General features: G+C 33.3%; 4 protein-coding genes and 1 non-coding gene across 5 annotated transcripts; all 5 read right to left on the reverse strand.

Moving 5' to 3' along the window:
* Window positions 1-6856: 6856 nt before the first annotated feature.
* Window positions 6857-8993, reverse strand: LOC149423912 (muscle-specific protein 20-like). Its single transcript, XM_089632186.1, has 4 exons — window positions 8859-8993; window positions 8018-8229; window positions 7706-7826; window positions 6857-7534 (listed from the first exon to the last, which is right to left on the reverse strand). Exons 1-4 carry the CDS (start codon window positions 8886-8888, stop codon window positions 7343-7345), a joined length of 555 nt encoding a protein of 184 aa, XP_089488312.1. The 5' UTR covers window positions 8889-8993; the 3' UTR covers window positions 6857-7342.
* A 3517-nt stretch (window positions 8994-12510) lies between these two features.
* On the reverse strand, window positions 12511-15840 carry LOC149423913 (muscle-specific protein 20-like). Its single transcript, XM_089632188.1, has 4 exons — window positions 15764-15840; window positions 14100-14311; window positions 13308-13428; window positions 12511-13195 (listed from the first exon to the last, which is right to left on the reverse strand). Exons 1-4 carry the CDS (start codon window positions 15791-15793, stop codon window positions 13004-13006), a joined length of 555 nt encoding a protein of 184 aa, XP_089488314.1. The 5' UTR covers window positions 15794-15840; the 3' UTR covers window positions 12511-13003.
* A 4193-nt stretch (window positions 15841-20033) lies between these two features.
* Window positions 20034-22210, reverse strand: LOC149423914 (muscle-specific protein 20-like). Its single transcript, XM_089632187.1, has 4 exons — window positions 22146-22210; window positions 21148-21359; window positions 20837-20957; window positions 20034-20696 (listed from the first exon to the last, which is right to left on the reverse strand). The coding sequence occupies exons 1-4, from the start codon at window positions 22173-22175 to the stop codon at window positions 20505-20507; spliced, it is 555 nt and encodes a 184-aa protein (XP_089488313.1). The 5' UTR covers window positions 22176-22210; the 3' UTR covers window positions 20034-20504.
* A 6121-nt stretch (window positions 22211-28331) lies between these two features.
* LOC149423915 (muscle-specific protein 20-like) lies at window positions 28332-30409 on the reverse strand. Its single transcript, XM_089632189.1, has 4 exons — window positions 30281-30409; window positions 29469-29680; window positions 29135-29255; window positions 28332-28965 (listed from the first exon to the last, which is right to left on the reverse strand). The coding sequence occupies exons 1-4, from the start codon at window positions 30308-30310 to the stop codon at window positions 28774-28776; spliced, it is 555 nt and encodes a 184-aa protein (XP_089488315.1). The 5' UTR covers window positions 30311-30409; the 3' UTR covers window positions 28332-28773.
* A 29176-nt stretch (window positions 30410-59585) lies between these two features.
* On the reverse strand, window positions 59586-59657 carry TRNAH-GUG (transfer RNA histidin (anticodon GUG)). Its single transcript has one exon. It is a non-coding gene; the product is annotated as a tRNA-His (tRNA).
* Between the last annotated feature and the right edge of the window lie 84522 nt (window positions 59658-144179).

Below are 144179 nucleotides of genomic sequence, written 5' to 3' on the forward strand. Positions count from 1 at the left end.
ATATTATATCGGGATGTTCTATATTAGCACCGTCCGAGTATACATTTAGGCACAATCAAGTTTTAAAAATAATTCACCAAAATTTGGTAATTAAACATAACTTGATTGACTGCCGTAATGTAGTACCATATTATGAATACGAACCAAATTCATTTTTAGAAAACGAATTTTATAAAATATATTATGATAAAACTATACTAACAGACCGAGCGATTAGTCATAATAGACCCGATATAGTTTTACATGACAAAATTAAAAAAATTACTTATATCATTGATGTTGCTATTCCAAATTCCTGTAATATTCAAAAATCTGTTAGTGAAAAAATAAGAAAATATACAGATTTAGGAAATGAAATAAAAAGAATTTGGCATTCTCAGACTATAAAAATATTACCATTCGTTATTTCGGCTACTGGCATTATACCTAGCTCTCTAATTAAAAATTTAGGCGTATTAGATCTATCAAAAAATTTATATATAAAGATGCAAAAGTCGGTCATTTTGAATACATGTAGGATAACAAAAGATTTTTTAAATATTTATGTTGAGGGATCAGTAGGATTTATAGGCCCTGTTAGAAGTTCTACCGAGCCGAACCCTCTGATATGAAAATATCTGGAGACGGTGAATTTTTTTTCCCATTTGATATCTGGTGATTTGACGTGTTGTTGTTCTTGTATTGTTTTGTATTTATTTTACTTATATAATGCACTTACATAGTGTTGATTGACTAGCTGATCATTTGTGGAAAAGTGAGTGGAAGGGTTAAGTTTTTCCTTTGGGGAAGACTTAACCCGGACAACTAAATCGGAAGTTTAAAATAAAAATTGTAATTAAACATCGTGTTAAAAAACTGCTGGATAGTACTTTCGAAGAATTTATCCCCTTTAAAGATATTTCACCATCCTCTCGATAACTGTCTATTACAATAAATATATACTCGCGATAGGTAGAAATCTCGCCCTAATTATCCGATATACGTAGCCACTGTGCATACATTCGAGTACCGAACAGTAAACACTGACTTTATAAATAAATAAATCGTAAATCGAACATACTATGCTTTTGACAGTTTATCGAGAGGATGGTAAAAAACCTCCTTAGCCAAATATCAAATAATTATTCGTCTTCACAGGAAATATAATTTTAAAAATGCTGAATACCGAATAAAATAACACATTATTTGTACTACACATTGTTTTTTGCGAAAACAATGCGATTTACTCGTATGTACATTTAAGATACAAATTTTAAGTAACTTGCATTTATTTTTTAAAAACATTATTGGTTTTTAAATTTTCCTAGAATCATGGAGGCTATTATGTTTATTGTACATACCTTAAAAAACATAGGTAATTGGTAACATTGATATTAGTTGTTTTGAAACATTTAAGGAGCTCGATGAAAATAAGTTCGTTTTTAAAATGATATGTAGGTACTTACATTTATGAACCAACTCATATTTTCTGGCCAAGGTTGCAGTGCCATCTATCTTTTCGTGTGCTTTTGCAGTTGTGCAGTTTTCAAATAAGAAATGTAGTTGTATGGCTGTTGTATTTTTTACCAATACCAATATTTTCCTGTGAGTTTTAATGGTGTATATATAACATTTTCTACAGACCAGCGCCATCTGGATGATTTTCTGGAAACTTAAATGCTATTTACCGGGAAAAAACAGCGCTTTATGAATGTTCCTTCAAGCTTTTGATAAAAGATTTTCGTCAGTTTTCAAATAAGCAGTGTAGTTCTCTGTATTGTATTTTTAACCAGTACAAATATTTTTGCTGGGTGTTTTAACGGTGTTATTACATTTTCCACAGACCAGCGCCATCTGGTGATGATTTTCTGGAAACTTCAATGCTATTAATCGAGAAAAACAGCGCTTCGTAAGTGTATCTGAAGATTTTTGAAAATAGATTTTCGGCAGTTTTCTTTCAGAAAAAATCTTTCCTGAAGCTTTTACAAACGTTATTTTTTAGCTCTGAAATTGCACTATTAATAATTGGAGTGGGCTACAGATGGCTTCAAACTAAATAAATATTAAGCTTTTCTAAGCAACACAGCACCTATTCTGGATTAAATAACAAATCAGTTTAGATTTAAAATCACAGATGGCTATAGACACTAATTTAAATTCAATAAAATATTATACGAAGGAAATATACTTCGTTCGAAAGGGTGGCATAATATTACCTCTATATTATTTAATCGTCATCAAAAATACAAATTTCCGTTATTTGTCTGTCCTGTGTAACCATGAACTCAGATTTTAGTGTTATTTTTCAGACAAGAGATAATGTACCTACCTATAAGTTTGGTAATATTTTTAACAGAAATCTATTTTGAATGTCATTTTAAAAGTTGGAACAGATTTGGCAAGAATTCTGACAGTGATTTTTAACTTGTAGTAAAATGTAATTTTTTTATACAGCTACATATATTATTTAAATTTTATTTAACAAACAGAATGATAAAATTATTACTTATAATATAGATACGTACATGGATAAAATTGAAATTAAAATTGAAAATTTACTAAGAATATCTTCAAATTATTGTTAATTTCGTTAAAATTCCTAAAATCCTGAAAGGTTCCTGGTAATTTTTTTTAATATATCGGAACACGATAACACATTCGAATTTTACTAAAAAGTTTATCAGGAATCCCATCAATTCATTCGTTGAGGGCCTGCAATCCCATTTTTTACCGGATTACTGACAATTTGAAAAGGTTCTTAATAAATAACAATACGTGTGACCCTGAAACACTTTACTGCAAATTACTTAATATTTATGTTGTTTCCCCAAAATTAATGTAATCAATACCAAATGCGACTTTAAAATTTCATCATTTTTCACGACCACATAAAGCTCCAAAAATAACTTTTTGCTGTTGCGATGCATGAAAACTTTTTCGGTAATAATGTTTGTTATGTCCGACGTACAAAAGCCATTCGGGCTGGCAGTAATTCCAGAGGAGATTGCCTCATAACCAAGTGCGGGGGAATCTGTGGTGGATGAAAAAGGCCTGATTTACGTATTCATTGTGAAACGGGATTTAATGCCCGAGAAGATTAGTAAAATACCGCAGGAGGTACTACACTTAATGCTGGTTTTTAAATTACAATCTTATGCAGTACCAAAATAAGTAATCATTGAAAACAATATTAGCGACTAGGAATTGAACCCAGCACCTTAGCCTTGCCGGGGCTCTATTATACCATATTTCCTTATACATATATCCTGTTATACTCAACTGTAACAATACTTCGTCTAAGAACTACTGTTAATCTTCATGCCGAGATTCCCAGAATATTTATAATGATGGTTGTTACAAAGAGTTAAATTATTCCCGACCCGGACAAAACACTTTTACTAATGGTCTGTAGACCATAATGACTGCTTGTTACTATTTTATAGGAGAGAAGAAGAAGGAATCCAGTCGGCGAGGCTTTTTATAATCTAACCAAGTAAAACACATTGACAAGCTAATTGTAAACAAACACTGTCAAAGAAAGCCAATTGATAAGGCAAAACATCTGGTTTATCTGTTAGCCCTAGTTTTACCTCTGACCGCTAGGTGCTAGGCAGGAGCCTGTAAAGTAACTGGTGGTGAACTTTGCTAATGTTTCGTACATTTTTAACGTTGGACTATAATAATGGTTTATTGTAACAAACGAATATTGTACAGAGTATAGTTCTTAACTGCGAGCTGCGAACAGAGAGGCGTTACTACCTTCTACAATGGCTTATATAGCTGCTTCTGTCTTCATCGTCTTCTGTCTCTGTCACATACTGCGGGAATCAATGTAGATACTAAAAACCTATCTCACAAACATTGTCTTACTTGTTTTAATGTTTATTTTTATTAGCTGCTATATTTAGGAATGTAATGCCATCTAGATTAGTGTCTTGGATAAATATATCCATTTTTATTTTAATGTGTGACATCTGTTGACTTTTATGCAAGTCTAGAATGAATATTTTTTAAATTTATTTATTTATTTATACATTTTAGGAAAAGTTGACAGCAAATCTTTAATTATACAATGATACAATAATAATATAGTTAATTATGCCAATTATGAACTTTCCACTGATGAATAGTTAATGGTAAGGTGTACAATGTCATAGAGATGTTCTCTTAAATTAACTTCTTGTTTAGTTCGAAAATATTAAAATAAAGGAGGGTGGGGGGGGGGAGGGGGAAATATAGGATAAGGATTAAGAGGCAAAGGACGGGAATATATAGGAATTGAACTTCTAGTTTGAGTTTTGTTGATTATTGAGTTTTTGTTTTATGTCGCGTAAAGTCGCGTAAAGTCATAAGAGAAAATGCGTCATAGTCAGCCTGGTTCTTGTGTTTTTTATATTTGCCAAAATATTTTAATTTTTCCTTAGTTACCTTAATAAGGGCAATATAATTGTTAGCCACTCGATACTTACAATTTTTTGGGGCCAAGTTATGTGTATGGTGAAAAGTTGGCTCACTCTAAACCTGCATTTATTATTTCTAAAGGCAATGCAACCAAATTAAATATTATTTTTAAGATTTATTTCAGATTTTTGAAAAATAATGTATAATTTTATTATCGAATGGTTAATGACATCCGATTTTTGACGGGATTATCTTATTTAATTTTAAAAATTTTCATAAAAAAATATGTAATCAGCGCCCTTGGGGTAATTTTTCACAAAAAACGGCGCTATACAAATAATTCAAATATTATTATTATTATTATTATTATATGTACCATTTCTGATTTACACAAATTTTACATTTAAAAAATTATTTACATCTTCTCGACTACCACACGAATAAAAACCTTAAATAATAAATTAACAGGTTTCCTGATAAGCTTTCAGTAAATTACGGATATATTATCACGATGTCGGAACAAGTGTTCATGTAAGTCCGGATATTTTTATAATCTGAAATACACGTGCATTTCCATAATCAATCGGTTATAATAAGTTTTTAATTGTCTTTACTGGACACTTCTTCTTCTTCTTTCGTATGGTGGGGAGTCCGAGGGGTACACAGGGTCAGTTGGCCAGTCAAGGATCTCATCAATCCCGCCGGGGAATGAATGTAGCGGGAATTTTCGGCCATATGTTCAGTGCACTGCACTGCACCGCATTCACACATCGCCGAATCTCTAAGACTTCAGCTGTGCATCATGTGGGGACAGCGGCTGTGAGAGCAGTGAACACTAATCTTCCACTACCGACTTATCTTAGATAATAAAAATATATTCTTACATGATTATTAATTTCCTCAAAAATTTATTTAATCAACCTGTCCTGTATTTTTACCAAAAACATTAAATAAAATAAATAAAAACTTCACTCAATCATTTTTGCAACAAGTTTCAGAAATGTCATGAAGTAGCGATCCATCACTTGAGACGTTACATCTGATGAGGAATTTTGTAAAAGTTGTGACATTGGACTCTCCTGCCCGAATTAGCCGCCGGCCGCCAACACCTGCTCACAGAACTTACGGTTCTCCTCACCTCTGAGGAAACTGTGCCAAGTACAAAACGATACTAAAATTCACAAATATTAATTTGCCGACAGTTGGGGGCTACTAAGTTGTGTAAGAACAATGTGCGGTCACATCTTGATTTGAATTGAAAAATCATCACGTAGTTTTGCTAATGCAAAACATTTTCAACGTTACGGCGGTTTTCTGAGTGTGATAAGCACAATAGCCAGAAAAAAACTAAACGTTAAACTAACACGATGATATTAAAATAATCCTATTTAATTTTTTTTTGCATAATCGTTTATAATCATCAAATTTGGGAGGCAAGTATGGGTAACGCCGAAAGGGAACCATTAAATGGATAACACACTTCCCTGCCATAGGTAACCTCAAGTGTTTCGCAACGTTTGTTGGCTTAGCAGGGGTGCCCGGATTCATGTTGTTACGTTTGTCTTGAACGGGCAGAAAGAACATCCCAACCCTATCTATTTCTTCCCACCAACTTTTGTTCATTTTCACAACATACCCAAATCGGGAATGCCATAGTCTCACTGGTTCTGAGCAGTTGCGACTCTTGTTCGGCATTCGCGTTACAACGGATATCTTAGAGGCAGGACCATGCACGGTTCATTGAATTATTCATTCGTTTCTTCTACTAATATTATCAAACGAATTGTTGACTTTGAAGTATGAATATGAAAATATCCACAAATACACTGAGAATTATTTGTTCTGATTGCAAAAAATGCGTGCAATTCCAGTTTTTTAAAGTATCGTGAACGCGTTGTTTCTTCTCGAGAGCTTTTCCTGAAAATGCGGTGTGCACAATTTGTTAACCTAGCCCCACTCTCTATCTGCGAGCTGCCTCCAAATAAAGCGTGACACAATAACACACTTCTTATTATAACCTCCATCTCATTTCTCAACTCTTTTACATTCTGTTATCTGTTACAGAAGAAAAATATACTTGGACTGCGTTGAGGTAAGATTCCTAAGTGTGTGGGCGGGGCAGATCCATTTGGAGAGATCTAATACGTTGGCACTTTTTTATGTTCTCCTGATACAAAATTTAAGAATTTTATTTTTCCACCTTTCTGGATGGTTTCCACCACTAAAGACATAAACCGAGACGAGAGTATTGTGGGAGTGCCCAAATTAAAGTAACTTTCCCCCTACTTCTGTTGATATTGTTCAAAAAATGCCTGTCTGAAGAAGAGTGCAAAGATGATATGTAAATCAGCGGCAACCGTTTTTCTTTCTTATTTGTATAAATCATACTTCCAGCGATTTTCTATTCAGTTATAATATATGGCAATATATATAGCAATTATTTTGAAGACGAATGGGGGAATACAAAAGAAAAACATTATTAAATTTAAATATTTATATTTTTTCGTAGAAAATGTTAAAAATTAAAGATTAAATTAAGTTTCATTAAGAGTAAGAATATTATGTACAAAACACCTCCGCCGATAACAAATGTACAAAATAGATAATTTCTGAGTTTTTGTCTGAAATCGTGTTGAATGGCAGTGATTGCGACAAATAACCAGGAATTCTTTTTTGGCGTACTACGAATATTTACGAATACTGATAGTGTTTCAATGATATGCAAATGTCAAACTTTGATAAGAGACCCAGTTGTGATCCTTGTGAATCACCCGAAATAAATTAAATTATCACTTACGTTTCAAAATCCACATAAGCTCAACACAAAACATTATGTAATAAATTCAGGTTGAAAATATGTTATTAGAAATAAAGGAAGAGTTGTTGTGAAATGATTTTGTTCAACGGTGGCTAAAACAGATGGTGTGGTAGTGATGTTGATAGATTTGGCTGATCATTCAGCTTACTTTCCGAGCAAGATCTTGCGACCAGCTCCCATGTTCTGTCCAGCCTGGGTGGCTCCTTTGTTGGATCCAGCCTGGAGGCCGATGACGGACTTTCCGGCGGCAACCGTTTCATCGCTGAACTCCCTCTTGTTCTCTTCTGAGGGCTTGGGTCCCAGCCAAGGGCCGGTCCATTCGGGATGTCTATAGGTCTGCACAAAACAATATGAATTAGTTCATTCAATAAATCCAGTTATTTTGTTACCAAAAAGAGGTTTTGAACATTCCTTCTTCTTCTCCAGCGTTTGATATCTTGAAAAGATTTATTTTACAGTGTCTGATTAGTGATCAGTTAATATATGTTTTTCTTTGATAGTACTGACCTGTCTGCCTAAGGCGTAAAGGGTGCTAGTGACTTGGGAGATGTCTTTCTTGTCCCATAGGTCGACGGTCTGGAAGACATCAATATCATTGCAGCCGTAGTTCTTCAGGGCCAGCTGGAAGCTAAAAAATAAACACAGTCGTTAAAAAAATGGCAAACGGGAAGTACATTCAAAAGTTTGTCTTTTATCATGAATACTGTATAGTGTACAGTGGTGAAATTTATCTTCCACTCGTGGAATTATTGTCAAAATGTTTAGCAAGGCTTTATTGGATCCTCCGTGGAATTTAATTGAAGGGTCTGGTTGACTTACTTGTTGATGTTTTCCATCATCTTGAACTGTCCACCGGTGGTGTTGATCTTGCCGACAGATCCAGGGGATATCTTGTTCATGACCTGGCAGAGGACAGTTCCGTCCTTAAGGACATCCTCGTACAGCTCGCCGGCGGGGAATTTGGCACCAAGGATTTCCTCCATCCAGGACTGAGCCTCGGCTTCCTGGGCCGCATCGCGCTTTCCGGCCAACTAAAGGGATAATTCATCGATCAATAAACGAAATTTGAAAAACGAAAATCACTCCTTCAAATGCTAATAACTAGAAGATCAAGTGACAAAGAAGAAATACCCAATGATTACTCAATCCTGAAACAAAGTCAATATACTCCGCAAAGAACGAATAATACAAGAGACTGTATTTATTTACTTTCGTAAATAAAACTATTTGTAGAAGAAATGTAATTGTGTACGTAAAAAAATATCTCAAGAGAACAACTGATCAATTTTGCTGTTTTAAAATCTGCAACTCATCTTGAAAGCTTTAAAATTCTTTCTATTTATGTGCCACATCATCTGAATGCAATTTTATTGAATTCGAAAAAACAGGTTTATTATGTTTTGAACTATTATTTGACAACTGTTCAAAACATTTTATAACTATTGTATTATGTAATATTAATGCTTCAGTTAATTCTTTCAAAGGTACAATTATTATGAATAGGAGATGAGCGTGTGCGACATTTGCCGATTTATGCAGCAACAAATTTGTGTAGAATCACTATAATTTGTTGAATAATCCATTGTTGGTGAATGCACATATATTTTTCACTGCACATATCACTTTGGTCACACGACACGTAGTAGAGCAAGAGTTTCACCTTCAGCCTGACTTGACGTTCCAGAGACATGTTTGCTGAGGGTTTGCGGAGCTAGTGGAGAGATCTGCTAGAGAAACTGCTCCGAGGAGTTAGGAAGCCACCTTTATAGCCAGCAGCCGCCCACCTGCTCTGTTCTCCATTTGCTCCAAATCAGTGGAGTGGTGTACCTTCACACCTTTCTAAAGATTAATTAGTTTTTTATTTTCGGATATTACCAACACGTCATCTGTTTGAATATTTATATATCTTGTTAGTTTTTAAATCATCTCTTAAGTTTCAACCAAAAATCTCACCAATAAAAACATTAAATTTTGGACTTTCATCCAATATTATTTTTCTTGTAGATGCGAATAAAATATTTGGATCTTTGATCATATTCAAGGTGAAGAGGACTAGCCTGCCAATATTTTTCGAATAATATTATGGTCTTCGACATAAATAACTATTAACTGTTGCCTCTACAAATCCGGGTAAACAGTATGAACTAGGTTGATCTTGAATATTGCCTTTTATCCTATTAATGATATAATAGTATTATGATGAATATGTCGACCACTTTTTGATCCTAGAAAGAATGATGTGTGGGGAATTTTTTTATAATCGAAACTCCAAAGCAATATTCATTTTATTGATTTTTGGTGCCTTCCAAGTTCCAAAATCAATTCGTCCTAAACCTGTTTCTGCACAGAAAAAACTTACTTATGTAAAATAATGCTAAATTATTAAAAATCTGGTCAAAATAACTACTATTCTCTTTTAAAACCGGATTGCAGTAAAATACGAATGTGTTATGGGGATGTCGGAACACGTGTTCATAAAAATTCTAATTCATTTGTAATTATTTTTTAGGATAAACGCAGCTGCATGAACACGTATTCCGATTTATTTTGAATGTTAAATTGCCTGCGATCACGTTTTAATAGGATTTTAATATCAGCAGTAATCATTGTTCTCTGCGTGGTACTTGAAGTGTGGAAAGACAAAAATGATAACAGAATGGTGGAGGCAATCAAAACGCATTGATAACTCCACATTGAAGAAAGAGGAAAATACGGAGAAGAAGAATATAAAAAGATTAAAAAAATATATAATATTTAAAGTTTCCAGAATTATTCTTCACCTACGCTAATGTGGTGTTTCCTTAATTCTACATAGAAAAATATATTTAACGTGCCATTTTTCACGACTATATTCCAGAATAACTTCTCTTCACTTCTCTTCTCTTCTCCTGCTCACCTCTCTTCCTCCCATCTCGTAGACTAAGATCACCTACTGACTCAATGTTTTGTTTTAGATCATTATCACATCATCAAGCTGTTTGTGACGTCGTCTTACCACAATTTAAAAATCATTTTCACTCTTGAAAACATTTCCATGTAAGGGATCATTTTTAGTTTGGTAAAAATTGTGTTAAAGGGGTCCGGATACGATCAATGTCAATTGTCAAGATAATTTGTTGATTTTACTTTTCAAACTTTGGAAAATCTCGATATAATGCAATTAAACGTAAACCGTTCCACCATGAAATTGAATTCCAAGGGGTTCAAGAGATAAAGCATTTAAACTAATGACTGTCTATCGCACAGCTATGTCAAAGGCGCTTGTATATAGCGTCTGTGCGCTCAATCAACAAACACATTATTCCCCAGTCAATTGTCAATCACTTTAATTGCTCCATTGGCAATCGCATCAAAGGTGCAAATTGACTAAACTTTCGACAGTTGGTATTGATCGTTTCCAAGAAGTCTTGAAAACACTAGAAAAATTCTTTAAAAATTTATAGAGAATAAATATCATTAAACTGAATGCAGTAGAAATGAAATCCCTGAGGCTCATGTGTGGTAAAACCATGCATGATCGTGTGAGGAATGTATGATCGTGGAAGGTCGATGTAAGCGTAATGAGTAAGATTAATAAAGGGTTGCTCAGATGGTTTGGACATGTAGAACGAATGAATGAATGAAGAAAAGGGTGTAAGAAGAATATAGACATAGCACGATAAAATTAATCACATACTTGAGTCGGACCGTTACAGGAGTCAGAAAAATAGAAGAGTATGTATGAGACGAAGTATGAATGTGAATGAGGCAAGAAGTGTGTGCCAAGACCGAGTTGTTTGGCGGTCCGTCCTCTCTGCCTACTACTGCGCGGAAAAGGTGTGATGGTTAGTTAGTTGGTTAGTTTTTATAAATATCATTAAATTTGACTTAACCATCATAAACTCTCTCATATTTATAACGGAATAATAATTTCTGTACTATGTACAATGTACATTGTTTATTTTTTGTCATACTGACTGACGTAAAAATATCTTATTAAATCTTGTTTTTTATCAAGCCACCTGTTGGCACGGATCTTTTCTTGCGTAATACTATGCAGCATAATACTATTATGGTTTAGGAGAACATTTAATTTATCATCTTGAAACTGTGTATGTCACAACATGATGCAGTTTACAGTTCTTCTCGTGTTGTGGCCTAGTTCTGACAAATCGATATTAATATTCTAAAATTTATAATCTTTAGGTGAATGAATTAGGGGTGGCATTTCCGAATGGTGCTATATGGTCCTATAAGACAAATGGGTTTCCAATCCATAGGGTGTGGCTCCAGATTTTCCATTTTTTTCCACCCTAGATTATCAGCTGGGTTGTTTTTGTATCGGTCGCTTTTCGTAATATTGTAGTTTTCTACTTATTAAGTACAGTTTTTAAATGTTTCTTTTTATATTTATACGGAAATTTATAGCAATCTCGGGAACCTCTGAATAACTTACTACATTCCTATCTGGGGTTTTCTTTGTAAATCCGCAGTTCCTCTTCTGTATTCCTTGTCAAATTGGTTTAGTGTCTTACATCAGTTTTATATATTTCTGCTTTCCTAATAGTTTATGTTTGCATGCCATGGGAAGATAACACAGACTGTTATTTTTGTTAAATTTATATTATAAATTTCGTGATTTGGCATATTTTTCTCATTCCCTTAATGATTGCTTTTGTAGTTTAAATGTGGAAAGAGGTCCTTTTAGTAATCCAACTATTAAAATTTTAAAATCGCGTCAAACGACAAAAGCAAATTTAGCATTGAAAGCCGTTTTAAAACTAAACTAAAAAAATGACATGGCTAATGAACTTACCGGCAGTCTAGCTGAAGAAAGCACATTTCTGGCGTTCCTCAAGGGCGATGTTCAAGGTTGGTGTAAATTGTGATTTAAATAAAACAAATGTCTTTGGCATCGAATAGAAGTGTTGGAGATCAAACTAAAGTCGAGCTTTTGTAAAAGCGGGTCACCTTTGAGCTGGCTCACTGATTGTTTTCTAAAGAGTTGTTGTTTTAGTTGTGGAAGCTTATCGACGAATACTACAATTTTAGTATTGGAAACTATTGAATGTTTTCAGTATCTGGTGTTTTTAGTCATTATTAATATTTTCGTAAAAAGATTCATTTACAATTAAAGTATGGATAAGTTTGCACATCTTTAATAACACTGTGTTTTTAATTATATTCTAATCATATAAGAAAATTAAAGGGTGTAATTATTACCGAAGAGTGCTTAGGATTTTTTAATGAATTTTTTCGAAGATTTGTTGATGATATCGATACAACCATAAATCAAATGTGCCATAAATTCACAAAAATAAGTATAATAAGTATTCATGAAATAAATCATTTATTTTTCATACAAAATGTTAATATTATACAATAAGATTAGGTTTAAATAAAACTAAGATTAAAATTATGTACAAAACGTCTTCATGTCGTCGACTAGATTTTACTCCCTTAATGCTCTTCAAACATATTAAATAAAATTAAAAGAATACGATATAAATATGTACTTAACATTGGTTAATTTGTACTAATTTGTAAAAATATTTTGAAGCTATGTAATACTGATTTTCATTGGTAGTGTGAATTGACCTGTAAAATGAATGCTTGGTATAATAGTGAAAGACCTAGTTGTAATCCTTGTGGAACGCTATAAATCAACAACAAAACAAACTGCAGTACAATCAAAAAAATTGTTAAGGATTTAGATTTTTAAATGATTTTACGTGCTTTCCGTGTCAATTAGAAAACTTAAAACTCTTCTGATGTTGAATAGATTAAGCTGAAATGGTAGTTGTCCATTTTGGAAGAAAATGGAGTTTACTTTCCGAGCAAGATCTTGCGACCAGCTCCCATATTCTGTCCAGCCTGGGTGGCTCCCTTGTTGAATCCAGCCTGGAGGCCGATGACGGACTTTCCGGCGGCAACCGTTTCATCGCTGAATTCCCTCTTGTTCTCTTCTGAAGGCTTGGGTCCCAGCCAAGGTCCGGTCCACTCGGGATGCCTGTAGGTCTGTAAACAAAAATAAACAAGAATAACTAAATGTTTTGAGGTATTTTCATCAATTTTTGTCATTGGTATTTTAGTTTTGATAAGGATAATGTATCGCCGTAATGGTACTAACCTGTCTGCCTAAGGCGTAAAGGGTGCTGGTGACTTGGGAGATGTCTTTCTTATCCCAAAGGTCTACGGTCTGGAACACATCAATGTCATTGCAGCCATAGTTCTTGAGGGCCAGCTGGAAACTACAAAAAAATTGTCATAATTGCAAGTATGGACAGTAGTTTGTTCATCGTGGGCTATCATTTTTTAACAAAAGTCTACTTGTGATTCTCACTAAACCCTTGCACACATTGTACTAGGACGTAATAAAACTAGCCTAACCAACTTCTTTTGGCTATAATTTCAAGGTTTACGTAGCTGCTTATAGCAATAAAACTTAATTTTCATTATATCTTTAAATTATCCATTAGTGTTTAATAAACTAAGGATGGTTTGTTTCACAGAATTTGATTAATTTATCAAATTTCCAAGTTAAAATTCAATTTATGTGAAAGTTAAATGGAAGTTTTGTTATTATTTAAGTCCTGTGAATCAATTGGCCCATAATTATGTAATAACAGAACACGAATAAAACTTTCACAGAACAATAAAATTAACTTTTAAATTTCATGAAATGTTCAAATTCTATGAAACAACCCGTCCAAGACAAGGCTTTTACTGAATTGGTCAAGAAGAAAATATATTTAAACTCGGTGGTTGACGGCTAATAAATACTAGTTTACCTATGTATAAATTCTATTAGCTATAGCAAACACTTCCCTAGAAAGACGTAAAATACAAATAAGTGGTAACGCCAATCTTTAAGGCGACACACTAAAGTTATTTGGTTTAAGTTGGGTTTTCAAGAACTTACTTGTTGATGTTTTCCATCATCTTGAACTGTCCCCCGCTGGTGTTAATCTTGTTGATGGATCCGGGCTGGATCTTGTTCATGAGCGCGCAGAGGACGGTTCCGTCCTTGAGGACGTCCTCGTACAGCTCTCCAGCGGGGAACTTGGCTCCGAGGATGGCCTCGATCCAAGATTGAGCCTCGGCTTCTTGGGCAGCATCACGCTTGCCGGCCAGCTGGAATTATGATCATAATTATATTTAATGATAGCAAATTTAAAAAAATACATACTAGATACTGAAAAAGAAACGAAGCGAAAAACAGCCAATCGTTTAAAGGTACGTTATTGGTGTATTTTTTTATTTGTTATTTAATTATGCTATCGAGTTTACTATGTAGAATAATTTAAATATTTTGCAATCAGACAGTTTGACAATGCCTTCAAAAGGCGAAACAGCTATCACGCACAGTAATAATAATAATATTAATAATAATAACAACTGTTTTTTTGTAAATTGAATAATAATATTATGGAATATAAAAATTAAAAATTAAATATTCGAAATGTATGGTTCTATTGATTTCAAACTAAAATATTCCCAGTGTACGTACCAAAGTTTTTTTTATGGATTTGAAAGAAACCAAAATTTTGTGTTTTCAACAAACGTTTTGTTTATAAATTCTTTAAAAGTATTCCGAACCCTCATTTGAAACTGACCGGATTACGGTATTCTTTTTTTTAGAAATGTCATAAGGAAGGTGGAAGTTGTCAGAAAATGAACGAAATAATCACGAATATTGGGAAACACTTAGTCATTTATTTATACTGTTTTATTTTATTTATTATTTATCACCGTTTTTAGGGGCTTTTACATATGAATAGTAAGAATTATACAGTATTTATTATTCATAACAAAACTGCCTCAGTAACAATCTTTTGTATTTGTTTAGTGATAAATTGAAAATATCCACTGACTCGAAATAATTATTTTCCTCCAAAGGTATTATGGCTTATGAGGAATACGCGGAATTTAGTCCCATAATTTCTGCGCTTAAATAAATCATTACTTCTAAGATAACGTAGTGCAACTCTATAGCTTACCAATGCGAGAAATTCTTGACTATCAAAGATATCATTTAGAATTTTATATTGTTCAACAAAATTGCTGGAATTCCCATTTTGAAACACGGAAATCTTAAGATTTTTTTTTGAATTCTTATTAGTTTGTACATGAAAGGTGGGTTCCAAGGTGAGAATTGTACTCAAGTTGACTTTTAAACAAAGGCAAAATATAACAGTTTAATACACTGAACATTGTTGAAATTTCTATTTATGAATCCCAACATTTGTAAACTCTCGTTAGGTAAAAAATAAAATGTGATTACTGAACATGTCTGAAGCCATTTCAATCCATGTTAAAATTTTGTGTGATAGTTGGTCACTTGGGTAATGCTGAGAATATTTTCTGCCCTGGCACAATGTGAAAATAATATGATATAGTTATTAATTCTACGTGGAGACCAGACCATTTTGTATATGATCGCGACCAGACACAGGCCCACACCAATTGAGTTTACATTTTTGTCACGAATACAACACATTAGAAAAGTCACAACACTTTTCATTTGTTTGATTTATCACTTTGATTACAAAGCACTTGTAAAAAAGATAATTAAAAGAGTCTAACCTTAGCCCTGACTTGACGTTCTAGAGACATGGTTGCTGAGGGTTTGTGAGGGTCTGGGAGTAGTAAGACTAAACTGAGAGCTGAGAACTGACGATGAAGAGTTTGGCTCCAGTCTATATATCCAACACCCGCCCACGTCTTTCGATTCCCGCCCAAATCAGTGAAGTAGTGTGCCGCCTTAACTTGTCGAAACTTCATTATTATTTTTAGAATGTATCTTCGAGATTTGTTCGGCGAATATTTTGTTCAGGAGTCATTTAGATTAAGATTGATGCTAATCTGTGCAATCATTTTTTTACGTGAGACCCAACCTGAGTGCCGATTTGCATGTTACTATGTCATCCCAAATTCGACAAATTTTGTGAAACCGATGAAAGCAGCGATGTAAGGGTAAGGTGAAGAGTCCAAGAGTCCGAGCTGCTCCCAACCATCTGGAGCCAGTAGCACTATGGCATCCTCAATAATTGGGGAAAATTGTGAGGCTAAATAAAGTGGGGAAGAGAAGGAGACGGGGAAGAGAAAGTTGAGGAATTTTGGTTGAAAGTAGGGTCATTCACCAAGACGATACTGAAATTATGAATAAATTGTAAAATAACACAATACAGAATTTGAGTAAAAAATATATATTTATGTAGATCAAAAAAACACCGATTTTGAATATACTTAAATATTTCTATATTTTTACTCCCAGAAATAATAAATCGTTCTTGAAAAATTATTTATAAGCTTTAGTGTATATTCGCTCCATGATTGGTCGAACGAAATCTGATGTCAAATGTACTCCGCGTTTAAGTTTGTACAACGTAATAATTAAACATCTCTTTCTGTTACATCCGTACTTTGATAATAAGAGGAAGAGGTCGCTATACAATTGTGTAGTTAGGTATGTTGACCTAAGTTTTTGAGATAATTTGTGTTTGTCTTTTTAGTTTTATCCAATGTTTTTGTTAAATTTTTGTTAAATTCAAAGCGGTAAAATTGAAGCTATTCCATAATATAACTAAATAATACAATTCAAAGAACATGCTAATTTAACGTTTTTGTAAAAATGTGTAAGTAGAAACTCATTTCAAATTAACGTAAAAGAAATGACAATAACCCCGCTGGCGAGAGCCCTCCGTACTGCCGCGGAGTGAGCTACGTAGGTACATCGATGATACCGTGTAGACTTTAGTTTTACGTGCTTTGTCTGGTGATGTTTTGTCGAGAATCGTTAACAATTAATATAAGTATAAAATTTTAATATTAAAAAAAATACCCTTAATTTGGTTAGAGAGTAAACGTTGATAAAAATGTACTGGAATTCCTTACTAAGGAATAAAAAAAATCTTCATACAAAATGCACTAATTACAGGACGTTCAGCGCACAGATGACGTCACGCACCCTCCCGCTTCTTACCGATCGGATTGCGATCGTTTTGGCGAGCTAAGAAATATTCAAACTTGTAGAATTAATTTAAGCATGAAAACAAACTTTGAAAAAATACCGGTATTTTAGTTTGAATGTGGATGTTGATAAAATAAATTTAAAAAATGGTCGTAAATTCCCTATTTAATAAAATTAAATTTTCTTGCGCACGCCGCGATTTGAACTCGATGCATATAGATTGCATTCCAAAATGATATTTGTATCCTGTTGAGAAGGTATAAGGGATAAAGGGATCAAGGGATATTATAATTGTAGGAAATTTACCTTTCGTAAGTTTGTAAAATTTTAAATATAGAATGATTAACTAACTAATATACAATTGGTTTGTCTGGTTTGTTTGAAAACCTAAAAACCGTGAGTCAACCCCAGTCCTTTAAAAAACAAATTACGAAATGGATCTTTACACACGGAATACATTACAATTACAATACCCATTCATTCTACACTCTATCAATTTAATCACCTTGCAGACAAAACATAATATATCCTTATTCCCTAACTTAGCGGTATAGTATGTACATAATTAATTAGTGTGATCTATTTACTAATAATTTCTCAATTTTTTCATCTTCTTATAATTCTCTAACTTCTCCATCCTCTTCTTGTAACACAAACTAGCTATACATCATTTTTATTATTTCTCTATTTTATATTACAGTAATGTATAGATTCTATGTCCGCAAACTGTAAAGTTCACCCGCCATAACACAAGGTCATCCCTAGCATGGAGGGTGAATATCACAAAAAACCACATGTACTCTCTAAATCATGTATCAATAAAATAAATAAATTATTCAAAGAATTAGTTCCAATTTGGAAACAAATTAAAACCAAATCCGAGTTATAGAGTTCATTGAAACAGACTTTGCAGAAGCAGACACGCAACCGATATAAGTAATTTTAATTAAAACTCGGCGTAAAATATTTCGTACGCTACTGTGGAGTTCCCCACATTATAAAATCAATGTATGGTGTGGGTGAGTATTCGTTGAGAAACTCCGCCAGCATGACTTTTCCGCGATAAGCTTCCAGAAAGATTTCCTCGCCTCTCCCCTGGTCCAAGAAAGCTCGCTGACTCAATGTTTTGTTTTAGATCTTTATCACCTAAGGACGCGTGACGTCTTTTTACCCACATTGTTTGTTAATTCAAGACCACGATAGAATGTGTCTTATAATCTTGCAAATTTACACTAATCGGAAAAAGGGTGCTAGAATCCAATATCCAATAAGTGAATCGGACGAAATCACACAGTTTCAATAAATTTACAATAAATTTACAATAACTTTACAATAACCTTACAACAACTTTACAATAACTTTACATATTCTAAAACATTATTTAATAATTTAATAATGAAGTGATCTCGCATTGTGATTTGTCCAAAAAAACGTCGTCAAAGAGCATATTTAATTTTATTTTGTGAAGTTCACGCACAGATATTAAAATGAAATAATAATAAAGAATACAATATGATAAACAAATAATAATACAAATAATAAAGAATACAATATGGCACATTCTACAATAAACCATATCCGAAAAAGGGTTTGTAAGTAGAAGATTTTCCACTTTAAAGCAGTTTTTGTAGCCCCAACACCATATTTTTTCTGGAATTATTTTTTATTTATTTTGTGTTATAGAAACAAAGAGACAATTGTATGAACCGAAATCTTCTAGTGAGGCGGGTTACTTACTTGTTTGTATATGATTATGTTATTGCAATAAACGCCCGGGCAATTACATTTAAAATTTATTTTATTGGTTACATTTATGAAACAATTTACAGATATTTAATATTTCAAGGTACCCCACTTGAGGTTTGTATAGGGCTTGGTGGTGGATGCTTTTTCCCATATATCACGTGGCGGATCGGATCGGGAGAAACTGGTTGAGGGAGACCTTTTGATCTCTCAACGATTTTGATTATTTGACCCATCGCCTTGCACCACAGTGAAAAGGATGGATTCATACGTCCGTCACTCCTGGACGCATTGACCCCCAGATTTCTACCCACCCCTCATTTCTATTTCCTTCCCAGAACATCCTCTCCTTCATTTCCCTAATAAGACTCCATCCCTAAAGATCACATTGGCCCTGAGGGATTTTTTTTCCTCAGAGCCACTTATTCTTACGAACACCTTTTTTTCACAACATATTTTTTTGTTTTAAATAAAACAAACTAAACAAACCTAAACAAGTTCCAACCTAATCCAATCTAACCTATTCTAAGGTACACGTTTTAAGAGTAATTATTTTTAAAAAATCTGTATTTTTAAAGCGCCATAGAGTTTCAGACGCTGAAATCAGGTCGTTTCCTATGCTTTTGTTTTTAAACAAACAGCCAAGATCAGGTCAGGTCTTCAAACAGTCAGGTCAGACAAGACCGATCTGGTGGAAATTCATTAGGTTCACAGCCTTAAGCAGCATTTTTGGAAATGCAATAATTATTAATCTTAAAGGGCTACAATATATATATATATCCACTCAGATATTAACGCTTGATGCGCCATGTATAATTGGCAATCAGAATGATAATATTTGTATCACCTGGCAAGATAAACTAGCGGGTTTTTTGCTTTGGTTTTATACTCAAATTTACCATATTATCTTAACTGAGCACTACATGTGTCCATAATTGGTGGAACATAATAATACCATTTATTCCCATTGTTCAGTAGGTTCATCTAAAGTTTTTTTATACGGCTGCACGAATAACTCGTGGCTTTTTTAAATATAAAATTATTAATATATATTTTTTTCTATTTTTCATCACTTAGGGTAAACTCTGGATCTTTCAACATACTTTATAGGAATTCAGGAATAAGGAAGAAAGCAATTAGTAATTTTAAATATTTTATTTTTCGTATAAAAATTAAGTAGTATTGGTAACATAAAATTAGGCTTAATTAAAAGTAGTTTAAGTAAAATTATGTAAAAAACACCTTCGTCGACTAGAGTAAACTTATAAGAAGGAATAATACCGAAATAACTTATTCTGGTCTCCCTAGACTCTCCTGGTATTACATTAATCGCGATGAACTACTGCCGCAAAATACCAATCATCCCATAAAGGTTAAAAATTTAAATAAGTTAGACTGATTTTCAACTAGTTCTAGAGGAATTTTATGAAATACTTTATTTCACGACCAGGATGTGGCCCTTGTGGAACACCGGTAAATGTGAAAATAAAGAAATTTAATAGTTTTTAGTGCAATGCTAATGCGCATTAATTGGTAGTTCAGTGATATGTTTGATAGCTGTGGTGCTTAATGTAAGTGACTGTCAATCTTTTTATAGACTGGTTGTTCGGTTTACTTTCCGAGCAAGATCTTGCGACCAGCTCCCATGTTCTGTCCAGCCTGGGTGGCTCCTTTGTTGGATCCAGCCTGTAGGCCGATAACGGACTTTCCGGCGGCAACCGTTTCATCGCTGAACTCCCTCTTGTTCTCTTCTGAGGGCTTGGGTCCCAGCCAAGGGCCGGACCACTCAGGATGCCTGTAGGTCTGCAAAGTAAAAAAAATATTTAGTTTTCTTTGCGGCTTTCTTAATTCTAGATAAAAAATGTGTATTCTTGTATCTGAACTTTGACCTACATTGAATGAATAACGTTTGCGACAGCAGAAAATTAAATAAACAAAATTACCTGTCTACCCAAAGCGAAAAGTGTGCTGGTGACTTGGGAGATGTCTTTCTTGTCCCATAGGTCGACGGTCTGGAAGACATCAATGTCATTGCAGCCGTAGTTCTTCAGAGCCAATTGGAAGCTATACAAAAAACAAACCGATTAGTAAAAAAATATATTGTATTAGACAGTCGTGCATCCATGATGTAGATCTTTGTTAAGATTATTCAAAATTTATGAAATCTTGACCGGGATCAGCAACTAGTATTTTATAAGTAGTATTCCATAAAGGTTAAGGTTTTATATTTTTAAGATTATAAATTTTTGCTTACTTGTTGATATTTTCCATCATCTTGAACTGTCCCCCGCTTGTGTTGATCTTGTTGATAGATCCGGGCTGGATCTTGTTCATGAGCTGGCAGAGGACGGTTCCATCCTTAAGGATGTCCTCGTACAGCTCTCCAGCTGGGAACTTGGCTCCGAGGATGGCCTCGATCCAGGACTGAGCCTCAGCTTCTTGGGCAGCATCGCGCTTGCCGGCCAGCTGAAATTAAGAAGGATCTGTTAAAAACTTTCTATGAAGCAACGAGAAAGTCTTTTTGGAGGTATTTTAAAATTTGATCTTTTATGCAGATGTGAATATTTCCAATGAAAGATTTCGCGATAAGTAAGTTTTATAAATGTTCAAATGCTTTACACCTATGTTTTAAAGATTTATTTTACTTATTATTTAATCAGCGTACAAGTTATTGCCTTCTGAATGATGTGATAAAAATGTCACTATGATATAGAACTGCAAGAGTTCATTTAGGTTAGTTACTCAGAATCCAATATTGGCGTGTTTTTTAAAGTGTTTTATTGCTATAGTTACAAAATCTTCGTAAAAAAAAATTAACACCTCGGCTTGCAAAAATAACTTTTTTCTTCTACATTAATTTACTCTGGTTTTGGAAACACCATTTCTTCGTCAGGATAATAGCCAATTTAATAAAACAACAGTTATTCTGATAAACGAATGGTTCTTCTAAAGCTAGTCTAAAATTTAAAATACAGCATTTGTTTCACTTGGTAAAATAAGTTGTGCAATTGATTTATTATCTTTTGGAAGTTTTAAAATTTTTGAATCAATAACTTTATTAGTTTTTCAAATTTTTATCAATGAAGTTTAACTGAAATACTGGCAGGACTGTGCAAAATAAGCAACTATTTTAATTTTTTCCGAATTGTTCACGTTTCAAAAATTGCACAAGTATCACATCACAAAAACATTGACCACCGCAACAATTCACAAAACACTTGTGCAGTAGACAAAAAAATAAAAGGGGCTAACCTTAGCCCTGACTTGACGTTCCAGAGACATGGTGCTGAGCAGGGTGAGGAGTCTAACTGAGCTGAATGAAGTGTAGAACTGACTACAAAGACCTTGTTAGCCGTCTATATAGCCAATGTTCCGCCCACACATTGCCAATACCCGCCCAACACAGTGTAATGAAATTCCGTCGTAACTTCGCGAAGATTAATGAAAAGGTATTTTTGGATATCACTATCACTATTAGCATGCATGTGCTGGGTGGGTATATAATAATTTATGGGAACTCTTAGACAATTTGCCAAAAACCAATTGATATTTTTAATTGTTTTCACACATTTTATAATATCGCCTTTCCTCCATAAGCAATGGTTAAATACCAATTAACTCATTGGTTAAATATGCATAAAAAAACATTTTCTACGTAAGTAGTAAGTAAGTAAACTTTTATTTTTACTATACATGACTTAATAATTAACCATCGCACATTTTTACTGATTAATTAATAAACATCGAATCTCTCAAATTGTTGTAAGGCTCTTGACTAGCAAATTCTAATTCCGCAAGCGCAAGTAAATTTTATGTGATTAATTTGTGATTTCACAATATAAAATAATATGTAGTAGGTACATTTGCGGTACGTTCCAGATTGGAAGATACTCTCAGTATCACCCTGGTGTAAGACCACCATTCAGAATTGGAACGTTGCTTGAAATTGGTTTTGCCCGTTTCGTGACCAGATCTGATCAGCCAGGTACTTCCCGACCTTCCTTTTCTCCATGTCCTTCCCCTCCTTACTACCTTCAGCCTTACAACATGCCCAAATCAGGGATGCCATAGACTCACTGGCTCTAGACGGTTGGGAGCGGTTGGGACTGTTGTTATTGTTTTTTTTTAATGGTTAGCATTTTTTATGACTTTGACTTGAATAAGTTTAGAATGACAATAATTATTTGTTACAACTTCTTCGAATCATAAAATTATTGACGATACGTATTAAGATCATGTTTCCAAACAACAAAACCCCAAATTCCGAAAACCAAGTTTCGGAATGTCTAAATCCTGAAATTAAATTTCAGATTATACAACATTGATTTACACAGACTAAAAATCACGGGATACTCTGAATTCTTGAAAAATTAATATCAATTTTGAGAATGACAATTAAAATAATAGAAGAGTAACCGAAATTACTATTTTTCATAATAAAATAAAAAATTATATATGAAAACTAACTTACTACAGAAACAAATCTCATATCAAATCTATATTATATGTATTTTACTAATATAATACACTTATCACTCGTTTGTACAACTTTCTATATATCTTTCGTACTTTATCGCTGTATTTATTTAGCTATATTCTGCAAAACACCCAAACTGGCAAAATAAAAGTGCTAAACGTTAATCAAACTGTTCATGTTTCTTTTTATAAATTGCCCTGAACATTGTTTTTTAACTACTTTCATAGTACCGTACTTATTTTGTACACTTCAAGAAAAATGCTCCTGCTAAAAAAGTGATGGCATGCCAATTTCCTGTTAAAATATCAGTCATTCGGAATATAATGAGAACAAGTGTTCTTTTCCTAATAAATGTCATGACGGAATGCGGAATCAGTATGTCAATATCAATATGAATATTTGTATGAACACGTGTTCCACCGTACTCATAAAACATTAACTTTTAACTGATAATTTGTTAGCGACTCTGTCAATTCACTCGTCAAAGGCTTGCAGTCCTGTTTTAATCAGGAAAATACTTTAAAATCCACTCCGACTCTATTGAAAAAATTCAGCATAAATTCCTAAGATACATTAACTATAAACTCGGTCTACCTATAGAATCAATAAATTACAATCACTTGATGAAAGAATTAAACTTACTTAAACTCTCAGATAGAAGACTTATTTCCGATTTGACTTTTATTTTTAAAATTGTCAATGGTATTATAGACAGCCCTGATATATTAAGCCTAATTACCTTCCATATACCCACTAGAACCACTCGATCCAAAATTCTTTTTAATTTCAATAACAATATCAGGACTGAGTCATTTAGAAACTCGCTTATACCTAGATTGCATGCAGTTGGCAATGCTTTCTCAGAAGTAGTAGATGTGTTCAACTGCACGGAATATAGTTATAAGAAGGCTATAATAACATACCTCTGTCGTAATTATCAAAGTTATTAGGCATAATACCATTCTATCCATAAGTTATCACAGAACCTAAACTATGCACTTACATCAGATATCAGACAGAAGAGTGTTATCTAATAATTTTATATACTTAATCAAAACTATAATTTTTCCCAAAATTGTTATGAGATGTCTTACTGACAGCCCTGTTTCAATAGAGCTAACTCTTAGTTCTCAGCAAATTCAACCAAATCCAATATTGAAGGTAACAATAACCTCAATACTAAATTACTGTACGGATTGAAAATAAAAATGCTATTGTACCTATGTATACCAGATGTTATTCTTGTTTAATTTTCAACATAATTTCTCAGTAATTATTCTGTTTAACATAATACTGTTTCGCTCCTGTGAACCACTGTAAACATAACTCATGTATATTGTAAAAGCCTTTTACGGCGTCTAAATAAATAAATAAATAAATAAATAAAATGAATAATTTGACCAGATTTTAGCAGTATTTCCTATATAACTTCTTTGTACAACAGAACTTTCTATGATAACTTGCATTGTACCTACTTATATTGCTCATACTCAGTTTATTATTGTTAATAGTATTTTTTTTAATATTTAATTTTATCTAGTTATAAAAATTTAAAATTTTATATCTAGTATTATAAGCCTTTATGTTGTGTTCGCACAAACAGTCTCCAACTCGTCTCGGAAGGAGTTTTATAAATAAGAGGTTCTTTATATTAATCAGGGATTTATTTAATACTACGCGTATTATATTTGTGACTCGTTAGTCGACCTAACTAGGAGCTAGCTAAATGGAATCTGGGCCAGTGAGATTGCCGGAGAGGTTTCGCACTGTCCATGGCGACAACCGGCCACTGGCTCCATCTTGCGGATTTTCCCGCAAGCTCTACGCTCTGCCATCTGTGCGTGCATCTACAAAGCTTCCTAACATCCTCCCTGGCTAAGATATTTTATTTCAATACATACTTTTTCCAAAAACAAAGAGTCTATACAATTTACAACAGGTGACTCTAAATATTTCACATAATACATAAACACACAAAAAAAAATTAAATTATCACTGTTGTCGTATTTACAAATAGCCGTATTTTTCCTGGAGGTAATATCAAGGACGTCTAGGATGAAGCCTTCCAACCCAAGAAGTTGGCTGAAGTTGGGGGGACTTCTGATTCCCTCTGGAGACCTGAAATCAGGAAAACATCGGTTAAAACCCATCAATAAGATTGACGTCTCCAGTTCGTCTGCACGGCATTTCGACATATCGTATGCTGTTGTTTCACCTCTCCAATGCACAGAACACTTCCTCAGATGATCTATGTGTCTTTTCCAAGAGATCTGACTTCCTAAAATTTTAATCATATATAATTTTTTTCCAAGTCTTTTCTCGACAATACCTTTAGCCCAGAAACCTTTATTCGGTTGTCTGAAATCTCTCCCCAAAAATTCCTGACCTACCCGAAAATTCCTGCAAATTACCCCACCAAAATTCCTAACCTGGTTAGATTGGTTTTTTCAATAGTCTTATTTGCTAACTGCTATACTGAGGATGTTCTGACTTCCTCGGTCCTTTTAGGAATTAGTCTACTAAAAGTTGATTTTAACCTTCTTCCAAACATGAGGACGGACGGTTCGACCCCCGTCGTAGAACGTGGAGTGTTCCTATAATCACTTAAAAAATCATATAATCTATTTTTATGATTTGATTGAAGTACATTATTAACGACAATCTTCTTCAGAAATTTTAATTGTTGCTTACCGAGTTCTCGGCCTGCCCATTGCTTTGAGGGTGCCGAACTGTAATTCAATATATTATTCCTTAAAAAATCTGTGAACTCTTCTGACTTGTGGAAACAGTTCCGTTACCAGATACAACACAGTGCGGGTAGCCAAAATTTGAGAAAATTCTCATTAATTCATAGATGGTATTTACTGAGTCTGCTTTGGGAACTTCAATGCAATCTACCCACTTGGAAAATGCGTCGCATATGACAAGAAACATTTTCCGTGAAAACGGACCGCAATAATCAATATGGAGCCTACTCCATGTTGATTTTGAGTTAGGCCACACTGACAAATGACTCTTAGCCGGCATCGGCTTTACTGCTGTAGAATCGTTGCAACTTTGAACGATTCTTTCTAAGTCCTTGTTCAGTGATGGCCACCAAAAATAACCCTTGGCTAGGCCCTTCATCTTTACCTGCGCATTAAATCCAACACTTTACTTTGTAGCGAACTAGGAATTACAATTCTATGTTACAATCGTTGACAGTAGATAATTCGTTTCCTTTTACCCAAAATTTCCATAATGACCTATCCCGATTAACTCTCTTGGGCCATTCGCCACGCAGATGCCCTAAAATCTCTTGGATTTCTATATCGGACTCTGTTGCAGCGACTATACGCTTAACACCTAAGTGCTCGCACTTTTCTATACAGCATACAAAATCCGTCCCGGTATTTTGCATCGACGCAATTTCTAAACCAAATATATCCATGAAATCTCTACCTACAATTAACTGAGTACCCCCAGCAACAGTAAAATTGCTTTATAAATACATGAATGTAACATTCATGTAATTATTTTTATACCTCACCTCGAAAATTGCTTTGCCAATAACTTTTAACGCGTTCTCTGCGTAACCCGAAATAACACGGTTGTCTGATACTAATTTTACCGAACCAAAATGACGGTTAAAAATTTCCTCTTACATTACACACAACGATGATCCCGAATCGACCATCGTCCTAAATCTTAAATTATTTATTTAAATATCTACTGTAAACGGGTTGATTGACGCTATAAGGTTATCATTTAATATTTAATATTCAAAAAATATATTTCTGTTGTGTAGAACTCACTAGGTGTTCTGTCGATCTTTTGTTAATTACAAAACACAAATGGGTACCTTCAACCTTTAGTTTATTGTACACGCAACATCACCATGTTTTTTTTAACTCGCAACGAGTGCTGACAAAATAATTTGAAAAAACAATTTCAATTTGTTTCAGAATAAACACTATTGAGGAATTTGCTCGTCTGAAATTTATTGCAAATATTTGCCGCGAAATTCCGATTACCAATTTTCCGCTATTAGCTTTCAGAAATTCCTTCTTTCTTTCCTCTTGCCGCCTGAACCAAAAAAGCCCGCTAAGACGATCGTTTGTTCTAAATCTTCATCTCACCACGTGTTAGTGGCGTCATATTGAATCGATTCAAAATATTGTGTGGTATTGTTGAACGTTATTATTATAATTTATATTAAAATGACATAACTATGTTCATTTAAGTACGTGGTGTTTTGGTGTTGCAGCGTAGCGCTTCAGAATTACAATATCCATTTTATTATAATTTTCCAAAATATGCAAACACATTTTGACTTGACATTTTGAATAAATGAAACGAAAATACTTGGTTTTAAGTCATTTTCTTGATATATTTACACTTTCTACCGGTTTCGGTACCTCCGTACCATCATCAGGACTGTTATTAAAATAATTCTATTACATACAGAAGTATATGTATACCATAATATAATACTTCTCTTCGGGTTGGCAGAGGTTTAGATCTTTCTTTATAGTATACATAATATTTATTGTTAGAAAACCATTTTCTTGTGCTTCTAAGAAACTTTATCTTCCTTTAAATCATTTCAATGCACCTTTAGAAACACCTTAAATTATGTATTGTTGCTACACTTAATACTTCAACAAGAACTCTAGAAGATATAACGATAAGAATTTGTTTTCTGACATATACATATATTACCTTGTGAGTTCTAATTGACTTAATTTTGAAAATATCATTCTCTAGCTGAACAGTCAAGTTGTTCAAGTCTTGTGTCAAGTGATTTCAACGTTTTGTAAAATGTATATATCCTCCTTTTATCCTTTGAAATGGTTCTTTTAAAGGTTTAAATTCTATATCAATATAATGGAAATTTTTCAGTACCAAATCCTTTACAGACAATGAAATGTCATTGCTCTCAGGTGCTCTGGGAATCGGGAAAGAAGTAAAAATATATCGAGTATTTTAAAATATTTTACTAGTTCGTATAAAACATTAAATTAGGTACAAAACACCTGCGTCGACTAGATTTTAACTTAAATTTACAACACCAAAATAATTTTTGGTCTCCAAATACTCTCATAACAGTTCACATAGATCTCAATCATTAACACTTATTAATTGGTTGATAGAAAAATGTTAGGAATACTGGTTTTCTACAACTTGGTTACCACATATTTTACAATTACTGCAAAATGCATAAATATAACTCAAGAAGATTCAGGAGGACCCAGTTGGGTTCCTTGCGGCATCCAAAAAAATGCATAAATGTTTTCAGTGCGATGGTAATGCAGAATCGTGCTTATTAAATATTAGAACACTTGGTTTTTCCTTCGTTCGTCGGCAATTTACACTGATGGGATGTTTTTCCATTTGGGCTGAGTAATTAGCTGAATGCTCAGTTTACTTTCCGAGCAAGATCTTGCGACCAGCTCCCATGTTCTGTCCAGCCTGGGTGGCTCCTTTGTTGGATCCAGCCTGGAGGCCAATAACGGCCTTTCCAGCGGCGAGTGTTTCATCGCTAAACTCCCTCTTGTTCTCCTCTGAGGGCTTGGGTCCCAGCCAGGGGCCGGTCCACTCGGGGTGTCTGTAGGTCTGAAAAAATCGTAAAAAGCAATCTTTTAGTTTTCTGTTACTACGCAAACTATTTCCGTAAACCAAGAATATCTTTGGAGGTTGTTTTTTGTGCTATTACTTCTACTTTCTCGTGTTTTGACTTCTAGTTATTAAATATTTGGTCTATATTTTGTAAATAGGTTCTTACCTGTCTGCCTAGGGCATAGAGGGTGCTTGTAACGTTGGAAATGTCTTTCTTGTCATAAAGGTCAACGGTCTGGAAAACATCAATGTCATTGCAGCCGTAGTTCTTGAGGGCCAACTGGAAGCTGGAAAGGTAAAAAACGTATTAGCAAAGAAGTATGCAGTGTTTGTTTTATGAAAATTGAATCAAGCACTTTTTGCAGCATGGCTCAAATTGTAGAAGAAGATTTTTCTATACAAAATTATTTACATTACGCAAATTTTAATTTATTTACATCCTGCAGCCATGGAAGTGGAATTCGATGAAGATCATCCTTTTGATATAACTTTTAGCTTACTTGTTGATGTTTTCCATCATCTTGAACTGTCCTCCGCTAGTGTTGATCTTGTTGATGGATCCGGGCTGGATCTTGTTCATGAGCTGGCAGAGGACAGTTCCGTCCTTGAGAACGTCCTCGTACAGCTCTCCGGCGGGGAACTTGGCTCCGAGGATGGTCTCGATCCAGGATTGCGCCTCGGCTTCTTGGGAAGCATCGCGCTTGCCTGCCAACTACGAAAAAAAACATTATTTTTATAGGATTGAATCGTTTCAAATGAAAACTACTAGATTATAATTAGTATCAACAAAAGTGGAATAACAGAGAACATTGTATCAAACGGATACACTAAGAAAAAATAATTGAGGTCTTGTGGGGGCATCTAAAGAAGACATAGTACAATCAAGCGAATAGTGGTTAAGTTGTGCTATGTAAATAGTCAAAATAATACAAATTTTAAGAATTCAAATGAAGAAAGAAGCATTCGCTTAAACACAGATTGTGGGATTCCCCGAGCAAAACATTTGGAGTACTATATTTTCTCCAGGGATTTTTCATCAAGTATATGTTTTTTTTTAATACAATTAATTAACAAGTCACTGAAATCTTTTTGATGACTATCAAGTCATAGATCACTATATTCTTAATTTAGATTACTGTAATATATTAAATGATCAAGATTTTTTTTGTAGAAACTTCACAAGTTTAATTTTCAAAAAATGAATAGTTACTTTTTGCACTATTATCACAACATAATAAAATATTATAATAATTCACTTAATTGTCACAAAACACTTGAGCAGAATATAAGTGAATCAAGAAAAGTGGCCAACCTTAGCCCTAACTTGACGTTCCAGAGACATGTTGCAGAGGGTTAGTTGTGTAGAACTGTGGAACTGTAGAGCTGTAGAACTGTAATACTGACAAGGAGGAGTATACTCCCGCCTATATAGTCAACCTCCCGCCCACACATCTGCAACACTCCGTAAACTCACCCAGCGCAGTGGCGTGGAGTCATTTCAAAACTGGCTATGATTAATAAACAAAAACATGGTTTTCATCAACTACTGCTTTTTAACTTCGTTAATTTACCTATTATTTGCCCCCCAAGTCTCTGATGGGCATTACTAGCCACAAAAAACATTTTACATTAGAACTTCTATTATAATTATATATTTAAAAAAATACTACGGTTTTTGAACAAAGTAACATATTTTTGCAAAGTAACATTGTTTAATTTATTTTTAACTAGCTGACGTGCACCTGGCGTTACTGCGGGTTATCCTTATGAGATAGATATTTTTTACAACTTGATTACAAAACATCGACATTTCTCTACTTTTGTAAATATTATAAATATAAACCTTCCGGGAAAAATTCTCTAAGGGATATTGAAAATCCTATTAAACTCCGTTGAATAATTTAGAAGAACTAAGCGCACAAACAGATAGACGCGGATAGTGACTTTGTTTCATACTATTTAGAGATTAAAAAGGATAATCACAAAGTTATAGCAATATTCAAAAGTATAATCTGATTATTTTTCAACTTGCTGACAGTTTTAAGCTGCTCTCATTAAAAACGTAAGATCATGGATCTTTTTTACTCACTGACTTTGCTTTTTGCACTCAAACTATTCATAATACTTTATCACATACGAGAATGTTCTCAACGCCAAGACGAGGGATCCAAAAATAAGCGCAATTAAATGTTCCAATTAATCTGCAATTATTATGCATCGCAGAAGTACAACATAAAATACGAGTATAACGTCAGAGTGTCTGTATACTAAATTTACGTATTTAAAAAGCATTGATTTCTCTAATTCAATATTTGTACATTAACTTTGTGGCATCATTTTAATTGAATTAAAGTAATAATCTTAGGTTACACCACTATTTATAAAATATAAATTTACTTAAGTACGTACCTTCTTGAAAATATTTATTGGTTTTTAAAACAAAATTGACGATTAGTTGTGATACAAAAAGAGACGTAAAAAGGGAACAAATTTGCGAAGCTCAAATTTCGCATGACTTTCACAGATTTTATGACAATTTTATATTGTTCCAGGTGGATAGCAATGGATTACATATCCTACAATCTTACACAGGTAGTGTCATAAAAATATGTGGGATAGGAAATTCTTGAATAATTCCTTACTATTTTAATTAATGTGTTCAGAAATTGTCTTGACAAAATTATTTGCTCGGTAAATCAGTGAATCGACCCCATTATAACAGTCATAAAAGTCAATAAATTATATGAAGATAAGGCTGAAATAAAATATAGTTTTGTAATTGCTCATTAAAGCCGTGAAGTCGAAATAGCCGTAATCGTTATAGCCAAGTTCAACTGTATATTAAAAATTATGATTATCGAATATAAATGATAAATTTGGTTTGCATCAATATTTTAATAAAAAATATATACCTGCATGTTTCAGAATCAAATGATCCTTCATCAGGGTATAAAGTTTATTAAATATAATAAGCATACAATATGATATACTTTGTATCCCAATGAAAGAACCTTTGGTTTTAAACACATAGATAATTTTTAAACAATAGTGGCGTAAACACAGTTTATAATTTTCATATATATTTATTCATCAGAATACTTTAATGCTAAGCTGGTGATTTTTGTTTAGTGGTACAGCTTTACCCTAATAACTTATTACACTTATTTTATTTATCATTCAGCAATAATTCAGCACGTACGCCATTGGAATATTTCCGTTGTCCTATATTTAGTATTATTTTTCATCCGGGTGTAAGCAAATGTTCCAGATCATCCTTCTTACATATTTTCTCCGGATCTCCGGCATCCCACCACGTGGCCCACGAAAAGCCTCTGACTCAGTCATTTCTTATAGATATTTATCAGTCTTGAACATGCGTGATATTTGCGATGCTTTATAAGATTAAAGACAAACCAATGAGTTTTCCTCTAAACTCAGTAGCCTTTTAAATTGGTTAGCAGAAGGTAGTTTTCTGTTTAGTTTAATAAAAACCATTTAATTCAAATTCTCACTTCTGCAAAAATTTACATTTTATCAACTCTTCATTTTTCATGTTACGTTTTTAACGAGATAAATTGACGAATTGAAAAATTTAAGCATGGAATCAGTTGCTTTCTTGTTGAAATAGATTTGATTTGGGCATCATAAAAAACTACTCAGTTCTGCGCATGATATAATAATGATATAAAAATTAATTTTCAATGTTCAATTTAATACCATGTTTTTTTTAATCTTTAATCTTTTCTAAAAAACATGTTGTGTTAATAACATTATTTGTGCTCTATTTGTGTCTTTTACCTTTCGTTGTACTATTTGTCATTTGAGTGAGCTTTTATATAATTTTGAATTTTTATTCTCATTTGTTTTGTTTTTGATCCTTTATTTATAATTAATAAAGATTCAATAATAAAACAAATAAAAATCTGTATGTAAATTAATGTATTCTATGTCGGAGTATATTTTGTAACTGCATGTACCTATTTGTTTATTAACTGAGTTTTTATAACTGGATTGTTCTCATTTAAGTTCAGTAAAAACCCAGTATATATAAATACTTAAATAAACAAAATTTTGAACTTTTGTAAAATGGTCCATATTGTGTTAAAGATTCAATTGGGCTGTTTTTTTACGTATCTATGGCAGAGAACACTTAAAAACATTTACCAATTTTCGTTTTCAAAATTGATCTTGTAATTTTCACATTTGAAGCCATGCGAGGAGACGCCATTCTTTATTCTTCACAGTGTTTACAGAGAGAAATAAAAGTAGATTTTTATTCGAAAACTCGATTTTATTGTTATTTGTTATTCCATCTGGATGTGATCACACAAACATTGATGGCGTATCAAGAAACAGAACTATATAATAATTTTATTGAAAATCTGTAAAATTAGCAAAATTAACCACTTTAATATTATTAATAAAAATCTAATATTTGTTTAGCATTATAAATTAATATATATGAAATTCTCGACAAGATAAGATATACTTTAATTATTATCTTCTACAAATGCTGTTGCTTATTTTTTTGAATTGGACATAAAATTATTCTGTTTCTTGTTTAGCCGTCTTAAAATTATTATACATAATTAAATTAATTACAATCTTATTTATTGACTATTATATTGACTAGAAATAGTTTCAAGGGAGGGACAAATTATTTACATCAGTGGTCATTCAGTTTCTTTTTTCAAGTATTTACAATTTTCAAATTCCCCACTGAGTACTTTAACTATTTTAAAACATTAACAAATTTCAAAAGTATAATATTATTTTCTGGACATTTTTAAAAAACTTCTCTTGACGATTAAAAATGAACATTTTTGCAATGTTTGATCATTATCATTAAACCCATAAATCATTCCAATATACACTCGGTCTAGTGTTGAATAAAAATATTGAAAGCTCCGTTAATGTAAATGTTTACAGTGAGAAGAGCTTGCAAAATTTCCCTTTGGCCAGAACAGAAACAATCTATAAATCTAAAATAAGAAAAAGCTGTAAACAGTCGAATAACTCAGTATTCGAGCGATCGTCCAAGCAAAATTAATGATTTTGCCTCTGTGCTATTTTCGCCATTTTACGTTGATCTTTCTGCTGACTGACTTTGCGGTGAAATCTGTAGGTAAATTAATTTCAAATATCTGACAAATTTTAGTCTGCTCAATGTTTTTTATGGAATTTGTAAGTCTATCACAACAATTTAATATTTTTAATATCTACTTATATTCAAATCAATCGGATTTCCAAAGCGTATACAATATCATACAGTATAAGGGGTTGAGTACTTTTTCAATTGAATAATTTACCAGGTTCAGTAATGACAATATTACATACATTAGACAATTTCGTTATACTATTAAAAAAATTATATTTATGAATTTCGAAATTAAATAAAAAACGGACGGGATATCTTAAAGTAAAAAAACAAGTAATGTAAATTTTAGAATTTTTTTTGAAAAAGTTAACATTTTACGAGTACTTTTATTTTTTCTACATATTTAAATATTTTGTTATTAAATAAATATTTTTTAATATTTTAAAGATGTTAAAAATATATTCGAGAACTTCAAAATCTAATGAAATCTGTACAGTTTTAATTCTACAAATAATTTCAATAAAAAAAATCACTATTTCATATTGTTACATAAATTATATTTAATCTATAAAATATACGACAAAACAATGATTAATTATAATTATTTGAAATTTTAATATTTACAACCCAAGTTAATCAATTTTTCTTTATTGTCCCTAAACATAGTGGACAACATTATTATTCTCTATAATTTTTAGTATTTACAAAATTATTTTCTTAAAAAACTTTCCCCCCTTTTAAGTTACAAAAATAAAATAATTTGTTTTCTTGTTTACCTCATTAAAAGAAACATTTCGCTTAAAAACGTCTCTTTTATCAGAATCATTTATTTAAACATTATTAGTAGTAAAACTTTTGAATCTTCTATGATCGGAAATCTTCGGACTGTGTGAGTTAAAAATATAGTAGTCTAAAAATGTTGGCTGCGTGAAATTTTTATTTAACAACTTTTTACATTTTCTTTGAGCAAAACCGGTTTAGCCCTGAAATAAGCATCTGTAGGTTGTACCAAATACCTTATAATATCAATGATACGTGCAACTTCTGACATTTTCCACATTTTCAGATGGCAACACGCTACATTAGCGCCTCCTAGCGGCGTGAGTTGTGGGCCTCGATTTTCGTTCATACATTTTAATGGATTTTATAAAAAATATCGAAAAATCAATGAAAAAATTAGGTAACCTACATTGATTTTACTGCTTTTTTGTTCATTCATTAAAACATAAAAGAGGCTATTAACTCTGTATTTGACTGCTTAGACAGGTAATAAAATTTTATTCATAAAATTGTGAGAAATTTTATGAATAATATATTTCCGTTAATTTAATAAATAAATTAAATATTGTATTTAGTAAATAATCAACAACATCAACATTGACGATGATTTATAGTTTCAACATAAACAGAATGCCACAAGGAATAAAAACAGCTTTTGTGAATTAACCTTAAATATTTCTTTATGGTATGTTTCGTGATATAATCCATTTTTGGCGTAAACAAGAACATTTAACGAACTTATATTATATTTCACCATGTTTTCTGTTAACCTTTTTTAGCATCTTGTAAAATTACATATTAAATTGCACACAGAACCGACTTTTTGGGATATTTTTTCATATTTTTTTAATCAATATTGATCAAAATATAAATTAGAATGCGCAAAATACCATCACTAAGTACTAAATAAATTCAATTTTCCGCCACTGAAAGGAATTTCATCGTCAATATGCTACACTGGCGCCTCTAGCGACCTGAGTTTTGGATATTATCAACATTTTACTGGAGTTGGACGTATTATTAATATTATAGGGTATTTGGTTGTACCTACATTCTTCACCTACAAATGTCCGTTGTATGATAAAACCGGTTCGAATCGAAATAAATAATTGCTTGTATAACGCTTTTAATCATAACCTCATTGTTTAGTTATAGAAATTTCCATTTTATGGAGGAATTGTATCAATTGCTTAGGTTTCAGGTTATTATTATTTCAGTACCTCAAAAATTCAGGAGGTGATTATTCTATATAATATTCTAGTAAAAATAATCCCAAATGAAGTTTTTCTAACAGAGCAATTCTATCGTGATTAATATTTTGGTTATTTTGCCTTGTTCGCTTCTTCCTTCTTTAGCCAACCTTTCGGACAGCGTTACAGTGTATAAGAAAAAGGAAGCGCCTACGGATAAAAATCTCTTCAAACTATTGGTAAATCCTGGTAAAAACGGGATTTGAGAATAAATTGACAGGTTTTCTAATAAACTTTTAGTAAATTACGAATATATTATCATGATCTTGGAACACGTGTTCATGAAATTCCGAATATTTTTGCATAGCGACCAAAATTCTTTGTACCGTCATGATATAAATAATTATTTTAAGTTACCAAGGAAAATCAGTAAAACATTCTTAAATTAGTGTTTTATTATTAAGACCTGTTAATTTATCCTAAGGACGAACATCGATTTCTCTCCATGTAACACGGTATAATAACCAAACATTAATCACAGTAATACTTTTGGCCGTGAAAATCTCAAACTATTTCAGAGAAATTATACTTCCAAATTATTGTTTTTATTTTTATTATTAATAAAGTCAAAAACTTGTATTAAGGTCGTGGTTCTGCAGAGAATATTCTTTTATCACTACGGCGATTACCCCGTGAAATTTTCGTTTTACCCCAAAGCACAGTGAATTGAAAACAAATAATACCTCAATTTCAATGACTTACTATAATTTGGAATGTAAAAATGCAGTTTAACTTTAAAAATCGTCAAAATAACTTATTTTGGCACCACGTCGAAGTGTAGAATTTCAGGAGTCTGCACAAATGGTCCGTGAATTTAATGAGTGGGGTGGTTTGATGCATTCCTCCCTTAGAATAGGTGGTTGTGTTTGGGCAGGCTGTTCATCTGGTCGGCCAGCAGGTAGGGCGAGCCGGCCAGCAGGCTGGAGAAGGCCGCGTGGTGGGCGGAGAGTCCGCCGCCCCCCGCGCCGCCGCCGCCCCCGCCCATGCCGCCCATCCCGCCGCACCCCCACTTGTTGTTGTTGCTGGTTAGGGGAGAGTCGTCACCGAGTTTCACTAGAAAGATAAAAATATTGTGTTAAGGATTGAAAAAATAATATCACCACTCTAATTCTTTCAAAATAAACACATACCTCTTTAAAGGGAAGCTTAATGCTAAAACACTATTTTGATTAATCTTTATAACGAATTGGTCTACATTATAAATGCCAAAAAATAAGCTTTAGATAAATTGAAGGTTTTCCTATCGTTTCGCTTGAGTAGAATAAAAATAAAAAGATAAATTACTCAGTAAAAAATATAAATGTAACATACTAAAAAAAATATTTCTCCAACAGAAATGTATGAACGCGTAAAGTAAACAACTTTAAAAAAATACAGTATTATAGATAAGATTATCTGTGACAGTTTCACTTGATTTACTTTTTGCTTTCTTATAAAATTATTTACAAAATACTCAGTTTTTTGCTTGAAATCGAACGTTTCTAGACTCCGTTTGTCAAGCGATTTTAATGCCTATTACCTACAGTGTAAGGTATACCAAGAATATACACATTTTGGCTTGTAACTTCCTCTTAATTTAATTATTATTGGTTGAGGAATAAGGATCTCAACTAGCAAGCCGGAGGTCGAGGGTTTAAATCCCGGCGTGCGTAAGTAAATTTTATTTGATTAATTTGTGTTATTTCAAATAATATATAGTATATTTGCGGCACTTTATAGAGTGAAAGATACTCTCAGTTTTGCCCTGGTGTAAGTCAACCATTCAGAATTTAAAAGTTTCTTGAAATGGTTTTGAACGTGTTTGGTGACCAAATCTGAATAACCAGATACTTCCCCACCTTCCTCTCACCTATCTTAATAAAATAAAGTGGGTCCAAAAAAATGTAAGTGTTAATATTGTAATTATTAAAATCCACAAAGTAAACGCTTTCTTAGATTCTTAATTTTTCGTACTAAATATCATCTTTAGTAAAACTCATCCGAAAAAAATTAAATTCGTCATAAACTATAGCGTGCACATCACGCATACGTCACAGCTTAATATTATTTCTATAATCTTAACTACCTAATTTCGGTATTTTTTAAAAACTAACAATTTCATTGTAAGCATTCGACAATTCGTTATTTTCCGTCTCTTTCGTTTTCATGCAAGCCGTGTGCGATGAGATTAATTACATAAAATTTAAGTACAATAAATCTTTGAGTTTTAACAGCCTTGATGGTTTGGTCATTTAGAACTTTTCTATGAAACAATATTTGACACTCCGCCCAGTTGCAATTAAGCCGACAATTACAGAATAGATGATGCACATGCGAATATTTTAGCGATGACCTACTGCAATGTAGTTTTAACCTTCGAATGTGTGCTTTGGTTTCATGGATTTCTGTTTTCCGCATACTACCAAGCCCACTGCTTCATAAACACATCGAACGTAATTACGATACAAATTAATATGATTTGAGCAGTGCAATAAATTTGTCAATTCTGTCACATTCCCAATTCATCATAACAATTTAAAGTAACTTTAACGTATCAAATATGTCAGGAAAGTCATCAGGGAAACAGAGAAAGGAGTCATTTGCCGCCCTTGAATAAACCAAAGTGACTTTAATTACCGTGTATACTTTATTAATATATTTTTTCATGTTAAGGAACTAAACATACAATTTTTAAAAAATACAATTATTTTTCACTGATTTGATTTTTTATTGTTCCTCTTCTATAGAAGCTGGCGATTGTGTCTAGAAGAGTGGTGAGCATCAAGATTAAGAATATTTGGCGTTTGTAATTATGAATATTAATATTTATAATTAATTAAAAAGATAGTTTCATCATTTTGGTATTTTTACATTGAACTTCTCTTTAATTGCTTTTAGTAGGTGTTTATCGTTTTCTATTGTTCTGATATTTTCTTTAGGCTGTTGAAGTATTTTTTTCCCTAGATATATGTAATTATAAACAGTTATTTATAACATGATTACTTGTAAAACGAATATAAAGATTATTTTTTCAAATTTGATATCGTTGGGTTCATTTGGAATTTCTTATTTGCATTTTTTAATGCATATCATAAGTACAATAGTACCACCTACCTGAAGAAAGTTTGAAAAAAATTTTTTATGCAGATAATGACGTTTCTTTGGAAAAATTGTATTGTATCAATAAAAAAATTTAAAAAAAAATTGTTTGGTTTATGATTAAGTAGGTAGGTACTTCAGTACTTACTTACTTTTGGAATTGATTTAATAAATAAGAGACAAAAAGATTTTTTTTTGCCCCGAGGTCGGCCTTCGACAGACCACGCTATATTTTTATGGCTTGGCCTATTTCAGCATATCGCTCGCCATACATCCCCATTGGGATGAAATAGACCAAGCCACGATGTGTATAGCGTAATCTGTGAGCCCCATGACTGTTCATTATTATTCACAGAACTACAAATGTGGTCTAGCTAATGATAAAATTTCATTAGAAATTAGATAAAATTTATTTTTATTCGCTGTTTAATTGTGCTTTCTTAAATAAACAATACTGAGAAAGTCTTAAATATAATGGAGATCTGTTTATTAAATTCGCAAAAATTTAAAAAAAAATTACAACACTCAAAATTACACAAGATTTTCTAAGAACACGGTGACTTTCACCGTACTCATATCCTGAGAATGTAAGCTGACATCGATACCACTGCGCACCGGTCTAAATAAAGTGAGACCTTGTACTACCGAGCATTCCATTCAGTGTATTCACGCTTGTTTTCCCGGAGTCGGGAGCCTTAGCCAAAATCTATTTTAACCTTTTTTCTAGTGGGAACTGTTACCAGGAAAGAAAATTCAACATATTGCACGATAATATATTACTTGAATAAATATTAAAGCTTGTATACGTGTACAAATTATTGCTGTTTATTATAACATAATGAAGGTCTAATAGTGGACCCTAATAAATATCTGTCGAGAGATCTTACGATCTGCAAATAGTGATGAGCTTGAGATATGATAGATCTCTCACCTGACTCTAATTGCTTGTGTAACAGCAGGTGATTTAATATTCTTGTTGACACCTACTAATGGCTAGTAAAATTCCTATTATTGGCATTACAAGAGACCTAACCGTTTTTAGTATAAAGTACACTATGTTTGCACTCAAAGATACTTGGAATGACAATTTGAAATGTGTAAACATCATATTTCTTTCATTCCTTTGCAAAATATAGAAATATATAAACTTGTTTAAACAATTAACGAGTTGTTATTATAACCTGTTTGTCTTTAGATTTCAGCAAATTCTATTCAAAGAAAATTGATGATTCTACTTCACGTTTTGGGTTGATCTAGAAATTGATCACATGCAAGACCCCATGATCTCTTCAGGCAAGGAAGAGGTTATATTCGTGGTGACAGGATAAATCATCACAATGATAATTCATCACATCTTTAAAAAGTTATATAAGGTCATGGAAAGTGATGAAACAAAAACTTTATTAACTGGGTTAAGTAGGTTAGGTTAGGTGAGGTTAAAAAAAAATTTCATCGTTTCTTATGACTTAATATCACTTTTTAAAAGTGTGTTGAATTGTCACTGTGTTGAGTTATCATGGAACCTATATTCATATATACTTGTAGAAACTTCGATAGATGTCGCTCATTAAAATAAAAATGTATATATATTTATCCAAGACACTATACATATAGATTGCGTTTAGTTCAGAATCTTGCAATCATACATAAGAATAGCAGCCAATAAAAATGCGTTAAGAAAATGAAGTAGCTCTCAGGCAAAGTGATACAGTTAAAAATGAAGTCATGACGTTGATTAGCTCAGTGGTTAGAGCACTTCTTTTTATTTTTCTATTTCATATTTTTCGTTTGAGAATCGTGAATATTGTCCTCGAAGATTTTATGTACTTAACTTTGTTTACTTAAGTACCTATACTTTTTATCCTGATGAAGGAAACTTTGGTTCTGAAACATGTAGATAATTTTTATTCCCAAATCAAATTCAATTTAATTCAAAAATTCCCAACTTCTCCATTTGAGACTTTGAGGGCGTTGACACGAATCTATCTTTAAAATATATTAAAGTATGCAATTTATAAAAATATATTTTTAAAAATCAGCACGAGTTTATTGGCTGTTCAAATTATATTTGTTTGAATTCTGTTACAAATTCTGGAAAATCTATTGCAGAGCTTTGTGACATGGCGTATTAAAAGTAAAATGTGATATTTCATCGTCACGCTTCTAGTGACGCAAAAGCTCGGGACTCTGTGAGGTGAGAGCTTTGAGGTGGGCGAGTCTAACATGTCGTAATTCCTGAAACTGCCGAATAGTTTAAAAAAACAATTAGTCCATTGTTTGAAAGAATAATTTGTTCACTGTCTGATAATATACAACATTACACAAATCTTCAGAAAAAAAAATCAAAGCGTTGTTTATATTCGTGAATATTTTCTTTGATGAGTTTTTATAGGAGATCGAGTACATTAAACTAGAGAGATTAATGTTAGGTTGTTTAAATACTGAGGTAGTACTATCAAGCCATATCGCGTTTCTTGCTCCTTCCTGATCCAATGTTTTGGACAATCTTGCACTGACCGTCTACTCTGATTATTTATGGTCATTAAGCGTGGACATGTGGACAATTCTATGATGATCTAAAATCATACTAAAGTTTTCAGACTGTCTCACCAGATCAAACATTGAGATACGATAGATACATTGGAATTCAACAATTTAAAACCAGTTCTGTACCTACCTTCTATTAGTACCTACCTAATAAGTATATTTGTTTTCTTATTTTAATGATAAACTAATGTTTATAAGACAAGGCTTTTTATGCATAGCTCAAAGAATAACAAATTATTATATTATTGCTTTTTTTTCACCTGTAAACAATCAACTTTATTTTTGTAGGAAAGACTTTGTTAGTGCTAAATTTCCCACTAGATGGCGTCGAGACATATTATATCTACGTAGCTCAGTGGTCCACAGCACCTGACTGGACATCAGAAGGTGCTGTTTCAATTCCCGTCGGTGGCAGTTATTTTTACTCGGGAAATATTTTCAATTTTTATGGATATTTCAGGCGACTAATTATTGCTTATAATAATTTGTTTTCTTATGATTATTTACGTTTCTTTTTTCTTAAAATTAATAACTATTGTATTATTTAAGCTATTTATTATTTTAATTTTGTAATTACCTTTCTATTTGGTATTGATTTTGATTGTATTATGTCATTTACCGAACTTTATTATATTTATTTTCAGTTTTGTACAGATTATTACGTAATTTAAATTTATCATCTAAGTTTATTATTATTTGTTAATTATCATTATGTGTTTCAATTAACGTAATTATTTTAAGCACCTTTAAACTATAATGGCGCCACTCCCCAATTCAAACGCGAGAAATAATTTATCAATTGAGCTGGGTAGTTTTGTTAAGAAAAACCTTTTCTCAATTAGCCTCGAACTATCTGCATTTGTAAATCTATTAAAGAATGTGTGTGTATATAATAAAAAAGTTACAAAAAATATATGACGAAAGTCACACAACGTCATTGCAGTGGCTGCATCCGAATTTTTCAGCTTTCCACTTAAAGATCGAAAGATGAAAATGATGTGGCGACTTTCCTGAAGGACGATCCTAATTTAATTAAATTGTTCTATGTAATTATTCCTATTTTGTTTTTAATTTGGATTTCTTTATTTTTTTAATGAAAATTCTCTCTAAAATATTGCTCTAATATGATCGTAAATATTTTTTGTTCGTTTTGGGTGTATAAACTTTATACACCCAGGTGTTACTCTCAGTATCACCATTCAGAATTTAAAAATTGCTTGAAATTCTTTTGGCCGTGTTTAGTGTCCAGAGTTGAATAACCAAGTACTTCCCCATTTTATACCCCTCCCCACGACCTTCAGTCTCACAATACATCCCAAATTGGGATGCCATAGACTCAGTTGGGAGGAATTGGGACTCTTGTGCAGTTACACATTAAAAAAAATGTTTTAAAAAGAAGAATGTATAATGAACCGCACTGTTTTATTCTAAAACTACCCACTCTTAGTTCATCGGGTGATGGCTGGGTTTGATGAAAAACTGTGGGAGCTCGTTAATAACTAAATCAAAAAGTATTTCACATGGAAATAACTGATTTGTAACGTTTTCATCCACAAATAACTTTCAAAGTAAGCAATGTATGAGAGATTTGCAATGTGCAGTGGTACCCGGGCGCCGTGTTGAATTATTATTGTTCGTTCGTTTATCGGTGCATTCCTTTGAGAATACTCATTATTCGCTAGAAACGTATATAAGCTATTTTAGGAAAATGTTCTCAGCCACCCACTTGCTTGGTAACGAGATTTTAGATTGTTTTAAATGGATACCCTACTGACCTTCAATCTATTTCGGAAAACAATTAACTGTATAGTGCAGCGGAAAATATAGTTACATATTCGAAGTATTAAAGCTAGCGTGAAAATATTAAACTAGTAGTTCTAAAAGCATATTTCTAAAAAACAGAAATCTGATTTAATAAATCAAAACGAAAATTTTCCTCTGAAATCGTAACATTTGTAAGTCGGTACTTAAATACACGGAGAGAAATTGATTTTTGCCTTCGCGATAAATTAACAGGCTTTGTTAATAAAACATCAATCCTATGACCGCTCGGTGGCTGAGTTGACATTGCGTTTGGGTCCCACCCAGGCGTAGTGTGTCCAATTCCTCGGCTGGCTAAGTCCTTCACAACACAAGCAACATTTTCAGCTTACTGCGGTAGTAGTACGAGATTTTCAAATATTGTCAGGTTATTCGTAACCCGGGAATGTTGTCTTTCTTAAAAAAAAGTAATATTCAATATAAGAATGTTTTTTCAATTTGCCTAGATGTCAAAATCATGATCATGACGATACGATGAATTTTCGTTGAAATGGAAAATATATTCGGATTTTTACGAATACGTATTCTGGCATCAAATATTTTCATGATTAACTAAAAGTTTATCATTTTTCTCTGTGTACTTACTGGTACCTTATTATAAGACATATCATTTACGTAACCTTAAAAAATAAGGAGTTATAAAAGTTGTCCAAAGGAACGACACTATTTCAATGACCATTCTTTTTTCAACTTTCTTCAGGTCAAAAAGAAAGTCCAAATAAACAACTAAATCATTAAAACGGCCACCATCTTGCAACAGAAGCGGAACGTAGAAACAAATTTACAGACGAATTGCAAAATTTGAATTTTATGACGAATTGCAAAATTGGTTTGTTACGTTTGGTGACTTATTTTTACTAAATCACCTCCACTTTTTAAGGATTAATAAAATAATGTTTGTTATATAATTTGTATAATTTTTACATTGGTTTATTAATTACCTGATCCATTATTAAGAGGCTTGATATCCCCACTGGAGGAGTGGTGCGAGGAGAGGCTTGCCGTGGAGCCAGGAGTGGGACAGGCCCCCGCCGCAGGGGGCGAAGGGGGCGCAGCGCGGGGCTCACCGCCACCGCCCCGGCCGCCCCCCGCAGGGTCCCCACCCACCCCGGAGCCCTTGGAGTCCCCAGGACCCGACACCTTCTGCTGGGCGAGCCGCTCCTGTTTGCGAAACTTCGCTCTACGATTTTGGAACCAGACCTGGAATATGAAATGGAAGTATTGTAGAATATTCCTAAAAAATAGGTATGAGAGATACCAGCAATTCTAACAAACCATCACGCCAATTCTTGAGAACTCGGTCTTGGCACACAATCTCCTTGCCTCATTCACACTCATACATCGTCCCATACATATTCTTCTGTTATTCTGACTCCTTACATGGCACGACTCGACTATTTGGTTCACTTGATCGTACCATGTCTTCCTGGGGCGTTCCTGACTTTGTCTACCATTCAAATTTGCGCCTATTAATATTCTGTCTATTTTTATATGCCATTGCGAGCATTTTCGTGAAGGTACCTACCTATATTTTGCTGTGGGCAAAAGTTTTAATCAGTGCATTAAAACTAAACATATTGTTTTGTGCCATCACACTAGAAAACAGTTATTTATTTATTTATTTAAACGCCATAAAATGGTTTTTACAATAGAGTGATACAATAATGTGATTACAGAACAAGTAATGTGTACACAAAAATATTGTTTCAATTGATACAGTTGTTAATAGACGATCAGTTAAACAATACATAATTAAAAGAAATATCTACTAGTATGGAAATAGTGGAATGAATACTAGGTTTGTATAAAACCTGACATAAATCGAGGTATGAGGTGTTTATGATAATGAATAGTAATTAATATAAAGTAAATTCTAGTAAAGCCTAGAATTTTATAATAACAGAGAATATTTTATTTGAACAGAATATTAATATGTATAAAAAAGTGACTTTTTCACATGTATAATCTAGCAAAATATTATAATATAGTAATTAGTAGTAAGGTTATTGTTGCCTTCAACATTAATTCTACTTGGAATAGCTGGGTAAGTATTGCAATTTGGCTTTAGTAAAACAGGGCTGTCAACGATTTTATAATACCTACTATTGGATAAGAAAAAATATATTGTTTTGTTTCCCGACTATGATGCTAATTCCTTACCAGTAGAAAAGTATGGCATTTCTACATGACGCCTGTAATCTCAAATGTAGTTTTCCAAAGGGCCACCCATTTCTGCACAGTTATGTAATATCCTTGATATTATTGTAGGCGCTTACCAATATATGGCACTCGATTAGTATATTCGGTTTTCTGTAATGAGCTCAATGTTGGCGTACAAATTATTCCAACTGCCTGCCATTGTCAATCTATGACAATAAAAGTCGAATTTTTATTGAAGCCGGAGTTTTATTGATTAAGAGAATTTGCGAAAAATACGGGAAGGAAGTGTATCCTGAGATTAACTGTCTAATTCGCAGAAGATTTAAGTGCTAAAAGTCTGATGTGAAAGTCACAAACGTGAACAAATAAATCAATTAATTGAAAATTCATTAAAAAATGAAAACATATTGAATGATTTACACAGTGCCACTAATCCAGTTTCGTGGAATTGGAAATATAAGGTTATATTGAAGGTTACTTGGAAACCGAAATAGAGGCGCCACGATTATTGGAGTTTATGAAACTGACCTACATATGCAAATGTTAGCCGATGTCTTGAAAAAAATCGCCTTAATTATAGTGTTGAAAATCTGCCATTATTCTGTTTTGTTGAGTATTAAAAATACTTTTTAGTGGGTCTTTTTGTTCTGTAAAGTCGTTGTTTCGTATAATCGTAAAAGTGTGGAAAATAATAATAAAATATGTGGAAAAGACAATTATTTATTTAGAAGAACACTTTAATTTTAAATGTCAATGTGTTTAATGCAATACTAGTCGGTTTTCTGACTGAGTTTTACAGCAGGATTATTTTGCAGGGAAGATTAAAGGTTATTCGGTAAACACACTACACACTGAATTAAAAGGTTTTTTCGTTCACAGTTTGATCAAAATGAAATGGCTCGTTTTTGGCACATAGTTTCTTAAATTTTGGTGGTTTATTTACGTAATACCGACACCAAAAGAGGTAATAAAAAAATACATGGATTTAAAAACTACTGCCCGTTGATGTTTTACTGTTAAACATTTACTTTTTTGTGTCTTTGACTGTTGAAAATCTGCCATTATTCTGTTTTGTTGAGTATTAAAAATACTTTTTAGTGGGTCTTTTTGTTCTGTAAAGTCGTTGTTTCGTATAATCGTAAAAGTGTGGAAAATAATAATAAAATATGTGGAAAAGACAATTATTTATTTAGAAGAACACTTTAATGCAACACACAAAATGAAATGGCTCGTTTTTGGCACATAGTTTCTTAAATTTTGGTGGTTTATTTACGTAATACCGACACCAAAAGAGGTAATAAAAAAATACATGGATTTAAAAACTACTGCCCGTTGATGTTTTACTGTTAAACATTTACTTTTTTGTGTCTTTACTGCAGCATTGAAATTAAGAATTAAAAATGTTGTATTTTGTTATATTTGCATTTCGATCCAGAATTGAAGAAATTCTCAGGCGCACTCAGACCACAATTGACTGTAAATGCATTAAATGACCTTAGCCATGTTAGTAATCAAGTACGAATATACAGGGTTTTCCAATAAGAGGTGTTATTTTGAATAGCCCGCTATTTCGGTAGATGTTACTTTTGAAGCTGTCATTTTTTGACATTAACAATTAGAAACAACGTTATTAATAAAAATGAAACGATACACGCTTCAACAACGCATTGAAATTATTAAAATTCACTTGAGTGAATCAAATGCAAATCATCTTGAGTGATGAGGCCCATTTCCACCTCGGTGGCTTGGCTCGGTGGGGCTCGGAAAACGAGAGTTATTATTAAAAAGCCTCTCTATCCTTAACGTGTGACTGTTTGGTGCGGTTTATGGTCCGGCGGAGTCATCGGACCTTACTTTTTCGAAAATGAGGCTGGAGCAACAGTTACGGTGAATGGATTGCGCTATCGAGAGATGATTAATGATTTTTTATGGCCGGAATTGGATGGTATTGATCTAGACAACGTTTACTTTCAACAAAACGGCGCTACGTGCCACACAAGCAACGAAACCATTGATCTTTTATGATTGAATATCAAAATAACACATCTTATTGGAAAACGATATACAGATAATTTACAACTTCTTTTACTCTAGAACACTCTTTAAATGGATAGTTGTCACAGTGACATAAGAAATATTAAAGAATTAAAATTAAGCGAGCATATAAAATAAAATGTAGGTAAAAATTGTGTTTAGATTCTGCTGTAAAGTTTTAAAAAATCCTTATGTAACGATCAACAATCAAATCAGATAAACAAAAAAAAAATCAACAACATGATGAGGCTAGCCTTTAATCCCAATCAACTACAAAAAAGCTTATTTGTGCAATGGTTTAAACCGGCTAACCAATTATTGTCCATTGGGTGCAAGGCTCAATGTTTTAGTGCATATAAAAAAGCCACGCAGTTGAAAAGCTTTGCAATCGATGCACCTTGCAATTATGTGTAGCGATGTGTAACGGTGCTGATTGTGGACTGAACCTCGCGGGTTCGTAACCCGGCCCGGCTAATTGTGAACCATACTACGCTTAACTGGATATTTGGGAAATTTTCAAAACAAACAGGTTTTCGTGCGGTTCGGTGAACACTATTCGCAACTGATCGTAACGCAATTATCGCAGGGTGGATGGGAGAGGGTGAAACGATGTTTATTTTTAAATCGGGCAGGGTGTTTGTTATTTGCTGCCCCTTTGAAATAGAATATCTGCGCTTACCTAATGTAAGTTGTCAAATTAACTACTGTTTTTCTTTTTTCATTTTATTCATTCAGTTCGTTAAGTTATTATCCTTATTTTACACATAAGCCAATCATAAATATATACTAAAATACAATAATAACATTCGATGATGTACGTAGTGATTCTCTTTTTTCTCTTCTGTTCTGCTATAACCAAAATCACTATAGAATCATTAATAAAATCAATAAAAAATTCAAAATTTCTCCGTTTTTTTACACGTCCCGTCACATAACATTTATCTCGTCCCGTCACATAACATTTATCTCGTCCCGTCACATAACATTTATCTCGTCCCGTCACATAGTATTTATCTCGTCCCGTCACATAACATTTGTCTCGTCCCGTCACATAACATTTATCTCGTCCCGTCACATAACATTTATCTCGTCCCGTCACATAACATTTATCTCGTTCCGTCACATAACATTTATCTCGTCCCGTCACATAACATTTATCTCGTCCTGTCACATAATATGTATCTCGTACCATCACATAACATTTATCTCGTCCCGTCACATAATATTTATCTCTTCCCGTCACATAACATTCATCAGTTTCCCTTTAAAGTACTTGTTTTCCATTGGAATAAGCTTTCAACCGACAAAAGAGGCATCCTCTCAAACGCAATCTAACTAAATAACTTCACTTGATCGTCCCATGATTTGTTTGTCAATTCAACTTTGCGTCATATTTATTTATTTATTTAGACGTGCAGTACATGTTATACAAGTAACAAGGTAGGTGGAGTAAATTATACAGAGTTTAACGTACCTATTACGTACGTCCATATCTCAGTAATTTCGTCTGGGAAAAGAATAGTTCTTAATCTTAACAACTGAAGAATGAATAAACTGTAAGTATGAGTTATAATAATACAAAAAAATAAATGAGAAGAAAGTGGGTGAAGAGATGGAGAGATTTTTTAAATCAAGGTTCACTTGCTCACGAATTGTAATTGTCTATTAATAAAAGTTTATTGAAATAAGAAGTGCAAGTAGTTCTAAATTAATTTATTACATCATACAAAATAATATTTTCCTATACTCTCCTGTTCATTCGCTCTATATATCCAAACCACAATAGAAATCTTTCTTATTTAATTCTTCTATTAGAATTTAACTTAGTTTTCGGTAATGAATGAATACAAATATTGGAAGTGGAAATTAACCTGCTTCCCGACATTCGATCGAGCTGAAAGTCGGCAGATAGACTCGTTATCGATGACAATGCATTCTGTCAACTTTTGGTGTTCACATGCGACATATATGCATTTCTCTGAAGTCGGATGACATTACAGCAGTTAATAAACGAAATAAATGTTGATCCTACCCGATCGGTATTTGGCGAGGTTGGTGGAGTTGCCGACTCCAGTTCGTGGGTAGAAAGGATCAATCGATAGTCAAACCAGAAAAATTTTTTTTTTTTAAACTATTTAAAGCAGGTGGTTAATTTAATAGGTAGTAAGTTAATTTATTGTTAGATAAAAAAAAATTACGTCATGATTTTTTTTATTCATTAATATGAATTATATTCGTTTACAAAAAATATCCCGATTTCTGTAAATTATTAAGAATTTTTTTAATAATCTTTGTTTTGCAAATGCAATTTTGTTCGTATTCAATTTATCCGGTAAATTTCCATCTCATGGAATCACTCAGATGAGATCAGAGATAAAAACGCAATGTTTATGGTTCCGTGTTATTGAAGTATAAATTTTGTTTTTAGTTCCAAACAGATGCCTACATGTTGCATGTTGGTTACAGTATGAATGAATTCCAAGAGTATTGTTTATTATGTTAGCACATAATTTTAACATCTTGATCAAAACTTGATCGTTTTTCTTTTTGCATAACTATATAAAGAAAAGAAAAACGTTTATATTTTCACAGTGTATATTAAAAATTAATATGTTATTGCTATTTAACACTGGTGAAAGGATGCATCCTTGGAGGATCCCTTTCTTTTTTTAGTGTCAATCTTGATACAGGTGTGTCTTTACGTTTACAGATAAGGTTTGTAAAAATTTCCTGGATATTTTGTTTCGATACTTGTTTGAATCGTAAGGGTAAGGTTCTTTCCTTCGTCATAATGTGCAGTATATTCAATTTTTTACATTATCTCTACACTGGAGGACACTACAAAAATAATACTCTACTAATAATATGTTAAACTGTTTTTTTTTTTATAAACTGAATAATAATTTAATTAAATATATAAAAGCGATGCTTGAAATTGTGAAGGAGTTCTAAAAATTAAATAATAAGAAAAATGATGGAATCTGCAGACAATCTGCCTTGTGAAAACTTTGCGTGATTATTAAATATGTAAATTCTATTATGTCAAAGTTTTATAATAAAAATAAAAATTAATAAACTTCATGACAGTAAATATATACATTTCGTGCTGCAGCATTTTAATGCTGGAAAATTTTGAAAATTGAATAGTAAAAATGATCAAATGGTACGTTGTAACCTTGAAGGAACGATTGGAACATTACTGTCATCATCAAGTATCTTAAGTGTAAACTGTTATTAAATCGATTCACACGTGTAAAGAACCTTATTTCGTGTCCACGTGCAACTTACCTTGATAGGTAGGTATTTACCAACCCCCAATATATATTTTTACATACCAAAAATACCGTATTTGATCAGCGATACCTTGTCAGTTTACACAGCCCGTGAACCCTTCCGCTGTCCGGCAATCAGAGCCGGGGTAGGAACCATAGCCCACCTACCTCGAACCAAATACCTACCCCGCTTGGGGACGGAAAATAAATAAAATGTAAAAGCGAAGAGCTGATTGGTCCGGCCATAGGGGTGGGAGAATTGAGAGGGTGGATTGGGGGTGGTTGCGAAAGGTTGTGGACGGGTGGTTGGGGTTGTGGGAGGAGGTGAGGGGACGGGCCAAGATGGCGAGCCCACCTAATGAAGGCCGTGTTTATTCGGATTGTTTAACTTAAATTATACCATTCCGCTCGGTTGCCGCCAGGACTGGCTGTGGTCTCGACAGAACCACCCGGCCGAGCTGAAACGGGAAATACAAAACCAAAATTCTGCGAAAAAACATGTTTGAAGTCCCCTATAAAATAAATTTGTTGCTATCTGCGGAAATGTTTGCGCTCCTACTTGCAGTCATGGATATCACTTCACTAACAACAATAATAATAATGAGTTTTACGTATTGTATAAAAATAATGGCTTACGTTGCTTCTAAGCTCTTCTTAGTAACAAAATTTGATAAAGAGCACAATGTAAATTCCAGCTGTGATTTAAAAAAGTATGTGTAAATAATAGTTTTTTTTAAATTGAACACAAGGTCTTGAAGAGACCCATGTTCACTCCTTTCATGTTGTAGGAGGGAGAAATCATAGAGGTCAGAAAATCGTTCCACAGTAGAGCAGTTGAATTCAAGAACGAGTCATAGAAGCGACCCATTATCATATGACAAATGTCACTATGCACCGGTCCCTAACGGATCAACGATGCTAGTTCCTCGGAGCATCTTTCATTGCATATAAGTAGAATAAGTTCAGCACACCTACCTGAAACATTCATTCGTTGCGTTGCATTCCGTTTTTTTAAGAAAGGTGAATCTATTACACGGATGCCCGTTTCTGCACAGAGTCAAGGATTTTTTAAAAGGTATTATGGAACTTCAGAAGTGGCTGCTAAATTGAACAGTGGGGCACACTTATGCATTATTAAAATATCTGCTATCCCTATACAGTACGCCCAGCTTCAAAGGGACTAACTTGACTATAGCTTCGATAGAGGCTTTTTTTTATATATTTCTCCCCATTTATACCATTCATATGATTTCAGTAGACACCCACCGACACCCTGCAGTGCTACAGACGTATTTGCGACATTGCTGAATCCTATATCACACTTTTAATAGATGATCCAATTTCATTTTTTCCAGAGCAGGTAGGTACACTTTACTTTTAGAATCTTAAAAGCAATTAAATCATTTCTTATTATAAGTGTGGGTATGAGAAACACCCACGTAATACACTTAGGAACCCACCACAATTTATAAAATGCAAGAAAGGGGCAAAAAACTACTTCATAAATCATCACAAAAATATATATTTTATTCTGGTTCTCTGACGTAATAAATGAGAGCATTTAACAGTGCATAAAATAGATTAACTTTGATTAAAGTAAGTACCAATTATTTTTCATATTTTGCGGCTCATTAACGCTTCGGCGAAGCTGTTTTATCTCAGTGCCCATAAATCATTGTTCCACGTATGTTTAAGCTTACACGTGATGATTTCACTCAATTGTCAAGTGCGGTAAGAGTAGTGATGGTCATGACTTATTTTAGATCCACGGTACCAGCTCAATACTTACGTACGGCTCAAAGAGTCGACTCAATTGAACGAGGGCTCAATTGAACCGGAGCCGTGAGCGTAGCAATGATAATACTACTCACGCCCGATACGGCTATCCCGGTACGGCTCCCCTGCTACGACTCCCCCGATACGCCTCCCAGCTCCCTATGATTTATCATACTATTTTTGGTACCAATGCGCCGCCTCATACCACGAGAAAAATAAGATGCTAGGTAGATAGCAGGTGTAGGTACATATGTCCAGATGTCGGAATGTCAGTCGTATGTAATAACAATTAATGCTTGGATAATTTTATAAAAAAAGAGTAAACGCTCAATTGAGCGTTTGTACGGTACGGTACGTACAATGGTACGGTTTACCGAGAGTCGTACGAATATGGTTCATCAAAAAGAGCTAGATCAAATGTGCAGCTCGTTCATGAACGACTAATCACTAGGTGAGTGTGCGCTTGCCGATTAAAGACAGGACTGTATTTTAATCGAGAAACTAGCCAAGCTTTAATTTGCCCTTCATTTGAACTATGTTGCCCTAATTTTATTAGGACAACACAGTTAAAAGTAATAAACACCGATGTATATATATTAGTATTTTCGATAGCGTGTGTTTAATGTTTGATGTGCAAAACCTAATTAACCTCTAAACAAAACAGAAACAACCGCTGATTCTGAATATATTAGTTTTTTTAATATAAATATCCGCGTTAGTTAATAATAAATAGTTATTAAAGGCGACATAAGACTCTAATAACGTGGGTTTGCTCGACACTCTATGGTTCTAGAGGGATATGTGTGTGCGTTTTGGTGCGTTTTCATACATACTTATATATGTCCGATTATATTCATTTTTACCTCAATTTGTGAGTACAAATGATTTGAGTAGACTAATTAACTCATTTTCAATGAGTTAATTGTGAAATAAAACACATTAATTAAATAAAACCCGCGACTTCCAGTTTGCTAGTCAAAAGCCTTACTCCTCGACCATGGAGACCGTCATAAAAAATCCGTATATTTTTTTAAAATTATGATATAATTGACCGCCAAAGTGGCAGATAATAGTCCGCTTTCTTCTGGACCCAAAACTCGTTGTTTTAAAACCCGACAAGAATTTGGTCGCCTCCCAAACTGCAGCTATTTGAAAAGCTATTGACAATGAAATGTGGTAAAATAGCTTCTAATGGATCTTCTTCTTGCGGTTCTGATGGTCATCTTATTAAATCCATCTTATTGTATTCGATGGCACTCACTTGGAGTGGGCGGCAGTGGTTACTCCTGCCCACCGCCCACTCTGTACTATTCTTACAGTATACTCATCGATCCGCATTTGCTCATACAAAACCAGCTTATTTCCCGCATGCTTCTTCACCTTACAACCAGCTGTTCATAGAACCGATTAAAAAAAATAAATTGCGAAGATCACACAGCAATTAATTATTATTTTGGCTAACATAACAAAAGCCATTTTTTTAATGTGACATAAAATGACATCCCGTTAAAAAATTGCTCACTATTAAATATTTTTTATTTGCATAATAATGTATCATTGACGCAAATAAATATGTAGGCAAAAAACTATTTGTATCTTCAAATCTTTTTTGACATCTTCGAAGTTCACCACTCGTCATATATGTTGTTTTGACATCTTCGAAGTTCACCACTCGTCATATATATTGTTTTGACATCTTCAAAGTTTACCACTCGTCATATATATTGTTGTGACATCTTCGAAGTTTATCACTCGTCATATATATTGTTTTGACATCTTCGAAGTTTACCACTCGTCATATATATTGTTTTGACATCTTCGAAGTTTACCACTCGTCATATATATTGTTTTGACATCTTCAAAGTTTACCACTCGTCATATATATTGTTTTGACATCTTCGAAGTTCACCACTCGTCATATATATTGTTTTGACATCTTCGAAGTTCACCACTCGTCATATACACGGTGTCCGGAAACTCGTAGTACAAGCGGGAAACTGGAGAATCTACACCACATGGGGAACCCAAAAAAACATAAAGTTTTTTGATTTGAGCATTTTGACAAAAAAAAAAAAAAAACCAAAAAAAAATATTTTTCGGCTATTTTAGGGTTAAAGTTTTTTCTGGTGTTTAGGGTTGAACAACAGATGTTTTAACCCTGCAGAGCAGAAATATTTTATGATTACACCGGGTTAAATGAAGGGTGATTTCAAAATAATGCTTCAAATCCGAGTTTCTTCATTTGTTTTACTTTCAAATAGTTTTAATTAGTTGGGTACTTTGATCTTCAGTAATAATTTATAAGAAATGATTAAAAAAAAAAAAAAAATCAACTTCAAACTCGATTTACTCGATAACGAAAGCTCAAATCAAAAAAATATATACTACAAAATCGACTCCAAATGTGATGTAGATTCACCAGTTTCCCGCTTGTACTACGAGTTTCCGGACACCCTGTATATTGTTTTGACATCTTCGAAGTTTACCACTCGTCATATATATTGTTGTGACATCTTCGAAGTTTACCACTCGGCATATATATTGTTTTGACATCTTCGAAGTTCACCACTCGTCATATATATTGTTTTGACATCTTCGAAGTTCACCACTCGTCATATATATTGTTTTGACATCTTCGAAGTTCACCACTCGTCATATATATTGTTTTGACATCTTCGAAGTTCACCACTCGTCATATATATTGTTTGACATCTCCGAAGTTCACCACTCGTCATATATATTGTTTTGACATCTTCGAAGTTTACCACTCGTCATATATATTGTTGTGACATCTTCGAAGTTTACCACTCGTCATATATATTGTTTTGACATCTTCGAAGTTTACCACTCGTCATATATATTGTTGTGACATCTTCGAAGTTTACCACTCGTCATATATATTGTTTTGACATCTTCGAAGTTCACCACTCGTCATATATATTGTTTTGACATCTTCGAAGTTCATCACTCGTCATATATATTTTTTTAAACTTAATTCTTTTTACAAATTACAAATTCAAATTGTATCCAAAGTGGAGTAACGACAAGTATGTATCTTCAGAGGATGTTACTGTTACACCAAAAATGATAAAATAGGTACCAAATCAAACAGTCTTGCGATTGCTAATAAAAGTTAGCAATGCAAGTTAACAATGAAAATTAGCAATATAAGTTACCAGTGTATGTTGCCATTGTAACTGATTGCTGTAGAAATGAGAGAAAACCATGTATGACCGTGTGAAGAATGGACGAAGAAAGGTGTGCAAGGAGAATGTATGGCTAGAATGCGAAAGGTAGAAAAAGTCGGGGTCGTCCCAGGAAGACATGGCACGATTAAATGAACCAAATTATTGGGTCGGGCCATGTCAAGAGTCAGAATAATAGAAGGTTACGATGAGACGAATCAAGTATCGTATTGTTACTAGTTCCTACCATACATGATATATCTACTATGATTGAAGAACGGCCTTTTTGTGTTTTAGAAATTATTTTTTCTCCTATGGCCCACATTCTCCTATCTTAGAACTTTGGTTGCGACAAAATTGATCGTGTGTAGGTACATACTTATATTTGATAATCTTTCTACCCGGCGAACTATTAATGACATACTTATACTTTTTAAATTACTGAACAATCTCATAGACTGCCCTCAAATGTTAAGTGTTATAAATTTTCGTGTCCCTGTTAAATCAACTCGACTCCACCATTTTTTCCACAGTGACAATCATAGCACTAACTATTTGTATCATTCACCGTTGGCGCGTTTTCACCGCACTGCCAACACGTATACAGACCTTTTTGATATTTTCAAAACCTCACCGTCTTGCATCAAGACGAAAATACTTGGTTGTGAATGTAACTGATATGTTTGTGAAATGTTAAATGTCTGTTTGTACTGCATCATACTGACATGTTCTTCTTTATGTGTAACATATGTATGGTGTTCTATACATATACATTCCACATATACATATATATGAAATGTATATGTATAGCATCAATATTAACTGCTTGCTTCAGATGTCTTATAGTGTTGGCTAACGGATGTATTATTTTAATGAAAAATGTTATTTTTAATTGTCAAGTCTCTGACAGCCCTGAACTGTGTACTTATAATCTAATGTTTCACATTACTGTAAAAGCCTTGTATGGCGTTTAATAAATAAATAAATAAATAATATAAGAATAACTAATACCATTAACAAATCGTTCATATGTTACTACATATTGCAATTCACAACGTTAAAAAACGCCACGCAGCTTTGGCCAAAAGCCGAAGAAATCTGTTGATCATGCGAATGTTACTTCTAAAAATTGTAAATATTCCACCAGCTTCGGCAGTTATTTCGAGATTTTCAGTATTTACGATGTTTTAATGGAGCGGCGATGAATATCTCGAAACTGCCGATACAAATATCCTCACCCGAAATAAACCTGATGTAATGTTATCGAAATAATATTATCAGTGCGATTACAGAATAAACAGGCTTGCCAAAAGCTATAAAATTATAAAATAACGTATGTTACCCATCTATTTGAGGTGGACTTTACAGCTTTTTTCTGGACTTTTCTACGCTGTCTTTTCAATTTATTTTGTAAAGACTTTCATTTCGTCTGTCAGTTTGAGACACATTTTCAAACACGTGTACCATTTTGTCTTGTAACACGAATGTGAGAACTGATGACAAGGTGCAGACTGCCCAGTGTTGTTTTTTAAATAGATTCAATTGAAAAGGAGGTTAACTTTAATAAAAAATAAAAAGGAAACATTGAAACAGCATAAAACGCATCAAATTTTATAAAAAGGTAACGGTTTCAACTTGGGATCTTAGCGGGACAACACTAATAACTACTGAGCTATTGTAACCTGATTATTTTTTTATTTATGGCATATTTTTGTTGGTCACAAAGTTCCAGGAATAAAAACAATATCTGAATTAATGAGGATAATTTTGGTAATTCTTAAATTAAAATATTATGAGATCGACAAAAATGACAAACAATAAGCAGGTATAGCTTAGTGGTTCGAGTGTTGTCCCTGTAAGACAGATGTCTTAGGTTCGATCCCCAGTTGCAACCGTTACCTTTTGTTTATTTTCGTGTCTTTTTCAGTTCCGTGTTTTGTTTTGATGTTTTAATATTATCTTATTTTTTAAATGATTAAATATTACATTGATATGTGTTAACTTAAAAAATAAATGTAATAAATTTAAGATTAGTTTGATTTGGGAAGTAAATGTAAAAGTCGGCCAGTATTTTCGTAGGTATCACTTATTGTGGAACAAAATAAATCTAAAAAAATATATATATTGTTTAGGACAAGTTGTTGGAAGCGCCGCAATAACGACGGAGTAAAAGTAAGATCATGTTATATATTCACGTGACGACCATGGCAACCGATAAAAACCTAAAGTTTTTAAATAACTTTGACTTCTCGAATATTTTAAAACTACTGGACAGTTTTAAAATTCAATTTCCAAGATCGAACCATAATTTTTATTCAACCCGTTGCCATTAAATATAAATATATTCATCAACTAATGTGAATCAACTAATGCAATGAGTTGAAATTTATTGTCAAATGATTTGAATCTTTATTAAAATCCAATAAAATAGTGAAGTTTTATTCGATTTTAAATTCGGAATATTCGCAGCGTTTTTTTAATGTTTTACTCAATTATTTTAAAGTTATTACGTTCAACGAAGAAAAGTAGGTACCTACATTAATATGTATACCAATCTGTTATCGTCACCGATAAGAAATAATTGTCAAAAGAGTATATAATCTCGAGTGTTTGTAAATATTAACAAACCACATAACACCTATAAATTTCACATCGCAAAGAATTCTTATCAAATGTATCCGAATATTTATTATGTGGAAATATTTCGACATTGATTCTGAAGCGCTGTAACAGGTCAGGGCTGAGATGTGATCTGGCTTCGTGCGTGTGCCCTTGCTCCTATATAATTATAACTACTAACTGGACTATATCTGTATCTATATACATGCTTCTATTTTCAGGTGGACCACTTCTCATCTCACGTCAGTTTCAGGGGGATATTGTACTGAATGCGCAGATGTTTAGTAAGATTTTTTGATGACTAAAAGTTAGGTTAGTTTTTTTACCGGACAATTGTGTGCAATCATTTATTGGCTAGTTCAGGATAAAATAGCGTTGTTATTCCTGTATCTACATTTACCTATCTACAGTTACATTTTTCAAGATAGCTTTGAAAGCTGCCAACAACAGCTGCCATAATTCATAAAAATACTATTTTTTTATCTTCCGAATGGATTTTATTAGTTTTGTAGTGTTATTTAATAACGGTAATTTCTTGCAACAAAGTCAAAAATGTAATGTTTTGTCTTGATAAGTTTTACCAGATTAAAACCTATGAGCAAATAACATGACGTCTTTAATAAACATGCTTACTAATCGTAAGCCATTTTTCTTATGTTTCTGTGTAACACTTTTTATCCCATTTAATGATAATAATATTGTTTGTTTATCAACTGAACAGAGCGGTGAGTTCAATACTCTGTTTGCCATATGAAAAAAAAATCGAAATAAATACATTGATAAAATAAAACAATTTTTTTCTAATTGTTCATTTATCTACTGATCATATTATTAATTTTCCAGTTAATATTTTTAGATTATTCGGGTATTTAATGTCTATGTTCTTAAATAAAAACAAAAAAATTAAATGATTTTTAGCGGAAAACACAATAAAAATAATAAATATTCTCAAAAAATAATACAAAAAATACACTCCGCCATGACAGTGTTTTACCACTGCCGTGACCAGGAGTCGAACCTGGGTTACCACGGCCACAACGTGGGGTCCTAACCACTAGACGATCACGGCTACCGAAGCTGGTGACGGAAGCGACATAATACTGCGCCTGCTTCTAGCGTAAGTAAGTACCGTTAATTCACGACACTACTTTCACCTCGTTTTTTATGACTGGCAATAAATTTAAAATTGGAACGCCAGTCTTAAATTTAATCAAATCGTCACACTTAATAATTGGAGTAGGTACCTAGCTTCCTACCAGTTCTCATTTTATTTAATTATTTTTTGTCAATGTATACATTTTATTCAGATGAAGCAAGAATTTTTACCTGATAATATTCTAGTCCCAGACAGAGATCGTGTGCACATCGTCCTAAAAGCCGTTCATAAAAATCTTCCTTCTCACACGTCTTTTATGAAAACGAAAATGACAGAAGATACCAGAATGTCGATTGTCTTTAATCGTAATCCTGTGGACATTGGATGAAGCTAGGTACTTTAATACTTCGTTTTTTATACAAATATTTCGACTGTAGTTTGGTAAACCCTTCAAGCCACAAAATTAAAATGTTATGGGAGACGATAAAAACGAATATTTACAAATTCATAAAAGCAATTAAAAGTCTCGAAATTTATTTGAGAGCGGTTATTTATTTTTCAAAATTTTGTTTTAAACATTCTAATTCTATTGGTAATTACGAGAGATTTTAGGTTTTAGTTTACTTTATCAACGATTTTCTGAAATGCCCTGAGAATGAGAATATTGATGATTTAATAAAATCCATTTAAAACTGTCTTACTAAACTTTTAGTACATTCCTAATATATATGAACACGTATCCATGCACCTGCATTTGTCTTGATAATATACAATGACAAAATGTAAAAATACCTACATCGCGATAACACATGTGTGTTTGACTGAAAGTTTATTACGTAACCTATCAATTCATTCGCTAAGGCCTGCAATCCCGTTTTTAATCGGATTACGAATAATTTGAAGAGATTTATATTAGCATTAGAGTTGTTGATTTAGGGTGCTGAAAATGATTGTTTGAAGCTTTTAAATAAACATAGTTAAAGTCGTTTCAAGCAACGTTTAGTTTAAATTTGGTTGTGTACCTGCAAGAAAACACTTCGAGTAAGTACCTATATAAAACGGTATTACACCGTGCAATAATTAAATGCAACTATCATAATTAGTCATTATTATTAATTATTCACACTCCGTTAACTGGTCACACTGTCTATTAATGTTATTTAACTTTTTTATTATTACTTGGCAAGTATTTTTAAATTTTACAATACCTATCGTCCGTAAAATGAATAAGCAAAAGATTGTTAATTAAATGAGAGTTTATTGGAGGAGTATTTCGAATCTCTTCAAATTATTGGTAATCTGGTTGAAAACGGGATTGCAGACAGCTTCCTGATAAGCTTTTAGTAAATTCCTAATATACACGAACAAGTGTTCATGCACGTGCATGATAATATATGATGACGAAATACGAAAATATTAGTATTTTCATGAACACGTGTTCTGACATCGTGATAAAATACATTTCATGTACTAAAAGTTTATCAGGAAACCTGTTAATTTATTCGTAAGGTCTGCAAACCCGTTTTTAAGCGGATTATGAATAATTTGAGGAGATTTTTAATAAATTAGCAATTCTCACTTTCTCCGTATAGGCAGTTGAGAACGAAAGACCCACTTGGTATCGGTACCATGTTGACAGCTATTTCACCTTCTGAAAGAATTTCTAAACCGTTTGGCAAATATTCGCTTGAATATTTATAACATTTAATTTTTTAAATATGTATTATGAAGATAAAAATAACCTCAAGGGCGCTGTACAAATATATGCATTGAATAATAAATACAGCTAGCTTACGATTAGGATTCTTAATAACTAGTGACTAACGTCTAAGACTTCGGTATATCTAGTAACTTACGACTAAAGCTGATAACTACTGACTTAATACTAGTGACTTACATCTCAGACTTGTATGTAGTAACTGACGAATAAGGCTCATAACTACTGACTTAAATGTATTGACTTACATCGAACACTTATATCTAGTGACTTACGACTAAAGCTAAAAACTACTATATATTTACATCTGTAGCTTAAAGTTAGAGACTTACAATTACATACTTACATTTTAAAATACGTTTTTTAAGTTTTATAATAAGTAAAAAATAATATATAAATTAAATAGAAACAGTAAAATCTAGGTATATGTGTAGGTGTAAACAGGTAGCATAGAAGTAAGGTATTTCTTTTGAGTCGAATTATATTGACGATTTTACATCAACATATCATATTTTACATTAAGATCTACTAAAAATGCACAAAAAAAATCGCTAAATATTATAAAATAAAGTCGCTATGCGCGTTTGTCTGTTTGTGCGCTTAGTTCTTCTAAACTACGCAACGGATTTGGATAGGGTTTTTATTATCATTTAGAGATTTTTTTTCCGGAAGGTTTATATATACATAAATGCATATTACATTTATAGATAGTGGATAAGAAGCAACGAATTGTCACTGAAAAAGAGATAACATAATTTATTTAACAAAAAAAAAAGACTTCAATTTTATTTGTATTATTTTCGTAGTGATTTATAATCGGCGCCATTAAATTGATTCAAATCGCAAACCTTGAAACAAATCACTGTTGTGACAGGCCGGTGCTACAGACCATATACATCGTTAAGCCTCCCAGCTTTATTACTACTGCAATAATTGTTTCAAAACTGCAACGAATACACCGGGGGTGCAACACATGAACAATACGCAATGCAACGCACATGCACCACTGCAAGGCAGGAGGACAATACCAGCGGTTAACGTGCCACGTGGCAGGGTATTTTTATTATTTCACAATATAAAGTATATTTGCGGCACGTTCCAGAGTGGAAGATATTCTCAGTATCGTCTTGATGTAAGACCACCATTCAGAATTTAAACTTTGCTTGAAATGGCTTTGCCTGTGTTTGGTCATCAGATCTGAATAGTCAGGTACCTATCCACCTTTCTCTACCCCATCTCCTTCTCCTCCCCACCGCCTTAATTCATGCATTGGGGATGCAATAGTCTCACTGGCTTCAGACGTTGGGGAGCAGTTGGGACTCTCGTTCGGTTTCACATTTAAAAATACGGTACTTTTTGGCAAATCAGAATTCAATATCTCTTTAGTGCGAGAGTCGAAAAGCAGAAGATAAATTTGAAATCGGGTAATTTTAGGAGTGTTACCCAGGACAGAGCTGTATTAAATTACATTCTCTCTCACAAACAATTACAAGTACCGTATATCAAATCAAATTTCGCTAAAAGACATGAATCTTACCTGGCTCCTCACATATTCAACATGTTCCTAACCCAAACTAAAACTTACGTCTTACCAAATAATTTGAATTGGGTGTTCAAAAGATTTGTAAACTGGTTGATGGTAAAAAAAAGAACAGATATTAGAAATATTCTAAACATCTAATGCATTTTACAAACCATACTGCACACAAATTCTAACAAAATTACAAAATTTTACAACTAATCATAATACGAAATACTCATTTCATATTTTTGTACATAATTTTTCAACACATAGAAGAGTACTACACTTATTTTTCTATTTCTCATTTTTTTACTTCTATTTTTCCTATTATTTTTTATTTTACTATTTTTTACTAAACATTTGGTTTATATATAAATTGTTAATTACCAGCCTCAGAACAGACTTTGTCTAGTGAGGAGGGTAATGAAAAAAAAACATCTGTACAGAACCAACCTTAAATAAACGCCCGGGTTGCCGGCACTGAAACTAAAACTCTGTCTGCCCTTCAAGAGACATTACATGATCGTTATTTAGCAAGTCAACGTAGAGTCAAGTGCTCCTTTGAGTTACATTGTCACAAGATTTTCAAGAATATATTCAGTGTTTTTTTAGCATCATAACGCGTTTGGTATTTTGTGGTACGTAAATGTGTATATTTATAACTTTCTTTTTTTTATTTTTATAGTGAATACCTCACAAGAGTCCCAACTGCTCCCGTCTGGAGCCAGTGAGACTATGGCATCCCCAATTGGGGGATGTTGTGAGGCTGAAGGTAAGTGGTGAAGGGAAAGAGGAAGGTGGGGAAGTACCTGGCTATTCAGATCTAGTCACTAAACACGGCTAAAGCCATTTGGAGCAACGTTTCAATTCTGAATGGTGGTCTTACACCAGGGCGATACTGGTAGTATCTTCCACTCTGGAACGTGCCGCAAATTGAAATTTGTTAAGAATTAAAACAAGTTATCCTCGATTGACATTTTTTTTAGATTCCTCAGCTGGCAGACATATTCGGATCGTTGACATCTGTGCCTGATTTTTCCATATTTACAAAACTAATTGAAACTAGTCATTACAGATCTTAGGGTGGATTGTTTCACAGAATTTGAACAATTCATATGTTCTAGTAGTATTTCACACATAGACCAGTTGTTAATCATTTTAGGAATAAAAACCAAAATTTAAAAATTTCATATAACTTGAATTTTAACTGAAATTTGATGAATTAATTAAATTCCGCAAAACAAATCGTACTTAGTAAATCCATATCTCTGCACCGGAATGAGACACGAAGTCTAATTAAAGTTTTTTTAACAGTAACCATGTGGTATACAGTAGTGAATGGTGGAAAAAGTCAGACACGCCTGAGAAAGACATTAGCAATAGCGGGATCCGCTAATATAATATATGGTACGATTCATTGATGTATTATATTTAGTTGAAACTAAGACTAAGCTAAAAAATGGATTTCACTTTTTATATCCAACTGACCTCCAACATTTCGACGAGATATTAGTACTCAATAGCGCCTCTAAGTGTATGGTTCTATTGCATGATTATGAAATAATAAGAGAAATCAATGCAGGCGGTGCAAAATAACCTTTGGTATTTCTTCCTCTTTTTAACTCTTGACAGGCCAAGATGCCAAACAAAACGTCTGTAACCAAGTGGGTCTTCTGACGACCCCATGCATTTTTCTGTCTTATGTGCTTTTAAACTATAGAAATCCCAATTATTCAGTTAATTATTAATGGTAACCTATGTATATCATAACATATAAGCTAATGTAAGGAGGATACTAATTTTGGGTACTACCTACTCCCCCACTTGGCTGCGGGATAGTTAAGATTTTTTTTTGATATATTTTGGAGCTCTCAAATGTACATGTAAGCGTTAAAAATATGCGTGGAAAATAATGTTTTATTCAAAATCCTAAAACAAGGTAAAACTACTGTAGTGTATGGTGTATTATCGTGCCTTTATTGTAGCGTGTCGGGTAGTATGCAATAATACTCTTAGGTAATACTCTTATTGGGGAACTGCTTGAAACAAAAGAGGCACACAACTAACGTGCATCGCCTTTTATAAGATCTTGCAAGCATTCCATCTCGCTTGCACTCATCCACATTCGTACAGACATCACAACTACTAATTAATGAATAAATAAAATATGAGAAATTAAAAGTTTTTAATAGGCTGGCGACCCCTGAAGTTGGATTGTGTTGCCAGCGGTCCAGTGCCACGAGTACCTACATAGTGCATCCGTTAATTTAGCGAAGTGCATCCAGGGTTATGAATAATGATTGTCCCTGATTTAATGCGGGCATTATCGCTTCTGCAATCATTGCTACATTTTAACTTAATTACCCTTTATTCGGGGCCATGGATCTGCATTTCGGATCGGCGTGAGTTTGCTCAATTGAACGTTAAATTATTTGCACGTCAAATAACAACTACATATTTATAACAGGATTTTATTATTTCCGACAATTAATTAAATTTAAAACATTGCCGACAGGCTTGGAATTTGACAATCGATTATGCCGGTTCAATAAGCGTGTGCTTGATTCTGACATAATTAACAACTGCCTACCTAGTGATAAAATTAAAATATTAAACTGTTAATGTACATTGTATGTGCTTTGGATAAACGGCCTATCAGTCGAGAACACTCACCACTTTTCCGTCCCGTTTTAGAACCAGGTGGTTCTCACATCGAGGCTCTACTTTTTAAAAAGAAAACGAAGCTTCTATTAAACGATTCTAAAAGCCCCGACTGTTACTACACAGAGCAATATTAATGTATATGTACATAACAAAAACACTAAATGGTTATCAACAAAAAAGTGAGTACATAACCATAACTAATGAACCAAGTAGCTACCTATTTAAATACTTTAGGGAACCCCAGAAAATATTGTGCTTTATTCTCTTTAGTAATTTATTTATTTTAATATCAACGGTATAAAATATACCATGTACAATAAATAACAAACAGTGACATCAGAAAATATACAATTAACAGAAACTCTAGATGCATATAAAAAGTTAGAGATACAAATACATGCAAAACTTATAGGTAGACTAGGTTAGATTAGTATTGATTGAAACATATGATAGTATAGATACATGATATAATATATTACAATAGCTAAAATGCATGCATTTATCATTAGATTTTGGTTGAAAGTAGGTAAATGCCAATCAAGCTGTTGGTTCACCGTATTGACTATTATTATTGACCCAAGTTTCCTCAGTTGCCCCGGGCAGTTAATTTTATATACATATTTATTTGAATTTTTACGTAAGTATGAGTAGACTTACATTTTATTGGTCATGATTTAAAAGATATGATATTAAAGCCTTTTTGTACCTAGCTTCTGTACAGTTAAACAGATCCGCTACATCTGCGTACCTATAACTAATTACATGTAATCTAGGTACAAGCGAGTGTTTGAAATGTTCAGTCTTAGAATTGTTACAATTAAAGAGGGTTTTAGAACAAGTAGCTCTTATGGGTACATGAAATTCAAAGAGGTTAATAAAATCAAGGCTGTCTACACTAGGTACCATTTACAATTTTGAACATAAATATTAGAAGTAATGATGCTTATTCAATGTTATCCAATGACAAAAATTTTTCAACTTCACAAACCTTAAATCAATGCCGTTAGACGATTTCTATAGCAAAAAAATTCTAATGCTATTTTTTTACAAAATTGCTGAACGAACCAGAGAATTATATATTGTTGTTAAGCAATAATTATCAGATTGAAACACCAATAAAAATTGAAAAACTATATGCCGCCGACAGGATTGAACCCACAGCCTTCTGATTGCTGGTCAGCTGCTCAACCAAATGCGCTACGTCGGCTTATCAAAAAACCTGCCAAATTATACAAAATGTACTATTTTGTATTGTTTTCTAGTAAAAAAAACTGTAATAAGCCATAATTGTAGAATGAAAAATACCATTACCATTTAGAATTAGTAACAATTATCTTTTGTCTGAAATATTACAATAATTTTCAAAAACTCATTACTGTTAAATGAAGTCAGTTTCTGAAGACATTTCACGTAAGTTCTCCAAAAACCCTCAGAAACATGATGAAATTTTTTTAACCCCTCGTTTATAAGAGTTCTATAAATTATTTTTGCTTCATGGCACCTATAGTAGTTGCAGAAGAAAAATATTCTTTCAAAACAAACATAGATTAATTATTTTAATTAAGTGAAGACACACTGACTTGTTTCATTATTTAGATTGGCAATTTAATTGTATTTCCGATGGGGTCCACCTGCCGCTCTGTCTGCGTGAGATCAAAGGAGGATCTGCACTGGGCGAGGGCGAGATAAACCAATCATGATAATGGTTCGAGCCATAACAGAACAATTATGTCCGAACCGCATTCACTGTGATCTGTGACCATTGAAATGCCATTTAACTAACTATGTGAATAAGACTGTATACTTATACCGTCTTACTCATAATCGCGGTATAAGTATGACGTACATGGTCGGGATAGTGGAAAACATTACTTATAATCGCCACGGACGTGTATACCGGGAGTATTTTTTTAAAGTTTTTTTTTAAGTTTCTTTATTCATTGAATTGTTTGTTACATGCATTGAGGATTTTTCAACCACCATGCTAGGCACATGCCCGTGTTATGGTGGTCGATCTATATTAGTTAGTAGCTGTCAAATCGGCTGTCCCCTTAGAATAGCGTCAGGATAGAGAATGCAGGATTTTGTTGATGTTTTTTCGCGAAGTTTGACAAATATCCATCTGTCGCGTAACGAAAATTTAAAAAAAGCAGTAATACCCATTTGCAGATCTATCGGAGGTTAATTTTAAATCTAAATATTATTTACCAAAGCAAATACTGGACGCATAATCGAATTTGCTGGATTTCGAAGCATTTAAAAAATACCTGGTCAATGACATTACAAATGTTATCTGAAGAAACGTGAAGTTAGCACAAAACACGAAATAAGAAAATGACCGTGGTTTGGAAGAAAGTGATGCCAGCCTAAAAAATCTGGCATGAATATTATTATGTGTAAAAATTTTAACCCGAGCATTATTACGACCCTCTTCTTCGTGTAGCTATACCAATGTTGCAGCGGTGTATTGGGGAATCTTTATAAGTAAGACTCTATATAAGACGCTATAATTAAAACACATGTATACATAATTAATAACCACTCATTTCAGGTAAAACAATTGATCCACTCATGAAAAGTTCGCCATCCCTGCAAATAGCTTAGGTATTTCTTCTCAAATCTTTCAATTGAAAATCAATTAATATGACTTAATATCTTTGACGCTCTGAATCCAAATATTTTCTTCTTTCTATGATTAAAACGTTAAAAACATGCATCTTAAACCCAAAAATCCGTAATGAAAATGATGCTCAAAGTCCCTCTGAGACCTGGCACTAATGAAATCTTCAACAAACGTAACATCATAGCAATTATACAACTATATTCCAAAGCAATACTCCTTTGAATTCATAAATAAAAAACACATCGTCAACACGTAAATTAAAAACACTAGATCTCAAGGTCAAAAACTTATCCAACAAGCAAGACATTTTGCCAAAAAAAGCTTCCAATACTATGGTACTAAACTTTACAACGAAATTTCACTCTCATTCAAAACTCACAACAATATTACAAAATTTAAATCTCAAATAAAATGCTGGACACCAAAATATAGGCAGATCCGAAATAGATTATTAATATTATAGTGAAATCAAATACAGACTGAAACCGAAACCACTCAACTGAACAAAAAGACACCGTAATATATTTATAATTATTTCAGAAAATACACTATATAATTTCTTTATATTATCCATGCTATTAAATTTTATTAAATTGAAAATTAAATTCTCAGCACCGGAGATCCTAGTAAGGATATCATTATCTATATGTGTTACAAAAAATGAATATAATAAAACACTTATTATTACATTGATACAAAATTTTTGTCATCATGGTTTTCGTGGCATTTGTGTTAGATGTATAGTTTTATTTAATATTCTAATTACAACGAACATGACATAAGAAAGAAATTCTGGCACCTTCAAACAATCGCATTGAACAGGAACGTCCTAAATACCCGAAAGAAGAAATCTCCGACACGACCATAGACATATGAATATTAGTAGACCTGCCCTAAGTGATTAAAAGCGTATTATCCCCACTCCCCATACCGGTTCCATTGAGCCGGCTGGGCTCGCATATGGCCTCAAGTGAAATTTGAAAACGTGACGTCATCATTCTTGTGCGAACTATGGTCGAGGCATCATCGGTTCATTTTACGAAATAACACGGCAAAATGTTGGCTTGTATTATGAAAACTTGTAAAAATAGATTTGAAAAAGAGAATAAACCCAATTGTCGTATTACATTCCATATATAAGCATTATTTTACTTTATTTTAAGCATATTCACATCGTATAATATAGATCAGTTTTAGAAACATATACTATCACATCGAGAAACGTCTGGACGCGAAACACAAAGCTGGTTGGTTGCTGGGAAGTAAATTATGAACATTTATAAAAGTGTCTTAACTAAATACTTAAACGAAATATTCGACTCTGAAAAGGGAACCGAATTTTTTTGCCGAATTCGGACTTCGCAAATTTGTTCATAACGTGGCGAGTAATTTGCGCTCCCATGTAAAAATGTCTATTCATTCTAAAGCAGATTTTACTTTTAAGAAGTAAATGGTGATATTATAATGCGAGATGCCTATTTACTGTCAGATTGATTTATTGACGAATCACAGTCAGCCTTACTCCCTTCGTTCTTCAACATTTGATTTTACCCCTCGCCATTATCTTCTCGTCTATTAATTCCTATGTCTGTGGACACGACAAACTTCTGAGTAGGTGGGAATATTAAAATGATTAATTCCCAAAAGTTGGCAAGTTCCCGGCAGTACTTTGCGAATAACCTCCTTAGTTACCGGCTCCATTCCTCCTCATAGTCACACTTTATAACTACGTCACACTTCTAGACAAAGTCAAACTAATAAACAGTGGGACAAAGCAATACACGTAGTCTAAATTCGCAGACATAACATCTCTAAAACTACTTGTTGGGATCCAAAATATATCAGCCGGTACTACTGTAAGTCCTTCTTCCCACGCTTTGAAATATTTCTCGCCCACACTCATGATGATCTCTCCTATTTATAAAATTTTGCATGAGCATTCTTATGTATTTATAATTCGTGGACTTTTCTTTGTTTGATCTTGTCCAATGGTCATATTTGGTCATTAAAAACTTAAATGAACAATTAGATTTTTTCAGATTTTCAATTATAAGGTTTACGTAATTGTTTTTGCAGGTTCTATTAAACAGTATGCAAAGGAATTGGATAACTTTTCAATAAAATTTTGCTTTGCTTTATAAAAACATTATCTCGAAGAGTATACACGAATCCAGAAAATATCTAAAAACTGTATTTAAATTACCTCATCAAACATACTAATTTTGGTTGTGTCTTTTGTAACGCTGAGTAAATGAACTGTAGAACTCAGATTTGCTTTGAATTTAGGTGTCATTTTCAAAATTGGTAACCTACTGAAGTAATACAGGGTGTGTGGGGGTAAACCGCGCTAACTTAGGGGGTGATTCTACATGATACAAGTACAAGTATAAATAACTTTTATACAAATTCCAACGTTCGAAGGTAGTTCTTAAGTAAAAAAAGTTTAATTGTTTGTATGGGAAAAATACATTTTTATTTGAAAAAAGTTATATTTCTTTTACTTCTACCGGACACACCTGTATGATGATTATAAAAGAACATTATTTTAATTTCCATTCAAAATTGGAACTGATTTGTCGAGAATTCAGACTATCCGTCATTTTTCACGGGTTTGCGCTAGGTATTAAATAAACGTCAAAACGTGAACCTGTCCACGGTAACAAAATACCAGGAACATAGATATTAGATATGTCAAAGGGTAGTTTGTGATAATTTCCGTAGCGGCGCTAATGTTACAATTGGACATAAAGAATACAAAATGATAATGGCAGGGCTGTCAATTAAGTTGTCAATGACTCCGTGTAATACAAAATAATGTAATAATCTAATACAATTGCTTTGAATGTCATCTTAGATGGTATTTTTTTCTCGTGGGTTTTTAAAGTAAATAAAATAGCAATTGCATACTTTGTAGAAATTGAAGGTACCTCAATAAACTACCGCAAGTTATTATAATATTCGGGTAGGGATTTCTTGGTACCGATCACGATTAAAATAATTTATAATTTATTTTGATTAAAATAGAAATTCTAGAAAGCCATGTGAAATAAATTAAGTGTGTTTAAAATAACTTTATTGCGTGGGAAGAGTCTGAAATATCTCTAGGCGTGCATAATATGTAAGTCTAAGTGCGAATAAATACAGAATGATTCAGACATATTTGAATGCCACACGATCATCTTATTGTGAGACATATCTTATGATGAAAACTGAAAAGTCCAACCTTATTGAATACTCAACTAGTTTTTAATAATTGATTTTTTATAATAATATTTAGTTATTGTTTTTTACACATTTTTATACATACATGCAGGTTAAACACATAGCAGTGGCAATTGCACAGATCTCTTCTCTTCTAAACAGTTTTTTTTATGTATTATAATTTGTAAATTGAGACTTGCTTGAATTGAAATGGAATTTGTACCACAAGCAACATTTTCAGCTTACTCTGGTGGTAGAAGATTTTCAAATTATTGTCAAGTTTTTCATAATCCGCGAATATTTATATTTCTTTTTAAAAATATAATATCCTTGATATTAGTACATGAGCTCACCCATGGATGGCACTATTTTAATTTGTTAAGGTTACACGTAGATGGCGTTAGCTGTCGAGAATAATTAAAACCTCCTAGATCACAAGGCTGGGACACTGAATCAAATCAGCCTCCTAACTTGTAAAACCTGAACCTTGGGAACTACAAAAATAAATTATATATTTTTTAAATGAACTAAAGCATTTAAAAATGTTTTTAATACATAAGAATAAATTGAATTTTTTTTTTTTTGCAGAATCTCATACAAGTTAGAAGGCTGATTTGAATGAGTATCCCGGCCTTGTGATCTAGGAGGTTTTGGAATAATAGGATAATAAATGAGGTGGCAACCTCAAAGTCGGGGTTCAGAGTTCAGATTATTCCAACCGCTTTCTAGTTATATCAGAGCCCAATGTCAAACTATCTCAATAAAGTCCTAAGTATTTTGTTGAAGCCGGTGTTTTATTGATGTTTGTGGGAAAACCCCAAAGATACAATAGTTTTAGTGTTGTTATGATTTTTTAACGAGAGTGAGAAATGTTATAGAGTTTAGTACCATAGTTTAAGAACTTAGTTTATAACATAATCAAAACATCATTGCAGACCATAAAAAATGCATTCTGAAGAATGTATCAACATAATAACTAGCGAAACTGCGTCGATGTGTAAAATTTTTGCGCGTCATATTAATATAAAGTCATTAAATAGTAATAATCGAAGAATGCAAATCGTATCCCTCTTACATTCCTAATAGACAAGTTAGCAAATAGACCCAATTAACCCTGAAGGTAACGTAACGATCGGGGTTGATATAAAAAGCAGGTTCGATACACCCCGGCTGTTAGGCTGCATAACGAACAAAACATTCGCTAAACGAATTATGATTCGCTTAACCCCCTGTAAGGATTAACCCTAAAAAGGGTGCGAATGGGATGTGCGGGGATTATTTCATCTGCAGGGGAAAGTAACAACACTAATAAAAATGTATTCTGGCCTAGTTATCGTTGATCTCTGTGCTGAAGTTTGGGTTTTATTCGAGATAATATATTGAAGTATGGTCATATAGCCCTTACACCATATGTACATAATTATTACGGTATAATCCCCAGCTTTCTTTGTCTCGGGAATATATGTTTCCAATGTAACTGATCGCGTTTTGAGTGAATATTAATTTTTTGTTAAAAGTTATACATTTTTTGGTGTAATTTATTGATGGCGTTATTTTTAAGTATTTTCTATCATTATTATATATATATCTTAAAGTCGCTAATATTACCTTCAATGATAAACAAAATGTACTTAGTTAGCTAGTATGCTTACACCTGTATTAAAAAAGGTGATATTCCTAAAGTCATAAATTAGGGACCCATTTGCATACTCTTTATAATCCCAAATTGTTAACTTATAAACTCTATCCCCCTCGGTCACCTTTAACTGTATCATACTTCGAATAAGAACTACCAACATTGTCTTCATTTTTTTTTTCTTTTTTTCAAGTGTCCAAGGGGATAGGGTCCCATTAGCTCAGTGGTAGAGCGGTGTCGTATCCTTTTCTGATTTTTCTGTTTCAGATTTTCGCTTAGAAATCGCCAATATTGTCTTCAATAATTAAATTATAATTTTCTATTCCACATCAATATCAAAACATATAAAAGATTTGAAATGTATGATTACATTTTCAGAATTGCCAGACTTTAAGAACATTTTCAAATCTTATACTCTTCTGCTCAAAGTCAAGTTGAATATGTGTCATTCTTTTATTTGATCTCATCACTTTAAAATCTACTCCGATTCCATCGAAAAAGTTCAACATAAATTATATATTAACTATTCACTCGGTCTACCTATTGTAACCAAAAGATGAAATAATTAAAATAACTCTAAAATGGAAGGATTATTTAATACAAAACGTTTATTGTTAATCCCCGATATTTTGTACCCCTTATTTATCGGCATAATTGGTAGTCGGAGGCCCACATATTTTGGGTGGGCAGTAACATTCCTTTTCATGCGGTCGTTGATTTACATTAGTTACGGAATGTATATACAAGAAGGCTATAATAGCATATCTCTTCAATACGAACTAAGGTGAACATATTCTACCATATCACTCATTGGTTCTGTTTGTAAGAGCTAATCATTTATTACTTCCTATAAAATATCAAAATATGAAGAAAAAAACCCTTCTGGGCGTATATAATAAATAAATAATAACCTAGGCAAAATATTCATGATGGGTAAATGTTTGAAAAAACTATCAACAATCTATTCAATCAATCATTTTCAAAAATGTAATCCTTTCGCTACCCTTAAGTGCCACTGACAAGTGACAGGGTCCGCAGCGGAACCCCCCCTCTCTTCCTCATACCCCTGGAACCCCATCCTAATGATGCCCCCCACCCTATGAATAATGCAAAGCCCCCCCTTACCCCAATCACTTGGCCCAACCAACTTCCCTCAGCTTATATTTCATTAGCCAATTATTAACACTGAGGACTAACAAAGTTTGACAATATTGTGCAAAATTGTTAAGATGATGTTTCGCTCGTTAAAAGTTGGCGGGAAAATCAAGCTGCGTGTTTTATTTTCATAAGTTAATTTGCTAATTGAAAACTTGGTGGCGACTTCACGGACATAAAGATTTATTTACGGACATAAGTTTTTTTACACTTCATAAAAGTGTAAAACTGGCCATCAAGTGCAATTACGATTTATGTCTACCATTTAACCATATCCATTTATTGGATAATCAACACCTGTGCCATAGTTCACCAGGAAGGCTTTGAGGAAAATAATTTCCCTCGCCTCTCACAATCTCCTGTGTGGTTTTGCGACTACCATTATATGGACATGAGCCTAATATTACAGTTGGAAAATTTCAAAAATTGGAATTAGTTAAATTTATAAATAAAATTGAAAAGCGCTTTTATTTCCAAAACATTTTTTTTAAATCCTATAAAACGGGGTCATTAGTTTCGCTGCCTCTAGGATTCAGATTTTCTCCTGTGTAACAATAAAAAACTTTCCTTAAGGCGATGTCATACGTAGTAATGCAAAATCATATGTTTTTGATTTGAAAATTTGGTCGCCTAGAGATGTTTCAGATGCTTTAATTAAATACTGCGAGTAGACTACATCTTGGCCTTTGAAATAATCGAGTATTTTGTAGATAAGTCTTTTTATAAGTCCAGAAAAAATAATATATAAGGCCTATGAAAACTGCTTTAAAGTTCAAAATCTCCTATTTACGAACCCATTTTCGGTTATGATTTTATTGTATAATGTGGCGAATTAAGTTATTTATAAAATGATCGAAAAAAAATTAAATATTTATGAATATCCACAAAATAAAATAAATGGCACTTTTTGGCCATGTTTTATTCTTGCATAAATCAAAACAGGCGGATGGTTTTGAGCGGGAATTTAAACCTTATCGCCATCTACGTAAGGGTTGTTATTGATAGCAGCGCAATTTAAAATATTACACGACGGAGTGCATCGCCTTAATTTCAATGTACGCTTATGCAGCAAAAAAAGTAAATCTATTTCCTGACATGTCTGACATAATCCATAAACAACAACATGTTATCACCATTGTAGCTATTAAAAAACAGGATAATGGCTTAAGCGTGAAAAAAACGTGTAAACATTCATCATTATTATTTAATACACTACCATAGCAGTGTTGTAGTAGGGTAGCACAAGTGTAATATTCACACTACCATAGCAGTGTTAAAGTAACGCAACACACCGTTCTATTGTTAAGCCCGAATAATAATAATGCGCCAGACAATAGCAGGCTGCTCACAATGCCACCATTCCGCCCCATTTAGCGGCCATCTCGTTTATTTACCGAGCTACTTATTTTATTAGAAAACAGCCGACTTGGGGGTCCGCGGGCAAACAGCGATGGTTGTGATATTTGCTAAAGCGACTAGCAGCGCCTCTAGCGGGCGGCGCGCAAACACAACGCGAACTTGTCGCCACCTGTTATACTGGCTTTATAATAAAGCACAACACAGGGGCATTCGCGTGTTTGTATGCCATACAAACATGGACCTATGTTTTGTTGATTCTTGTTTAATATATATGTTCGCGCAGGTTCATGTGGTCGGTTTCTAATCAAAATTAAGCTAAAACTTAGTACGTAAAAATATCATGCAAATTTACTCCAAGTAGTCGTAGTGGAACTTAAGGCAAAATATAATGCTAAATCACTATTTTGATTAATCTTTATAACGAATTGGTATACATTTTGAATACCAAAAAATATGCTTTAAATAATTTGAAGGTTTTCCTATCGTTTCGCTTGAGTAGAATGCAAATAAAAAATAAGTTACTCAATAAAAAATATAAATGTAAACTACTAAAAAAATTTTTTTTTCAACTAAATGTATGAACGCGTAAAGGAAACTACTTAAAAAATACAGTATTATAGCTAAGATTATCTGTGACAGTTTCAATTGATAAACTTTTTTGCTTTGTTATAAAATTATTTACAAAATAAAGAAAAACCAGTTTTGTGCTTGAAATCGAACGTTTCTAGACTCCGTTTTCAAGCGATTTTAATGCCTATATTACCTACAATATAAGGTATACCAATAATATACTCATTTTTGGCTTGTAGCTTCCTCTTAACGTACGTTACAATCTACGCCTTCATACGCCTCCATAGATGGCGTTAATTAAATTATGTTATTAAAATAATTGTATGTTCGTTTTTATTAGATAATAATATGTCTAATGATAATATACTAGTGCAGACCCGTAAAGAATCACGGAATATTATAATGGTAGGATTTTTGAAGCATCATTCCATTTCAAAAGAAGTAATTATATGAAAAGTTACGATTCCAATCGCGTCTTTCAAACATTTAAACAAAATAAATACACATTTCAAATAATGAATTATTCATGGTACCTACCTACTTTATCGCTTGTCTAATATTTATACGTATCAGTTCCAATTTTGAAAATTAAAAGTTGATTGAACTGGAATAATTTTACGCTTTACATAGGAAGACAACTTCAAATCACGCACCCATGCACAGACAACTGAAATTAGTATGTTAAATTATCATCGACCAACATATTATCGATGTATATTTGAAACATTTTACATATTAAAAAAAAAACTTGACGTGACGACTTCACGGACCTTAAGATGCTGATTGATGTTTTTTTTACACTTCCTAAAAGTTGAAAACTGGCCATCCAGTAAATATACGATTTACATCTTCAATTTAAAAAATTTGAAAATCTCTAAATTTCAAAACACGTCTCAGCACAAACCTAAGTCAAAATTGCCTAGCAAAAAATTCATGCATTTAAAAAATAATGTAAAGCAAAAGCATATAAGTAAGAATTTTAGTTCATTTTTTTATGTGAATTTCATTGCTTAATTACCCTCACGTTCATTGAGAACCTGTTTAACTTCCTGCGGCGCCTTCCGTACAGCAGAGCTTTTACAAGGAAATGTGCTGTGTGCATTGCAGACAACTAGGAGCCAGAACAAGCTGTACCTTCCTATATTCTACAATATATTACGAAACAATTTAGGTACTGGTAATGCTCTAAAAAAGAGTTTTATTTAAAAGATAGGTATGGGTACAATTACCAAAAATACACGGAGAAAATTTATTGATATGAAATACTGTTTATTTTATTAAAATTCTGCTCAAATTATTGGTTTTCCTGTTAAAATCGGGACTGCAGGCCTTTAAAGAATGAATTGACAGATTTGCTAACAAGGTACCAAGCCAATGTTTTATAAGGGCAACGGAGCACGTGTTCCCAAATCGTGCATATTTCGTTTAATAGCGGGAGGTATCATCTACGTATAGGGAGCTAGGTGACTTGGTTGCCTGTAAAATCCTAGAAAAAACAAATCATTCAACTGTTGCTCGTTTCATAAATGATTCCATAAGATCTTTGTTACCCGATTGTTCTGTGGATGAAAAAATCTGCATGTTTGTTTATGATGCTGCGCCATACATGGTGAAAGCTGGCCAAGCCTTGCAAACTTTTTATCCAAATTTACTACACATTACCTGCTTAGCTCACGGGTTTCATCGCCTTGCAGAAGAGATACGGCAAGAGTATGGGAGTGTTAATAAATTGATTTCCTCCACAAAAAAGTGTTTTTAAAAGCACCGTCGCGTGTGCAGTCTTATAAAGAGCAATTGTCAAATCTAGCGTTGCCGCCAGAATCCATAATTACTCGATGGGGTACTTGGCTAAAGGCAGTATTATTCTATGCTGAACATTTTGAGGCCGTAAAACAAGTAGTTGGGCAATTTGACAGTTCTGAGGCCATTGCAATTCATTCAAGCAAGCTAGCATTTGAAGACGCATCCATTAAACAGAATATCGCCCTCATCTCAACACATTTTCACAAGTTACCAGATACCATAAAAAAATTTGAAACAAAAAACCTTCCTCTAATTAAAGCAATAGAAATACTGGAAACAATGATCGAACTCGCCAACGCCCTTCCTAATTCAATATCAGAAAAGATTCGTAAAAAGTTAGACTCTATTTTGCTTAAAAACCCGAGTGTTGAAGATATGAAGAACATTAATGCCTACATCAACGGCACAGGTCATACCCTGCCTAAACAGATATCTCCAGAAATGGCGCCAAATTTTAAATTTTGTCCAATGACGTCAGTTGACGTCGAGAGGTCGTTGTCGGCGTACAAATTAATACTGGGTGACAAACGTCACAGATTTGAGCTCGAAAATTTGGAAAAATACTTAGTTGTATATTGTCACAAAAACTATGCATAATTTTAAGAATATTTCGCTGTTTTTGTACGGTCTTTAATTAAAATATATAAAAATATAAATGGTTTTTTGATTTTGCATTGTGCATATTTTGGGCAAATCAAGAGTTTTTAGTGCATATTTCGGCCTTTTTTAGTGCATATTTGCATGCATATTTTGGCACTTTGTTAGTGCATATAATCCGATGTCTAGACATCATTATTTAAATGAGTTCATATTTTGACCTGCAAAAACCCTATGGTCTTCTTTTTTACTATTCCACACTATATAAATGCAAAAAGATGTCTCAACAAAGATAATGTTGGTAAGCTTTCGGATTACACAACGTAATACTAGAAGTCAGGATTTATTTCAGTGCAGAAATTCTGGGACTAACTACCATATGCATTCCTCTTTGCCCAGAATACTAATGGAGGGAAAAAATTATACGAAGTCAGTGGACATCTTCAATTTATGTTTAAAGAAATATAAAATGTTATTAATGAAGCAATTCAGTTATGTATAATAAATAATGTATATTTCTTAATATTCTCATGTAAAAGCCCCTAAAAAGGGCGTTAATAAATAAATAAATAAACATTAAATGAACACCGAAAATTGCGTTCGACTAAAACCAAGTTTGCGCTTTTTAAACTAATTTGAAAATGACATCCTTCAATTTCAATATTAAATTAGCGCATTTAAAAATTCGTTTGAAAAAATGTGTCAAAAACTGCCAGTAAATGTTGATAGAATGCATTGTCATCGACAACGAGTCTAAATGCTGAGTTTCAGCTTGATAAGATGTCAGTGAGGGAATGAGTGAATGAGATGATGCGAGTGAGGGTAGTGGGTTAATTTCCGATTCCAAATTTGCATTAATTTATTACCGAAAAGAAAAGTGAAATTCAAATAGATAAATATAAAAATATCAACAAACTGTCAATATTAATTGTGAAAAGGCGCATAGTGACAGTGAAAGTTGGATATTTTTTTAATTGACTTGTATTTGTCTTTATTTTTTTAACACCCCCGTTACACAACACGCCTCGTCCCCTTAGGGGACAATTCATCGCAACGCATCCTTAATAGATAAAACATAGGGTAAGCAGTAAGCACCTCAACAAATGTTCCGGCATTGCGAATCCTGTACCCGAGACGTGACCTTATCGTATAACGCCTGTTGTATGAAAACTACCCCAAGCAGTGCCACTCTGTGACCAGGGGCTAGAGGCTGGGGGGGTTGAAATTACATATTCAGGACAGAAGCTTCGGGGCTTTTGCTGTTTACGCGCGGTGGTTATTGTTAAACTGCTAGTTTACAATTAAAGGGGAGCTATTAAAGCTATTGAAAATATATACGCTATACGCACCATTTTTTTAAATTAAATAATACTACGCAGCGGGTATCAAACCTTCCTACCATAAAAACTGTGCTTCCAAAAGAGAACTTCAAAAAATGGTAAAATAACGTTTCAAGTATAAATAGGTACAACAAACGTATACTATATTGGCATACGGACCTGTTTCCTCCCTTTTACAACACTTTTCTTCCCAAAGACCATCCACACAGCGTTGATAAATATGACATAGGCCCTGAGGTAAATTATTTTCCGAAGGGTGTTTTCATGTATGGAGCTGAAAGCTGCTCAAAAAGTTTTTTGTTTGTTTGAAGAAAGACAAACTTTCCTGAGTCGAATAACCTGACAATATTTGAAAATCTGTGACACGATCGAGGACTTAGTTAGCCTCAAAATTGAACTCTCGAGCGGTCACATAGTTTCTAAAATATCTAACGAAATTTTGCATTACTACTCATAAAAAATATCTAAAATGGCGCAGCAAATTTATTGAAATTCTAGCTTTCAGACCCGAGAGATATTGAGAAATGCATAAGGGTGAATAAATAGACAGAAGCATGCTGAGAAGGTGAAGTGAAAAGTGACTAAAGGTTTTTGACGCTTTATAAAACCTCTCACCGACCTTTCTTGGAGTGGAAAATTTGAAAAGAAAACAAACAAAAAACACATGAGATGATCTCCCAAGGGTGTTGATGACATTTGTTGACAGCTTTGGGTTGAATAATAAATGGCTCCTTCAAAGATTTGAATATCTGAAGTGCGGACAGCAAACTGGATTCATTTTTTTCTGTCTCTTATTCTGAATATTTTGAATGTATTTTTATGCAGGTATAAATCATGTTTATTATTGCAACAAGTATAAATTATTTCATTTACTTATCACCAAATCTTGAAGACAAGTAAGAATACTGCTGGAATGAGATTATTGAAAGAAGTCAATGATATTTTTTTAATGATTAACGTTTATTAGACAAGGTTTTGTGCATAGCACAAAGGATAACAAATTATTATAAGCAATATTTCGTCGCCTGAAATATAAATATTTGCTAAAAATATATTTTTGAAACTACTCAAAAATACTGAATTCTCTACAATACCGCGAATTCATCAAACAAGGTCAAATCAAAATGATATAAAAAATATTCCAGGTCATAAAACCACATTCGGGCAAAGAAATTATATTTGATATAAAGCAAATAGAAAATTTGAATGACTAAAAATCAAGTATAAAAATCTGGCTGAAAGAGATTAATGAAAAAACTCTAAGCAAAACATTAAAAACGACATAGAAAACTAATAAAACAGAAATGAATAACAAGAAATACAACTTACTATATATATATTTAACATCATGTTTTTCATTAATGTTTAAAAAGTCGCTAATATAAAAAAATAAAATACAAATTGAAAATATCTGCATTTATTATATTTAATCGGAAGATATTTTCGATTTCCACTGATATTTCAGGCGACTAATTATTGCTTATAATAATAAGTCATTGATTTCAAAAGATCAATGATACGAAGGCTGCTTTGAATACCTGATACTCTTCGTAAACAAGTATTAGATAAGCTCGTTTAAAAACGTACTCAGAATTCCGAAATATAGATGTGATTTATACTCATTCTTCCATGCTTAATTTTTTTTTAAATCAATGCCACATAGGCCCTGGGGAAAATAATTTCCCTTAGGACCTGTTTCATCTTTGGGCATGTAATGTAGGAGGGTCTTTTTGAGGAGAGGAAACAGTGAACATGGGTCTAGAAGAGATCCATGGTGTAGGAGGGTGGAAACACAGAGGCCGGCCAATCTTTCCGCAGCCGAGCTTATGAACTCAAGAACGAGTCGTTGAAGCAATCATTTCTCATGTGACAAATGTCAAGCGTTTACACATGTTAGGCCGCGCGTTTGGGATGTTACCTGACTATTCTGAAGGGATCAATGACAATCAATTCCATTGTAATACCATCAGAACAAGGACAACATACCTACCTACCTGACTCCTGTGCTCTAAAGATTGCAACCATTTGTTAGAAAGGGGAGTCTAACAAACAGACCGCGCGTTTCTGCACAGAGTCAAAGGTTTTTTCAGGTATTTTGGGGCTCAAGACCAGAGATGGCTGCCAAAGTCAACAGTGGGGCGCACTTGCGATTCATACAGGGTCAGCGGTTGTTGGTTGTTGGCCCTGTACAGTACGCCCAGTTTCTATGAGGCTAACTTGACTATGTCTTCGATGGAGCCCCCGTGCCTGAACTGGTCACTTATCAAAATAGTAAGATATAGCAATTAAACATTATTATTAGCAGTAAAGCCCCTATACCATAAATAATGTTAATATTCAAATAAAGACATATAACGCGTCTCACATTACATTAAACATAAATATTTTTTTTCTAATCCATTCCGAATAGCGTGACATTTGTTGGATAACTTCAGATAATAAACTAAACATCCTTTTGTATTGAAACACTTGCGATTTATCCGAGAAGTGAATATGTGAGTCCACGGGACTATGCGCCGTATAATGCAGGCCATAGGGCTTATTTTTAAATGTAATAAGGTATCTGAGGGGTGTACTACTAAGGAGGGTGTGCAATAGTACGGAAAAAGTTAAACATTGTCGCAACAGCTCAATCGCTTGTTTATGGTGGCTAAAGTGACCAGTGACGTAGAAAAAATAACATTGATTTTTTTTAAATCATCGTTGTTGATTATCTCGTACAAAACCTTTCTGCAGTTTCCACCAAAACCAGGATTAATAAAAATAAAAAATAAATCTGTAAGAACGTATTATTAAAAATTTGTATTTTTTTATTAAGGACGTATCATAAGTAAATATGTTTTCACATCATAACGTGCGTTAGCATTTCAACCCGCAAAATACTTTACTATACAATAAAATAGTAGATATATTAGCTTGACAAGTTGTAACAATGTGTTTGTCTATTAGTACACCATTCTAACTATTACATAAGAATCATTATATATCAACATACTATTATGTATCAAAATACTGAGATATGCTTAAATACACGCAGTCCAGAAACCCGAAATACAAGACGTAAACTGAAGAATCTACATCACATTTGCAACCGATTTTGAGGAATATTTTTTTTTAATTTGAGCTTTCGTTTTCAAGTAAATTGAATCTGGAGATGAAATATTTTAAATTTAAGAAATAGCGGTCAATAGGGGGTTAATATCAGTAGTTGTTTAATGGTTTTTAAAATGCGTCAATGTGTTGACCCGACTTAAAAAGTTTTTAAACCCTTTTATTTGCGGAAACATGTTGTTTTTAATTTTATTGCCAGTTTCCTAAAACATGAAGAGATATTTGATCTTCCTTTACGTAACTATATTGAAGTTATATAAATAGATCGGATGTAAGTCACCTAATCATAGTTTGACAAAGCTTTCAGAAGGCTAAACAGCTGTCACGCGTAATAATAACTACACAGCAAAACTTTTTTATAAATAAACTGTTTATTTTTTATTTATATAAAACAAACAGTAAATGATTTACAGAGATGAAACAATATACAAGAATAAGATACTTCATGTTGGGTACTTATGATATGTTTCCTTTTAAGGTCTGCTAAGTGATATGTTTATTCCTTAATTACTAGGTGATGTGTGTAGTATATAGGTGTGTGTGTAATGTATGTGTGAGTGTGTGTGTGTGTCTGTCTGATGCGCATTGAACAGTTTAAATTATTGACATGATGCCACGTTTGAATTTGGGCAATGAATCCGAAAAAATGTCAATGTTAGAGTTTAATCTCTTGTTTAGTTTATTCTTCTTGAAAAAGATCATTATCAATTATGTAAGAGAATAACTAGAAATTGAAAATTGGAGTTTTACAAGTGAAACTTGACAACATTAAAGTAAAGCAACGTTTTTAGGACGTCTTTAAATAATATATATTAAATACAATGCATGTATATTGAAGGTTAACTTTTCAGCAACGTTGTCACGAGCCCCCCATGGCCTTGATGACACAGTGTTCTTAGCACCCCTGCGTGCAACTCAAGCAAGCGGAAACCCCCAACAATACAGTTTGATTAACTCCACCCCCCAACCCTGGCCCGGCTAATACTAATTCAATTGACTGGCCGGTGTGCTCCGGGCTGTGCCGTGTGCTATGGGGTTGTGCGCCGAGGCTATGTGCTATGGGCTGTGGCCGAGGGGTGGAGTGGAGAGTCGTCACACTTGCCGCTGTGTCATTTATTGCTATTACAGTGTCACTCAACTTAAGTGATTTTATGCAGAAATCAATGATATGTCAATTATGAATGATTTGAAATATCTTAAAGTTGTTTTTTTTAGGCACAAAAATATACTTTCCAAATAACTAACCTACCAAAAATGTCTATACAATGGAAGGCAAAAGTTTTGCAACAATCTAAAACTCTTTTATGCTGGTTGATTAGCGTTATTTTAAATAATTTATTCATTCAAATAATAAATGGTACAGTTCTTCAAAAATAGGTAATTTAAATTAAAATAAATCCTTTTGCATACACAACTATATAAACAAAATAATCAACATGTATCGAACGTCAGGATAAACGTGATAGTATATGTGTGGCACGTTCCAAGGTGGTAGGTATTCTCAGTATCGCCCTGGTAAAAGACCTCCATTCAGAATTGAAACGTTGCTTGAAATTGCTTCAGTCATGTTTCATAACCAGATCTGAATAGCCAAGATATCCCCACCTTTCTCTTTCCCATCTCCATACCATCCCCACTAATTTCAGCCTCACAATATATCCAAATTGAGGATGCCATAGTCTCACTGGTTCCAGACGGTTGGGCGCATTTGGGACTCTGGTGCTTGGACTCTCAAGTTACCTGACTGGCATTCCTGTTTCACTTTGATCCATGTCTTTCTGGAATGTTCTCAATGTCTTCTATTCATGAAAAATTAAACATATTCATCCCAAAGAAAATGATCGGGAGTATTGTAGGTACTTTGTACTTTGCCATTTTCGTTAAAAAAGAAACAGCTAGTCTTACGCCTGATAATACAAGAATAATTTTACTATTTTCTTAGTAAAATGTACACTTAAAAAGATCAATATTAAGAAATAAAATATTAAATATTGATGTTCGATTATTGAACAAGAGATGGCGCCTACCTGCTTGATAAGGATAAACATCCTGCTAATTGAAAGCCAACAGAGGGGGCGCTCCCGTTTACATTACAGAGAGTATTTTCTTTAAATTTGAGTTAAACAGATACCCTCACCTTAAAAAATTAGTGTAGGTGAACACCTACAAATTTTCTTAACTCTTGACAATTGCGGTTACGATTAATCGTACAAAAATAATGTATTTAAAAAATAATCCAAAAATATGAACAAAATTAGTTAAATCAATCGACAAATATGAAGCTTAATAAATATGTTCCAGTGGTCGAATGGTTTAAAACGCATGTGGATCAAGACAAGAGATGCTGGGTTGAATTCCTAATTGTTATCTTGTTCTGTTTCATGTTTCAATTATCATTTAGCTGCATAATAGAGTACTGGTACCTATCCTGGTGTATGGTAGTGAGGCATGGAACTGATAGCGTATGGAAGACGGTCGACTTAATGCTGTAGAAATTTGATTCCTGATGGGATTTGTAGTAAAACCTTCTATGAACTTTGAGAAATGTAGAGCTTCGCAAAGAATGCAAGGCTAATGTAAACGTAATAACTTAGATTAAGAAAAGGACGCATATATGGTTTAGACATGCAGATGGAATGAACGAAGAATATAGTGTAAAGAGAATATTATGTGACGCGAATGTGAATGATGGAAGAAGTCAGAGATGCCCGAGGAAGACATGGCACGATCAAGTGAACCAAATACTCAAGTCTGGCCATGTCAAGGATCAGAATAACAGAAGGATACCTATGTATGAGACGATTTATGATATGAAAGAAGCAAGGAGTGTGTGCCCAAGACCAAGTTGTTTGGCGGGCTACCTTATTTGCCTATCCATGCGGGGAAATGACGTGATGGTTAGTGAATTAGTTATTAATCACCTTACTTCTCGTATAAACGTTTTCATATTTTACACAACTGATAAATAACCATTTATTGTTGTGTAAAATTAAAAAAATGTTTATTAGTAGGTGGAAGATAAAGTGAGGTACCTACATCTATAGCCGACATGGATCGGGACTTGTATGAATAACAGGGTGTGTGTGAGACCACGTATGAATGTGAGTTAAGCAAGACGAGTATCAGGACTGTAGCAATTAATTTCTGTATGTTAGTCCTTCTCCAAGAATGATGTCAATAAATTCATCTTAAATAGGTAGTGCGTTGACACTTTTTTTTTTAAAATATCTTTTTAATAAAAATAAAACTGACACTGCTAAATGGTATATTTTTGGTCTCCAAAGCCATGACCCACTTAATTCACAATCAATCTTGTCTACCGAAGCATGCCGCCTAAAATAACTGCATACATTCTTCCGGTCACTCGGCTTCGGAGGGGAAACTAAACAAATAACTGCGATGTCGACATAAGCGAAATCTAAACACCGCTGACTGTTGTGCTTCTGGATTTATCCGACAGATGGCGGCACCAGTCGGGGACAATTCACTCACGCTGCAGAATGTGTCAAAAAAATTGTATTATGTTCCACCAAGTGTAAATATGGCGGGGAAGTGCACCGATAAAACAAACTATAAAACTTATATCACCATCATTTATCAACCGAGATGTGAATAGATGTATGCATTTAGTTTTTTTTATGGTGTGATTTGTGACTTGGAGAAATCTTTTTGATGTTCAGTCTCCAGTCATCACTCCATCAATTTTTAGAGTTTACTATGTATTTACACAAGAATTATAAATATATATTTTTAATATTGTCCCCACTCATTGATTTAACAGGCAATTGGAGTGATAATATGTTCAATGCATGCTAATTTTTACGGAGTCATTCTTTTGAAATGGCCGTTAACAAATTGAACTATTTGCTATATAAAATACGGACTGTTGGTAAGACTGTATGAATACATAGTTATTTTTGCTGTATTTAATAACAGCATTTTATTTGTCTAGTTATTTTGCTGTGGTTAATAAAAGAATTTTCTTTATTCTAGTTATTTTACTGTAGTTAATAACAGCATTTTCTTTGTTCCATTTATTTTGCTGTAGTTGATAACAGCATTTTCTTTGTTTTAGTTATTTTGAGGTAGTTAATAACATCATTTGCTATGGTCTAGTTATTTTGCTGTAATTAATAACAGCATTTCCCTTCTTCCAGGTTTTTTTTTTGTAGTTAATCAGCATTTTCTTTGTTCCAGTTATTTTTCTGTAGCTAACCCTTCAGTACTTCCATCAATTTTGTTCAATTTGCAAAGTTTTCTATTTATTTCAAATGCGCTACATATATATTATTTTTTAATATACATTTAAAATGCACAATTATATTTATAAATATTATCTTTTTGTCGGTTGAATATGTATACTGTTTATCGTTGCACTGTTATACAAGTTTCCATAATGAAGGTAAATGATAAAAGCAGACATACCCTTTTACACGATCGGCATAATAATGCTATCTCATTCATACACGAATGTCTCTTTAATACCTTTAGACATACGTTCATCACATATATTATATTATATGAAAACTGTACACGATGATGATTTAGTTCCTGCAGGAACTTCCTTGACACCAAACAGTGGTAACGTTTTACCCAAATTGGTTAAGTTAAAGTTTTTGACACTCGCTACTCGGAGTGTTATGTTGTGGGCGGACAGTTGGGCAGAATAATTGTATTAGTAATTAGCCTCTCATGGGTCTAATGGACGTATGCACTAATTAACCATTATTATATTAAACTGCAAAAATATGAAGAGGCCTTGACAAGACAGGCTAAACAAACTTATAATACTATAGTGATTTATTTGTGGGGTATTATGCCGTGTTGCGCTGCCTCCTTCTTTATCCAAAGTTTCGCAGAGCATTACAGTGTCCAAACCGTTGGCTAATGAAGTAAGTAGCGCAACACGGCATAATATCCCAAAAATAAATCACTGTATACTTTTGGCCGTGAAAATCTCAATTCATATCAAACTTAAAATATATTGATGAAATAATTGGATTTTATTTTTGTTAAACTGACCAAATTCTTTCAATCTTGGGTACTTAGACAAATATGATATCTAATGGTTACATTTATTACCAAAATATTAATTTCGGTTGTCTGTGCGTCCTGCGTAACTCTGGTTCAATGAACCCAAATTTGCTTTTAATTTAAGTGTCATTTTCAAAATTGTACTGTGTGAAGGATTCAGACAAGCGACAACTATATTCCTATCTATCATGTAATATTTTGAATTTGTTAATCGTTTTGTCATATTCGAATATGAAATGATTTGTCAAGAATTTAGTCAGTCCCGTGTTTTTTTACCGGGTCTACACTAGTTCAAAATAAAAACGGTAACACTTTATTCTACGTGGAGAAAAAATATTAGGTATAGCTGATTTATTGAAATCCTGTGAACATTTTTTTAAAATCCATTTCCTAATAAAATATTAGTCTAATCAGAATATATCGGAACACGTGTTCATGCAGGTGATCTTTTTTTGATAAATATAATAATGAAGTATTACAATATTAGATTTTTTATGAACTCGTGTTCCGACATCCTAACAACATATTCGTGTTTTAATGGCAGTTTGTTAGGAAACCTGTAAATTCATTCGTTGAAGGCCTGCAGTTCCGTTTTTAACAAAAATATGAATTATGTTTCAACGATAAACTAATGTTTATAATACAAGGTTTTTTGTGCATAGCACAAAGGATAACAAATGAATTGAAGTACAAGTACATGTTTAATTATTTGGCGGGAATAAGCCGACGTAGCTCAGTGGTCCAGAGCACCCAACCGGACATCAGAAGGTGCGGGTTCAATTCCCATCGGCGGCATTTATTTTTACTCGGGAGATATTTTTAATTTGTATGGATATTTCGGGCGAATAATTATTGCTTTTAATAATAAGAATACGAATGATGCCCAATGACTAATGAAAGAGAGATGTTAGAACGGAACTATGAGTTCAATTGAAGGTAGTTTTGATTATTCTTTTAACCTCTTTAATAATTTTCTGAAAGCGCATTAATGTGATATTTCAAATTTATTGTAATAATTTCTTACTTACATCCAGGGTTAAAACGCCGTTAAATTATAATTCCAATTGAATACAAAACGAGCATCAAATGAACACGTCTGATCATGATACGAATCTCGGCAGTAATAGTAATAGGTTATAATCAACCCTCCATCGTTCCAGTGGGGTTGTCCGGTACCCCCGGGGGCTGGATGCTATCTGCTATCCCTGCCGGGTTATCGGTTGCCTCCGGCCGGAGAGGGTTAAATGATTGTCTGCCAATTGATTTCCTGCATTGCAAACCAATAACGAAGGATTAAATAACTAGAGGCGTTGTTAAATATTCAATTCTCGTGTTGAAATTAAAAGTTTTTTTTTTAATTTAAGATATTTTATTACAAGTGTTCTTCTCTCGTAAAGGAAAAGAAAAGCTGGATACTTGAACTGTAAGATGAATATGTTAGCTTTTCTACGCCCAGCCAAAATTTCGTTCTCTAACTTTTCATATTATGATAGAATTTTCCTCGCTATAAACGTTTTGACTCAACTCCTGCCACAGTAAAAAATAATTCATTAAGTCCAATCTTGACTGTCTTATAATATAGAATACTGGGAAACATGTCTAAAATCCAATGTAGAGTCACTAATTATTGCACATAAAATTGATTCTTTAAGAAATGCACAAAAACAAGTTAATTCTTTACAACCTACCTACCTACTTACAAGCAATGTAGCGCAATGTGCATAAAACAGCTGTATATCACTTAAACAGATTTTAATCAAGATTAAATTTGCAGAAAGAACACAACTTTTATTTATAGGGCGGTTTTGGGTACCACCGCCCCGAGAACCATTTATCGGATAACCAACCCTTCTGCCATAGGTCACTCCAAGTTGTTGGCTACTTTTGGTGGTTTAGCATGGGTGACCGGATTCATCGGGTGAGGTGTTTCAGGATGCGCTTGCCTAGCAGCTGCATGCCAGATCGGGAGAAGCTGGTTTGGGGAAACCTTTTGACCTCATTCATAAGTCCGTAATTCCTGGACATACTGATCACTAGGTTCCTAAACAATCGTCATACTTTTCCAGAACTTCCTATCCTTCTCCTCTAACTCCTCTATTTCCAAAAACATCAAAGAAACTATTTGTATCAGGCCCCATTATTGTTGTTCTTGATATTCTTCCATATTAAGTTAAGTGTTCAACTTACTTGGGTAAATTTAAAAAGATAGTTATAATTAGGGGGATTGGTAATATTTGTTCATCCTTGTCCTTCCATAAATAATAAGATAGCATAAGCTAGATAATACATTCCATTTGCAAAAAAACAGAGCGTCCCCCTAGTATCTAGTTTCTAAAATGGTAATTGTTTTTACGGGATCTTCAAATGAAGAAATATATAGAACATTTAAAATACCTCGGAAATTCAATGAGATATTATTATTTTTTCTAGTTTACACAACAGATAAACAACCCCTTATGACTGGACAATAAATGTATATATATTATGTATCTTTCCATGAACTATTATTTTATGTCAGTTTCTATTTTACTTTTCAATTAGTAAGATTTTCACACGGTCGTTTATCAAATGAATACATTTTTCACCACGTTTTTTAGTAAGACTGTATGTATATAGTGATTTGTTTCTATTCTATGAGAAGCAATAAATAAATTATATAATAATTATATGACAATGCCAATGTTCATTATAAATAAATAACCCAGAATGATGCTACATATTGAGACTTCTATCAGAGTTGAAATATAATACACTTTCTCTATATCCGAAAATTTTGGAATGAATTATTCTGATGGAAAAAATAGATTTGTTGCACCTGGGATTTTTGTTCAAATTTTATAAATCGGCCATACTGGTTTCCTTTACATCTTTGACAGATCACAATTTGAGAAGTTTTGCTTGATTTTGAACACTGTGCTGCATCCAAAACAGCAAGAACATCAAACCATACCACGTGTCCAGAATTGATTGATTTTCTTTGATTGTTCGATATCTGTGACACGGAACTATAAATGCACCAATCAGCCGATAAAATCAAACTGTTCCAATTTTAAATGTCACTGGATGATCAATTTGTTAATTTGCAGTAGATTTTTGGAGCAGATGTGCGATGGTTCAATAAGTTCATCAGGGTTCATTTTTTCAATAATTTACGAACGATGACTTTCATCTTTATTCTTATTAATTATTTTACTTTTTTAAAAGAAACTTTTTAACGACCCTCGTGGTGTAATGGGCAAAGCGTTCCTCTTTGAGTCTTACAATCGTACGTTCATCGATTCCCGCCACATTTTATTCCGTTAATGATTACATACCAATCCTGAGGTCGCGGGTTCAATTCCCGGCGAGTAAATCTTATTTGATTAATTTATGTTATTTGATAATTTATACATCTAAAAAAATTAATAGTTTATTTTCGGCACGTTCCAGAGTGGAAGATACTCTCAGTATCACCCTGGTGTAAGACCTCCATTCGGAATTGAAATGTCACTTGAAATGACTTTAGCCGTATTTGGTAAACACACTGAATGGCTAAGCGCTCCCCTACCGTCCTCTGCCCCATCTCCTTCCCCTCCCCATTACATTCAGCCTTACAACATACCCTAGTTGGAGATACCACAGTCTTACTGGCTCCGGACAGTTGGGAAAAGTTTATAAAAAATACTGATCTGCTTCGAATGATTATCGACACTCTTTATCATATATGAAAATCTTGGAACACGCCGTTTCACCTTATTTTTTGAAGTAAAACTTCTTTACGCGCGTTATGCATTTCCGAGGACCGGAGTAAAACCGACTCATGACCGTCACGAAAAACCGTGATCATTTCGCTATAGGAGCCTAGCTAATATTATATACCTAGTTTAGGTCACTCTCCAAACTCAGCTTCGCGGTCTAGAGGTAGAGCGCCCGACTGTCGTCGTGAAGAACCGAGGTTCGATCCCCGCTTTAACTAAATTTTTTTTTCTTTTTGTGATTTTTTTAATACGAGGAAAAGTGATGAAATCCTCTCGTGCTGCGACTTTGTCAGGCATACATATAAGAAGATATCTACATGATTTGTAAAAATGTAGTAAAAAATTACATAAAATTGTTAATTTTAACCGAGAGTCTCCCGAAATGTCTAAATACATTTAGTGAGACTCTAGACCGGCAGGTGTTCACTCGAGTAATTGGCTAGAAGTAACGGTCGGTACCTATATGATATTTTGGTCGAAATATAGCTTACAAATCGAGCCGGTAGAGTCGCTCGGTATTTTGATTAATAATTTTTATTTTGAATCATTAAAATTACTAATCAAGGCCGATAACGCGACTAATTACCCCCGCAGACGTGCGTGACAAGTTTTTTTAGTAAAAAACACAGCCGTAAGTGAGTTTTTCAAAATTTAGAATTGTTTTTCAAATTCAGACTCCATACGGGTATGAGACTGTTAAAACACGATAGATCTTTTCCAAAACGGACAAATATACGGAAATATTTTGAAAAACGACAGATATGACTTCACACTGCTGATATATCTTCGATTCGACCCTATATAAAGCGTTAACGAGACGTTATGTGATATTATTCATTTGTCGTGTTCGAAAACGAAAATTTGCGGGGGACAAGTCAATTGAGGAGTACACGTTGTATACGCGGTTCTCGTCGCGCGAGATACATCTCCTCGCGGTCTAGAGGCAGAGCGTTCGACACTCGTTATGTAGGACCCGGGTTCGAATCCCATATTTGTATAACTTATAATTTTTTTTTATCGCATGCTACTTATAAATATGTCAATATTAGGAATCTAGTTAAACGTTCATTTGTTAACAACACGCCTATAAATAAATTTATGCTTTTTAAAACTATAATGTACATCATTCTGAATAATAATAATACGAAATGAAAAGAGAGAGAGAAGAATACTAAAAGTTTCACTTCCGTCGTGCGTAGGCTTGCCACACACTGTATTTTTTTGACAGTTAATATATATTTCACAGCTCCATAGTTCATGATAATTTTATTTATTTATTAATTGCGAAAAAACTGTTTACAATAAGGTTTTTTATAACGTGATTTGGGGGAAACTGGACCATAATGCATACGCACAGCAATTAATTAAAAAATTACCAAATATTTGGGATGCGCGTAGTGGTACCGCCGCCCGGGAACCATCCATTGTAAAACTAATAAATCTACCATAGGTTATCTTAAGTGGTGCGCTACGTTTGGTGGCTTAGCAGGGTTGCCCGGTTTGGGTCTTGACGCTGATGGGTCTGACCACCGAGAGGCTGATTGACGAAGACCCTTTCACGTCTTCAGCCAAACTCGCTTGACCCATCAAAACCATGGATTCATACATCTGTCACACCTGGACACACCGAACCCTATATTTCTACCCACACCTCCTATCCTTTTGATATCCTAGAACCTCCTCTTCGTATTTTTCCTAAAATATCTTCCACACAGCATACAAAGATGACATAGGCTATGAGGGATATTATTTTCCTCAGGGTCTCCTGTGTGGAGCTAATTTAAAAATATATATACTTATACCCACTAGTAGCAATTAATGTAAACGTGATAAAAAGAAATGCTTGTATTTCCAACCTATTGTAGATATAATATGGTTATATCTTTCTCCGAAAAAAAAAGTCCCCTTACACCCCTAATTGCGAGCAGATTCCTCGCCCCCACTGATCTCCTTATCGGGCACATTACATTCCCACTGTCAAAAGAGCGACATAAAAACATCCCGACTGCAAAAGAGATAAACATCTTCCATCGTGCGAGGCGTAATGGATTATTTTGACAATAATTACAGTTAGAGCGGCGTAGCGACGTTTCGGATATCAAAAGTGATGCCCTCTTCAGGGCGGGGATGAGGACAGTTCTCACGGAGGCTGGGGGCCCTTGGGGGTACTTACTGCCTTACAACAAAGACAGGGACGGTTTAACTCAAATACAGAAAACATCCAATAAAATATGCAGATTTTACCATTGTAGTGATAAAATTTTAACAACTTTAGCAATAGCGATGCATTACGGAGTTCACTAGATATTACATAAAATTGTAAAATTGTAACAACTTTAGCAATAGCGATGCATTACGGGGTTCACTAGATATTACATAAAATTGTAAAATTGTAACAACTTTAGCAATAGCGATGCATTACGGGGTTCACTAGATATTACATAAAATTGTAAAATTGTAACAACTTTAGCAATAGCGATGCATTACGGGGTTCACTAGATATTACATAAAATTGTAAAATTGTAACAACTTTAGCAATAGCGATGCATTACGGGGTTCACTAGATATTACATAAAATTGTAAAATTGTAACAACTTTAGCAATAGCGATGCATTACGGGGTTCACTAGATATTACATAAAATTGTAAAATTTTAACAACTTTAGCAATAGCGATGCATTACGGGGTTCACTAGATATTACATAAAATTGTAAAATTATCAGTTGGATAGCCCTGATATATTAATATTGTTCCACCTTCCTTTCCTACCATTAAATCAAGGTTATTATTCTATATTCCCTAGTAAGTTTTATTGTGTCCGTTATACTACGGTTTCAGTCTATAATTCTGTTACAAATAGATTAAACGACTTTAGTAACTTTTTTGCTGTAGCTGATATTTTTAATATGCCTCTATTGATGCATAAAACTTATCTTGTCAAACACTTTAGCAAAGAATATTCTAACGAAGTAACTGCATAAAAGTTTTAGTTTCTGTTTTTTCTTTTCTTCTTCATTGATTTCATTTATTTGCATTAATGTTTATTTTTTTTACTTTTGTTTTGTTTACTTACAAAAAACCAATCTTATAATTTTTCTTTCCTTTCTTCTTTCTATACTCTATATTATTTTTGTACCATGACTGTCAGTAACTATCATGTATGTAAATGGCAACTGTGCTATTAAATCTAAATTAATAAATAATCATTTTTTACTGGTACAACTTCAATAATTTTTGAAGGTTGTAATATATCATCGAAGAAGAAGATAATACCGATAAATCTAAAAAAAGATAAAACAGAAAAAGACATAAAATAAAAAAGATAACGGTGTCCACTGGGAATTGAACCCGAGATCTCTGTCTTACCGGGATAGCGTTTTTAACCACTCGACTATTGGCTAATAAATTAAATAATTAGTTTAATTCTGAAAAACTACCCGTTTCGCCACTGCTTCCACCCCTAGCTGCATTAACGTGTGAATTAACCAGCAAACGTCAAGTGAGCAGTGAACAGCAGCGGGAGAAGGGTAGGGGAGGGTTGGGGGAGGAACAGGGAGGGGGAGGGTAGCAGCCCCCTGCGGTGCTGTATGCACTTGCTTTGATTAAAAATATAATTCGAATAAACTGCATACTCTTCACAACACAGTGCACAATGCACCGTGGTTGGCGGCATTGCTTCTATATTGCTGTGACCAATCAACGCGTTTTCAGGTTAATAAAACAATAAAACAAAGTGTTCATCAAAACACGATACCTAACTAATACTACCTATATTGTCAAGTTATATTTGATGTAATAAATTATCATTAGATAAGAACCGATGAATGTGTTTTAACCAATCATTAGTCAGGCGTCGAGAATTAAATTCCTCGGCAAGCCAAGTTCTCAATAAAGACACAAGCATCAATTTCCGCTTTCTGTGGTGGTAGTAGATTTTAAAAGATTGTCAGTTTATTACTTATTTGGACATGTTTCTTACTTTTAAAAAATTAATCCTTGAGGATCAAAATTTGGTTTCCCGAGTACCTACATGTATAATTTAGACATAAAAGTTTGATTTTGAAGCGTAAATCTGAAGAAATTTGCTTTTATTGATCCAAAGAGAAGTATTTTGCTTTCAAACAATTTTACGGTTAATTAATAATAATAATAATAATATTTGGATGCTTTTTATAGCGCCGTTTTTGTGCAAAATCACCTCAAGGGCGCTGTACAAGTATATAATACATTTCTACTATGTTATTACTAAATATATATGGAGATAATATACAGTACAATACTTACTTGGTAGGTCACTTGAGATTAACACTTAATTAACAGTAACTAATTGATTATCAGCGAAATTTAGATACAGGATTTAGGACATAATTGGATATAACTGGACTTTCTCTCAGGAATGTTACATTTAATTTAAGGGTATGCTTAAAAAGGTAAGTTTTTAGTTTAGACATGAATACTGTTGGACTTGTTATGGATCTTAGTTCTGGAGGGAGTTTATTCCAAACCTTAGGCCCAGATACTCCGAAAGCGCAATCACCAAACTTAGTATTTGGCGTTCGCTTAGGTTCCATCATCAGTGCCTACAGCTGATGATGTTGCTGATCTAAGAGTTGACTGCCTCAGACCAATTAATCAACTTCTTGCGTTTTTCGCTTTCTCCAGCACTTTTAATAAGAATAATAACATATGTTCATTCTAGCATCACGTTGATCAATCAAATGCATTGTGCATATTTTAGATTTGTAGTGATCGACGAATCGGTGGATGCAATCTCTTGAAAACAATATTACTTACCTAATTTTTATCTGATTTTTCGATTTCACATTGTTCGTTTATAATTTCTTTAATGATCAAGTATTACAATTTCACTTAATTATTCCACTATAAAAATATTGAATAATCTTCTTCTAGCATTTTTTTCCTGCGTGTTGAGTTTGAATTTTAAAGTTGTTCACGTCTTTAATTTAAATTTGAGATTCTAGAGCTGTTTTATGCTAAACGTCGACTAATTTTGGCAAGGGTGAAATTTTAATAATCTTCTTTGTTAAAAGTTGAAGAGCAGCCGTTCCAGAGGAGGGGAGGGGGTGAATTAATTAAGGGTTACGCCTGGTAGAAATGGTCTCGTAAACTCTAAAGTGCTTCAAACAATTATTATTGTGGAATGCTTGCTTTAATATACGCTAGGTTAAGGGTTATTTGCTATTTTCATGCAAAACCCAACGCCACGTTTTTTTAACAATAATTTATTGTATTTGTTTAAACTTTATGTCTGCTGTGGTTTATTATTTGTAAGGTTTTCAAAATTATGAAATGTACCGCTGACGTATTTGTATGCATTTCATCAGCATTAATAACAAAGACACGTAAATAAATCACGGAATATTATATTAGTAAATCTAGTTAACTAAAACTAACTAACTAACTAACCATCTCGCCGTTTCCCCGCAGGGGTAGGTAGAGAGGACGGGCATCCAAAAAACTCGGTCTTGGCACACACTTCTTGCCTCATCCACATTCATACATCGGCTCATACATACTCTTCCATTATTCTGACTCTTGAAATGGCCTGAATCGAGTATCTGATTCACTTGATCGTGCCATGCCCGACTTTTGCTACCATTCGCATTTGCATCATATATCCTCCGTCCCAGTAAATCTAGTTAGTTTGTAAAAATCGCTTTATTGAAAAGTGAAAAAGCGCAGACCCTTGAAAATCAAGAAATCTGACATTACTTGTCAAGATTAACCCTAAGATTAAATTTGAACAAAAGTAATGAACATTTCAAATATAGAATTTAAATAATTTTCTGGTAAAAAAATATTATTCATGTACTTAATCGATTACTGAATTCTCTATACATCAATTTCAATTTTTAAAATGACGATTAAAAGAGTTTTCGTTTTAATAATGTAATAATTATTATCACTTTCTTATTTCTTCACACAATCTTTACCAATCATAAAAATGACATTTAAATTCAAATCAAATAGAGTTCATTTAACCGCAGTTACGCAGACCAACAACCTACATAAATTAGTTAATGATTACAGAATCAACAGAATTCAAAGCTAAATTTGAAACTCACCTTTTTAGACAGTCATATCCAAAAAGTCAGAAACCGTTCACCTTCGCGGTCTGTGACAATTTAATTAACTAAATGTGTTAATATAAACAATTAGATATTGTAAGCTTTTAAAGGAAATTTCATTAAAATTCTAAAGTCCTAAATTATCCAGTATTTAAAAATAAATATTGACTATACATACATTGCCACTAATCTTCTAATAAATGCAATATCAATTGCAACGGAGAATAAAATCAATATTCACTGTTCTTTCTGTAGTGTTTTCATCTTACAAAGACGCAAACTTTTTAATAAAAAAGATCTGAAGTGACCTGTTTCTGATTTGATCTGTAAATAATAAAATTAGATAGAGCCTGGAAGTTCGTAATAAATTGTACAGCGCCTTTACGGTTATATTTCACAAAAACGGCGCTATGGAAATTATCGTATCATTATTTATATTTTTGATGTTTTTTCTGAGAGGCCTAGTTAAAGGTATAGTTAATCATATATCTTTCATATATCAAATAAGTATGGTACTGTATATAATCTCCATATATAGTTAGTAGATCATTGTAAAAGTGTATTATATATTTGTACAGCGCCCTTGAGGTGATTTTGCACAAAAACGGCGCTTTATAAATCATCCAAGTCTATGAATCTATTAATTTTGTAGACATCTTTCACAAGCTTTCACCAAAGGTGGTTCTTGAACGAGTTGATAATTTTTATATCACGCTTTGTGAACGTTTTCATAAAGCCTGCATTTCCCATGGATATGGGAGTCGGAGGGCAATGACCGGAAGTGGGATGGTGGCAGGAGACGGAAGCCATGAAACGGAAACGACCTAAAGGAAACAGCGAGCACCGCCAGGACACTTAAGTACAGTATAGTCAATTCTTGCATAATTTGTTAAACCTTCTAAATCCTGCGTTTCTATATGATGATACCTTGTAAAACGAACCTAAAAGTGTAAAACTGTCCTAAATGAGAAATGTTCAATAGAGCATTTTGTTTATTTTTTACGTGAAGCCGTGTAAGAATTGGTTCTAAAAAAGCATTATACCAATCGTCCATCAAACTGTCTACTAGTGTGTGGTTAGGATTAGAATGTTTAGTCCCTGTACAGCAGTTTGGTTGAAGTCCTATTAATCCCAGGTGGAGTAACTTGTTACTAGGTGTCGCGATAAATCTCGCACCGCCACCGCACCGCACCGCACAAAGTACAGAGCACAGAGCTTGCAACGACTTAATGAAATGAAACGGACTACGGTGTAATGAACGGGGTACGATTAGGCAATGCTCTCTAGTTAGGTTGCACTTGTGGCTGAGGAAATACCGAGGAGAATCCCTGGTGCAAAGTGATTCAAACGGAGAGAAAATCTTTTGAATATTTTACGTATAAAACTGGGTTATCGCGTAACCACAATTGTAAACATGTAGGTATATTTTCTCAATAATACATTCTTCAAATACCTCGAACCCAAATAACTAACTTGTATAAGTATTTATGTTAGCTGCTCTTCACTGTGATACCGCGCGCATCGTGGCCCACTTAGCAAGAGACTATTTTGAGATTCTGTCAATTGAATATTGCATCAGGATAAATAAAACTGCGTGACAGTGTTTCTAAAAGATTAAAATAATGAAAATAATCTTATATTAAGACGTTCTGAACATAAAGAATGATTTTATGATGCAGATATTGGTATATAGGGATATTAAAAAAATCTATCCAATAGCTAGCAGTCCACAAGGAGTTCTTGTACCTACCCTGATGTATGGAAGTGAGGAATTAAACTGGCAGAGACAGGACAAAAGTAGACTGAATGCTGTAGAAATGATATCCCTGATGCATATCTGTGATAAAACCACGTATGATCGAGCGAGAAATGTGGAGATCCGCAAAGAGTGCAAGGCTGATGTAAGCGTAATAAGTATGGGACGCTTAGATGGTTCTGGCATGTAGAACGAATGAGTGAAGAAAGGAATGTAAGGATTATATATGATGCAAATATGAACGGTAGCAGAAGTTGGGGACGCCCGAGGAAGACATGGCACGACCAAGTGAATCAGATACTTGAGTCGGGCCATGTCAAGAGTCAGAATAATAGAAGATTTACGAATGAGGCAAGGAGTGTGTGCCAAGACTGAGTTGTTTGGCGGTCCGTCCTCTCTGCCTACCCCTGCGGGAAACGGCGTGATGGTTAGTTAGTTATCTAATAATATTCTGTTGAAACGGGCCTATGAAATTCCCATAGAGATATAAAATTAGAGGCGCTATTGCGTAGGTACTAATATTTCGTGTTCCACTACTAGAACGCAACAATCGGTGCGGGTAGCCCTGATTTGATTTGATAGTTTTCGGTCGTTCTGCATGGAGTGTTGGAGGCCAGGACTAATTAGACGTACAAAAATAGAATTTATTTTTTGCTTCATTCCTCATCGGAAATCGGAATTTTGCATTTATAACATAAAATTTTATTAACTTCTCATTTAACAAACGGTGTCAAAAATGTATAAAGTTCAAGCCTCATGTATCAATCCATCTTTTACCTTTTTCAAAAGGGGGTGTTTTTCTTAACAAACTTAATCAAAACAAAAGCAACGCATTTGCTTTTGTTACTTAACTATATTAAAACCCTACGATAACAGCTCCCCTACCTTTGCACTGTACAGACAGGGACGCACTTGTGTCATGTAAAAAAAGAATCTTAAAATACAAAATAAAAATATTGTAATATTTATAAAACCCAATTGTAACAATAATAACGCGATCGTCACACCCCATTAAGGGCATTACGGCGGATGGTGGCACCTCCACGCTATAAACCCTAAACTCTACACTCCGCTCTCCGGTCTCTGGGATCCTACGGTAGTCGGGCGGCGCGTGCCATCTCTTGACATAATCATGTAACTCCGCCGAGGCGGGAACAATGGCGGATTACACGGCCGATTAGGGCGCGCTTTGCTCGTGTGCTTCTGGTGCGCGGGAAAATTATTTATATTTGTTATGTTTGAAAAGGGAACATTGCTAAATAGTTGGATGTATATTATCTTTTCGATTATTCTTTCTCTAATTATTGAAATATGCCCTGCAAAACAACAACGACAAATATACTTTATTAGAGCTGTTTAAAGAAACATCTAGTTAGTTATGTTATTTCGATGTAAAGTAAACCAATAAAATTTAATAATTTTTTTGTGTAGATCCGGAAGACGTCAAAAAACAAATTGTTATTTTTATATTAAGGATTTTTTTACTCTCTAACCTTATTAACCTTTGGTGTGCCAAGCATTACACCGTGAATTTTCTAGAAACTCACCGCAATTGTTCGATTTTATTGTATTTTGAACCTTGTTATATTATCAATGTTTTTTTCGCTTGGCAAGATAATAATGAATCTTTATCTAGCCACAGTACTGTACTTATTTACAGAAAAGTCTAATATGCCCTAATTTTATTGTAAAGAACGCTTATAAGAATATTTTCTTGTCTTCATTATATATAAATTTACAAACACATAATCTGGTAAGACGTCACAATTTACAAAAACATAAGTTTGCCATAAAAAAAGTAAGTTTTTACGAAATTTGTTTCAGCAATTGTATGACGGGCGATTAGCATTTATATCCCCGGCGTCGTGAGGGTTGATAATTGCCTGGAATACTTATCGAATAAAATTATTAATGTATTTGAATATTAATTCACCAAAACATCTATAACCTTGTTTCTATATATATTATAATTTGACACCGTGTTTGGCGGGAAAACTGACAGTCGAACAGAATCCCATTGCGCGTGCGCGCCACGTGCCAACTTGACAGCGAGGTACAACTTGATCGGCCGCCATTATCAGATTAGTCCATAGACAAATCTGCCGTGTCACTGAATCAAATCAGATTTACTCAATAGGAATCCGCGTTCCGAAAGTGTCCGTTCACATGGGAGGCGTATCGGATCGGACGGCGATCGTATCTAATATCTGGCTAGGGGTAGGTACTTATTTAACAAACGATAAAATTATTTGTTTTGTTGTATTTTTTCGAGGCGTGGGGTGAGTACCGTTGCTAATTGAGAGAACAATTTAACAGGGGCTGGTATTTACAAAAAAAAATACCACGGTGAATCGTAATGGAAGGTTTCTATAAATTCATTGTAGGTTCCTGTATCGATATTATATTGATTGTTTCAAATGCCGCCTACTGTACACATTTTCCAGCAACCTGGGTTTATTTATTTATTCTCGGCTAACTTATATAGCGCCGCTTTTGTAAGACATCATCTCAGGGGCACTTAAATAGAAGATAAAGGTGTTGTCACTTGAGATATTTTCTGTGTAGTTTCTGTGCGTTGTGTGAGACCATGGGATGACCTGAGAATGAGTTGAGGCTGACGAGATTGGGGAAGGAAAAACAGAAGAGAAGATTAAAACTTGTGATTAAATTTAGTGCCATTTTTTGGCAATGGCAAAGGAAACTTATGTTCCTACTTTAGCACTTTATAACTATTCTGCGTGAGCAACTCAGAGAAAAATCGATTCGTTAACAACAATGTTTTTTTCTCTAAAATACATCTATTTTAAGCCGGAGTCGATAACCTTGCCTAAAACTGTAGTAATGAATGAATGCCACCAAAAGACGATGGAATGCATTTTCATCGACAACGAGTCTATCTGTAGAGTTTCAGCTCGATCGGATGTCGGGAAGTGGGTTAATTTCCGCTTTCAAGATTTGCATTCGTTCATTACCGAAAACAAAAGTGAAATTCCTATCTTCTCTAAATAGTAAAGTCAGTCTGTTTGTGCGCCTATTTCTTCGAAACTACGGAACGGATTTTAATAAAAATTTTACATGCATATTATATTTATAGAAATTATATAAAAGTCGATATTTTGTAATCAAGTCGTAAAAAAATATTATCGGGCGCTTACATTGTTGACGCTGGCTAAACCTTATAAGATACATCAAAATAATGTAACACGGAATTGTATACCTTGAAATGAGGTTTAGAATTGAGAAAACATAATGTACAAACATTTATAATATAATATAGAAACATTGCCGAAATTACTTAAGCAATCTTTTGAAACGAGATCTGAACAGGCAGGCACTTCTATTACACAAAATTTCCCAAAGGTGAGATGCTATTTACTTGCTTCAGGCAGTAGAAGTTATGTTTCATAAAAATTAAACGTAAATAATTAAGTGTATAAAAACATATTAAAATAGTAGCACGTATCGAGTACGACTACGGAACACCTCACTATTAAACTGTCGTGTTAAATCCGGCGCTGCGCAAACATTGGTGAACGCGACGGACTCGTCAGGTGTGAATTTCCCAAGGCGTCTGTTTGTAGAACTACCGGGGACATGTGTACCCGTCCTAATCACGTTACCCCTCCCCCTCTCTCACCAGGCCACCCACCTCCCCCTATAGTCACACTATACCTGTGTCCTGTGTGACGTGCTACTAGGATCACCTCCCCCAAAACCCCCGGCCTCCTGTCCAACTGGGAACTACTGGAAACTGCATGCTGTTGGAAGAGACAGAATATTCAACCACGTTTGGAATCCTGGCGTCTCCATTTTCCGTGTTTTATCTTTTGGATTGTAGATAATATAAGTATCACAGACCAGTGAAAAATCAGTTTATAACATGTTAGTAAAATAGAAAAGCGCAGAAAATTATGAAGTCTGACTTTTTTATTTAACCTTTTTTTGTTACGTTGGAACATTTATAGAATAAACGTCAATAAAACGAACCAAAACATACAGAAATTCAAGGAGATATGTTTAAAAAATAATCAGATACTTTGTGATGTGACTTTATATTTTAAAATAAAACAATAACCTTAGAAAACACCACAATTATTTTATGTACGTAATACTGACTGGGTTTCGCTATAACCGCAGAGTTAATATCAATGGCCATATTATCGACAATCAAAACAACCTAAATAGAAGCCCAATACTTAGGTTGTTCCCTATTGACAAAGACCACTATCTTCCCAACCCCCATTCCTACCCCTACAACTTCCTCCACCGGAACTCAGCCCAATTTTTTGCAACCCTAAGTGTAAACTTAATATATTGATAACATATGTTACTTGTAGATTTTAAATTTGAATTCAGTATTATATAGCCGGTATTACGTATAAAATTATTGTTTAATTTTTTTTTTCAAATAAGTCTCACCAAAAAATCTCTCAAAAGGCAAAACTAAAACTTTATTTGTCAAGATTAACCATAATAAATTTAAACAAAGGAACAAATTTCAAAAATAGAATTAAAATAAATATTGGGGTAAAAAAATTTACAGGTAGGTAATGTATCGCTTGTCTGAATGCTTGACACAGCAGTTCCAATTTTGAAATAGACAATTAAAATTAAAATATTAAATATTAAAAGGTACTTAATTGCGTGCGTAAATTCATGACACAATCAGTCCTCATTTTTAAATCCAAGTTCATCGAAATAGATTACTATCACTCAAAACTTGTAAGCCATTTAAAAAGGTTTTGTTATATATGCCAAAGATATTTCAAGCAAAGTTTCAATTCTGAATAGTGGTCTTACACCAAGGCAACACTGATAATATCTTTCACTCTGGAACGTGTCGAAAATACACTATGTTTTTATAACCAGTAAATTGTGAAATAATAATAATCAAATAATATTTACTTGCGCACGCCGGGATTTAAAACCGTGACATCTTAGCTCCAGTACCCGTGAGCTAAAAATTCTAAATTGTAATAATTAGATAAATAATAAAATAAGATTTAAGGACACAAATAAATGACAATATATTAATAACAACTATCCTTCCTTTACTACCAACACCAATAATCACTGACAAATACCTAAAACTAAACTGAACAATTTTTTATAAAATTAATGGAATGTAATTGAACAGGATTCATAGCAACAACATGAATACAAATCTTGAAAACGTTAATTAACCTACTTCTCGACTTTCGATCGAGGTAAAACTCGGCAGATATACTCACTATCGATGACAATGCATTCTACCAACTAATTTTGGTGTCAATCACGTACATACACACGGACATTACGCATTTCTGTCTTCATTCAAATTCGTATTCCGTTTTTTTTTTTGATTTCTTTGGGATATTTATTTTACAAATTTTTCTTTTTATCTTACTGACTTATAATAAGATGCTGAAATAAACAATAGAATAGAATCTTCTAGAATATCATTAATTTTAAAATTGTGCTTGAATGTACTGCTACGCAAAATTCTTTAGAATTCGTTCGTTCATTCTGCTTTCCACGTCTTTCCAATTTGTAAACAAATGTATATAATACCTCGGCTTTACGCTCATGCTACGGTAAGTCTTCCATTCCGCTACGATGCTTAGGTACTACCTACTATGCACCTACTCGTGTTCTTTTACTTGGCATTCTTCTACGGCGGTACGAGGCTACGAAAATACGTAAAGCTACGGAGCCAAGAATCGCTACGCCTAGCTTCCCCTTCGCATCGCACGAGTAGATTTTTCACGTTATTTCCTCATGGGTTAAAAGATTCGCTACGAAACGTTTTGCTACGTAAAAGATGATTTAGGATTAGTTTCGGTTAGCGTAAAATATTTTTATGGTATCGGCCTGGAATTAATTCTTTTACGTAAGTAAAGATTTTAAAATAAAATTTTATAGAAGCAAATCACGTTGTATTAAATTAATCAAAAACTTTATAATTCAAAGAGTTTCTTTGATTAACACATATTATATTTGGTTCGATATTTTGCTTTGATGATTGTTTTAATTAATTGATTAATCGGTAACAAACACACATCATTAAGCATAAGTGTATTTATTTATTTATTATTACACGCCCTAATGGGCTTTTACGCACTACAAAGTTTAATAGTAGAGTATCACAGTTATTATAAATTCTACAAAATTATAATAACTGTGTATTAAATGTTAAAAAAAAAACAAATTTCTATGTGCTTAAGTAACACATATTTTTCGAACTTGTAAAACTAGCTCAAAAGAAAGCAAAATACAATTTTTCAAAATATTCGCTAATTTTCAAAATATACATTAATTTTCAAAATATAAATAAATTTTCAAAAATTACATTAATTTTCATAATATAGGTACATTAATTTTCAAAATACACATTAATTTTCAAAATATAGATACATTAGTTTCCAAAGTTTATACTAAACCTCTTTAGCTCAATCAATTGAGGAAAAAATCCTTTAATAATAATAATAATAATTAATTAATTAATTGGATGACTTGTATAGCGCCGTTTTTGTGCAAAATCACCTCAAGGGCGCTAACATCTTAAAAGCACTGAAAACAAGAATAGTTTTATATTCGATAGAATTACTTAAGCCACCAAATTAGTTTTTGCGCAATACTCGTATATTACGGTAATTAATATTCGTTAATAGGTTTATGAAATATATTTTGTGACGTGCGCTCCTCTCCTTTACGCATGTGTTTCAAATACATGTCAAATACTGTCTTAAAAGGGATCGAAATGAAAATCTAATCATCTTTAACGGAAGCAATTTTCGCAACTGGCATCCATTGATATAGTTGGTGTAAAAGTGACCAGCTTAGGGGCAGGGGCTTCGTCGAAGTTACAGTAAAGTTAGTCTCTCAGAAGCTGAGAGTACTGTACATGGCCCGCAGATACTGCAGATAGTACACAACTGCTAACCCTGTACAAATTGCAAATGCGCCCCACGGTTGAATTTGGCAGTACCAGAAAAAAACCAATGACTCTAGGCAGAAAAGGGTGGTCCGTTCGATAGATTATCAAATAGATTGCAACATTCAGAACACAGGCGTCGGATGAGAATGCTGTACTTGTTCTACAGGTAATTTAATGGAAGATGATCCAAGGAAATAGCTACATTGATTACTTTGGCACCGGTGCACAGTCCGGAAACAAACCAAACACGCGCCCAACATTTGTACAGAGTTGACATTTCTCACTTGAGAACGGGTAATTTCTACAACTGTTTCTTGAGTTCAACAGCTCTTCTGCGGAATCATTTACCAGCCTCTGTGTTTCTTCCCACTCCCACAATATCTATCTTCCAAGTTAGGAAGGAGTTCCTTTCCTCAAAAAGACCCTTCACACATCATCCCTAAAGATGACACGGGCCTGAGGGATATTATTGCCTTGTGGAAAAACATAGGTCTGTGTGTTTATATAAGAAAAAAGTAATATAAAGTTGTAAAGATGAATAGTACCAACAATTAATAAATAAATCACTTGATTATGAAAAGTAATCTAAAAGTAGTCCTTCGAGCCGGATATCCCTACTCCATTTGGCCAGTGATTGGCTATGGAACTAGACACATCGGGGGTTTCCCATCATCTGTAGTGTCCATATCTCTTCATCAATAATCTGTTACCCCTTGGGACCCTATATGCCTGACCATTGATTGAATCCAGACTGACACCCGTAGACCCCATGACACCCATCGGGTGCCAAATTAAGAAGCAATGCATGGGAAGCATCATGGTTTATCATTCAAAACGCATACATATCATATGAAATCGACAATTAGATTGTCTAATATTCAAATTCACATGGCATTGCAAGAGTCAGGTGCATTTTCATGAAAGGTGGGTACAAATAAGTAGTGCATTGATTAGATTGTACACAAAATATGTAATATAAAACTAACAGAAAAGTTAAATGGGAATGAATCAAGAATAAAAATCTGTTTAAAAAAATACAAAATATGGAACAAATGATACCTAGGAATATAACGTGATGTGTATAAAACAGCTGTATATCACTCAAATACTGTGTCGATTTTTCATCAATACCAAATTTGTAGAAAGAACACAACAAACCCGTGCATACATTTGTGGTGGTACATACTAACACTTCTTTTAGTAAAATAAACTATTTATATCAGGCACCACTTATGTTTATTCTTCCAAATCATATTAAATCTACCAATTCCTTGGTTAAATTTAAAAAAGTTAGTTAAAATGTTTATTGCCGACGAAATATTAAGACGATTGTCTTAATATTTTTTCATCCTCGTCCTTTCTTAATAAATCATATTTATTATAAGTCTCATTTGCGAAAAAGTGAATGTCACCCTAACTGTCTTTATTGTCTACTTTACTGTTTATTCTTGGGAAGAATATTTAATAATAATAATATTTTAATAATAATGATTTATTGTCTTCTTTTCTTATTAACACATAGATATAATGATATCCTCACTGGGATCTCCCGTGCTGAGGATGTCATTTACATATTATAATTTAATTATAAGAAATTAATATTACAACAAAGTATAATGTAGTATATATATATTTTTTAAGTAATTTTAAAATAAGTAAGGTACTGTTTTTTGGTATAGTTCAGTTGATTCTGTTTTAGTCTGTGTTTGATTTTTGTTTGAATGATGAATGATTAGTAATGGTTCAATTATTTTTACAATATCCTGTCAAATTACCCATCTCGTAGCTCATCTAATACGTATTTTTTCTTTCTTTTTGAAATATTTTGTGTTTGTATGTAGTATTACTTTATTTTTGTGATTACTCTATGTTTGCTTCACTCAAATGTAAATTTTTAACCTCGATATAGGCTTAGTCCTAGTGAGGTTGATTATTATAAGAAAAAATATGATTTATGTAAAGTGAGATGCAATAGATAAATTATAGTGCATATTGAAATTTCAAGTCGTAAAAAAAATCTTGACCTCAGAGCTCATTGTTCAAGAGTTCCTGCTGCTTCAGAAATCATAAGATTAAATATCCATTTGGCTTAAAAATTTATTTCACTATCTCATTATCGTAATAATTGTACTGTTTGGGATTGTTGTAAACGGAAGTGGCGCCCTCTGTTATATTAAAAAAGAAGCGTTGAAGTTTTCAAACAGTTTTCATCTGCTTTATTATTGATGATTGTGCTAAATTCAAAAGTGTTGTTTGTTCAAAAAAGAGTATCATAAGGCAATATTTTTCATCTGGCAATATTTCGTGATGAAAAAGGAAGAGAAAAAAATCGGCACAAACAAGATGCTTGTAATTAACGAGTACGCTATCAATCTTCCCGCCAGTGTTTGGGAATATTTTTTCACAGCGGATCGCCAGCACAGCACCGGGGGGAGGTTGGTAGTAGGTACCCCCCCCCCCTATCCCAAGTCCCCCCTTCCCAAACTCCCCCCCGGGCCGCCCACCACAGCTTGATGGATTAAATTGCCCCATCCCTATGACAACGAAATGGAGGGAAAAACAAGCTCTCATATTAAACACCACCTGGTAATTTTTCAAGTATTTTCCTTTTTATTTTCGAGTCCTTGATGGGCGGTAGGTACCTACCACACTATGGATGAAAATTTGAGTACTTCCAACTATGGGTGTTGCCAGCAGTGGCGTTCAGCCCGAAAAGGCTAAAATCCTTTTTACATTTACTCCATACAGGAGAATGGATTTTGAGAATGGACACTCTTTGGAAGTTCTCTGTGGAGGGTCTCTTTGACGGTAGGAAGCAGAGAACCTGTGTCTTGAAGGTAGGAGGAAAGACAAAGGCCAACAAGTGTTAGAAACGACCTCATTGTCAAATGTGTACAAATGATGGGCGTTTGATATGTTTTGCAACTACCGGAGGAATCAATGACGTGTTAGTTCCTTTGAGCATCTTCCGTTTAAAAACCGTTAGAACAAGGACAGTTTTCTGGGTTCCTTTCTTTTTGGAGATTTCTGAAAAGATATAATTTTTTTATGTCGTATCTTCTACCGTAATATATTGTTTCTGATTTGCAAATTTATATTTTAAAGTTGATAATCTACACATGAAGAGTACAGCCTCCGTCAAGGAGCAATGCACGCCACTGGTTGCCGGTACTACAATGTTCTAAGTGAATACTCGGTATGCCAAATTGCTCGGCACTCAAGTTTCAATGTTAAATAAATACGCAAAATTAGTAATAATTTTAAATTATGTATAATTATTATTGTTTATTATAATTACGAATATTTTTGTTAGATGCATTTAATCATAGATAAATCTAAAAAACATCTTTTTTATAAAGAGTAAGTAAAAAAAAAAAAAAAAATAGCCGCCCCGTGACGCCTGGCAGGTGTGATGAGTTGAATTTGATTTATAATTTATTTTTAAGTTAAACAGGTCTTCACATTTTTTATAATAAAACAATTCTTTTATTATTATTAAAATATACTCCAAGAAATATATCGAAAATATAAAAAAATCCATTTACAATTTTAGTGAGAATAAATAAATACACACGCAGAAAAATGATCCCGTTAAAAAAGGTGATAGCATACCAATTTCCCGATAAAATATCAGTCATTCAGAATATTTGACGGCCGGCATAGTCCAGTGGTAACGCATTGGACTGCCATTCCGAAGGTCGCGGGTTCGAACCCGGCGTGCGCAAATAAATTTTATTTGATTAATTTGTGTTATTTCACAATTAATTAATTAAAAAATAATATATAGTATATTTGCGGCACGTTCCAGAGTGGAAGATACTACCAGTATCGCCCTGGTGTAAGACCACCATTCAGAATTGAAACGTTGCTCCAAATGGCTTTAGCCGTGTTTAGTGACTAGATCTGAATAGCCAGGTACTTCCCCACCTTCCTCTTTCCCTTCCCCACTTACCTTCAGCCTCACAACATCCCCCAATTGGGGATGCCATAGTCTCACTGGCTCCAGACGGGAGCAGTTGGGACTCTTGTGAGGTATTCACTATAAAAAAAAAAAAAATAAATAAAAAAAAATATAGAGAACACGTGTTCTTTTCCTAATAAGCATCATGACAGAATGCGACAATATCAGTATGTCAATATCAGTATCCGAAGTCTTCATAAAACATTCGATTTTAAATGATACTTTGTTGGAAACCTTGTCTTACATCGCACAGAGTTTTGGCGGCCGGGCAAAAAGAGCCTAGCCACGAGGCTGGCAAAGTCCGAAGAAACATCTTTCCGTGTAAGAGCGTCGATCCGTTTTCGTCCAAATGCGTCATCCCGACTTGCCAGCGTGGCTTCAAAATCATATTTTAAAATTATTCTTGAGTATCGTTGTTGTTACTCGTAAGACCCGAAATTTGAAGGATTATTATTTTGTATCTCCCAAGCATAAAAGGTTTTGATTTCCAATTTTATGTTTAATTTTAATTTTTTTATTTTGTGATAATATTTTTTCTAATTTCGTGACAATAAAGCAACTTAGCAATTTTTTATCGGATTCTTGCATTTTGGTGCATTGTGTTCACAAAATTCCCTTATTAAGATGACATAGGAAACAGTTCCACAGACCATGAATCTTTAACCTCGTAAGTATGAGGCTAAATTAAACGAGGTGATAGCGATATAGATCCAAATTAATAGACGAGCCAATCAGGTAAAGGGGAACAAACCAAAACTCAAGGAGTTCGGGAGTCCAACATTCACTGGATTTTTTAACTGGATTTCCAATAATGACGACTGTCACATTAATTTGCAAATAAACGACGACTTACGATTTACAAACAGTGATTGTCTTATTGTATACACCAGTTAACTAAGAATTATTAGACTAAGTCCAGATATACGAGGACCCTTTTATCGAAATAACTATTTACGCCTTATCATTAAACGTCGTCTTAAATTTGGGAAAACATAACAAAATAATATTGAATAACAATAAAAGGAAAATTTTGCCCTAAATCAGAGTAGTCCGTTCGCGTGGGCGTCGCTGAGCGGCCCGGGACAAAAGGGCGGATCAGTGTGTAGAGGAATATAATATGAATAGAGGTTAGAGCGGGAGGAGGAGGGTGAAGGGCGGGGGCGGAAAGGGGACAGCATATGCCCCCTGTCCGGACTTCTGCTGCCGGTTTGGGCGCCCTCTACTAATATATTGTTCATTTCAAAGTGTGGACCAACTCGCAAAATATTTGAAATACGACGTTTTTTTAATAAAAATGAGTAAAATCAGATTATTTGTTTCAATGTGTGTGTATATGCAAATAATATTTGTGAGTGAACGTATGCATGTATTTGCGCTCACTGAGAGTATCGTGGACAACCGTCAAACTGGTTCGAACTAGATATGATTTGATATTTACATGTGCCAAAAGTATTATAGTGCTTTTTATATTTTACTTTGATTTCGATTAAAATTTGCAAATGTACAACAAAAATACGCTGTTGAAAATAATTGAAGGTAGGGATTTTTATACTAGACGCGTATCCATCACACTAGATCGAATCAAAATTAAATAAAAAATATTCCAAGTTATAAAACCACATTCGGACAAAGAAACTATAATTATTTTGGGACAACACTCCACAACATCCTTACCCCTGATGTAAAATTAATAGAAAAGTTTAATGGGAATAAATCAAGAATAAAAATCTGTCTAAAAAATTCAAAAAACGACATAGAAGACAAATAAAATAAAAATATTTTATTTATCCTTTTCTGATTTTTCTGTTTCAGATTTTCGTTTAGAAATCGCTAATATTATCTTCAATAATTAAAAATATATAACTTTAGTCCGCCTCGGCACAGGACATCCTAGTTAGGAGGACAAAGAAATACCATTACTATACTTAAATTCACCATAATATGTTATAGGTACAATGTTTTACACAGTCGCTCAAATAAAACAAATAAATAAAAATTACCATTTACGTTTTGTTTCCCCAACAAATAATAATCAGCATTCCCAAAAATGAATAGCTAAATTATCTCCACACGAATACGACAGATTTAAATTAAGCCCGGAGTCTGTAGTAATGGGCATAGTAATATACGTTACGCGGCAACAGTAAAAATAATTTTGCGCGCTAAAAATTAACATTGGAACATAAAATTTTAATCAACCACATCGCGAATCCCCCCCTCTCAACTACCCCCCCAGAAACCCACCCTTTCCAGTGCTCGCACCACCCCGTACTTGTTTTACAACCCTCAACAAGTGAACACTTTACACTGACATCTCTATCGACAAAGGTTTTAAATTAAACGCAATACCTTTTTAAACTTATTGATTACAATTTTAAAAGTTGCTCTTTCGGGTTTTAATATAGATTTCTCGTATAAAACTGTGAAATTTTCAAGTAAAGTAGTTATTTTTACTGATTCTAATATCTTATCACCTTTTTTAGAAAATCATTACATTCAATGGAAAAGTTTACATATAATATAAATAAGTACAATAACTTTTCATTATTTTTTCGCATCGTTTTACTTAGCTTGACGACGAATTCACCAACGTCCATTTCCTTAACTCTTAAAGAGTTAATAACAATTATTAATTCAATAAGTTTTTAATACAATAAGTTATCTCAAAATCAATGATAAAATAATATGTTCTTATGAGGAACGGCAAGGAACGACCTTTTTCATGCAAAACTTAAATTTAGATTTGCGGCCAAAATAAACAACCAAACATTTTTTGTATCGAAAGGTATAGCAAATTATAGCAAATATCTTCTACTAAAGATATCAGTGTTTTAAATTATACAAACCAGGCCGTTAAGAAATTAAATTTTTAACTACTGTTCGAGTATATGATAATTATTTTAATGTATGTATGTATAATATATAGTGATGAAATATATAAAAAAATTACAATAAACGACCGACTTACATTGAAACAAAAAATTAAGCATATGTTAAATAAAATTTCTACCAAAAGTAACACATTTTTATCTTACTTTACATTATTTTCGCACAGTATGTAGCCTCACTACTCAAGATGATTTGCATTTGATTCACTCAAGTGAATTTTAATAATTTCAATGCGTTGTTGAAGCGTGTATCGTTCCATTTTTATTAATGGCGTAGTTTCTACTTGTCAAATGATAAAAAATAACAGCTTCAAAAGTAATATCTACCGAAATAGCGGGCTATTCAAAATAACACCTCTTATTGGAAAACCCTGTAGAATATTATTTGTTTCAAAATTTCTAAGAATAAGGTAGACAGGGGTTGGAAAAACACGTGTGTAGTAACGACTTCCAAAAGCGTTGCAGGTGAAATTGCTTAATTAACACCTGTGCAGAGAATGCAGCTTCATATTTCCCCGTGAAGTTTTTAGCCAGCGACAACCTCCCCATCCTCTTCCCTTCTCCCACCATTCCCCCCACCGTCGCTCCCGGGCTGCTAATTGTGATATGTGATAGCGCAGGGGTCGATATTTCGCGAATTTTAATTATCAGAGGACCAATAATTCTGAGTTATAATGCTATTTGCCCCCCAGGGGTAAACAACTCTTTCGAACCGATGAAAAACGCAGCGCAAGAATTCGCAAGTACGGGAATTTTAATTAAAAACATATTTCATTTTACTCGTACGGTTTGTTTTCTCCATCACATTTCAATTATGAAGACATGTGGTCTTTGTACGTGAAAAATCACGGGATATTATTATTGTGGGATTTGGAAAGATGAAAATATTTGAATCGGGTTTGTTGACTTTAAAAAATAAACATTTTCAATTTAAGAGACGATCAGAAATGTACATGTTGTAAATGTAAATGTATATGTTTTTTTTTTTAATCTTTATATTTCTTCATTGTTAAAGCGATATTGTTTCGTTCAAGACGTTCTCTATTTTCTTTTTTGTCTACAATTTTGCTTTAAAAATTTCGTACAAAGTATTTGTGTGCTGTGCTCGAAAATTTATTTGTTACATAATAAAGGGATATTTTTTCATAAAAAATACCCTATAAAATGGACTACGGTAATGATAATCGATTACAATAAATATATGAAAGGCATTGACCTACCAGACCAATATCTTTCGTATTATTCTATTTTACGAAAAACCACTAAATGGACAAAAAGGCTAGCGATGTACATAATAAGTTGTGCATTATTCAACTCATTTGTTGTGTACAACTCCGTAAAAGAAACGAAAATAAAATATAAACAATTTTTTAAGGAAATCGCAGAGCACTGGGTGGCTGATCAGATTTCGTCAGATAATAGTCAAGACCCGGAACTAACACCATCAACATCTGGTATCCGAAAAAAATCTTCAAAATCTGATCCTCCAGGAAGACTATCGATGGATATGCGAAAACATATATTGGAAAAGATTGAAGGCCCTGGTAAAAATAAGAATCTGCGAAAGCGATGTCGTGTGTGCGCGGTACACAAAATACTTAGGGAAACCCGGTACGTGTGTAAATTCTATGATGTACCTTTACATGAAGGGAATTGTTTCCAACGATTTCATACTTTCAAACAATATTAGTGTTTAGTGGTGTGTATTTAAAAATATATATATACTTTGTTGAATGTGCATAAAATGACTAAATAGACAATACGATAAAAGTGCAGTTTTTTCAATTTTTTTAAATTTAAACTTATATATCGTAATTGTTTCTTCAAAAATATAAAAATTTGTGACCAGATTATAATAAAAAATTTCAAATAAGGTAAAATACTGAAATTTTTATTTAAATTTGATCAATAGTTCAGAAGTTATAGCTATTTTACATGAAACGGAATTTTGCGCGCGAACATGATAAAAATTGCCCGCTTTACGGCGTAGATTGATTAAAAAACCCCCCGCAAACATTGTGTTAAACTTAAAAAAATACAAAATTTGTCAAAAATTTAAACTAAAGAAATACACTTTCAAATATACAATTATTAATTAATCACTTAAAATAAAATAACTTTTAGACTTTAGCTATGTATACATCTGTCTGAATTATTCTACGCATAATAGGTTCCAATTAACAAACACAGAATACCGAAATTATTACGTTTGATTAATTAAGTTAATATTACTAATTATTACTTATATATTATGCACTAAACCTAACTAAAAGATCATCATTCACTCCGGGACGAGGGGTAAACTTAAGTAAGTACTTTCTGCATAATATATTTCAAATCAATTATCATGGACCTAATAAGCCCTGGACGGAACTATTCGAGAACATTTTGAAGCCGCGATCTGGGGGGAAAATATATGAAAAATTCCAAAACCTACCTAATTTTTTAATGAAATCCCCGTTTCATCAAAAACCTAAAAAAACATGACAAGCCGTTATAATTGCACTAACAATAAAAAAATTAAAATAGTTCATTATGCACCACTTTGCGTACAAATCATTTCAAAAATTTGTCATACAAGATGGCTGCTAGGCAATTTTCCCTCACTCTAGATTTGGCTTAAATGCCGATCATACAAAATCGCACAACTGCTCTGTCCAGGGGTTTTAAGGCGATGCACTACGTCGTGTAATATTTTAAATTGAGCCGCTATCAATAACAACCCTTACGTAGATGGCGATAAGGTTTAAATTCCCGTTTAACACCATCCGCCTGTTTCCGCCAAGAAAAAAACATGGCCAAAAAGTGCCTTTTATTTTATTTTGTGGATGTTCAGGCATAAATATTTTTTTTCGATCATTTTATAAATAACTTATTTTGCCACATTATACAATAAAATCATAACCGAAAATGGGTTTGTAAGTACGAGATTTTGAACTTTAAAGCAGTTTTCATAGGCCTTTACATTATTTTTTTCTGGGCTTATAAAAAGACTTATCTAAAAAACACTCAATTATTTCAAAGGCCAAGATGTATTCTACTCGCAGTATTTAATTAAAGCATCTGAAACATTTCTAGGCGACCAAATTTTCAAACCAAAAACACGTGATTTTGAATTACTATGTATGGCATCGCCTTAAGGTTAATCTCTATACATACGTAATAATATAATCTTTTTAATTGCTTTAACAGTGTTCTTATCAGAATACCTAGATCTAGATTGCCAATGAGCTTAGAATTTTGCCACGGAGACATGAGAAAAAAAATAGTTCATATTTTAATAGATAGGTGTATCGAAAATAATCATCTTATTACAAAGGTATGATGATGATTGAAAATACTTCAAGATGGTGCAATAGGATATCGTAATATTCCAGAAACTCATCTAAAAATTACTGCGATATTCCATAGAAAGCTCGCGGGACTAGAAGTGTGTCATTTTGCCCTCCATTTTGTGCTCTGGATTCCCGCGTCAGGTTCCCGCGCTAATTAACGTCAGGATAATCCTGTTTCCTCGCGCCCTTTGTGTAGCCTTGCTTGCTAATTTCCTAATAGAACCTTATTTTTATGTCACTTCCGTAACGGGAACCCCGGAGGATGTGAATGTTTAATGTTGAGTCAGCAAAATACCTTCAATAGGTTTATATATGTGACAGATAAACGTGATAAACTTTGAACAGTAATCGTGAAAAATAATTATTTCAATATACTTCATTCAGTCTTTTTTATTTAATAGTAACTTTCTTGACTTATAACCACGTTTTATGCATAAAAAATATCACTATTTACATATGTTTTCAGACAGAAGAAAGACGGAATTGTCAATTTTACGTAAATAAATAATTTTTCGATTTTGGTAAAAACTTCGAAATCTGTATTTAGCAATATTTCGATATAAAATCTACTAATCAAATTTATTTAATCACAGGAAGCAAGTTGAATATTGCTAATTTGTTAACGATCTTTTCAAATTATTGTTAATCCGGTTAATAACGGGTTCATAAGGCCCTTAGCGAATGAATTGATAGGTTTCCTGTTAAGCTTTTAGTAAAATACGAATAATTTATAGCGATGTCGGAACGGTGTTCATAAAAATTGTAATATTTTAAGAATTTAGTCATTATATATCTTCAAGGCAAATGATAATTCTAAAAACAATTAATGCTAAATTTTTTCTACAAAAATTACGAAAAAAGTAAGTACATAATATTTTTCATGCCAAAACAAGTCGTCGCCATTTTTTCCCTCCTTTAGTAAAAGACTGAAATCCCTCCGAGAGGGTAAGTGGGGGGCGGAATGGCGGTCGCAGTGGGAGGGGGAGAGGGGATGAGAGGGAAACCCTCTAATTTTCCGACCAATCCAAGGCCGGCATTCTGTCCCCCAAACAAATGGAATTCTTTTATTCTTTGTTCTAATTTCAAATACGGTTCAAGCGGCGGGAAAAAGTCTCTGTGTGTTGATTTCAGGGGTGTGTTTCTGCCTTAAATGATTCACGTCGTATAATAGGTATAGAGACAAATCAAAAATATTATATAAATACTTTTCATAAAGCCTACATATTTCCTTAAATTTTAATGAAAACGTCTCAAGTGCCTTACCTAAGTCAATTGTTTTCATCATGATTTATTAACAGTAATATGTATTTTATAGAGTATATCAAATTAAACCCTGTTCAAATCGCAAATGGGCCCCACTGTTGAATTTGACGGCCACCTCTGGTCTGGAGTCCCAAAATACAAAAAAAAATAATAAAAAATTGACTTTGTGCAGAAACTGGCGGTCCGTTTGATAGAATCCCGTCTTTTGATAAACTGATTGCAATCCGTAGTAGGTATGTTGTATTTGTTCTACCGGTATTACAATGGAAGACGCTCCGTGGAACTAACGCCATTGATCCCTTAAGCACCGGTGAATAGTCGGGAAATACGGTGAACACGAGAACGGGTCTATTGAACTCGTTCTTGAGTTCAATAAATCGGTTATTGGAACATTTTCCGGCTTCTGTGTTTCATCCCTCCTACAACATAGGTCTCTTCAAGACCCATGTTTACTCCTTCCTCTTCTCAAAGAGACAAAGAGACCCCTCCACTCAGCATCAGATATTATTTTCCTCAAGGCCTCCCGGTCACAATTGTGGATTCCATCTGATAAGAAATAATGTTCCACCTACGCTATTTTTTATGGTTTGAACAAATTATGAGATAAATTACGTTCTCATTTTTGTAACTTTTAATCAGAACAATAAATTACCAAATATACGCACAAAATAATTACATGTTTGCATAAAACCATTGGTTGAATATGATTGTGTTACCGTAGTCCGTACCTATTCCAAACCGCTTGGTATTTTAACTCCGGCGCTAATAACTCGCGATAACAGTAATTATGATCCCCCCACCCGCGGAAAATAATTCCGGCGCTAATAACACCCGTATGTTTTAATTAACACGCACCGCCACTGCCGCTCCGAGATATTAAATTCTCAAAGGGTGAATTCCCTCATATTGCTTGTTTTTGTATTAATTATTATTAAAATCATACTAAAGGTACTAAATACTTTTTTATTTGAATATATTTACTAAACGTACAGTTATGCATGTGAATTAATTTTGCATTTAATATCTGAGTAGGTGTATCTAATGTCACCTAATGGGACATTTGTCAAATGTATTGAATAAATACAAATTCTTGACAGTTGTGATTAAATCGAATGTGAGAATATTCCATCTTTACCACTGACTGTACGGACAGTAGTTGTAACAATGCGTATTTATAAATGTAAATTTAGTTATTATATATTAACGACCTATCGTGCTTTTTTTACAGAGTAAATTGACAGTTTATGTATGTATGTGTAACATAATACATGGATAATAGCATAACTAAATACCAAATAATAAAAATCAAATGATAATACTAAGATATTATACCTAGCTCTCTAATTAAAAATTTAGGCGTATTAGATCCATCAAAAAAATTATATATAAAGATGCAAAAGTCGGTCATTTTGAATACATGTAGGATAACAAAAGATTTTTTAAATATTTATGTTGAGGGATCAGTAGGATTTATAGGCCCTGTTAGAAGTTCTACCGAGCCGAACCCTCTGATATGAAAATATCTGGAGACGGTGAATTATTTTCCCATTTGATCTCTGGTGATTTGACGTGTTGTTCTTGTATTGTTTTGTATTTATTTTGCTTATATAATGCACTTACATAATGTTGATTGACTAGATGATCATTTGTGGAAAAGTGAGTGGAAGGGTTAAGTTTTTCCTTTGGGGAAGACTTAACCCGGACAACTAAATCGGAAGTTTAAAAAAAAAAAAAAAAACATAAAATCCAAATAAAGTAATATTGTAAATAAAGCAAAGTTTCAAGTATAAAGTATGTATGTACATTGTGCATTCGTATATGCACATGATGATTCATGTTTGTTGCAAAACCAGTAAAACTGAAAACAGTAAAATAATTTACTCGTAAGGTAATTAGAAAATAAATACGTATAATATACTGATATGTATTATGAAACAAATGTTTTTAAAAAATAGAAAAATAATGTCTGTTGTATCTATAGAGAAAAAAACTAATAAGTGATGGCAAAATACCAACGCCGTAATTAATATTGAATTTAAATAATAGTACTTGAAATGGTAAAGTAAATCAAAGTATATTTTCATTATTGGAAAGGGATATAGCTTGCCTGGCAAACTGGCTGCGATTAAACAAACTTAGCCTAAACATAAAAAAAACACATTACATACTGTTTGCAAATAAAAAAAATGTAAGTCTTAATATAAGTCTTGATAATAACCGCCTTGAAAGGGTTGATGTTACAAAATATCTTGGCCTTTTCATTGATTCACAACTCACATGGAATCACCAATTTAAACATGTTCTATCCAAAATTACTCCTATAACTGGTGTTTTATATAGACTTCGCGGGTTACTTCCTCCCTCTCTATTAAAATCGATTTACCATGCTATGATTCACTCACATCTAATATATCTCGCCGGAATCTGGGGATTTGCTACAAAAAAAATGATTTCAGAAATCCAAGTCGTCCAAAATAGAGCCCTGCGAAATATTTTCAGTCTACCTTGGGACACACATGTCAAAGACATCTACAGAAACACCCAAATACTTCCTTTTAATACCATTCCCACTTTTGAAATAACGAAAACTATATTACAAGTAATTCAACACTCGGCACATTCCAACACTACACTCTATTACAATTGCGACGTACACCAACACAACACAAGAAATCACAACAAACTTCATATACCAAAAATCAAATCAACAAAATATGGACTAAGATCCCTAGAATACATAGCTCACACAAAATATAATCAACTACCCAACGAGATCAAATGTGCAAGTCAATGTAAAAAGATCCAAACTAACATGCTCAAACTTCAACTTATTAATGACTATCTGAAATAATAATGTTGTGTATGTCCCATCATATGTCCATTTAATACATACAACTATATGTTTCATGTAATGCGTATCATTCCCGCAATGAGTTTATTAACTCCTGGGAGTACGATGCTTTATATAATATACTATATTCTGTATTGTATACTTTTAATAAATAAAAAAAAAATAAATAATAATATACATATCAAGTATGACCGTACATACACACAGTCCAAAAAAACAATAAGTAAGTCTGTCGTTTTAAACCATGGTTATAAGTTATGTAGTACCACTCGGTGATAATTTGTAACAGTCTTAAGATACTAGTTATAATTTTAAACTTATTATAAGCGTTGTAAGCTACTAGTAATAAGTCTCAATAGTTAGTTGCTAGCTGTAAATCTTAGTCGTTATAAATATGATAACTTATTTATCTTTGTTGTAAGTCATTATTAATAAATCTTAGCTTTAATTTATTAGTTATAAGTCGTATGATTGAGTATGGGTTAAATTAATTAAGTTATAAGTTGATGTGTTTTCCCACAATGATGCAAATAAGTAATATAGTGATTGATGTAAGACATTTCTGCTCAACCCCTCACAAGAAACAAAAACTAGAGGCAAAGTTTCACGATGGTAAAAGCTTTGGGAAGGGATTTTCTCACGTAATATAAAAAAATTCAAACATCATGAACAATATCTGCAGCACTTCTTTAAAATACTGAACCTTATAGAATTTTTTTCTGAAATTTTCTGAAAGAAAGTCTTAAGCATTGCAATCAAACATTCCTGTTATGTTGTTATAAAATATATTTTGAATATCCTACCTGCACTCTCGCCTCGGTGAGATCTATCTTCATCGCAATTTCCTCCCTGGTGTAGATGTCTGGGTAGTGTGTTTCCTGGAATGCACGCTCCAACTCCTTGAGCTGCGCTGAGGTGAAGGTGGTGCGGATGCGACGCTGCTTGCGCTTCTCTGCAAGCGCCTCGTTTCCTCCGTACATCTTGTAGGGAAGGCCGGCTGGGGAGGAAAACACTGGCTCTGACAGGTCATTCCGAAATTATTACATGTGGCATGCATAGTGGAGTTGTAATATTATATATTGTTTTATAAGTAATTCCAAAATCGTAACCAATTGTATGTTTGGTCATAAATATGTATAAGTTTTAACCCTTCAGTACTTCCATTACTTTTGTAAAAACAAATATTGTTTTAGAAAGAAGATAAAATTATATTTTCACTATATGCATTTAAAATAAACACTCATGACTTTTTCTTAATCATAAAATTTTATAATCAAGTATGAAAATTATTGTCAAAAACGCTCTCCACGTTTTACTTAAATTTTTACTCCAATCATTGAAAAATTGAAACAATTTGTGCCTTCACTTTTATCTCTTTCATGTAGTAAAAAATAAAAAATAATTTTTAAAGTTAAACCTTTTGTTGTAATAATTATTCATTTTGGCTATTTTTAATATAATATAAAATAAATCTCACAATATGACTCAACTTATAGGTTTTTCTTACACCTTCTTTAGTCAATAAAATCAATTTATCTCACCTAGATTAGAGATGACCAATTAATTAAAAGTTTTGAATAAGAACGTGGCGAATCCGAATCTGACAGTATGTGTATTCATAATCTAGATTAACCTTACACTAAGTCGATTTCTAAAGTTCAGTCTAAACTCTCATCTACATCTGTATCCGTGTATGTCACGGCCCCACCCCCTCCCACCGCCCTCAACCCATCTGAAGGCAATAAATGTTTCGGTAGTAAGGAGTGCTCTGGCTCGAGCGTGATTTAACGGCACATTAGCCAGAGTGCAGGAATATCATTAGGGTAAGTAGCTAGAAGTAGGGCGGGGGTGGGGTGTTTAGGGTAGGTGGGTTAGGGTTCAGGCGGGGGGCGGGGAACTATCGAATGGCGGGTAAACACCTACCACACTTTACGCAGCCTCACAGGTCGGAAAGTTGGCGATTAAGGAACGATCGCGATTTTACGAGCAATTACGTAAAGTTTAATTTATTAGATATTATTTGGTAATGTTTGCATATTCAAAATTAAAATTTATAGGGATTCTACAGCAAGAGCTGAAAGGTAGGTCCATTGTACTCTTTTGGAAAAGATTTAAGGGTGAAAACGAGAAATAAAACCTCTAATAATGAATGTAGGTACTGCAAAAAAATAATCTTTTTTATCCTTAGCTTCGTTTATAAGATTACAAATTACCTTCGTACAATTAAGTCAGTTTTCAGCAACTAATAATTTTGAGATTTAAATTTAATAAAGTAGGTATATAAACGAATTATTTGTATTTAAAATTTCAGTTTGATTAATCAAAATCAGTGGATGTTTCACTAATAATGATTGTCGTTCAAAGTGTAAAGTAAATATATAAAAATGATTCGTATTATTTGCTCTCTAGTAAACATGCACTGTCTCTAAATAAAAGTTTAAAAATCTTACTCCGTTAACAACAAAAAAAAAACCCGCGAAGTGAAAATCCTAACTCTCTAGCATCTGCTAAAAACCTGACCTGTTTCTTCAGAACTTGCAGCATTAAATTCGTTAATTTAAAATTGAATTAATTGCGCCCAAAGAACGGTAACCCCCTCCCCCGCCTTCACATCAGACGGGAAAGAGGAAGGAAGGAAGTCAGAACAAGGTAGGAGGAAGTAGGAAAGAGGAAGGGGGAAGAAGAGAATCCCCCGCTAAACTTCCGCCGACCGTAAATTATTCACTCGCGGAACATCAATTTACGGAATTAAACGTCCCCGAAATCCAAAGTAGGAAAGGGAATTAACAATGGCAATTAATTAGCCAAGACGCGAACCAAGTTGGGTGGACTGAGCGGAATGGAGCCCACTCCACTATTGGCCACATGGATTGGGTATCAGCTATCGATGTACTCGACCTCTGAGTGGGAAACCTTTGTGGATTGGACGACAGATGGAGGCAGGATCGATTAGATTACACCTTTCAGTAAGGCTCTGAGAACGGTTTTGGAAATTGATTTTCTCATCACCTGATGATTAAACATGAATACACGCTTATTTATTGAAATGTTTGGAATCTTTCTGCGTGACGGAAAGACAGAAAATTATTTTCATTGGTATTTTCAAAATTGGAACTGATTTGTCAATAATTCAGACTCGTGATTTGTCATGAGTCTTCGCTACTATATACTATTACTATTGGTTAAGTGGCCTGTGACCTGCCAGGTAAGGATTGTCCTATATGTTATCTACCTGTAAATAATATAAATAACTCATATGCACCTACATTTTAACAAGCATCATTGGTTAAATGCATTGTACATTTTATAGTTTTTTTATTATTGATGGACGAACCGGTGGATGCAATCTGTTAGCCATAAGTAGTAATAATATATTCTCTAATTTATAATCACGTTATGTTTGTAGACAGCCCTTGGAATGATTTTTCATAAAAAACGGTGCTGTACAAATCATCCAATTAATTAGTAAAACAATGGAGTAACGTTTCCTTATTTTTTTTTTGTTCGACGATGTTCTAAAAAATTGTATTACCTGCATTGTTAACCTTTGGTTTTAAAATCACTTTTTATGTGAATACCGCTCAAAAGTCCCAACTGCTCCCAACCGTCTGGAGCTAGTGAGACTATGACATCCCCAATTGGGGTATTTTATGAGATTGACGCTAGTGGGAGGGGAATGAGATAAGGAAGAGGAAGGTGGTGAGTACCTGGCTATTCAGATGTGTTCTCCAAACACATTGCTAAAGTCATTTCAAGCAATTTTTCAATTCTAAATGGCGTTCTTACACCAGAGCGATACTGAGAGTATCTTCCACTTCCACCTTATCTACATTTACCAATATTATTTTTACTTAATATTTTGTGGAAAGTTAACAAATAAAATTTACTTGCGCACGCCGGGATTTGAAACCGCTTCCTCCGGATTGCTAGTCGATAACTTTAGCCGTCGAACACGGAGGACTAAATAAATTATCATTTCTAAGACTGTGCAGCTTTGTGTCAAACGCTTTTTCATTGTAAGCAGATTTAAAAGGATACTTTGTTCTTTATTCTGTGCTGGCTATATTACAAAGAATGTAAGTATCATTTTTACTAACAACTTATCTAACAATGTATTTCAATAATAACATTTCCAAGAAAATTGAACTTTGCGTCTTTCTTCTGAATTTTCCTTGTAGCATAATTGAAAAGCTGATGTATTACATTGGAATGAAATATTAATAAAAATTCTTCCAAACTGTTCAATCCCATTGATGTGTTATATTTAGACGAGACATGAAGCGAAAAAGTGGGTTCCGCTTTTTTTACCTCCAACTGACCTCCAACTCTCTCAACGATCTAACTTAAACTACTGAATCCGGTCATGAGAGGTCTGGGATATTAGTACGCAGCTAATTTTAGCTCTGTGATCAAACCACATTTTTTAATACATCCATGCAAAGAATATCGTATGACGATTTTTTTTCTCTTTGCGTCATTTTGTAGCGAAATTAAGACACATCAGATCAATTAAAATGATGAGAATTATTCACACAATAAATAAAAAAATTAATACGGACAAAATCACTCTTAGTTAAGAACTTTATTGTTGCAAACGATGATATTACTAATATAACATATTATAGAATTTAAACCATCTTACTATAATGATATGTTTTGAGTTTTTTCACGGCCAAAAGTATGATAGTATTTTTTTCAAGTTTTATGCCGAGTTGCGCTATCTCATTATTATATAACCAACGTTGCGGAGAGCATCACAGTGTCCATCATCAGGGCAAATATGTAAAGATCTTATTTTTTTTTTAAAATTATTATATCGGTTAATTAAAAACGATCTCTTTGTGGTTTGATGTATTAATGAAATATAACACCAACCTTATTTATAACCACGTAATTGGTTTACTAAGTTACCAATTTTGCTTAACACAAGTATCATCAGGGTACAAATTAAACTGATCAAAATACATAAACAGAAATTTCGTGGTTAAACTGAGAAAACTTACAGAAAATCAAATATATCTAATTTATTAAGATTGTCTTCAACTTATTCGTAATCCGGTTGTAATCTGTATTACGAATAATATAATACAAGTCCGTAATCGTAAATGGGATTGCAGGCCTCTAACAAATGAATCCATTATTCCAGGTTTTCTAATAAACTTTCAGTAAAACTCGTAAGTGTTATTGCAATATCGAAACTCGCTTTCATTAAAATTCTATTATATTCACATTTCGTCGTTGTATATTATCAGGACAAATGCAGGTGCATGAACATGTGTTTTTATTTATTAGAAATGTACTTAAGTCTTTACAAGAAACAACTTGCCATTCCGTTTTAAACCGAATTTTAATAAATGAGCAATATTCATTTTTCAACATTTATAGATAAACAAAGTTTTACTTTTATTTCATTTTTTTATGTTCACTTATAATTCTTACCAATATTTTTGTGTTTACTTATAATTCTTACCAATATTTATATGTTTACATAAAATTCTTTCCAATATTCTTAATTCAAACAATAGGTAACGGATACAGATCGCCATTTTCCCCGACCATTTTGCGTGGCCATATTTTTTCCCTCTCGAAGATTGTCCCTTTTCGCGACACGAGGGTCGAGAGGGGTGGGGTTGTGCGGGAGGGGGAGGTGGTGTTTCTTCTTATATCGATCCACCTCCCACCCCGCAGCCTCTTTCCTTCCCCAGATTCAGGCTAACCCCCGCAGTGAGACTAGCTCCTTCAGGGATCAAGAATCTGCACCAATTGGTTTATCGAGAGTGACTCAGGAAAACTACTCTTTAATTAAAGTGGCCTGAAATACCTGCCCACACACAGAGGAAAATGGGTATTGCTAATTTATTAAGAATATCTTCAAATTATTGCTAATTCGGTTAGTGACAGGATTGCAGTCCGTTTCCTAATAAACTTTTAATAAATTCTTAATACATCGGAACACCTGTTTACGCACCTACATTTGCCTTGATAAGATGTCTTCCGGTATCGTGATAATACATTGCTATTTTACTAAAAGTTTATCAGGAAACCTATCAATTCATTCGTTAAATGCCTGCAATCCCTTTTTAGCCGGATTACGAATAATTTGACGAGACTCTTAATAAATTAGCCATTCTCATTTTTCTTCACCCAATCACCTCTAAAGAAGCAGTGTTTTTTTTTAACTAATGTAAGCCTTTTTTTGCCTTACATAAGTTCATACAAGTTTTTTAAATTTATACTAAAATATAAGTATTATTGTAAGTCGTAAGTATTTTTTTTAATTTTTTTATTTATTAACGAGGCTTCTGACTCACATAATGTTGTCATTTTTTATAATAATATTTATTAATTAATATTTATGAATTTATAAGTTCTTTAAAATGTGCCTTTTGTCCAAGATTACACTTTCAAATATTTTCCAATTTACATGATCGAATAAATTTCATGATTCTTGATATGGCATAGAACTCGTACTTGTAAGTATTTGTTTTGAGAATTCAGACAAACGTTGAAGTACCTACCTACATATAAAATGATATTTTTAACAAAAAATTATTTTGATTGCCTTTTTCAAAATCGTAATATATTTGTCGAGAATTCAGACTATTCCCGTTAACGAGAAAAAAAGTGGTTCCACATTTTTACCTCCAATTACACCAATTTGACCTCCAACGCTCTTCAACTATTTTAATTGCCATTTTCAAAATCGTAAGTCATTTGTGATTTTTAATTTCATTATTTTAATTTCTTCTAAAAACGTTACTTATCCCTGAATCATTCTCTTCCTCTTAGAACGAACCCTAGACCCTTTCCTTGCAAGGGGCTGGTCTTCCACCCTCTCAGTTGCCACCCACCATACCACCTATACACTGTACACTTCATAGCTACTACATCCCTTAGCGCACTGCTGTAGGGGTGTGTGTGAGGTATACATGTGGTCGTAATGTGATTCAATCGTGTCGCCATCATTTTTTGCCATTTTACTGTCACCGGCAGGCGCCTGTGTTTTTATAAGAATACAAAAGAATTTCCAGTTTCGGTATCATAATAATGTTGCAAAATGTGCAGAGAGAAAACCGTGAACCTTCGAGCGTTTTCCGTACATTGTCTGATTTTGTAAAGTTGTTTTTTTTGTTGTATCGTGGTTATTTACTGCTGCTTAAATAAACGCGTTTAGTCAAAGGCTTTTATAAAAGAGGCGAAAAGATCATTTTATTTATCGTTGTTCATTCATTTTTTGAAGTTTTTAACATTAATTATTTATTAAACAGTTTTTTTTTTTATTTGGAACAACTTTTCTTTAACCTTTGAAGTTTATTATGGCCTTCAGTGTAATACATCATTGAAGAAAAAATTGATAATAATAAATATAAACGAAGCATGAAACAGAACAAGATATTGAAAAAAAAACAACGGTTTCACCTGGGAATCGAACTGGGACAACGTCTTTAACGTAATTATTATACGTACTTTTTGTCGCTCTCATCTTTCAAATTCAGAATTAACAATATTATCTTGCAACTATTTTTCCCATATTTTTGGCAAGTTTCTTTTTAAATGATTACAAAGTTCTAAAAAAATGCTTTATAACGTGGGTAGTGTCTCGAAGATAATCTTGTTAATTTTGATATTGAAAAATGAGAGCAACGAAAATGACGTATAATAATTAGGTTCTAATGGTCGAGTGGTTAAAGACGCTTTCCCGGTAAGACAGAGATCTTGGGTTCGATTCCCAGTTGACTTTAGTCATCTTTATACTTTTATCTTTTTATTTGTGTGTCTTGTTCTGTTTCACATTTCGTTCAATTAGATTAGTACTATCTTATACTTTCTAACGAAAAAACAATAGTTCACGTCTAATAAATTAAGAAAATTTAGACGTAATGAACTGTTGTTTTTTAGGCTATCTGTAGTCGTGCTCCGAATCGATGACAAGTTACAGACATTGTCGATACCTTGGAATTGGAATCCAGAACTTATATGCCATTAATTTTACCTTGCCGAGGCTGAGATTTCTAACAATGTTCGACCACTTATGTGATTTGTATTTAAGATAGAAATATTTGACTCAAACCCTAAAATGAACTATCATAATCTTGTTGATATGTCAACAGTTGATATTAATACTTAAAAGCATCGCTTTTTTATGTAAATACTGCACAAGTCTCAACTGCTTGAACCAGTGTCAACCAACCATCTGGAACCAGTGAGACTATGGCATCCCCATTTGAGGTATGTTGTGAGGCTGAAGATGGTGGTAAACAGAAAGAAATGGGGAAGTGGACGGTCGGTACCTGACAATTCAGATCTGCTCACCACCCACGGCTACAGCCATTTCAAGCAACCTTTCAATTCTGAATAGTTATCTTTCACTAGGGCGATACTGAGAGTATCTTCTCCACAATGTTTTATAACTAAATAAATTATAATATATAATATTAAAATTGAACTAATTGTGAATCTAGACAAATTAATGAATTAAAATTTATTTACAATATTTTAATCTGACGGTGACCAGATAAATCATCAAAATGATAATTCATCACATCTTTAAAAAGTTATACAAAGTCATGGAAAGTGAAAGCGAAACAAAAACATTATTAACTGGGTTAAGTAGGTTAGGTTAAATTAGGTTAGGTTAGGTTAAAAAAAATTTACATAGTTTTAATGACTTTATATCACTTTTTAAAAGTGTGTTGAATTGTCACTGTGTTGAGTTATCATGGAACCGAATCTGACACCTCCGGATTTGTAGTCGATGTTGTAGGATTTGATTAGTATGACTATATTACTATTTACTGTAGTCTTCATTGAACAGATAATTGATTTACGAATAATTTTTTTTTTCTTATTTCTTCAACCCTCTTATTATGTTTATCTTTTGTATAAACTTTATTTTTCTTCATTTTGAAGATGTCGTAAAACAACAGTACAATTTTAGAAAGTATTTAAAGTTACCTCTTAGATTTATGTATTTAAAATATGTTTTCATGAAAAAGTTAAAAAATAAGCTAAAAAAAATTCACGTAAATCAAAATACATAGTTCCATTACAAGTATTTGCAATAAAATTGTTACCTCACTTTTTATCTCGTTCATACAATTGAAAAATTGTTAACAATTATAATCATAATTCCAAGAAGATAACCAAAAACAACAGACATCTTAGATTCATTTTAGCGGAATATAAAGGTTGATTTTTATTAAAATTTGTATTTACATAAATATTCAGGGGGCAATTACGTTATTAAAAACATTATTTTCATGGAAGAGTTTTTAAATTCAGGAGGTAAAAGTAAATTTAAAACAATATGTACAAAATAACCTCATTTTCCCGGTAACATGAAACTATGTTTACAATATGACATTGTTAATGAATTAAAACTAACGAAAATTAGCAAACATAATAGTTAATGTTTGAATTGTACGAATATAATAGTGAAATGTTAATTAGAATTAGAAATTACTACCAAAAACACGTTTTAAATAACACATTATAAATTACAAAGCGAAACTGTAATTATTCCCGTGAAAAACACGCGCACGCGTCAGGCCCATGCGTGGGCCTGCCAAAGGGGTGTGTTGCCAAATCTTACGCAGCCAGTTAAACACATTTTTTATTAGTGATAGTTCTAACTTTAAAAAAAATGTACAGTGATTGTACAACGTGTAACAAAAACACCGTTTACCGTTTGTGAAGTGATTTTTTTATTAGTGGCTGTTAACTTTATATTTATGTTAGTGGCACATGTTGTGTTCTTCGTATTTCAATAAATAAATATATCTTTTTGCAACTGAATTCAACATGTGTTTTATAATGCCTATTGATTATGGTTGGTTATGTGTAAACTTGATATCGTCGAGATGAAGCATTAAACCTCCAAAGGAACTTAGTGGTTATGAGAATAATTAACTTGTGGAATATGGTACACACAACACGAAGGTAAGCAGTTTATGGTTTGTGGTGAATAGTTAATGCAGTATGGTAAATCATATCTGAGATTGGGAACAAACTGAGCGGATTGCGGTTGTTGTGAGAATATTAATGCCACCGTGACCCCAACCACCCCTTCCTCCCTCTCCTCCCACCTCATCACCACCTCTCTCTAATCATTACCTATATCACTTTATTGTTCACCTCTCTAGTACCTAGTTATGGTCTCCTGGTCTTAAATATTACAACAGGGTTGTTGTGGAATTTTAACCACCCCTATCGAAATACATGATTTCCGGAAACCAGTCGCACAAGCGGATAACGAATGAATCGATATCACATTTACAATCGATTTTATCATTATTTATTTTCGAGTAATTCGAAAACAAACCAAAAATCTTTTAGGTCAAATTAGAAAAACAATTATTTAAGCTGATAGTTTATTAAAAATGTTGATAGCCAAAAATTAGTTTTTGGGTAAACATACAGATTTACATATTATGTTATTTAAAATTACACATTACATGATTGCATGAACCAGTGAAATAGATTTAAAAAAAAACACATAAAAGATTAAATAAAATGTGAAATTGACGGAACAAGAAAATTAAAAAAAAAACACACATATTTATTACAAACGTTAAATATTAAATTTAAATGTATGCAAACAATATATGCCTACATCGTAAAATGTTCAAAGATAAACCAAAATAAAGAACGAAATACAACATAGTGAAAATAAGAAACATTATTAAAATGTCTTAAACACAACCTTTTAATTCATTTTTCAATAAAATGTATTTAGTAATTTGAGATGAAGACAAATGGAAAATATCAAGGTCTGAAAAGATGTTATATTTTTTCTATATAATGTAACTTCCCCAGTTTTCCGCTTTTATCACTGGCTTCTAGACACCATGTATAGTATATATACTAACAATGTTTGTTGGTTTAGACTAGGGGTCGGCTGACCATGGCACGTGAGCCGCACGAGTCTCTTTTCATAGGCAATTGCGGCTCCTCATCTCCACTCCGCAGCCTCATTAGAACAGCACAATTCCCATACGGCACGATCGAAATTTACGTTATTCTCTCAATATATTATTGCTGTCCACCTACCCAATTCCTACCTCTCTATGCCGACTACAAAGTGCGTCATCCTCTCAACACCTAAACTGTGTCTGATTACGTAGCCCCTGCTTGTACGACCGTGTCGAAACTGAAAAGCCATTTAGAGCTCGCGAGTTTTTGGTGGTAAAAAAAATGGATTGTATTTGAACCAGCGCTATTGAGAAAAGGAGAAAAAGAACAGAAACGGTAAGACTGCACTCCGAAATTCAAATCTTTTTCTATCTGGCTAGATTCCATCCCAACACGTACTGTATCAAAATATAACTAGCCTATGGAAATAATAGATAGATGCTGTCAACGTACAACTAAATTCACTAAAATCAGGCTTTATTTTAGATTTTAGCTAAAGCAAAAAGTAAATTAAAACACTTCTGAGCAGCATTAGATAACTTTTTTTATAAATTTGATTTAAAAAAAAATCATTCAATTTCATTGGGTATCTTATAAAAGAATTAAAACTCTGTTAAGCTAAGCATTTTCCGCAAGGCCACATCTCAATAAACCCTAAATAATACATCAAAGCAAAATAAGTATTTTCCTTCGAGGGTTGGCTGCTAAGGAATAAGCTGAAGATGAAGAAACGATGCACTGTATATTCTTTAATCTCCTCCCTTGTGATTAATAGTGGAAGTTGGTTGATGGGAGAATCAGAATCGATCTCGTCCATCATATTTCATCCCTCTATTCGCCCCATTGTTTTTACATTTCGGGCCCTTCCCTTCCCTTCCGATAGTTTGCCAAATATTTTCCGCTTCATAATCGCTTATTGTAGCCGTGATTCAGATGTTCCTACGTAGAAACAAGCATTTTTTGGATAAAAAATATCATAGCCTTGAAGTTGGACGAATTTGATATCTACGGCCGAATGTGTAATTTAATTTATTGGGATTAACGTATTTAATCTTATAAACCTCATTGTAACATTTGATCATTGAATAAGATAATTTCAACAGCTATCAATTGAAATATAAAAGAGAATAAGATACTGATAAGTTAAATCAACTGGGGCTTGAACCCAGATCATGTAGTTTTACCGGGACTGGCGTCTCTACCAATTGAGCTATTCACTCCGTTAATCTCATACTTTTAATTTTCTAATTACTAACATCATCTTCAATTTTTTCGCACATTTTTATAAAGTGCCTAATTTACTAGCAAATAACAAATTGGGTATGTACCTTTATAGTTAATTTATATTGATGATGTAATATGTTCACATAAAATAATCCACAACCATCCTGATATTGCATAATATCTTAGCAATATTGAGAGAAATGTTCTTAATTCATTTTGTTTAAGACGTCGTAGCATGTTACATACGAGTACATTTAAAAATATTATCGCCAATTTTAGCCCTCTGACCTAAATGCGTTAACTATGTAGTGTGCTGAAGTAGACATTTTCGTTGATAATTTATAGGGATTCAGAAAAAAATATGCTCATGCTAAAATATATAATGCGCTAATTATATTATGTATTACATATATCTCTATTTGTATCTCTTGTTTCTCTATTTGTGCCTCACTTGTTTCTTGCATCTATTTGTATTATTTATCATTTGAGTGAGCTTTTACCTAATTTTATTCTTTTGTATTTAAATTTTTATTATTGTTTTTTGTTGTTTTTGAATCTTTATTTAGATGTATGTAAATTAATGTATCCTTTGTCTGAGATTTTTTTTGTAATTGTTTGTACCCATTTGTGTATCAACTGAGTTTTTGTAACTGGATTATTCTCGAGTAAGTGAGATCATATGTAATAACCAAGTATAAAAAAATAAATAATATACCACTAATTGTGAAAAAAAAACTTATTAAATTATTTTAAAATATTTATATAAATAGATTTTTTTGCTGTGAGTTATTTTCATTTGTCACTTTAGAAGCAAAATAGTTTTCTTCTGCCTTGTTTACGTTGTGAGTCAAAAGCTACCTGTATAACTTTCTGTTCTATGAATTTACCTTTAAAAGAATTTAAAATCTTCGCCATTGTTTCCACCATGGTAATAATAAGATGGAAAACGGAAGATTTTTCACATAGGAGGTAAAAAAGTTAGTAGGATTTTTTTTTTCGGTGCCTTTGTCATCTTTGGGAATGCTGTGTGGAGGGTCTTTTTGAGGAGATGAAGGAGTGAATATGGGTCTTGAAGAGACACATAGGCCGGCAAGTCGTTCCACAGCCAAGAATGAGTCGTAGAAGCGACACGTTCTCATATGACAAATATCAAGCGTGGGCCCGCGCTAGGCGTTTGTCATATTTCATTGTTATACCGGTATAACAAGGAGAGTATACCTACCGGACACCTGTAGTCCATCCGTCAAGGGTTTTTTCCAGGTATTTTGAGGCTCCAGACCAGAGGTGGCTGCCAAATTCAACAGTTGGGCGCTTTATGTAAATAAAAAATGGAGAAAAATTCCAAAAATTATCAATAACAGACGATTTCATGATGAAATCAAAATTACATTCCAGCCCTGCCTAAGTTATGATTTGTACCACAGGGGCGCCGTGCAGTGCAGTGCTGTCCTGCTACTAGCACCAGCCCCCAGAAGTAAGTCGGTAGAAGTGCGCTGTATTATTAATGGGCTCCATAATGGCTGCGGTCAGGGGCGCGCGGCGCTAACGGCCCAGCCCCAGCACGGCCGCACTGGACAGGATTTACATACGGGATTGGCGGTCATCTCTCATAACGTCTGCGAGATAAACGGGACCATTTGTCTGGGAGACCTCTTGGAATTCTAGTCATATTGAGCTGTATTGCGTGTAAAATCAATATTGTGTTAAATCAAAAGTTTCAGTTTTTTTTGCATTAGCTCCACACAGGAGACCCTGAGGAAAAAAATCCTTCAAGGCCTATATCATGTTGGGGATGCTGTGTGGAGGGTCATTTTGGGCAAATGACGTTCTGATCAGAAAAAGGTATGCGGGGTGGGTAGGAATCTAGTAGACAGTGCTCAGGAATGACGGATACATAATACATCCAGCGTACTACGGTGCAAGGCGATGGGTCGAGAGAGAGTCCGGCTGGAGAGGTCGAAAGGCATCCCTCAACTAGTCTCTCCTGATCCGGCAAACCCTAGACCTAGACAAACCTCACCGCATGAACCCGGGCTCCCCTGCTAAGTCACCAAACGAAGCGAACCACTTGGTGTGATCTATGGCAAAGATGTTGGTTATCCAATAAAATGTTCCCGGGACGGCGGTACCCATACCCGCCTGCCAATTTGTAAATTGTACTGAATTTCTGCAAAATAATATATGTAGGTACCTACAGTCAAATGTTCTTATAATATTCTCAGGTTTTGGGTTTTAAACTGCAACATATTTGATGACCAATTCAAGACATCAGTTCAAAAGTGTGCCAACTCAAAAATCATAGTTCTCAGATAAATAGATTCTTAAACAGTGACAGTCTTGTCTTGTTTAAAAGTTGACAGCAAACAATTTCCTAATAAACTATTAGTACTTTCAAAATATATAGGAATACTTGTTCATACAGCTGCATTTATAAAAACGAAATGCGAAAAAATTGCCATAACACGTTCGTGTTTTACTGATAGTTTATTAGGAAATCATTATCATATTAGCAAATTGAAAACATTTTCATTGATCTAAAGAAAGCTCTTGCTAAGTAACTACTTAATTCTAAGAATTCAGTTTTACCGTCAGTATTGCCTATATAAATTTACAGTATTATGAAAAAAAAAATTAGTCACAAAATGATAATCGAATTTCAATATTGAGATTTTATAATGGCTTTAAATGTTGGCTATTTTCAAGTTAAATATATAACAAGTAATCATTTGGGAAGATCATCCCATTGAGGATATATGCCGATAGAAGAGTTTGTTTTGCGTTTCTATGTACCCAAAGAATGAACATTTTTTGCTATCTCAAATATTGAAATTGGTAAAATTTCAAATATTGAAATTCTTTCTTGAATAGATTAGAATGAATTTCATTGGCCTAACTAAGCCTTCATTGTCAGAAGTTCTTACGTAAACTGGTTACATCAGTGTCCTTTCAAATCGGTATTGATCGCATTTCCAGGGATTTTCCCTTCATTGGAAAATCCCTAACTTTAATGGCAAACATTACGTCCGTTACATTTTGGTTTCAAGCACATAATTCAAAGTTACTGCCATAACTATTCACGATATCTGTCGTAGAATTTTATGGTCACTTTCCCGGGACAGTATCAATTCAAAGAAGCAAACAAAAAAAATCCCCGAATTTTCAACCCAGTATCGGATAAGCGGTAAAACGCAATCCGATAACCGTGCAACAACATTGTAACAACACTAAAATTCAGTAGTAAAACTGAGAATCTCCATACATTGCCCAGCTATCCCCTTCCCCTCGTTGTGTAGCGTGTTCAAGACTAGTAACCCCGCGTTCAATCTAACCCCACAATTCTCCAAATATATTTTATTTGTATCACTAAGGTACCTACCCAGTATAATTTTTACTTTTTTGCACACTGATTTCAATGGAGATGTTTTTTGGATATTTTTTATGGTTCCATTCCGATAGGTTTGCGGCTTTTAAAAATAATAATTGTGAATCTAAGATAATCTAGTCATGCATCTATATTAACATACCTACTCACTTCGTCACAAAATATGATTGTGAATTTCATCATAATTCAATATGGATACTAGTTTTACTACTTGGCGTGCCCCTCTTTAGATATAAACAATCCGTTTCTAACTGGTTTTTAAAAAAAAATCTTGATGAACAAAAAAAATATGCAACTAAAAATACAGCATTTCGTCTTTTAAAAAAAAATAAAGTGCAAAATGGATATAACGTTGTAAACTGAAATTAATTGGGTTTGAGGCTTGTAATTCCGCATCCCGTAATCCCGCGGGATTTCAGCAATATTTAATCCAGCGGATTTGCGGGATTGCGGGATTAAAAAAAACTATTTAAATTTATTCCAAAACATGCTGAAACGATGAAGCCGGTTATCAATTTTGAAAAAAAGATATGTCCCCTTTGGAGAACGGAGATAACAGATGGTGAAAGCTTCAGTTAGTAAACACCTTCTCGATGACAATCCCACCAACTACATAGTATGGAAGCAGAGATAGCGTTTTCTGCTTCTGGTCTTTTATGCACTAATATCCGTTCACGTATGGGTGACAGGACTTTCCACAGTATATGTTTTTTACCATCTTATTTTTTTATCAAATCTTCTTTAAATGCATTAATTTGTTTTTAATAATAGTACCAATGATTATTAATGTCAAATAATTGTGGAGCGTCCTGTCAGTTTATTTTCTTTATTTTTACGATCGTATTTTGTATCAAATTCTTCTTAAAGTACGTATTACGTTACTTTATAAATATGTTTACGAGTGTAACATTACTAGTACCAAAAATGATTGACAACAACCCCTATGTTACCTATTCAATGTCTTTTATAAAAATAAATATACCTACTAGTATCGAAAATAATTGATATCGAATAATAAAAAGCTTTATGAAATGTTGGCACTATTCAATTTAATACCGTTTAATAAAAATCCCGCAAATACCGCTGAATCTCGCAGATTTATAAATTATATCCCTCTATCCCGCGCGATTTCTAAATTCCATTCCGCAATCCCGCGAAATTTTACAAATTTTATCGATTTGAAAACCATTGTATAAATTTATTTGTTTTATTGTTATCATTTGTTCCTAGCAACATCTTTGACGGAGTAACCTCTTGTAAATGAAAAATATTCATTGGGTATGTTGTTGTATTTCAATTTTGAGATTATATTAGATATCGTATGGTACGAAAGGTTTGTGTCTGAACATTATAAATACTTTTAACATTGTAAATAAACTTGAAAAGTGGGACGTAGTATTGACATCGGCCAATGTTATGACGTATTCTCTTTCGTCGTAATAACATTTCCCAGTCGATTGAACGCCATATAAAATATTGGACTGTGGATTCAGGTCGCACTGTGATTTCAAGTTTATATTCTCTATCAAAATTTCTTGTGATATATGGAGAGTAAAAGAGCACAATAACAATGTAACTTGCTTGCTTCAATGTATGTACCTACCTAACCTATACATCTACTGTTTTTTCGTTTAAGAATATAAACCCTAAGATTCATAATAGCTACCTACCTACATACTTTTTCACTAAGCAGAACTCAATAGCGCATAACTACGTACATATGTCGATACCGTAAAATGGGGTGATTTTGAACAATTTCTCAACTTTTGGTATTACTCTAACTTTTATTAAGTTATTCCAAAAATAATACATTTTCATCCCAAATTGCAGAAAAGTAAATAGATGTTAAAAAATTAAAATAAAAAATATGATATATTTTTCCCAGATTATATGGATTGCATTTAGTTCGAGATGAATCTTGCGATCATACATAAAGGTAGCAGCCAATAAAAATGAAGATATGTTTGGTAGTTCTTATTTGAAGTATGATAGTTATATATGACTGAAGGAAAGAGGGTCGGATTAGCTCTGTTCGTAGAGCAGCCCAGGATTCAAGTCCTAGATGCGACCTTATAATTTTCATTTATTTCTGTTTCAAATTTTGGTTTGAGGATCGCTTACATTAGTTTCAATCCATCTATCTATTTAAATAAAAAAATGTAAAAGTTCGTTTTTTCAAAATCTTAAATCTCAGAGGGTTCTTTATCGATTACTTTGAAATTTTGACACGTTCAAAAACGCGTGTTTTTATAAACCTATAAAGATGTCACCTGAGACAGGTAAAACCATCTTTAAAAAAAAACAGCAGTTCCAACCATCTGTTGGACAAACACATTTTTTTTAAACAGCGCCATCTGTTGGACGTAAAAGCAACATGCGATATTGTTTCTCTATCTGCACAGACAGATTAAGCCACAGCAATGCGTGACGGGGTACAGCTAGTATTTAAATAAATATATTTTTGGTGACGGAAATATGTATGTCTATAAACGGGTTGTCCAAAAAGACGTTACCACTTACATGAGATTGACTTTTATTTTAATAACATAGTAACACACAATGTACACAAGTCCAAATAATTGCTTTTATGGTGATTATTTAAATAATATTTCAGTACCAATTTATTTTCCGACTTTATGTCCGGGTTAAATCTTCCCCAAGAAAAACAAAACCCCTCCACCCACTTTTCCACAAATGATCATCTAGTCAATCCACACTATGCAAGTGCATTATATAAGCATAATAAATACAAAACAATACGAGAACAACACGTAAAATAACCAGAGATCAAATGGGAAACTAATTCACCGACTCCAGATATTTTCATATCAGAGGGTAGCTTAGTAAAACTCCTAACTGGACCCATAAATCCTACTGATCCCTCAATATAAATATTTAAAAAATCTTTCTTAATCCTACATGTATTTAAAATTACTGATTTTTGCATTTTTATATATAAATTCTTTGACAGATCTAATACGCCTTAATTTTGAATGAAAAAAATATGAAACTATTACTAACTGTATTTTAATTTATGTAGTACAATATGAGTGGTATATACCTTACGAGTGTATTTGAGGAGATTTTTTTAAACATCTTTTAGTCACCTTTAGTGGGGGAGTGACTTTTCATTTTTTATAAGCTTATTACAACGAAAAGCCAATTTAAAAACTAATCGTGAAAATATTCAGTAAATTCGAATATGCACGAAAATATTTAATTATATTGAGAGCCACTGATATTTATATACAACTATTTAATTAACATGAAACTATTATAATCGTTGAGGAATTTTTGAATAGCTTAACAATTCTACCACAAATATTTTAATAGAATATAAATAGAAATCAACTAATTTTACGCTAATTTTTGATGAATCATTTTTCCACGTTGCACAAAAAATATATTTAAAAGAAGCAAGCGGCAATTGTGCGGTGCAATGATCAAAGTTGCCCCCCGATTCAAATGTCGCCCCATATTACTGTACCAATGTATATGACTGCGCACTGCTCAAACCGAATCTGCAACCTCCGGATATTTATCATGATAATTTTAACCTGAGATCACCGTGTCTCCTTTCAAACAAAGTTTACACAACATACATGTTAAATAATAATTTATTTTATTTTAGAAATGTTTTTACAGAGAGAAATATCTAACTAAAACTTTTTTTTATTATTTTTTTACTCCCTGTGGGTGTCCTAGAAATAGTTAATTCAGATTTTCAAAAATTTATATGCCTGTTTTTTGTGTAATAGAAAATGATAAATTTGGACAAAGTGAAGCACCCACTTCCAAACACAAAAATTAAATAATTAGGTAGGTAGATATATAACGTAAAAAATCCCAAATTATCTAATTTAAACGTATCACTTTGCACTCCTATTGGATTCACTAATGACCAGTAGTCTACTCTGGGGTTGAAAAAAATAAATATACTTTCCTTAGAAGATTAAAAAAATACATTATTTTACTCATTCTTTTTGGACAACCTGTTTCTCCTATATGGTGACCATTGCAGCGGGACAGTATATTAGAACGACATTATTCGAAGAAAGTCACAAAACACAATTATTTACAGTCAAGATAATTAGTAAACCATTAAAATTATGAATAATATATTTCTTACAAAATTGAAGGTACTTTTTTCGTAAAAGGAGTGTCTTTTTGGTTCGAAATATTTGAAATATATTTGTAAGGATGTTTTCGTGAGCACCCTATTGCTTGTCCGGCTAAGGTTGTAAATCAATGGTTTACTAGGTCTTTGTATTCCGGGAGTACCTACCCTCCTAAAGAATTCATTGGCTCTAGTTTTGGATTATTACATGTTACTTACTTGAAAATGGCACCGAAAACAAAAGATAGATCGTCCCAGGAGGCGGAGCAGGTAAAATAAGAAGGCGGACCAGTAGGTAGAAGAATCTCAACAGATACACGGTGTTATTGAAGAGACAAGTATAAACAGTTTTACACACATTTGAAAAAAATAAAATATACATATAACTTAACACTATAAATGTCTATTGTCATATTAAAATTAATCGCTTAAAATTTTTAAGGTACATATGATATTTTTCATAACACACTCCAACGCACATAGCAGGTTTATTGTCACAAGTTTTACAAAAATATATGGTCCTTTTTCGTTGTTTTTTATCCGAACACACTATAGACTCACGACATTTTTTTTTCAATTTGAGGCATTAGTATGTGTAATTTTCCATCCAACCTTTAATAATAATAATAATATTCCTGTAATATTCAAAAATCGAAAAAATAAGAAAATACACAGATTTAGGAAATGAAATAAAAAGAATTTGGCATTCTCAGACTATAAAAATATTACCATTCGTTATTTCGGCTATACCTAGCTCTCTAATTAAAAATTTAGGCGTATTAGATCTATCAAAAAATTTATATATAAAGATGCAAAAGTCGGTCATTTTGAATACATGTAGGATAACGAAAGATTTTTTAAATATTAATCTCGAGGGATCAGTAGGATTTATAGGCCCTGTTAGAAGTTCTACCGAGCCGAACCCTCTGATATGAAAATATCTGGAGTCGGTGAATTATTTTCCCATTTGATCTCTGGTGAGTTGACGTGTTGTTCTTGTATTGTTTTGTATTTATTTTGCTTATATAATGCACTTACATAATGTTGATTGACTAGATGATCATTTGTGGAAAATTGTGAGGAAGGGTTAAGTTTTTCCTTTGGGGAAGATTTAACCCGGACAACAAAATGGGAAGTTAAAATTTAAATTGGATGACTTGTATAGCTCCGTTTTTGTGCAAAATCACCTCAAGGGCGCTTTGTTCTGGATCGAGACAGTGTCTGCCGTACTATTTAATCCTCCTCTGTGACTTCCGACTAATTGAATGATAAGTTTGTCAACAAATTCAAGATGTGTCATAGCCTTTAGTTTCATTTGATTTTGTTTTTCCTTATATAAAATATATGACTTAACAACAGAAACTTCAAGACCCCAAAAAAAAAATTTTTGCCACCATTTTAATGTTTTCCTCAAAAATGGGTAGGCTGCAGTCAACGTTATCAAATATCAAAAGGTCGTCTTCACAGTCAGGTTGGAAGTCTTTTAGTCTTTCAAAAGCATTATTCAAGGAAGATTCAATATTATTTACACTTTGATTTATTATTTCACTTTGTTCGTTAATATTACTAAACACATCGTTTTCATTACTTTCTTCGAAATATTCATTAAATTGATCCATGGCGATAAGAATATATTAAAAAATATTCAATTGTTATTTCAGTTTTGAAACGTTCACAGAATAATGGTCACCACAGTAGGAGGAGTTCCGTCGCGAACAATGTACCGATACAGACTGACCAAATAAAACGGCACACAGAAAAATACAAAGTAGGTCAAAAATGCCAAAAATTCTAAGAAGCTCTATATAAGCTAATTCTTTAATGTATTTTGACTATGAATACATTTTAAGGAATATTTAATCCTTTATGTACACCATTGTGAAATAAAATTCACAGAATGTTATCGGTAAATGGGGATAACAGAGCTTCAAAGTTACCGCCTGGGAAAGCCACTATTTTGGCTATCGGAGCTAGCAACCAAATGCTCAGAAGCCAGAATATTGGCTATCGGAGTGCAATACGTTAACAGGCCATCAAATGATTTCGATACTCTCATTACCTATCAAAAGTTTTGCCTAGGTATTATTTTTGTGTCATATTTTAAATTTTTAATTTAGAATTTTTATAAATATTTTTTCTGAGGAAATATTTTTTATAATCAAACATTACTTTTCATAAAAAAATGATAATTTTAATGTATAACTAAAATGTATTGGTATTTCGCTGTGTTGAACCTTTTTTGAAATACATATTTGGATAATTCTCTTTTGTCAAAATTCTCAATTTAGACATCTTTTAAGATAAAGATGGCTTTTCACAATTGAGTTTTCTTATTACTCATCATGTCAATTTAATTTGCATGTAATGATTATAATAAAATATTGACCTCGATTGATTCACTTAAATTGTTAAGAAAATAAAAATTGTAGATATATCTCTTTGTGAAAATGCTCCTTGTATTGTGTAGAATAGCACAGATATCTTATAGTGACACATTTGCTTCCTTCACATCCAAATTCACTCAAAAATAACTTAGAAATACACTTAGTTACAAAGTATACTCCGACTTGCTTCAGTTGAATCATTCTTGTAAAGTAAACGCTGTTCGGTTGGGAGGCAGCGGGGCCACGAAGAGTGAGGGGTGAGGGATGAGGGCGGAGGACGCTGGCATGGGCGGGCCCCGTAAGATTCGAGCGGCCGTCAGATCCAATTAGAGCCGCAATCGCTCAAGGGCGGGGGCGGGGGCGGGCGGGTGGGCGGTGGGGGGACATCTTCAGGCTTTGTTTCATGCCACCCCCACCTCCTTCCGTCGTCTCATCCCCGGGTAGTCTCAATTATATTGATGCAGTTTTAGCGTTACGAACTCAGATGGTACGGCGTTAGTTAAATCGTTAAATACTGAAGTACATTCTTACTATGTATTTGTTCTATGTCGTTTACGAATAGATATAAAACTAAAATTGAATTAAATAATTGAACATACCAATCTTCTTAGCTTTCAAGGTTGGGAAAGTTGCGATATACTAATATCACTGACGTGGTTTGTCTTGAGTGAATTTTATTTTTTGATTTACTTCGATAGAAGTTTTTTGTAAGTCAACCTGCAACTAAGAACGTATAGGTTTACCTACAAAAGATGCTGCCATATCCATGATGTGACGATAGCCTACCGCGCTTTTTAAAACTTCAATATCTCCTTAAATACGTTCAACATTAAATGAAAATTTTAGGCATTAATAAAATACATTTTTGCATCCGTTAAAATTATTAATAAATAAAATTGTGATGATTCTGTATAAAATAAATAAATCAACGCATTTAAATGTCAGATGAGACACAAAATTTTAAATATCTTTGGTATTGAAAGAGAAAACAAAACATTATTTCATTTTAACTTCGTTAATCAAAACATTTCACTGTTTTATAGTATATATGTTCTTTCGTGATAATCGGTAAAAATCTCCGATATAGGCTTAGAAAATGACGGTTGAATAACACATGAATTTTATAATTGCGTGTTGTATTGAATTTGTTCACATCAACCAAAAAATTAAGGGCCTGTTGTTTCATAGAGTTAAAAAAATCATCAAATTTTAATGTTAAAAATCAAGTTCTGTTTTGATTTCAGTTCTGAGAAATAATTGACCCATGAAGAAATAATAACAGAATTTGGATAAAACTTTTTGCAAGTGCAGTTATGCTTCTTTCTCTGATTCAGCCTGAATGAGAGGGGT

Source organism: Hesperophylax consimilis, chromosome 5, assembly GCF_061612785.1.
Source record: "Hesperophylax consimilis isolate HC1 chromosome 5, BYU_Hcon_1.0, whole genome shotgun sequence".
Lineage (NCBI taxonomy): Eukaryota > Metazoa > Arthropoda > Insecta > Trichoptera > Limnephilidae > Hesperophylax > Hesperophylax consimilis.

Bases quoted from the DNA above. Each gene is read 5' to 3' on its own strand.
- LOC149423912 (XM_089632186.1), bottom strand. From the start codon at position 8,888: ATGTCTCTGGAACGTCAAGTCAGGCTGAAG. The intron at 7,827-8,017 runs GTAAGTCAACCA...TTTATTTTTTAG, and splicing joins ATGATGGAAAACATCAACAA to CTTCCAGCTGGCCCTGAAGA. The intron at 7,535-7,705 runs GTCAGTACTATC...TGTTTTGTGCAG, and splicing joins TTTACGCCTTAGGCAGACAG to ACCTATAGACATCCCGAATG.
- LOC149423913 (XM_089632188.1), bottom strand. From the start codon at position 15,793: ATGTCTCTAGAACGTCAAGTCAGGGCTAAG. The intron at 14,312-15,763 runs GTTAGACTCTTT...TCATAATTCCAG, and splicing joins AACGTCAAGTCAGGGCTAAG to CTGGCCGGCAAGCGTGATGC. The intron at 13,196-13,307 runs GTTAGTACCATT...TTTTGTTTACAG, and splicing joins TTTACGCCTTAGGCAGACAG to ACCTACAGGCATCCCGAGTG.
- LOC149423914 (XM_089632187.1), bottom strand. From the start codon at position 22,175: ATGTCTCTGGAACGTCAAGTCAGGGCTAAG. The intron at 21,360-22,145 runs GTTAGCCCCTTT...TCTTAATTTCAG, and splicing joins AACGTCAAGTCAGGGCTAAG to CTGGCCGGCAAGCGCGATGC. The intron at 20,958-21,147 runs GTAAGCAAAAAT...TTTTTTGTATAG, and splicing joins ATGATGGAAAATATCAACAA to CTTCCAATTGGCTCTGAAGA.
- LOC149423915 (XM_089632189.1), bottom strand. From the start codon at position 30,310: ATGTCTCTGGAACGTCAAGTTAGGGCTAAG. The intron at 29,681-30,280 runs GTTGGCCACTTT...TTTTTTTCGTAG, and splicing joins AACGTCAAGTTAGGGCTAAG to TTGGCAGGCAAGCGCGATGC. The intron at 29,256-29,468 runs GTAAGCTAAAAG...TTACCTTTCCAG, and splicing joins ATGATGGAAAACATCAACAA to CTTCCAGTTGGCCCTCAAGA.